This window comes from Carcharodon carcharias, chromosome 3 (genome assembly GCF_017639515.1).
Source record: "Carcharodon carcharias isolate sCarCar2 chromosome 3, sCarCar2.pri, whole genome shotgun sequence".
Lineage (NCBI taxonomy): Eukaryota > Metazoa > Chordata > Chondrichthyes > Lamniformes > Lamnidae > Carcharodon > Carcharodon carcharias.
The window spans coordinates 53959397-54103575 of record NC_054469.1 but is presented as its reverse complement, the minus strand read 5'-3'; the positions used below and the strand labels follow the sequence as shown (position 1 = coordinate 54103575).

The window sequence follows — 144179 nt, the reverse complement described above, 5'->3', positions numbered from 1 at the left end:
CAACACCATACCCTTCAACTGCCTTCCCCCTCCAATGAGCCCCCACCTATCATGGCTCAAATGCCCAGCCTTGTCCTACTCACCCCTAGGATACTCGTACACCTCTGTCTCCCCTCCATTCACTGAAACTGGCACTTTACCCGCCACAGATGGACACTCACCCTCTCACCTTATTGCATCCCACAGCCCCCTCCAACAGTTACTGTGCCCTCCCACCACCTGTACCCTCAGTTTGCCCCCCAAGATTCCTCCATCAACACCACAGACCCCTCCCTCTGAACCCTACTCCCTTACTGTACCCTGCTTTCTCCACCTCACTGTCCCCATTTCCCCCTCATCACTGTCCCCCTGCTTTCCCATGGCCCCTGTACCACTCCGGTCCCTTCCCCCCACACCTGCAAGACTCCATGATTCCATCCACTCCTCCTAACCTCCCCCCCCCCCACCTCCAGCCTTCCCACCCCACCACCCATCTTCTCTTCCCTCCCTGACCCTGTGTTCCAGCACACACCAGCCCCACCCCCCCTCCCCCACAGAATGGGCCAGACTGCGCCTTACCGGTAAGTCCTCAACACGGCGTTGTGATGGTGATCCGGTCTGAAATCCGCTGGCAGGCTGGATGATCTGCTGGGTGGTGGGAGAGAATTCCAGTTGGGTGCCCATTCAAGTTCCATTAATCATATGCTAAGCAGGTTCCCGACAGCCTTCAGAGGGAATAGCGAACCTCCATTATCCTGCCATGATGGGACCACAAGTTTCTGCAGTTATTTCCTGCCATCAGGAACCCTTTTTTTTCCTTTCATCCTTTCATATTCTCCACCCCTGCCCACCATGAACCTCACCACTGGCAGGGGCAGAAAATCCCGGCCATAGAGCACAAAAGCGAAGAAGTTATGATCAATATCTATAAAGCACCCGTTTGGCCTCAATGGGAAGATTCTACCTAAAACTGGGTGCTACACTTTAGGAAGGATGTGAAGGCTTTTGCGAAGGTGCAAAAAAGGTCGCTCCAAAGATGACAGACTTCATTTATGAGGATAGATCGGGGACGCTTGGGTTGTTCCCCTTGGAGAAGAGACGATTGAAAAATATTTGATAGTGGTGTTCAAAATCATCAGAGATCTAGACAGAGTAGATAGAGAGAAGCTGTTCCCTTTGTTGGAGGGGTTGGGAACCAAAGGGCATCCATTTAAAGCGATTGGCAAAAACATCAGAAGTGTCAGGAAAAGATTTTTTTTTTACACAAGTGGTTAGGATCTGGAATGTATGTCCGGAGAGGGAAGTGGAGGTAGGTTCAATTGTGGCTTTTGAAAGAGAATTGGATAAGCACCTGTGGATAGAAATCTTGCAGATTTACAGGGAAAGAGTGAGGGAGTGGGACTAGCTGAATTGCTCTTGCAGAGAGCTGGCACAAACTGAATTGGCTGAATGGCCTCCTTCTGTGGTGTATCCATTCCATGGCCCTATAATTCTAAGTCCTTCTTACATTGTTCTTATATTCTTGCATTCTTAATGAAGGCATGAAAGTCAAGAGTGCTCTCTGCAAACTGATAATAACCAAGTATTATTTGAAATAGTAATAATTTTGCTGTATTCTCCTTTTTTCCCAATAGACGCAAACAATAAAAAAATGGAAAATAAAGGTGAAGAAATAGCAATTGTTGGAATAGGATGCAATTTTCCTGGAGGTAGGTAAATGAGGATTGGAAATATAAATGGTTGTTAACATTGTTATACATTGCAGATAAATTAGGGTAGACTTTCCTCTTCTGCTTGAGCATAAAGGACTGCTTACACTTAGCAATCTGAAGAAATTACGGGACCAATTAATTTTCTGTCCATTTAATTTAAATAGCATGCACTTCCCCTGACCTGTCACTATCTATGTGTGACCTCCTTTATGCCCATGTCATAGAATCATAGAGATCTACAGCACAGAAAAAGGCCCTTCAGCCCATCGAGTCTTGCTTGTCAAAGATGTACCTAACTATTCTAATCCCATTTTCCAGCACTGGGTCCGTAGCCTTATTTGCCATGGCATCGTAAGTGCTCATTCATATACTTCTTAAATGTTATGAGGGTATCTGCCTCTACCACCCTTTCAGGCAGTGAGTTCCGGATTCCCACCACCCTCTGGGTGAAAAAATTCTTCCTCATATCCCCTCTAAACCTCCTTCCCATTACCTTAAACCTATGCCCCCTGGTTATTGATCCCTTCACCAAGGGGAAAAGTTCCTTCCCATCTACTCTATCTAACCTCCTCATAATTTTGTACACCTCAATCATATCCCCCTCAATTTCCTCTGCTCCAGGGAAAATAATCCCAGTCTATCCAATCTCCCCTCAAAATTAAAACTCTCCAGCCCAGGCAACATCCTGGTAAATCTCCTCTGCACTCTCGCTAGTGCAATCACATCTTTCCAATAATGCGGATTCTAGAACTGCACGCAATACTCTAGCTGTGGCCTAACCAGGGTTTATACAATTCCAGCATAACCTCCCTGCTCTTATTTTCTATGCCTCGGCTAACAAAGGCAAGCATCCCATATGCCTTCTTAACCACCTTAACTACCTGTCCCGCTACCTTAAGGGACTGGTGGACATGTACACCAAGGTCCTTTTGATCCTTGGTACTTCCCAGGATCCTGTATTCATCATGTATTCCAGTGCCTTGTTTGTCCTGCCCAAGTGCATCACCTCACACTTATCCCGATTAAATTCCATTTGCCACTTATCAGCCCATCTGACCAGCCCATCTATATCCTCCTGTAATCTAAGGCTATCCTCCTCACTATTTACTACCCCACCAATTTTCACATTATCCGTGAACTTACTGATCAACCCTCCTAAATTCAAGTCTAAATTGTTTATATATACCACAAACAACAAGGGACCCAACACCGATCCCTGTGGAAACCCATTGGACATAGGCATCCAGTCACAAAAATACCCCTTGACCATCACCCTCTGCTTCCTGCCACTCAGCCAATTCTGGATCCAATTTGCCAAATTGCCTTGGATCCCATGGGCTCTTACCTTCATTATCAGTCTCCCATGCAGGACCTTATCAAAAGCCTTGCTGAAGTCCAAGTAGACTACGTCAAATGCATTGCCCTCATCTACAAACCTGGTCACGTCTTCAAAAAATTTAATCAAATTGGTCAGACATGACCTCCCCTTAACAAAACCACACTGACTGTCCTTGATTAATCCCTGCCTCTCCAAGTGTAGATTAATTCTGTCCCTCAGAATTGCTTCCAATAGTTTCCCCACCCATGTATAATACAAATGAGAGAAATATACAGAAGTTTTCCATTCATACACAATTTGTATATTCAACATTCACTTTCAACTGGGGAGAATAGTGAACATGCTAGAGCAGGGCACAGTTAGGTATGTTTCAGTGAATCAAATGACCTAGGATCAATTTGTGCCTCCTTACTGCTCTGGTGACAGCAAAGGGAAGAATAGTACATCTCACACTGATTTTCAGACACTGGTGACTGTGATGCAGGCTGTTGTTTCTCAGCTATCAGGATCTGACAGCTGCCATTAGACCAGCCAATCCACTGATAGTTGGGGAGATTCAAGACTCAGTACAATGGCAAAAGCCATTGACCTTCCTGAAACTGTCATCTCTCAGAGCAGTGATAGATGTTAATCCTTAGCCTATCCCCTTTAAAGAATCATGAATTAGAGGAGACAGCATCAAAGTGCCAACGCATGTGCTCCAGAGGTACATTCAGCAATGTCTTTCTCCTAGGAACCTGTGGCATGAAAAGAGAATCATCTCAGTCCCATGACCCTTATATAGGGCAACAGCAGTCTCTTGTGATCATTGTCCTCTGCATATTGGGCAAGTGCCAGAATATCAAAAAGAAAGGCACCATAGGAAAGAGTAGGTTGGCTTGTGTTCACTTTGCAGTTGTTTTTCATTCAGTTTAGAAGGTTTGCAGAAATTTGGTGCTGACTTATTGAATCAAGTGATGGTGACATGGTCATATGTGATGACATCCGTCCGTCTTGGGAAATGATGGACTGTGCCCAGAGCAATGTAATTTCTGTATTGAACATTGCTTGTTGTAGCTGTAAAGGCTAATTTGCGAGTGGGAGTGTCTTCCACAGCTGGCACAGATGAATAGTGTTGGCCCGAGGTTTTTTCTTCAAGCGGGCCTTCTTTTCTGCTTTCTGGGCATTTCTTTGATTTTCTGCTTTTCCACACCCTTCCCAAATGCTCATCTCTAAAATCTAAAGAGGAAAACACAAAACAATAGAAAATCCACTGTGCAAGCAAACAGCGTCTGATGTCCCAAGCAGACACCAGTGGCTGCTACTCCTCGGATAAGAGAGAGCAAGAAAGTCACCACCAAAAGAAAAAGTGACAAAGTACTAAGGTGGCAAAATAGTCAAAGGGCTGCCAGCTGAGAAACACTGGAGGTGGCAAAGGGCCCAGGGACACCTGCTGTGGGTCAGCAGGAGCAGTAATTTTACCAATGCTCCCTAGCTTCAGGAAACTAGGAGCAGCAACGTAACCAGTACATCCGAGCTCCAGGAAACTGGGAGCAGCAATACCCTTGACAAGGAACAGAGTGGAACAACAGTAGCACCTGAGAATAATCCAGACCTCCATGGGTGCATGTCTTCCCCAATGTCATCCAGTCAAAATAACACCTCCATGCCAAAGCAGGAGTGGTATCACAGCACTGTGAGTGTGCAACAGTTTGCAAACACCATGGGTATGCAGAAGAATATCCAGGAACTTGAACGTGAATAGATTTTTGGATTGGTAACCTAAAATCTTTAAATGGGTTTTTGAATTGCCTCTATCAATGTGCGGAGCATTAAAGCCACTTCATGAAGTGTTTTCATCTTAAGTTACCTGGCCAACATCAAAGCTGACCTGCTGTTCCTGCAGGACCAAGGGACACTGTACCTCAGCAGCTACAGACATGGTCGAGTGGATGGTCCCGTGGGCCATTGATTTGGTCAGGAGGAAATGATTGCCGTTCCTCCAGCCTGGGTACCCTGCTGTGGGGAGGCAACTTCACCTTCACTGAAACTAAGGAGCTGGTAGGTGGTCACCTCGTACCAGATGCAATGTACAAAAATGCTCCCCTAAGATTAATTAATGTGTATGCTGCGGCTCTAAAGAGCAAGTGGCTGGCCATCCTTCAGCAGCTCCCAATGCTGCTGGCAACATCCAGGCTGGTTGTTCTGGGCAGTGACTTCAAAAGCATCAATGCAGCCTGATGATCCAGCAGGGCTGACGCCTCACCCAGACTCCTGATGGAAATGGTAAAAGATGCCAAGCTGCACAACATCTTCAGTAACCCTACGGTTAGAGCGCAGTGTAGATACTTCTGGTCGCAGCCAGATGGGTCTGTCCATTTCAGGGTAGACTTCCTGCTGTGTCCTGAGCATTCACAGTCAGATCTACTGACGTCAAGCCAATATTCTTCCCTGACCACTGCCTCCTATTGGCCAAATGCCATTTAAAGAAAAACCAGAGGGTCAGCAGGGGGACATGGAAGCTGAATGTGAAACTGAAAATATTGAGGAACTCAAAAGGAATTTCAAAAGTTGAGAACCGCAAAACTCCTCTTTGAGTCCCCAACACGCTTGTGGGAAGTGATCAGCGTGAACATCAAGAGTTTTTTCATCCTCAAAAGTGTTCAGAAGACAAGAGAGAGGTGGGATGGGGGATGGGGGGGAATGTGGCCCTGTGGGAAAAGGAATGGTGGATCCAGAAGGATGCTTCCCAGAGCAGACTGTCAAAGTCATTTGGCAAAATGCCTCATTGCCACAACTTTCAAACAAGGACCAAGATGTAGCTTGGCTGATGGTGAGAAGTGCACTCCCATCAGATCCTACATGAATGCCTGACGTCTCTGGGCCATGGCATTGCTGTTCTTGAAGCAGCTGCAATGGGCAGTAGTCCGTCACACATCTCCTTCTTGAATGTGCCTTTGCAAGAAAGGTCAGGAAAGAGTTTTTGATGAGGTTCATCCCAAGCAGCGCCATAACACAGGACTCGTCTGCTCCACAGACTGTTCCCAGGGACACACACCAAGACACTGCTACTGGAGGATCATCAACTCAGTGAAAGACGCTTTTTGGCCTGCCTGAAACTTGTTGGTCTTCCAGTACAAAGATCTGTCCATGACTGAGTTTAGTAGACTGGCACATTCCAAGGTCCAGGACTACGTGCTGAGAGACTCACTAAAACTTAGGGCAGCCACCGCAAAGGCGCAATGGGGAAAGGTCACCATCTAAGGCCTTTCAGCCATAGAGCATTGAGGGGCTGAAACTGTAGAACCCCTTGGGCTGTCCACCAGACATTGAATGTACATAGTAAATATCATGTGTATTGCAATTGCATTGAGGTACCTAAGGGTGCAACATGCTCTATGGAGAAAAGTTGAATATTGTTGCACTTTCCGTAAAGACCACTTTGAAATATTTTGGAATGTCCTTTTAGATCTTTTATGAATAAAGTATATTTTTGGAAAATAAAATATGAGCATTGGCCATATGGGCAAGTTACAGGGCAGCCATCATAACATACGAACAAGGAGCAGGAGTAGGCCATTCACCCCCTTGAGCCTGCTCTGCCATTTAATAAGATCATGGCTGATCTGTTGGTAACCTCAAATCTGCATCCCCCCTACCCCCGATAACCTATCACCCCCTTGTTTACCAAGAATCTATCCACCTCTGCCTTAAAAATATTCAGACTCTGATTCTACCACCTTTTCAGGAAGACAGTTCCAAAGACTCTCAACCCTGTGGGAGAAGAAGTTTTGCCTCATCTCTGTTTTAAATGGGCGACCCCTTATTTTTAAACAGTGACCCAATAATGATGCAGTAACCAATGATGCTGTTTTTCTTCAGACAATTTTACTAATGTATTCAGAATGAATTTTAATACAGGTGATTCCTGTCTTGTGTTTTATTTATCAGGAGAAGGCATTGACAACTTCTGGAAAGTTCTTCTTGAGGGTAGAAACTGTGTAGTAGATATTCCACCAGATCGATTCGATACTAAATTCTGGCATGACACAGATGACAACATAGCTGGAAAAATGATCACGAAGCGCGCATGTTTTATCGAAGGGTAATGTATCAAATATTTTACAATAATAAATTCAATGATCAGAGTATTAATGATTGTAAATCAATAAAGAATAATCAGCCAATTGAAATCCATCTTGAGATCCATTTGAACTCAAGAGGTAAATGTGGCAAAAAATTTTGACATAATTAAGAGGTCAAAGAATCTAACCATAAATGATAATTAACTCAAACCTCTCTGTTCCTACGTCTCTTTAAAATTGCGCCATTTTATTTTTACTGTTTCTCCTTGTTCTTCCTTTCAAAATACATCACTTCACATTTCTCTCACATTTCTAATTAGTCTGCACAGGAGCGGTTTTCTGGGCAATTCATTTAACTTCAGCAGTAGAGCCACAGAAGCTCTGGAAAAACAATAAGCAGCATTACTGCCCTTTTCCCGAGTTTGCACAACTCTTCAGCCGAAGTTATAGCCAGTGAGCAGGAGAACACTCTACCCATTGTAAGTTCAACTGCATGTAGTTAACATAAATTTTTCATTTTTTTAAACTTACCAGGTTTAATGAATTTGACCACAAGTTATTTAGCATTAACCAAACAGAAGCCAACAGTATGGATCCACAGCACAAACTTCTGTTAGAGTGCACATACAAAGCATTTGAAAATGCAGGGATGCCTATGGAAGACATCAGCGGCAGTCGGACAGGAGTTTTCATTGGTGAGTTATATCTGTCACATGGGGTAGAAAAACACTCTGCCCCTCAAACTTGTCAACCAGATCATAGATAATTTGTACCTCAAATGCATTTGCCCTTTTGAAACCCTTACCAAACAAAAATCTGTCTTGAAAATTTCAGTTCACTCAGTGTACACAGCCTTTTGGGGGAGGGAATTTCCACTACTATTTGGATGCCCATGTACAGATTTCACTTCATGCTAGTCCATAAGTAGAAAAGAAATCAAAATGATTTATTGTGAGCGCAAAGATATTCCTCATCAAAACTCCTAATCAATGTATGACACTTTATTCTTCACTTTTTTTCCAGGACTCATGAATCGTGACTATGAAGGGATTCTAAATAGTGTTGCCAACAAAATCACCCATTACAATGGGACAGGGACATCAATGAGTATAGCTGCAAATAGGATTTCTTTCACTTTCAACCTTACAGGACCATCATTGGCTATCGACACAGCATGCTCTTCATCCCTTGTTGCTCTACATTATGCTTCTCAGGCCATCAAGCAAGGTATGGGAAATTATTTCACTTTCTAAATAAATATATAAGAACAAAAGAAATAGGAGCTTGAATAGGTTAAAATGTCTGCTCTCATGCTTACAGTTTAATTTCTTTTCTCAGTACAACCACACCCAGGCTTAACTAATTAACTAATGTAGTGCTGAGAAGAGTCAACAGATACACATAATCAAACACTAAACAACTGAAAACTACAGATGCAGTTGTCCTGATGTGTGTATGTGTATGGGGTAAGGGCATATGCGTGCACATGTGTGGACTATAAGATTATTTTTGCTGGTTCATTCTACTGTTTCAGTGAAGTGGCCCAGTGCATTAGATACAGCAAATATCCTAGATGCAGGCAGTCAGGGTTGTCTGCTCCCCAGCTCAGATTGCTCCAGTGCAGTCATGACAGTGTCATGTTAATGTGGACGGTCACCTTTTTGTTTTCCCTTAAAACATCATACTGTGCTTTGAAATGTGATCAGTTAGATTAAGAAATACATGAATTGCCTGATATATGTTAGCTCTTCACATCACAGAAGAAAGTAAAAATGCTAAACAGTGCCCTGGAGTACCACAGATACTGTTGTTAGCTCCACATATGTCGCTTTGTCAATATTTGCACAATGAACCAACTACTCTTATCAAGTTTGCATGGAACTAAAATCACAAGGGACAGAAAACATTGGGAGTTGTTTATAGGCCACCAAACAGCAGTGATAAGTAAATCACAGTATACATCAGAAAATTAGACATGTAACAAGAGTAATAAGTAATCATGGAGGTTTTCAAATCTGCATAGATTGGGTAAACATTAGTACTAATGTTGTGGAAGACGAATTCTTGGAATGTATGCAAAATGGTTTTTTGACGTAGTATGTTGAGGAACCAGCTAGGGAACAGGCTATTTTAGATCTAGCATTGTGCAATGAAAAAGAGCTAATTTAATCTCATTGTAAAAGAGCCTTTAGGAAAGTGACCATAATATGATGAATTTTACATTAAGTTTGAAGGTGGTGCAGTTTAATCAGAAACTAGGGTCTTAAATCTAAAAAAGAAAAATGAAAGGATGAGTGGCAAATTGGCTGCAGTAGATTGGGAATTTGTTAAAAGGTATGATGATAGATAGGCAATGGCTAACAGTTAAAGAATTAATAGACAGTTTACAACAAATACATTCCTCAATGCTGAAAAATCCATCAAGGAAAGCATTCCAACTGTGGCTACTGAAAGAAATGAGTAAGAAAGGGAAAGCGCAGTGTAAGTAAAGTAGTGAGAAACCTAAAAACAGACTGTAAAAACTTCTGCAGAAAAAGGAAAAGATCAGCAAAACAAATGTGGGTCCATTACAAGCAAGAGTCGGGAGAATTTATAGAGGAATATGGAAATGGCAAAGAAACTAAACAATACATATCCACAAACATTCACTCCCTCCACCACCAGCACGGAGTAGCAGCAGTGTGTATCATCTACAAGATGCACTGCAGGAATTCACCAAGGTTCCTTGGACAGCATCTTCCAAACCCACGACCACTACCATCCAGAAGGACAAGGGCAGCAGATAGATGGGAAAACCACCACCTAGAAGTTTCTGTTCAAGTCACTCACCATCCTGACTTGGAAATATATCGCCATTCCTTCACTGTCACTGGGTCAAAATCCTGAAACTCCCTTTCTAACAGCACGGTGGGTGTACCTACACCATGTGGACTGCAGCAGTTCAAGGTGGCAGCTCACCACTACTTTCTTAAGGGCAACTAGGGATAGGCAATAAATATTGGCCCAGCCAGCGAAACCCACATCCTGTGAACGAATTTTTAAAAAAAGCTCAATTTTGTCCACAAAAAATTTGTTCAAACTCTCATTTTTATGTTTCAGGTGATTGCGAGATGGCTGTTTGTGGGGGAGTGAGTTGTATCATTGAACCAAGAGTCAATGTAGCACTTAGCAAAGCAAAAATGATATCACCCGATGGAATGAGCAAGCCATTTTCCAGCAATGCTAATGGGTATGGAAGAGGAGAAGGTTGTGGAATTCTTCTGTTGAAGAAGCTTACAAAGGTAATGCATAATTATCACACATTTTACTCTACGTTATTATCCAGAATAGTCACTTAAATATTGATATTTGTTCTTATATCTGTAATTAAATTGCCCTATCCATTAATCCTGTTAACAGGCACAGAAAGACCATGATCATATTTGGGGAGTAATAGTCCGTAGTGCAGTCAATCAGGATGGTAGGACAGTCACACCCATCACCAGACCCTCGAAAATGCAGCAAGAAGAGCTATTGAGAAGAATTTACCCCAGAAATGTTGACCCATCACAGATTCAGTACATGGAAGCTCATGGAACCGGAACACCAGCTGGTGATCCTACAGAAGCCGCTAGCATATCAAATATTCTTGGGAAATCCAGGCAATCAAACTTACCTCCACTTATCATGGGTTCTGTCAAAGGAAACATTGGTCATACAGAGTCAGCTGCAGGAGCAGCAGGTTTAATTAAAGTGCTTCTCATGATGTATCATGGAAAAATCGTGCCGTCACTCCACTACTCTGAGGAGAATTCAAGCATCAATGCAAAAGCATTGAATCTGCACATTCCTACTAGTGTGAAAAAATGGGAAGAAGGTTTGATGAAAGAGAAGATGGCAGGGGTCAACTCATTTGGATTTGGGGGAACAAATGCTCATGTAGTAGTGAGGCAGTACAGGCAAGATTCTGTTCATAACTGTGTACAAAAACCTTTAGAAATATTTGTGCTTTCTGCTGCCTCCCAGAATTCAGTTAAAATGATGATAAAAGATACAAGTCACCAAATAAGCGAAAGTGATGACATTGTGCTCCAGAACCTGGCATATACATCTGCTTGCAGAAGAAGTCACAAAAATAACAGATACAGAAAAGCATTTGTGGCATCTTCCATCAGTCATCTACAGCAGCAGCTTAAATCAGCCACAAATACTGAAGTAGCTCAGATAAAGACAGGGGTGAAGCTAATATTTGTATTTTGTGGCAATGGTGTTTTATACCGAGGTATGTGCAAACAACTTCTACAAACAGAAGCAGAGTTCCGAACACAAATTGAAAAGATAGAACAAACACTCAAGCCATACACAGACATCAAATTACTAGATTTAATTCAAGATGACTATGCTGACTTCACAAAACCAGACATAGCACAGCCAGTGCTATTTGCTATTCAGATGGCAATTGTATCTCTTTTGAAGTTTTGGGGAGTGCAGCCCGATGTTACCATTGGCCATTCAGTTGGGGAAGTTGCTGCAGTATATTGTGCTGGAATACTTTCATTACAAGATGCTGTAAAGGTGCTTTACCACCGAAGTGTATTACAGTCAACAGTAACAGGGGGGAGAATGTTAGTGGTTAGCAATTTACCCCTGTCAACAGTGTCAGACAAGCTTGATTCATATTCAGGGAGCCTGTGCATTGCTGCGTTTAATAGTCCCTCATCATGTACAGTGTCAGGTGACTCCAAAGCAATAGACAAACTATACACAGAATTATCCAGTTCATTTGGTGACAAAAATGTATTCCTTCATATTTTAGATGTCTCAGCAGCATATCACAGTCACTTAATGGAACCAATTTTAAAGCAGGTGGAAGAGAACATAGGCAACTTAGAAAAACATGAAACAGAGACAAAAGTAATTTCCACTGTTACTGGACAATTAGTTTCAAGGGATGACTGTGTTACGGGCGAATATTGGGCCAGAAATATTCGCGACCCTGTTGCTTTTGAACAAGCCATAAGAGCTGCAGTTGCAGACGTGAAAAGCGCTGTGTTTGTAGAAATAGGTCCAAGAAGGACCTTACAAAGGTACATCAAAGAAATTGTAGGGAATGAGGCTCTGGTTTTCCCTGCAGTACAGCCAGATAGAGATTATGAAACACTGCTTTCGGTTTTATCGAAACTCTTTGAACTAGGGTACAATCCTAACTGGCAAAATATGTATGTAGAACGTGAGACTGCTCCAACATTGTACCCTTTCTATAAGTTTGATCGTGCTAAGCTTCAGGTCAATTTTGAAGACTTTAGGCAAAGTAATGAAAATGCAACATCTATCACTCATCCCCTTCTCCGCAATTCAAACAGAGATGGCAAAGAATACAACTACAACCTAACACCAGCAACAATGCCATATATATTGGAGCACAAAAACAACAATATACCTATATTACCTGGTTCCATTCATGTGGAACTTGGCTTAGCATCTGCCCTGGCAAGTTTTAAGCCAAAGATACCGCTCGCTTTGTGCCAAATCAGTATTACGTTTTTGAATCCCTGTATTGTCCAATCAAACTTAACTGAGCTCAAGGTACAACTTAACAAGGAAGATAAAGTGACCAAGTTTATTGTTTTTGCATCTACTGCCACTTATGCTAAGGGAGAGGTTCATCAAGTAACGGAATGCATTGTTGAAGAAAATATTATCGCTCTCCAACATATTTTGCAAAGAGCTAAAGAAAAGATAAAGGCAGAAGACATCTATGATAAGCTCTCTTCTTTAGGTTTCCAATACGGTTCAGTTTTTAGACACCTTGGGGATGTGTTTTGTGGGGATGAGTTAAAGGAAGCTATAGCATGTATTAAGGTACCTGACGAGATTGTGCTGCAGATGCATGATTACCACATTCATCCAGTCATTTTAGATTATTATTTGCAAATGACAGCTGTTGTAGCAATGAAAATGTCAAATTCTAGAGCAGGATTCCCGACATTCATAGGGAGTTTGACAGTATGCCGACCAATGCAAAAGGAAATGATGATGTATCTGAGGACATGTAAAAATACTGCAGAGTTTTTCGAGGTCTCTGGGGGGTTTACGGATCCAAAGGGAGCCCTCATTGCAGAACTAAAAAATGTCAGAATTACATTTCTTAACCAACAAAATTCCACAGAATTCAATAACCTTTTTTACCAGAATACTTGGGAGGAAATTGTTCACCTTCCCATACCTTCCAAAGGTATGGGTCATGCTTCTGCCCCCAAATCATTGGTCTTTGCAGATAACTGTGGAATTGCCAACAGCCTACAAAGGTACTTGCACAGTCAGTCCTCATATATTCCTTACCGGGAACCTAGGACATTGATGCACACAGAAATTACCCAGGTTCTAAGACAGCACAATATAAATGATTTGAGCAGCTTTGATGAAGTGTTATTCTTGTGGGGAATGCAAAACTTAACTGACCAGAACAGCAAAACAGTGGTGGAGCATATTAGCAGCTGCTGTGAGATTTACCGTCAAATCCTTCAACTAGTTGGAGGGAAAAAATCCAAAAAGTCTATCAGAACAATCACGTTCAGGACATCAGAAAAAACAGTGGATCAAATCACTCCAGGCTTTGCCTTATGGGGTATGACCAGATCATGTGCCGCAGAACTTCAGGAGGTTACCTTTCACCTGATTGACGTCAGCTCTGCCCATGATGCAGACATTACAGCATTAGCAAATGCAATTACCTTGCCTCATAATTACCCTGAAGTAATGATTAGGCTAGGAAAGATGTATACATCCCACATCACACGAATGCCCAGTAAAATTTCTGACAACATTCACAGCATGGTTCCTTACTCTGCTTTTGAAAATGTTAGTTTCCAAACAATGGATCCCTACAAAGTTGTAAATTTCCATGCAAAGCCACAACAAGACAAAATGAATGAGCCAACAGAACAAACTGTGCACATTAAAATTGATAAAATTTGCATCCATTCGTCAGATTACTTTCCAATCAGTGTATCAGATATGAACTTTGGACGGACAATGTACTGGGACAAAACTATGAAAGATGGGCACAAACTACTTGCTCTAGACTTCAGTGGTACAGTAACAGCAGTCAGCAGTGATGTAAAGACCTGTAAAATAGGAGATCACATTGTTGCGTGTTACCCAGTTGCTGCATTTTCAACTGTCACCCTTTCTGCATCCGTTTGTTACAAAAGCAGTAAAATTCCAATGCTGAAGCAGACACCATGCGTTTCATATTTTTTACTTGCATGGGAAATACTAAATAACATTTTGCCTAGAGCTAAAAGTTACAAAAGCTTGGCAATTGTTTCCATTGCACCAGAATCATGTTTGAGTCAAGTGCTGTCCCTGGCAGCCAAAAGGTTGGGCTGGAGAGTTCAAATTGAACATAATGACTTTTCACCTGCTTGTATTCATTCTGATGCATTGCTTTTCCTGCCTCCTTTTAAGACACCCTTAGTTGCAAAGTATGTCAACAGCTCTTTTGCTAAACATGTTGTTGTTCTCTTTGACAACAACCAGGTGCTTGACGCTTCTCAAAACATTCCTGGTTGTGAAAAGGACAGTATTTATGTTCACGTTTTGCAGGTAGCTAACATATTTCAGAAGGGCTATCTTAGGAAATCTGCACATGATGTTTACAAGTGGATGAAATCAATGCATTTAAAAAGGAAGCAGCTTGATTTACCAAAAATTAACTTTCAGCAAATGATCTCTGATGTGGATGAAGGCAGGGCCGAGTCATACTTTACCTGCAAAGCTGTTTCAATTGTAGATCTGAATAGCACATGTGCACCAAATAGTGGTATGTCAGAGATACAAGTGTATCACAACCAAAAGCAACTTTTTAAAAGTGATGCTGCATATATAGTGACAGGGGGACTTACAGGGCTTGGCTTTCAGACGGTAAATTTCATTGCCTCACATGGTGGTGGATATGTCATTATTCTGTCAAGAAGCACCCCATCTAATGAGAAGCAGGGAGAATTGAGAAATCTCTGGAACTTGTTTGGGACTATTGTAACTAGCATAGCCTGTGACATTTCAGTGCTGTCAGATGTTGAGAAAGCAATCAATGCCTTTTATCACTTCTTTCCGAAGATTACAATTAAAGGAGTTTTTCACAGTGCTGTTGTATTACATGATGGCTTTCTTCAATCTCTAAACAAATCATTGTTTGAAAAAGTTCTGAATCCCAAAATTGCAGGAGTTCTGAATCTTCACTGTACAACGCAATCCCTCCAGCTGGACTACTTTGTATGTTACTCATCGATTGCATCATTTAGTGGAAATTCAGCCCAATCAAACTATTCTGCAGCAAACTCGTTTCTTGACTTCTTTATCCACTATAGGCGAAACCAAGGGCTTGTAGGGCAATCTTTAAACTGGGGTGCATTAAACCTTGGTCTGTTACTCAATAAGGATAACACCCAAAGATTTCTGGAATCAAAAGGGATAATGGTTATGGAAGCTTCAGAAATTTCTGAATGCCTTGAACACTGCTTGGTACTAAACAATCCGCAACAAGCTGTATGTAAATTTAATTTCTTGAATTTATATAAGAATGTTGTCTCTCAAAATCTATTCCTCAAAGCACGATTCCTTTCACTTGTACAGGAGGAGATCAGTAAAACACAGCTCAATCAAGAGCAAGTTTTATCTAGTAATTCAACAATGACACCTGAGCAGTATGTCATTGCATTGTTGTCTGAAGTCAGCAATGCTGACCCTGCAGAGTTTACGAAAGAGTCATATCTTTCCAGCTTTGGCCTTGATTCCATGCTAAGCATGACAATACAGAATCGTATTTATCAGGAGAAAAACATCAACTTGCCACTGGTAACATTTCTTGATCCAAAGACAACAGTACGTACTGTGGTGTCACTGCTTGAAGAGAAAACTGCTATCCAACCACACTCTGGAAAAACAACTCTGCCACTGAATAAATCTTTGAGTGATACACTTGAGTACAGCCAGTTGTAAAATAATTACTGTTGGTTGCACAGATGAAGGAGAAAGCACCTTTTCCATTTATGGAAAATAGAAATACTTTTCCAGCAATTCCACTCCAGCTGGAATTGTTACCCCATGGTTCCTCAAACAGTTAGACAGTTGCACAGCTTATAGATTGTAAATGCTACATCACTCAAGCAATAATTTCGACTTTACTTCATAGTGAAATATGATTATTTTACCACAGACATTTGCCAAAGTCTGCCATGGTGACTAATTCACACAAACCTCATATTCTAAAAGTCAGTAAGGACTTACTGGCTTATTGCTCAATAGGAGATGATTAATTTGTGTTCAGCTGTATTATTTCTCTTAATAAGCTTGCTTCTTTTATTTTTATCTTTCTGCATCAGAGGAATTTTAAAAGAATGTAACAACACTTGGAATTCTGTATAGAATTTTTGTATATTTATGTTGCAAAGGAATGTTTACAACTAATGAGGTCTGTACTGTAAATAATTCACCAACAGTATCTGTGAATAAGTATGATTACATGGAATGATAGTTTGTTTCAATCATTTAAGCATATTTTCACTAAATGTCAAGACCTATTCTGAACATTGCTCTGGAATTCTAGCTGAATATCTTGTAAAAGTGATAATATTCTTAATTAAAGGGCTAAGTTAAACCGTTTCAATATTATGATGCACAAGAATATAATTGTGAATGTTCTTACCAAACTGCAATGCATTAAAACATTTGACTGTTGGAAATACAACTAAATTCTATTAAGTTCTTATGATTGTTAACTTAAAGCCGGAAATGGTGGTTTAGATCCTGGTTTGGGTTGGGAAACAGATTTCTCACACTTAAAACCCCCATCCAACCCAAACACACTTGTTTTCTCAGTTAAAATTCAGTTCTGGGTCTCTGTGCAACAACGCAAAACATGCACTTCCATCAAGGCTGGTGGAAGAAACTTCCAGTCAAAGCAGGCAGCTGATTAATTTGAAATATGTTAGTAACGTAGAAGTGCAATTTTGACTTCTTCCACATCTCCCAAGATCAATACCATGGGAATGACAACCTAAAGCAATCTCCAGCACCCAAGAATCTAAGGCATTTAACAGCACAGATAAGTAAGCTTGATGCACTAAGATACTTCTCCAGAAGTGCCTAAATAACAGAATGCTTTACTTAATGCATGAAAGAATGCATGTGAGGATGATATCAGGTAGAAACGTGGAATGACACACTTGGCAAAAATTCATCAAGACACCAGAATTCTTCATTGGGATGGAAAGTGACGTAGTCTGATCTGAAACTGAGGTCCTAAATCTTAGCAGGGGAAACTACAAAGGTATGAAGCATGAGTTGGCTAAGATCGATTGGGGAACTTCATTAAAAGACAGATAGACAATGGCTAATATTTAAGGAACAAATGCACGCATTGCAACAGTTATACATTCCTTTCTGACATAAAACACAACAGGAAAAGCAGCCCAACCATGGCTAACAAAAGAAATTAAGGGTAGTATTAGGTCTAAAGAGGAGTCATATAAAGTTGCTAGAAAAAGTAGCAAGCCTGAGGATTGGGAACAGTTTAAATTTCAACAAAGGAGGACCAAGAGATTGATTAAGAAGGGAAAAATAGAGTAAACTTGCAAGGAACATAAAAGCAGACCGTGAAAGCTTCTATAACTATGTGAAAAGAAAAAGATTAGTGAAGACAAATGTAGGTCCCTTACAGTCTGAAAGGGGAGAATTTATAATAGAAAACAAGGAAATGGCAGAGCAATTAAACAACTACTTTAGTTCCGTCTTCACGGAGGAAGACACAAATAACTTCCCAGAAATGCTATGGAATTAAAAGTCTAGTGAGAAGGAGGAATTGAAGGAAATTAGTATTACTAAAACAATAGTGCTGGAAACATTAATGAGACTGAAAGCCAATAAATCCCCAGGGCCTGATATTCTACATCTCAGGGTGTTAAAGGAGGTAGCCATGGAAATAGTGGATGCGTTAGCTGTCATCTTCCAAAATTCTGTAGGCTCTGGAACAGTCCCAGCAGATTGGAAGGTGGCAAATGTAACCCCACTATTTAAAAAAGGAGGGATGGAGAAAACAGTGAATTACAGACCAGCTAGCCTAACATCAATAGTAGGGAAAATGCTAGACTCTATTATAACAGATGTGATAACAGGGCACGTAGAAAATATCAATGGGATAAGACAAAGTCAGCATGGATTTATGAAAGGGAAATCATGTTTGACAAACTTACTGCAGTTCTTTGAGGACGTAACTAGCAGAATAGATAAGGGAGCACCAGTGGATGTGGTGTGTTTGGATTTTCAGAAAGCTATAGATAAAGTCCCACATAAGAGGTTAGTCTGTAAAATTAAAGCACATGGAATTGGGGGTAATATATTGGCATGGATTGAGACTTGCTTAGCAGGCAGGAAATAGAATATAGGAACAAATACTTCTTTTTTGGAGTTGCAGGTGGTGACTGGTGGGGTACCGCAGGGATCGGTGCTTGGGCCCCACCTATTCACAATATATATCAATGATTTGGATGAGGGAATCAAATGTAATATTTCCAAGTTTGCTAATGACATGAAACCTGGCGGGAATGTGCGCAATGAGGAGGATGTTAAGGGGCTTCATGGCGATTTAGACAAGTTGAGTGAGTGGGCAAATACATGGCAGGGGCAGTGTAAGGTGGATAAGTGTGAAGTCATCCACTTTGGTAGGAAAAACAGAATGGGTGACTATCATTTCAATGGTGATAGGTTGGGAGATGTTGATGTATAAAGGGACCTGGGTGTCCTTGTATACCAATCACTGAAAGCAAGCATGCAGGTGCAGCAAGCAGTTAAGAAAGCAAATGGTATGTTGGCCTTCAGTATGAGAGGACTTGAGTGCAAGAGCTGTACAGGGCCTTGCTGAGACCAAATCTGGAATATTGTGTGCAGTTTTGGTCTTCTTACTTAAGAGGGCATATACTTGCCATACAGGTAGTGCAGTGAAGGTTCACCAGACTGATTCCTGGGATGGCGGGATTGTTGTATGAGGAGGGATTGGGCTGACTTGGCCTGTATTCACTGGAGTTTCGAAGAATGAGAGGAGATCTCATTGAAACATAAAATTCTGACAGGGATGGACAGACTGGATCTGGGGGCGATGTATTCTCTGGCTGGAGTGTCTAGAACAAGGGGTCACAGTCTCAGGATACCAGGTAGACCATTTAGGACAGAGATGAGGAAAAACTTCTTCACTCAGAGAGTGGTGAACCCAAAGAATTCTCTATCACAGAAGGCCATGGATGCCAAGTCACTGAACATATTTAAGAAGGAAATAGATGGATTTCTCGATTGTAAAGGCATATGGGGAGAGTGCAGGAGTACAGCATTGATATAAATGATCAGTCATGATCATATTGAATGGCAGAGCAGGCTCGAAGGGCTGAATGACCTACCCCTGCCCCTATTTTTGATGCTTCTATGTTTCTAGAATATCTGAGTCAAGGAGATTGGGAGCCTGGGAAGAAGATTGGAGGCCCAGTGATGGGGGAAGGGTGGTCAGGGGCCTAAGAGTTGAATCAAAGGCCTCAGTGGGTGGAGTGGGGGTGGGATCCTGAGGCCTTGCAGTTGACAGTGAGGTTGAGGTTCTTTGAAGGGGTCAGATGCCAGGCGGTGGTGTGGGGGGAAAGAGTTCAGATTAGATTGGAGGCCTTGGCGTCAAGGGATGGGTGGGATAAAGGCCTCTTGGGAAAGGTGGAGGTAGGTTGCCTGATTCCAGAAGTTGCTCTGGCAGGCACTCTGGATCCAGGAAGCAGATGTAAAGACAAACCTCCTTGATCTACCAAGCTCTTGGACATAGCTGCTGGGTTTCCTGAAGTTCGGAAAACCTGGCTGACCACTGGTGAAGTTAAAAAGCTGAATCACAATGAGGTTTCCAACTTCATTATGATATTTAAAGTGCCAAACCCACCTCCTCAGAATGGGTTGGTTTGCAACTCATTGCTGCTCCTCACTTATGGCGGGATGTGGGTGGATTAGAGGTGGGTTTGGGTCAGGAATATGATTTTTAAGGGTTTAACCTCACTGCACCCCACGTGCACCCATTTATTTAGGTTAAATCTGCCACTATAGTGTCAGTAAAAGTGACCATAAAACGCTGCATTACTGTTTAAAGTAAAATAGTTCACTAATGTCCTTTAGGGAAGGAAACCTGCTCTCCTTGATAGTCTGGCAAATATGTTACTCTAGTACCACCAAAATGGTTGACTTGCTGTCTGAAATGGCCAAGCAAGTCAATCAGTTGAATCAAATGGCTACAAAGTGATTAAAAAATAGGCTGAATAATATGATGGGAAATGGGATTGTTCCATGCCTAGGGTGATGTAATGTCCAGCTTGATAATGTCAGGTCACGTTCCTGATGTCATCATGATGGTAAGCATGGCAGGTCCTCGAAATTAAGATCCCTCCCACCATTTTCAAATTGTCACTTAATGGATGGTTGAACTCATTAGCAGTCCAATCGACTGCAATAATACATTCTGCATGCAATAATACACTCTCAGCACAGGAAAACCTTGTCCCTTTTTCACGGTTGTTTGTCAGGGTAGGTTTAAAGACTGCAGATGGGCCAGTGTGTGCCTTCAGCAGTAGAACCTGCTATGAGGTTTGTGAGTAGTTCTTCTGGGAAGGTGAGGATTCGCTGGCATCTATAAAGGGTTTTCATCCTGAAACTTGCCTGCAGACTTGTGTACTTTGTGCTTAATCTGCACTGCAACCTTTGTGCTTTGAGCAACATGGGGATTGTGGTCTCCGTGGGAGACACATTTTCCAGTGAGGAGGAGAAGGAGGAAGAGGAGATTGTGTAGGAGAGGGAGAAGGCCAGATGTTCAGGGGTAGGATGCACAGGAAGTGCATGAGGATGCCCAACCTACACAGGAACAAGGGGCTTCTGAGGGCAGAATGCTGCAGCCACAGAGGTATGGGAGGAGGAATTATTCACCCAATTGTGCATACAGGGTATGAATGACATACCTGCAAATGACTGCAAAACAGTGCTAGAGGAGACACGGCAGACCTTCCCATCCTTGTTGGTGTTGGGTGTCATGGTCAGCATGAGCAGGCAATATGGCAGGAAGGCCAAAAATCGGTTTCATGACATCATGAAACCAGTTTGCGATCGTCCTCTCCACCCATCAATGGTGGGCCGCATTTCCCACCACCTGGCATCGGGAACAACATTTTAATACATCTGCATATCATTATCAGCCCTGCTCACTGGAATCATCCTCCCATGCTGGGCACATCGGTGGGATTGCACACTGTGTTTCACAACAACATTTTAAAGACATGCACCAGGCGAGCTGAACTTGGAAAGGAACTCAGAGGTGAGTGCATATTAATGTTGCACAGCACTCGCGAGGGCCACCTGTTTGACTTCAAGACTGAGGCACTACACATACAGGCAAAGGCACAGGAGAGTCGCTTTTTCCCAGCTGGCTGACAGGACAGTGCTGAGGCAGGGGCTGCATTGCAGCTGGGTGACTTTGTGGGGGAAAAGGCTGCACTGGGTCTGAGGCAAGTTGGTGGGGGCAAAGGCTACACTGCAGTTGGGGCCAGTTGTTTGTGGGGGGTGGGGGCAAAGTTGCACTGCACCTGAGATGGGGTGGGGGACAAGGCAGCACAGTCTGATGGTAAGGCACAAGCACATGTGATGGCAGGGGGAGGGAAGAGATCACGCTTTACGGAAGCCTTGTATAATGGGACCATTCCTCCGCAGCTGATACAGTTCAGTTGCAGCCGCATTGACATGATTCGAATTGGCTTCTAGTTTATCTACCCACTCAAGCAAGGCAGAGGCATGAAAGTGCCACCAAGTGCTCTAGAGCTTAACTCTCGGGCAAAGGCTGAAAACTAATGAGCATTTTAGTGGACTGCTGAACAATCAGATGACTGGCCATGTTGTACAATCTCCTTGCTAAAGCTAGCCATGGAGCAGTCAGTGGTGGAGGTGCTCACAGCCCCTTGCAATTTCAGCATCTCGGTTTGGACCAGTCTCCCCATGGTTCAAGCTAATGGTGCAGCCCTGTACAGTGCAGCCAGCACTGTGTTAAGGAGCCTTCAGACTTAACCAAGCTAGGTTCTTCATACACCCATGCTAACCCATGGGTCTCTCTCTTTCATCCTGCAGGAGGAGTACATCAGGAGCATGGAGCCTGGTGACCTGGCTGTATGCCTCATGGCTTACAGGGAGGAAGGACAAAGGAGGAAAGAGCAACAGAGGCACCTGGCAGTACAGAGGGAGGAGCAGCACCCTCAAGAAGAAGGGATGGCTAGGGCTCCTGTGTATGCCGCTGAAGAGTCACAGTGAGCCGTTGCTGGTGGGCACCTAGCTAGACCCAGGGCCTATAGACTCGCCTTTCATTCTTGCAGATGACTGAGAACCAGTGTTGCTCATGTCCAGGGAAGTGGTTGGTCACATCTGCCAGCGGCTGCAGTATTTGGCACCATGGGACATGGAGGTCATCCACTGCCAAAGGCCATGAAAGTGACTGCAGCACTCAACTTAAATGCCAGTGACTCCTTTCAGGGCTCTACAGGTGATCTCTATGGGATATTGCAAGCTTTCACACACAACTGCATCCGGGAGGTCATGGGCACCATATTCATGAAGGCACACAACTTTGTGCATTTCACCCAGGATCAGGAAAGTCAGAATGCAAGGGTGTTCAGATTTGCCTAGATTTCAGGTTTCCCACAGGTGCAGGGTGCCATGAACTGCACTCATGTGGCGCTCAACTCTCCATGGTAACAAGCAGTCAACTATGTCAACCACAATGGCTTCCGCCATGTTGATATGCAACCACCACAAACGCATCCTACAGACCTGTGCACAGTTCCCAGGGAGTGTCCATGACTCCTACGTTCTCAGTGGGTCTCAGATCCCTGATGTCTTCCAGTGTCAACAGAGGGTGCAGTGTTGGCTCCTCGGGAAGAAGGGCTGCTCGAAGAGAATGTGCCTGATGACATCCGTGCTGTGTCCTCAGAGTGCAGTGGAGAGAAGTTACAATGAGGCTCATTCTGCAACTTGCACCTTTGTGGAACAAACCATCGGAATGCTGAAAATGAGGCTCCAGTGCTTGGGCCAGTCTGGTGGAGCAAGACAATACAGTCCACAGAGGGACTCACCTGCTGGGCCCTTCAGAACCTGGTGCTGCAACAGGGAGAGGAGTAAATGGAGGAGCTGCATGTCTCCTCTGATGGGGATGAGGGTGAGGAGGTCCTCAGAGGCGAGGATGCTGGTGATGAGGCCATCGCATTGCAGAAAATGCTGGTGCACTCAGGAGTCCTCCATAGCTGCTAGATTGCCCCTACATTCCAGGAGGATGATGATGACAGGCAGTGGGGACAACCCATAGGTCCTCACATAGCTTATGTGAAAGTCTGACTCCTTTCATGACTCACTGAGGATAATGTGCTGTAATATCAAGCCCTACTGTTCCCAAGTCATGACAAGTGTGAAAAGTTTGACCAAACCACAATATTGCCCCATTTCTACCTAACTGTTCAATTTAGGTTAACAGAATACGAGCTCAAGGTTTGTAAACTTAATAAGTAAATAACTGTTTATTGAGCAAATTGTCTTTAACTAGAGGCAAAAGAAAGAAATATGAACTGCTAACTTCTAACTCCATAACTACCCCTTCTTAAACCCCTATACACACAAACCAACAAACATACACACATAAGACAAACAAAACATGGATTGTAAGATAAAACAGCTCAATAACACCAATCCAGAGAACAGGATTAGATGGGTTAATTTTGATTGATTTCTTCTAAATTCCTTGCAGTTTGTTGTTGATGATGCAAGGTGATCTCCCAGCACTTTCAGTCTGTGGTTCACTGGTTGAAAAACTTACTTATCAATGTCTCTACTGGTGACTTTTCCTTTTTTCCTCTTGATAGGGGTTTTCGGAGAAAGCAGGTTATAGAGATGTGAAGAATAGCCAGCTAGCTACTATGGCAGAATTACTGGAATTTTACAAATACAGGAGAGAGAGGCTTTAGGTCTTCCCTCTTTGCAGTCTAGGAGCGGTACTGCCTGCACTGTTACCACACAAAACCCTGGTCACCTGGTCAGGAGCTAATTAAAATGCTGTCATCTGGCAGTTCACCTTAATCCAGGATTTCTTTCTGGCACCACCCTGCTCCTCCATGGCACACCCTGTCCCAGAATAGCAACATTGTAGATATACCTCATCCTGTTTTAGTGAATTTGTCTTTCAACTGCAGCCAAGGTAGTTTCCAAAGCCACCGTCCAATTTCTAAAGTCTCAGTCCAAGAAAAACTAAAATAGGCTCCTCACCTTCATGTCTAGCTGATGGCACCGCGCTTGTGTTCTGTGAACAGCGTCATATCATGAAGATGCAGTGGGGAAACTTTAACTTCTTCTCATCCTATGGCATTCTTTGTGAGCTGAACCCTTCAGGACCAGACTGCCACCGTACACAGATGTTGAGGAGATGGGGGGCCAGCCACACCGCAAAGGTGCTGAGAGCACACAGAGAGAATCAGGGAACTCTGTGCCACTGGCCCAGGACATTCTGGCAGCAATGATTAGACAAATCCAGGTGCAGGCATGACTGATGTGTACAGTGACTGTGAAAACTGCACTGAGAAGGTTGCAAAAAGCAGAGGGAAGTGGCCTGGACTGAGACAACTGCCTTTATCTCGTGCAGGGACCAAGGTTTCACATCTGAGTGACATCAACACTGTTCATCAGAACAAGGAGCCATAGGTAAGGAGACATGGTTGTGAACTTATTTACAATAATGAACATTGTGTACAAGTGCATAAATACAGATGGAGACAGTGTAAACAGGGCGCCAGCCAGGCCAGATAACAAGGACGCCTGGCACGTATGTGGGTGGTGAGTGGTGCCATGGACAGGATGAGGACACAATCCACAGTGCAAATGAAGGTACGTGTGAGAGAGTGTATGTTGATGCCCCTTGAACTGGCAGTGAGTGAGATCCCTGTGGATGTGTGATGGGTTTGTGACTATGTGAGTTGTCAGTGATGAGAAGAGTGACTTACCCTGGTGGAACGGAAGAGATCATTCATCCTCTTTCGGCACTGGGTGGCTGTCCTCTTTTGCAGGGCGTTGGCGCTGACCACTGCTGCCACCGCCTCCCATGCTGGATTGATGACTTTGCTTGCTGTCCTTCACCCAGAGCAGGGGTAGAGGACATTGCAAAAGGCCTCCACTGCGTCCTGTAGGCGCTCGAGGGAGGCATCGCTAAATCTGGGGGCAGCGTGTTTCCTCCCTTTGGCAGCCATCAGTTCGCAGTAGATTCCTATCCCTTGAAGAGTGTTGGCTCTGTTCTGGGGCAGCCTTTAAATATGGCACCCGGTTTACAGAAGGCTTGAGGTGACAGCAGGGTGGGCGAATCAGAGGACACCCTGCCAGCACCAGATGTGTTTTCTGGGAATGCATAAGTCATGAAGCGGGAATGAGATTATACGGTGTGAAAACCTGCCATTGTGGCCGGCAGGAAAAACGTCCTTTGTCCTGCCCCCCTCTCCACTGCCACCTGAAACGTTAACTGTGCTTCTCTCTACTGCTGCCTGACCTGCATTTCCAGTTTTATTTGTTTTTATTTCGGATTTCTAGCACCTGAGTATTTTGCCTTTGTACAAATATTTGCTCTTCTCCTTCTGTGCTAATAAATCAAAATGCCTCAGTAAATGGCTGCTGCCCCATTGCCATTTTTAAATGCTGTCAAGTAACCCTGTGCAAGCCTCTTAAAATTCTCAGGGACTGGTAAAGTTTCTGTCACTTGACTGCTTGAGTATTTTAATTGGCCTTTATTTGCTCATTTGTAGATGGTGAGTGGAGTCCCCACTCAGCTCAACATTAGCCTTTGGTAAAATTGTTTTCTGGTGTCATAATGTCATCTCGCTCTATTTTACAGGCCTCCACCTCAATCGCTGCCCATTTTGAGCAGGTATAATTCCAGTCATATTGTGCCTTGGCTACTAGAGCAGGTCAGAGGCTTGATATTCTGTGGCTAGTGGTTTATTGCCTGACTCCTCAGAGCCTTTCTATATGTCAGTGGTGTGGTGGACAGGATTTCTTTAAACTTTTTATTTTATCATACAATTCCAAAATTGTGCAGCACATCAAATCACTGTTATTTTAAATCTTATTTTCAGTTTCAACTAAAGTTTACTACCCTTTGTGAGGCAGAATTCATCGCCCCTTTTATGTAAAAACATTTTAAATTACATTAGATTAAATGACAGAGCCAAACCAATTTGAGAACTTTGGAGTGATTTCTCTGATGAAGTTCCACTGAAGTCAATTCAGAAAAGGAAGTAAATAGTATTAGACAATTATCACCAGGGAATTCCTGAGCATTCAGGTTGTTAATTCATTTAGTTTAATGATTAAGGTTTAATATCTTTCCAATTAAAATGTCTTAAAATATCCATCAATTACTTACATGCTGTCAAGCAGCAAAATACAATAAACTGCTGTCGGTCCAAAGTTACAACAGCCACTTGTAAAATTCCGTGGAACAATATTTATACCCCTAGGTTGAGTGAGTGGTGCAATACTTTGAGAAATGGATGCTTTGAACTGTTATTGTTCTATCAATATTAAATCATAATGATTTAATTCCGAGCCACAGAAATGAAATGTTTTTTCACTGCGCATTTACCAGAAGGAAGCTGTCAAATATAGTTTAGTAGGTAAACAAAAGCAAAAATACCTGGAAAAACTCAGTAGGTCTGTTGAAGGGTCATTCGGACTCGAAACGTTAACTGTGCTCCTCTCGGTGGATGCTGCCAGACCTGCTGAGTTTTTCCAGGTATTTTTGTTTTTGTTTTGGATTTCCAGCATCTGCAGTTTTTTTGCTTTTATCATAGTTTAGTAGGTGTCTCAGTAAGCTCTACTTTTACTTTGAGGGGAGACAGACCTGCTACCCTTTGTTTCAGCTGAAGGTTCTGTTTTGAGTTGAAAGTCATGCAATTCTGAGTTTTAAAATTACTACCTATCATTGCAGTTAAGTTGCCAGCTCAATGCTTAGAGGATGAAACTGATGGCTGAATTTACTTACAAATAGAATAATACATTGGCTAGAATTCTATGTTCCCCCTTCAGCGGGTTTGTAGGTAGCTGGGGATGATTGTAGAATTTTTCAGATGGCCTTCCCACCAGGGAGCTCCCCCCCCCACCCCAAACTCTCTGAAATTTTACACTTGGACAGGCGAGGTCTAGGCCTGCCCTTTCCTTGGGCAGGAAGTGCGGGTTGAGGGGAAGGCCTTCCATCAGCAGCCCCCTTTTAACATTGGGCACCCCCTCAAAAGGTCTGATGCCTGTGAGGGCACCCTCCTCCCACCCTGCCTCTCTACTAACACCCCACCCTCCTCTGCCCGCTCCCCTCCTCGGCCTTAGTCCCCTACACTTACCTGGTTCTGGACTTCCAGCATTCAGGATCTGGGGACCAGCTGCATGCAGTCCCAGTCCTGTCCATTGAAGCTTCTGGTGTGACAGGTCTCTGAGGAGGGTCTTCCTCCTGACTGAGAGGAAGAAGTCTTGTCTCCAGCCAATTAACATATGTTGGAGTGTGAAATCACTGCGGGGCAGGCAGTATCGGCAGGGGTGTGTTCTCTGCCAACTTTTCAAAGGGTGGGAAGGGAATCCCTGCCATCCTAAATATCCTGACCATAAAAGGAAAAATATAGGGCGGTATTGTCCCAGATTTGCACTACTTGTGGCAGCACGTGGGGTAAAGGACATTTTACCTGCAGGCTGCAATGGAGGCTTTTTGCACCTTAATCATCACATCCTCATCTCATTAATTATGCAGCCACAGGAAACACACAGTCTCGCTGGTGGATGGCCCTGATTTGTCCACCATGCCATTACCCTGCCGCTTCCTCAAGCAGGGTACCACATTTAAACTGCAGCTGTGCACACACTTCTCAGTGCTTGCAGCCCAGGAGCGTACCAGTGAAGACATGGCCTCAAAAGCCCAGAAGCATGAAGCCCCCTGAGTCAGTGATGCCTCGGTGGGATGCCTTCTGGACACCATGGAGGCCCATCGCAATGTCCTCTACCCTGCTCTGGCTGGAGGAGACCTATCAGGCTCACCACTCCAGCTTGGGAGGCAGTGGCAGTGGTGATCAGTGCCAACGCTGCACAGAAGAAGTTGGCCATCCAGTGCAGAAAGAGGATGAATGACCTCATCTGTGCCAACAGGGTAAGGCAACTGTCTCATCACTGTTTTAGGAATGTTGACTTAAATAAAGGGGAGAGTGAGAATAAAGCATAGGCACAAATGTGCCAAGTAATTTCAGCGGCCATGCTACAGACCCTTAAACCAGTCAATGAGAATTGGTATTATTGTATACCATTATTATAAATCTCGATGGCCTCCTTCATGTCGTAAAATTCTATTGAGATATGAAAGCAATATTATCAGAGGTAAGTTAAGAAATGTCTAAGTTCTCAAGTTAACAACTGGAATTGATGAAAGAATGCTGGAGAGGCCAATTTTAACTGAAATGGGCCGTAGTAGATTTGTCACCTGTGACACACCTAGAAAATTTTAGAAAGGAAAATTGGGTGGCTTGTAAAACAGGTCGCCACTGAGTCACCACTACTATTTAAACAAAGAGATTAAACAAAGGACAATGGTGATACAATAATGGGAGCTGGCTGTAAGGTACTTTTCAAGACAGCAGCTTGGAACAAGTGGAACAAGTAGTGAATAACAACTGACCAAATTCCTACCCTCCAATAATTCCAAGCTAAGCACAAAGATTAGATTATCATTCTCATGTGTGATATATTAGTGATTGAGGTAGTAATCTCACTGTTATTTCTGGGACGCTCCTGATAAGTCATGTTTTTTTCCTGCCTATCGGCAGTTATTGCACTCCATAAAGAAATAAATTGTTTGCATCAATTTCCAATACCACTGAATTGATTTAGCAAATATATCTGAAGAAAGTTGTATCCAATGTTCCACACTTTAGAACCCAAAGAAATTAAGGGTAAAATTTTTAGCTCAGTGGGTGGGCATGCACCTGACCAAGTGTAAACTGATACGCAATGATGTCGGGCATGCCTATTAAGGCCAGCAAAAAGTTAATTAAAAGAAATTTTTCGCTGCCTGTCCAAGGCTAAGCAGCCTTTGCATTTTTTTGGAAACATCATCCACCGGCCGGGTGAGGTTTCCAAAAGCAAATAAAAACTTTATTTTTTCTTCAATATCATGTCTCTGCTCATGCGACAGAGTCACATGAGGGGACATGTTTCATAACATTTATAAAACCTTTAATTTTTTAAAAATCAGTTCTTCTACCTGAGGCAGCTCTGTGTTCCTGGGAGATTATGAAGTGCACATTCGCATGCATGTTTCACGCTGGGCGGGGCTTAATTGGCCCGCCAATCTGAAATTGCCTTCCGGGTCCAATCACGGATGTCGGTCAGCTTCCCAAAAGCCCCTGCCTGCCCTCACCAAGCCAGCACGTCAAGTGCAAGATTCTGCCCTATATATGAGTCTCTATTCTTTGCATATAGACCTAGGGTTTCCACAGTTTTCTTTACAAGGAACAGGCTTTGCATTCCCATGTAGATAAAACAGGTGGATATGTTTCTCATTATCCTGTGGTTTCACCGGTGAGATGTCCATCAAAGTTTTCTCTAGAATAAACAGCCCTTAAGGCCTTATCCCCAATCCCACATGGACCGGAGATTCAGATAGAGACAGACAGTTAACCTATGGTAAACTACACCATTAAAAGAGCTAAGTCATTCAAACCCTCATGCAGATGGTGGAGGAATCCTTGCACATTATGACTGAAGGAAAGTCACAGACCCTGAGTTAAGCCTGGAGGCAGTAATCAGCTGGGTGTTTAACATTCTTATTATATTCCTTTCACTGGCTATCTTACACGCAGGTGGTGTGGCAACATACTGCCTGTCAGTTAACTACTGCTAAATAAATAGCCATACTAACCTGTGTCCCTTTTCAGACAAAAACAGCTACAACTTGTGTTTATATTGCTGAAAAGAGAGATGTGTTGCCAAAGCTTTTTGTCTTGCACTCATCAGGACAAATGCAATAATTTCAAACGATTTCAACAATTGATACTACAGGAGAAAAAGGTGCTGATTAATTGGCAAGTTGACTCTGATTGGTTAGGGCATTGCCATTGGGAAAGCAACAGGGAACTACAACCTTGCTCCTTTTTTGGGTTACCCGGGAGTCTGGGAGCCTATAGTTCCCTGTTGCAACACATTAGCCAATCAGACTTGGCTTGCAAACCAATCAGCACCTTCTTTTCCTGAAGTATTAATTGCTGTGATCTTTTGAAATTTGGCATTCTTGCATTTGTCCTGATGAGTACAAAATGAAAAGCTTTGGTAGCATGTCTCTCTTTTCAGCTATATTCAAGTTCTGTACCATCAAGTGTCTATTTACTTCATAATGTGTCTTGGGATATGTTACTGCATTCAAGGCACTTTACAGGTGTAATACCAAACAAGATTCGAGACTTCCCGTATCTCTCATAAACATCTGCACAATTAGAACCCACTTGAGTAGGCGGGCAGGCAAAAAGGCCAACCGGCCTTTGCACTTCTTTGGAAACATCATCCACAGGCGGGATGAGGTTTCCAAAAGCAAATAAAAATCAAATAAAAACTTTATTTTTTCTTTAGTAACATGTCCCTGCTCATGTGACAGAGTCACATGTTTCATAACATTTATAAAACCATTAATTTTTATTTGAAATCAGTTCATCTACGTGAGGCAGTATGTTTCCCCTCAGTGGCACTGCACAAAACACAAAAAAACCATCATAAAAGTCAAGCCAGAGAAGGTTGTGATTATAACAGGTGACTTCAGGAGTTGCTGAACAATAAATTGATTAAAAAGAAAAGATGCCATTACTCCGCGGTGCGCTCCTGCCACACTCACCTTCATGGGCGGAGCTTTGGGAAAGTGTGCAAAAGTGGCTGCAGCGCCACTCATCCCAGGTACTATAGGAGAAGGAAAATCAAAGGGATATTATCAGAATGTCCATAAAATTCCCTAGTTTGAATTGGGATGCCGCTGACCTGCTATCTAAACTCAAAATGTCTAAACAGCCTACAGAGCGATGGTTTGTTGATTCAGGGATGCCTGAACAGTCAAGCAAGCCCTAAAAATTCACCAAGCAATTGGGAATGAAGATCTACACAGGCTAAACATGTCAGGATTAACAGAAGCAGAGTTAACAGATCCCCAAAAGATATCGGCTGCAATTGAAGGCTAGTTCAGGATCAGGTTAAATTTTTGTATTCATCAATTAGATTTTATGTCATTTTGACAACACCCTACAGAATCTATAGACCACTTCGTCAGCAGATGCAGAGAAAAGTGTACATACTGTGATTTTTCAAAAGCAGAGCTAGCAAACAAAAGTTTTGCGTTGGAATTGCATCCATTCCCCTGGAACCACTCTAGAAAGATCTGCTAGACAAACCCAAAATGTGTACTCTTACCCATTCTATTCTCTCAGAAACTAAAGAGCAACTTTTGAAACTTCATGCAGATTTGCCAAGTTTACAGTTGAGACAATACATTTGCATTCAGGATCCCACATAAGGTACACGGCAACCAGCTGAGGTGACAAGGAACCAATGTCTCATGAGGTCATTACACACAAAGTTGCAATGGTGAGGTGTAACAGAGGACAAATCAGATCCATTCTAGCTCCTCAGCTGCCACACATATTGCATCTAGGACAAGATCCTAAATACAACCATGACAGTCCCATGGATCATTGTGAGTAATTAAAGAAACCTCTGGACAAGGTTGCTGTCACAAGATTTGGCCATACCAGCAGATTACCTTTAAGCTTTAGAGGCTCATACATTCATCAGTTCTATGCACTTATGTAATGGTAACTAAATATGAACATGGATTAAAAATAGTTATAACTCTTTGGAAGGGGAAAGTACTATTAACAAGAAAGGGGGATGTTTTAATATGCCTGTAAGGGATATCAGCATGACATCACTAGAAGGGAAACATATTGTGATCCAGTCTTAGTTTCACTTTTGCTTTGAGCAGAGCACATGCACTTAGCTCTGATGCCTTTAAACTTTATATCTATATTAGCTTTCTCATGTGCCTAGTCTTAATAAATGAACCCCCAATGTGTCTACGCAATCCCTTATGAGTGATTGGAGCCTTGTTTCTTATATAGTAAATAATCCCAAGGTATTATATAATTATAGTAAGATGACAGTAAGTAGCAATTTCTTCAAGGGATGTACCTTGTCCCCTAGGATCCAGGGGAGTGAGAGGAATGCAGACCTGTGGCATCTTGGACTGCCAGAGTATGAAGGAGTCATGGCAGTTGCCAGGAAAGCAAGCACACGCATGCAGGAAAGACGTGTTGTGGTCACAGACCAGCTGAACACTGAGGTATTGAAACCCTTCCTGTTGTTGCGTGATCAGTCCATGTCCAAATGCAGCAAGATCTGGACAATATCCAGGCTTGGGCTGACAAGTAGCATGTAGCAATCACGCAACACAAGTGTCAGGCAATGATCATCTCCATCAAGAGAGAATCCAACCATCGTACCTACACCACATGGACTGCAGTGGTTCAAAAACCCAGCTCACTAGCACATTCTCAAGGCCAACTAGAGATGGGAAATAAATGCTGGCTGAGCCAGCGAAGCCCATATCGGGTGAATGAATTTTTAAAAATGCCCAATCTGTGCCTGTGAGGCTGTCTCCTGCAGCACTCGTTCTTGGTCATATCCAGGTAGCTCTGCATTTAGCAGTAGACTCTATGCTGAGGGTATGCCCTCCATGTTTTTCATGCCCCTTGTCCCTTTCCTCTGTCCTCCTCATGCCTAGGGTGCTGCCCTCCTGTGGCCAATGTTTCTCCTCATCAGCACGGCACCCAAACCCTGAGAGCCATGCTCTCTTGCCAGCTGCTGTCTTTGTTTTGCTCAGGTGCACCCCCCCCCCCACCCCCGATTGTGTCTGGCATTCTTGCCCCCGCAATGCCAGGAGGGTGACAATCCCCTGCACTGCGCAAGAACTGACTGCCAACTTTCCCCACTACCTGCGATGAGCACAATGGGACCTGTCTATATTTAGCTGGTTTTCCCCAGACAGCAAATGCAGACCTTGCACTCAGGGAAATCACAAGATGCCCCTTAAGAGCACTCAATGAACTCTTCAGCTTTCTTAATTGGCCTTTGTAATTAGTTGGGCAGGATCTCTTAGTGACCCATCCTAGTGAAACTGGCTGGCACAGGGAATGATATTTTTTACCCCAACATTGGCAGGATCTGAAAATTTAGCCTAATTTTCACAAACCCTGCTGCCTTAGCCGAGCACAGTGCATTTCCTTAATTCTTGATTCCCCTGCTGGGAATTCCTAATTGTCCTAAAAGCTCAAATCACTCAAAAAGAAAAGGTCAAAAAACATTGCGGGTTCATACATTAATTCCAGGCACATGTGAACATTTATACATGGACAGAAACCTTGAAAACACCAGCGCAGAGATGGCTATGTGTGTGTTCTGCTGAAAACAAAAGTGCAACTCAAACTGGATTGCATGACTCATTTCCTTTTAGTGATGTAATGCTGCATCCCTTAAAGGCATATTAGAACATCCACCTTTCTTTTTAAAGGAATAACAAGTTTGGGAAGATGTGGTCAATCAAAGAATAGAAACAAGGCGATAGAGAAAAGTATCAATATGGGAAATGATAAACAGATCTTGACAGGAAGGGAGAGAGGGCATAAATCTAAGATACATCAGAAGGTAGGTTAGAGGTTGCAAAAATAATAAAAGGACAAAACTAAAGGCTTTGTATCTCAATGCATGCAGCATTCAAAGCAAAACAAATGAATTGAGAGAGGAAATAGAAATAAATAGGCACGATCTGATAGCCATTAAAGAGATGTGGCTGCAAGATGACATAGATTGGGACTTGAATATTAAAGGTTAGATGACATTTAGGAAGGACAAGGAGCTAGGAAATGGAGAGGTGGTTCTATTAATTAAGGATGGCATTAACACAATAGAGAGGAATGACCTAAGTTCAGGAAGCCAGGATGTAGAAATAGCTTGGATGGAGATGAGAAATGATAAAAGCAAGAAGTCACGAGTGGGAGTGGTGTACAGCCCTCCTAACAGTAACCACATGATAGGGCAGAGAATAAAGGAATAAATAACGGGAGCTTGTCAGAAAGGTACAGTGATAATCATGGGGGATTTTGATCTACATATAGACTGGAGAATTCAGATGGACAAATGTAGCCTGGATGAGGAGCTCAAAGAATATTTTAGGAGTAGTTTCTCAGGACAATACGTTCTGGGGCCAACCAGAGAGCAGGTTATATTAGACCTGGTGTTGTGCAATGAGACAGGGCTAATTAATGATCTCACAGTGAAGGCACCCCTAGGTAGCAGGATCATAATACTTTACATTCAATTTGAGGGAGGGAAGACCAGGTCCAAGACTAGTCTTTTAACTTATATAAGGGCAATTATGAGGGCATGAAAGCAGACCTAGTTAAAATGAACTGTCAAATTAGGATAAGGGTCAATAGAGATGCAGTGGCAAGCATTTCAGGGAATATTTCAGAATACAGAATAAATACATTCCAAGGAGAAAGAGAAGTTCCAAAGGACATACCCACCACCTGTGGTTAACTAAAAATTTAAAGATAGAAGCAAACTTAAAGGAACAGCATATCATTGCACAAGGATGGCTGGCAGTTCAGAAGGTCGGATAGATTATAAAGAACAGCAACAATTACTTGAAAAATTAGTAAGGAGGGATAAATTGGAATATGAGAGAAAGCTAGCTAGAAGTATAAAAACAGATATTAAGAGTTTCTATAGATATTTTAAAAAGGAAAAAGTTAACAAAATGAGCATTGGTCCTATGGAGAGTGAATCTGGGGAATTAATAATGGAAAATAAAGAGATGACAGATGAACTGAACAGGTATTTTGCATCAGTCTTCACTATAGAAGACACAAGTAACATCATGGAAATAGCTGTAAATCAGGAAATGGAAGGAGGGAACTCAGGAAAATTATAGTCACCAGGGAATTCAATGGTGCTGAGAAAATTGTTGGAGCTGCAGGCTGATAAGTCCTCGGGTCCCGATGGACTTCATTCTAGGGTCTTAAAAGAAGTGACTAATGAGATAGTTGATGCATTGGTTTTAATTTTCCAAATTCCCTAGAAACAGGAAAGGTTCCATTGGTTTGGAAAATAGCAAATATAAGTTCTTTATTCAGAAAGGGGGGGAGACAGAAAGCAGGAAACTACAGGCCTGTTAGCTTAACATCTGTCATAGGGAAAACATTACAGGTAAAATGGATGAGTTAAGGGTGAGGATTGATACGTGGTTTTGTGATATAGTAGCCATCACTGAGACGTAGTTGATTGAGGAACAGGATAGGCAATTCAACATTCCAGGACATAGAATTTTCAGGAGACACAGGGGAGCGGATATAAGAGGAGGAGGCATTGTATTATTAGTTAAGGAGTCAGTTACTGCAGTAAGGAGAGATGATATCTTGGAGGGGGCATCAAATGAAGCTTTGTGGGTGGAGCTTAGGAATAAAAAAGGAGCAGGCACATTGTTAGGTGTTTATTCTAGACCCCCAGATAGTCAGCGGGAAATTGAGGAGCAAATATGTGCACAATTTGCGGAAGTGTGTAAAAACAATAATAGGGTAATTATTCACCAATATTCGGTGATTTCGACTTTCACAACATTAATTGGGATAGACATAGTGTTAAGGGCTTGGATGGAGTCGATTTCTTGGAATGTGTACAGGAGAACTTTTTAGGTCAATATGTAGAAGGCCCAACAAGGGACGGTGCAGTGCTGGACCCAATTCTGGGGAATGAAGCTGGACAGGTGGCTGAGGTGGTGGTGGAGGAGCATTTTTGTGATAGCGACCACAACATGGCACAATTTAAGCTTATAAAGGACAAAGAAGTAGACAAGTTGCAAAAAAATGTTTTGGATTGGGGGAGAGCAGTTTGTAGTAAAATAAGACTGGATCTGGCCAAGGTAGACTGGGAACAGCTATTTGTGGGGAAATCGACAGAGGAGCTGTTGGGGGGGTGGGGGGGGAGTTCAAAAAGGAAATCGGGAGGGTACAGGCTCAACATGTCCCCTCTAGGGTGATAGGAAGGAATACAAAGCCCAGAGAACGACAGATGACCAGAGATATTCAGGATATGATGAGAAGGAAAAGACTTTTAGCAGGTACAAGGGGATCAAATCAGCAGAGGCATTGGTGGAGTACTGAAAGTGCAGGGTGGGGCTTAAGAAAACAATTAGGAGAGCAAAGAGGGGATATGACAAAACTCTGGCTGGTAAAAGTAGGGAAAATCCCAAGATATTCTATAAGTATATCAATGGGAAGAGGATAACCAGGGAAAGAGGAGGGCCCATAAGGGACCAAGGGGGCAATCTATGGGTGGAACCAGAGGACAACGCTAGAGTGCTGAACGAATACTTCACATCTGTCTTCACCCAAGAGAATGAGGATGAAGGTATGGAACTCAGGGAGAGAGACTGCGAGGTTCTTGAGCAAATTGATATAGGGAGTGACAAGGTATTGGAGATGTTGGCAGGCTTAAAAGTGGACAAATCTCCAGGTCCGGATGATTTGTGTCCCAGACTGCTGAGGGAGGCAAGGGAGGAGATTGCAGGGGCTCTGACCTAAAATTTTAATTCCTCTCTGGCCATGGGGGAGGTGCCAGCAGACTAGAGAACAGCTAAAGTGGTTCCACAATTTAAGATGGGTTGTAGAGATAAGCAAGGGAACTACAGGCCAGTGAGTCTCATGTCAGTGGTAGGGAAACTATTGGAGAAAATTCTGAAGCAGAGTATCTATCTCCACTTAGAGAGGCAAGGTTTGATCAGGGATAGTCAGCATGGCTTTGTCAGAGGGAGGTCATGACTAGAAAATTAGATTGAATTTTTTGAGGAGGTGACCAGGTGTGTAGATGAGGGTAGTGCAGTTGATGTAGTTTATATGGATTTCAGCAAAGCCTTTGACAAGGTACCACATGGAAGGCTTATAAAGATGGCAAATGCACATGGGATGCAGGGTAATTTGATAAGGTGGATTCAAAATTGGCTTAGTTGTAGGAGGCAGAGGGTGATGACAGGAGGATGCTTTAGTGACTGGAAGCCAGTGTCCAGTGGCATACCACAGGGATCTGTGCTCAGTCCCCTATTATTGGTCATTTATATAAACGACATGGATGACTATGTGGGGTGCAGGATTAGTAACTTTGTGGATGATGCAAAGATTGGCTGGGTGGTTAACAGTGAGGTTGAGTGTCTTGGACTACAGGAAGATATAGACGGGATGGTCAAATGGGCAGATAAGTGGCAGATGGAATTTAACCCTGAAAAGTGTGAGGTGATACGCTTGGGAAGGAGTAATTTGACAAGGAAGTATTCAATGAACAGCATAACACTAGGAAGCTCTGAGGAACAAAGGGACCTTGGCGTGTGTGTCCATAGATCTCTGAAGGCAGAGGGGCATTAGTGGGATGGTGAAAAAGGCATATGGGACACTTGCCTTTATCAGTCAAGGCATAGATTACAAAAGTAGGGAGATCATGTTGGAGTTGTATAGAACATTGGTGAGACTACAGCAGGAGTACTGTGTGCAGTTCTGGTCGCCACATTATAGGAAGGATGTGATTGCACTGCAGGGGGTGCAGAGGAGATTCACCAGGATGTTGCCTGGGATGAAACATTTAAGTTATGAAGAGAGGTTGGATAGACTTGGGTTGTTTTCATTGGAGCAGAGCAGACTGAGGGGCGACCTGATTGAGGTGTACAAGATTATGGGGGGCAGGGACAGGGTGGATAGGGAGCAGCTGTTCCCCTTAGTTAAAGGGGCAGTCACAAGGGGACATAAGTTCAAGGTGAGGGGCAGGAGGTTTAGGGGGGATGTGAGGAAAAACCTGGATGAGCACTTGGCATGTCACAACATTCAAGCCTATGGGCCAAGTGCTGGTAAATGGGATTAGATAGGTAGGTCAGGTGTTTCTCACATGTCACTGCAGACCCGATGGGCTGAAGGGCCTCTTCTGTAATGTGTGATTCTGTGATTATTAAAGATATTATGTCAGGGCACTCAGAAAAAGTCAAGGAAATGAAGCAGAATCAATATGGTTTCATGAAAAGGAAATCATGTTTAACCAATTTATTGGAGTTCTTTAAAGAAGTATCATGTGCTGTAGATAAAGGGAAACTGGTGGATGCACTGCACTTAGATTTCTAAAAGGCATTTGATAAATTGTCACAACAAAGGTTATTGTGGAAATTAAATGTTCACGATTTAGGAGGTATCATATTAGCATGGAAAGAAGATTGACTAGGAACAGAGAGCAGGCATAAGTGGACCATTTTCTGGTTGGCAAGAGGTAATGAGTAGTGTGACACAGGGAACAGTGCTGGAGCCTCAAGCGGTTACAATTTATGTAAATGACTTGGATGAAGGGACCAAAGGTATGGTTGCTAAATTTGCTGATGTCACATAGATGGGAAGGTAAGGTTTGAAAAGGACATAAAGAGGCTACAAATGGATATAGATAGGTTAAATGAGGGAGCAAAGACCTGGCAAATGGAGTATTGTGTGGGAAAATGTGAAATTGTCCATTTTGGGAGGAGGAATTAAAAAGAAGCATATTATTTAGATAGTGAGCGATTGCAGAGCTCTGAGATTCAGAGGGATCTGGGTGTCCTAGCCCATAAATTGTAGAAACCTAGAATGCAGGTACAGCATGTAATTAGGAAAGCTAATAGAATGTTATCATTTATTGTGAGGGGAATTGAATACAAAAGTAGGGAGGTTATGCATCAATTGTACAGGACATTAGTGAGACCACATCTGGAGTATTGTGTACAGTATTAGTCTCCTTATTTAAGGAAAGATGTAAATGCATTAGACGCAATTCAGCGAATGTTTACTAGACTAATACCAGGAATGGGCAGGTCGTCTCATGAGGGAAGGTTGGTCAATCAAGAGGCAACTTGATTGAAACATATAAGTTCTGGAGGGGTTTTAACAGGGTGGATGTGGAGAGGATGTTTCCTCTTGTGAGAGAATCTAGAACTAAGGGTCACTGTTTAAAAATAAGGGATCGCTCGTTTAAGACAGAGATGAGGAGAAATCTTTTCTCTCAGAGGTTGTTGAGTCTTTGGAACTCTCTTCCTCAGAGAAGGCGATGGAAGCAGAGGTATTTTTGAATACCTCTGATTATTTTTTTGAATATTTTTAAGGCAGAGGTAGATGGGTTCTTGACAAGCAAGCAGGTGAAAGATTATCGGGAGTAAGCAGGGATGTGGAGTTGAAGTTACAATCAGACCAGCCATTATCTTATTGAATGGCGGAGCAGGCTCTCGAGGTCAAGTGGCCTATTCCTGCTCCTCATTTATATATTTATATGTTCATATGTTTCTGTCCCCAATGCAATAGGACTGCATGGTGGTTGAACAGCTGGAATGGATCTCATTTGTCCTTAGTAATGCCTCACCGTTGTGCCTTTGTCTGTAATGTCTTCACAAGGCCTTGGTTCCAAACAAATCCTTGTCACCTCATATAGTTGCCATCTACCTTCTATGGGATCCTGGATATGAACTTGTTCTTCCAGCTCTAAACTTGGTAATTCTGTACCTGCATTTTTATTGGTCATCTTCTCTAGTTCTCTAGTTTCTGAGTGAGTAGAATGGTTGAGAGTAGGTAAATTTGTATCACCTGGTCTGCCTACCATGAGCTCTGCCAATGGTGGATTAGTTGCACATAAAGGTGTCACTCTCAGATGTAACATTGCAAGGTATAGATGTTGCTTGGTCTGTCTACATTTGAGAATGAAGGATTTCACTATGCGAATCAATCATTCAGCTAGACCGTTAGAAATAGGGTAATGAGGAGAAGAAGCAATGTGATTGATCTTCCACTTCTCACACATATCCTGAAATGGCTTACCAATAAATTGCAGACCATTATCTGTAATGATCTCTCAAGGCACATCAAATAAACTGAGGTCGAATGCAATTTTGGATGAAGGATGGGTAGGAACTTTATGTGGAATCAATGGTCCTTTGTGCTGACTTGGCATATGCGCTTGACATGTCCCACACTTGACGACAACTTGAATGTCATTTTTCATATCCGGCTAATAGACTGCCTCTCTTGTGAGTCTCCTCATCCTTCCAATCTATGTCCCTGTCTGAGTGATGAAGTTTTTGAAAAATATCAGGTTACAAACACTTCAGTATGATGGCCTGCCTGCCTTTAAAAATGGCTCCCCGGGAGATGCCTAGCTCATCCCAATAAGTCTAAGACATGCTGGATTTAATCTGGCCTTCCTTCAATAATGGTTTTCCACAGTTTTAGAAGTGTGGGGGAATCTTTCACCATTTCAACTGTTAGATATTCCTTTCTGGTGCTAAAATACAACAGGAAAAGTGGCTCAACCATGGCTAACAAAATAAATTAAGGGTAGTATTAGATCCAAAGGCAAGCCATATAAAGTTGCTAGAAAAAGTAGCAAGCCTGAGGATTGGGAGGACTTTAGAATTTAGCAAAGGAGGACCAAGACAAAAAGCAGAAACAGAAATACCTGGAAAAACTCAGCAGGTCTGGCAGCATCAGCGGAGGAGAGCACTGTTGACATTTTGAGTTCTGTTGAAGGGTCATGAGGACTTGAGACATCAACTATGCTCTCCTCCGCCGATGCTGCCAGACCTGCTGAGTTTTTCCAGGTATTTCTGTTTCTGTTTTTGTTTTGGATTTCCAGCATCAGCAGTTTTTTGCTTTTATAAGGAGGACGAAGAGATTGATTAAGAGGGGAAAAACAGAGTCTGAGAGTAAACTTGCAAGGAACATAAAAGGGTACTGTAAAAGCTTCTATAAGTGTGTAAGAAGAAAAAGATTGGTGAAGGCAAATCTAGGTCCCTTACAGTCCGAAACGGGAGAATTTATAATTGAAAACAAGGAAATAGCACATTAAACAACTACTTTAGTTCTGTCTTCACAAGGGATGACTCAAATAACTTCCCAGAAATACTAGGGAATCCAGGGTCTAGTAAGAAGAAGGAATTGAAGGAAATTAGTATTACTTCAAAAACAGCACTGGAAAAATTAATGGGACTGAAAGCCAATAAGTCCCCAGGGCCTGATAGTCTACATCTCAGGATGCTAAAGAAGGTGGCCATGGAAATATTGGTTGTGTCAGTTGTCATTTTCCAAAATTCTGAGGCTTCCAGAACAGACCCGACAGATTGGAATGTTGCAAATGTAACCCCGCTGTTTAAAAAAGGAGGGAGGGGAAAAAAAAGGAATTACAGACCAGTTAGCCTAACAGTAATAGTGGGGAAAGTGCAAGAGTCTATTATGAAGGATGTGATAACAGAACACTTAGAAAATATCAACAGGATTAGACAAAGTCAACATGGATTTATGAAAGGGAAATCATGTTTGACAAACCTACTGGAGTTTTTTGAGGATGCAACTAGAAGAATAGATAAGGGACAGCCAGTAGATGTGATATATTGGGATTTTCAGAAAGCTATTGAAAAAGTCCCACATAAGAGTGTGTAAAATTAAAGCACATCGGTTTGTGGGTAATGTATTGGCATATATTGAGAATTGGTTAGCAGACAGAAAACAGAGATTTGGAATAAATGGGTCTTCTACGGAATGGCAGGTGGTGACTATTGGGGTGGCGCAGAGATCAGTGCTTGGGCCCCAGCTATTCACATTATATATCAGTGATTTGGATGTGGGAACCAAATGTCATATTTCCAATTCTGCTGATGACACAAACTAGTTGGGAATATGGGTGGTGCGGAGGCTTCAAGATGATATAGGTAAGTTTAGTGGGAGGGCAAATACATAGCAGATGCAGTATAATGTGAATAAGTGTGAAGTTATCCACTTCAATAGGAAAAACAGAATGGCAGAGTATTATTTAAATGGTCTTAGATTGGGAAATGTTGATGTACAAAGAAACTGAGTGCCCTCGTACACAAATCATTGAAAACAAGCATGCAAATGCAGCAAGCGGTTAAGAAGGCAAATGGTCTGTTGGCCTTCATTGCAAGAGGACTTGAGTACAGGAGCAAGGATATCTTACTGCAGCTGTACAGAGCCTTGGTGAGACCACATTGTGTGCCGCTTTGATCTCTTTACCTAAGAAAGGATATACTTGCCAGAGAGGGAGTGCAGCAAATGTTACCAGACTGAATCCTGGGATGGCAGGATTGTCATATGAGGAGAGATTGGGCCGACTAGGCCTATATTCACTGGAGTTTAGAAGGATGAGAGGGGATCTCATTTAAATGTATAAAATTCTGGCAAAGCTAGACAGGCTGGATGCTGAGATGATGTTTCCTTTGGCTGAGGGATCTAGAACAAGAGGTCACAGTCCTGAATATCCTGCCCCATATCCTGAGATTGAAATGAGGAGAAACTCCTTCACTCAGAGGGTGGCAAATCTTTGGAACTCTTTACCAAAAAGGGCTGTGGACCCAAGCCACTGAATATATTTATGAAGGAAATAGCTTTCTAAACTCCAAATGCATCAAGGGGTATGGGGAGAGAATGGAGGTACGGCGTTGAGATAGATGATCAGCCATGATTACATTGAATGACAGAGCAGTCTCAAAGGGCCGAATGACCTACAGCTGCTTCTATTTTCTATGTTTCTATGTTTCTTCTTGTAGCTGCTGGCATTTGCATTGCTCAAAATATACTAGATCAATTTGGAGAACACCTTCAGGATCGATGTCAATGAAATCAACTTGCACATCCAAGGCTACATCTTTGTCTGGAGGAACAGCACCTCATCTTCCAACTAGGCACTTTACAGCCTTCCGGACTGAATATTGAGTTCAACAATTTTAAATCATGAAGACTCTCCTCCATCCCTACCCCCTTTCCCCCTCCTTTTTGTTTTTTCCAATAATTTATATAGATTTTTCTTTTCCCACCTACTTCCATTATTTTGTGTATTTCCATCCATCATTTTATCCCTACCTTTTAGCCTATTTCAATCCCTTCCCCCCACCCCACCCCCACTAGGGCTATCTGTACCTTGCTCGTCCTGCTTTCTACCATTAATTATCACATTCCTTTAGATAATATCACCACCTTCAACACCTCTTTGTCCTTTTGTCTGTGACATCTTTTGGTTATCTCCACCTATCACTGGCCCTCTATCCAGCTCTTCCTGTCGCACCCCCCACTCCCACCCCACCCCCACCCCCCCCCCACCCCCACCCCCACCACCACCACCCCTTAAACCAGCTTATATTTCACCTCTCTTCTATTTTTACTTAGTTCTGTTGAAGGGTCATTCGGACTCGAAACTTTAACTGTGCTTCTCTCCGTGGATGCTGCCAGACCTGCTGAGTTTTTCCAGGTATTTTTGTTTCTGTTTTGGATTTCCAGCATCCGCAGTTTTTTGCTTTTAGCTAACATCTTTGTTTTCACTGGGTTAGACAATCTGCTCAGTGTATCTGACGTGACCATCAAGTTAGCTGCCTTGTATCTAATCTCACAGTCATAACCTTGCATCTTTCTCAAGAGACGTTGCAATCTTGACATTGCACTGGTCAATGGTTTTCACCAAGTCATCTCCAGTGGCTTGTGGTCGGTCTCTATCACAAGTCTTTTGCCAAATAGAAGGTATGAAAACACATGATTCCAAACACTAAAGCTAATGTTTCCCATTCAATGTTGTAGCAGTTGAATTGTGTTAAATACCGAGATTTTGAAGCAAATGCAATCAGTATGCCTTTTTGTAGAATGCATGCTCCCATGCATGAGGGAGGCATGTATCTCCAGGATAACTGTCTCCCTAGGATCATAAAATTGCAATGTTGATGCTTCTGATGTTGATTGTCTCAGTGCTTCGAACAGATATTGGTGGTCTTCATGCCACAGGAAAATCACATCTTTTCTCAACAATTCCCTTAGCGATGAAAGTCTTTGGGCAAAATTGGAAATGTATGGAGGGCAAGAAATTCAAGAGACCTAGACAGTTTCCAAGGTCATCCTTATCTTGAGGACTTGGCATGTTCTTAATATCCTCTCTTTTACTTGCATCAGGGCACAAGCCGATACTGGAATAAACAGAACCAAAGAAATTGACCTGCTGCACAATGATGGCACATTTCAGATTGTTGGGCATCAATCCTTCATTACATGCCCTTTGCATCAATAAGTGCAGGTTATCGTCATGTTCTTACTTTGTTCTGCCTACAACGGATATGTCATCTCCATACAGATGTATCCTGGAACAGTGCATGTAAGGCGGTTCATGCAAGCTTGAAATAGATCCTTCCTCAGAGATGGCCTGAAAGCTAGTTCTTGAAAAAAGGATTGCCCAAACTATGAAATGTCGTAAGCTCTTAGGGCTTCTTCATGAGGCTTACGGATCAGTACCCCATTGGCATTAAGCTTCGAGAATAATTTTACACCTACAACTCTTAGATTTAAGTTTCTAATGTCGGTATTTTGTAAGGACAATGTATCAAAGTTGCATTTAAATGTCATGGGTTGAGGCATACTCTCAATCGTTTGTCCTTCTTTATGACACATGTAGTTGAGCTGCACTAGCCTATGCCTTTTCTACTCTTCTAATGATTCTGTCTTTCAGTTTTTCTTGTGAGTGAGTGCTGCACATATCTGTTGGATCAATGGATGCACTTGGTTTCTCCTGAAAGCATAATGCTGCAGCTCCCTTGAAATTGCCAATTTTGTCGAAACATTCTGGATATTTCAATATTAGGTCATGAACTTTTGGTGAAAGGAGTAGTTTCTGAGATTGATCTGACTTTTAAAGTCTGAGTAATTCCATGGATTGTTACCAGTGAGAGGTCGTGGTATGCTTGTAGACCTGTGTTTGCCAGCCCTTTAGTCTCCATGATGTAGAGCACCTCAGGAGGGTTGATTGCACTTGCACTCCAGGACAATGGATCCAGTGCATGGAATTAGTGAACCTTTGTAAATTGAAAGTTTAACAGCAGTAGGAAGATAAGAATATTGGAGCAGGAGTAGATCATTCAGCCTGTCGAGCCTGCTCTGCCATTCAATACAATCATTGCTGATCATCCACTTCAATGCTTTTTTCCCACACTATCCCTTTTATGCCATTGGTATTTAGAAATCTGTCAATCTCTGCTTTAAACATACTCAATAACTGAGCTCCCACAGCCCTCCGGGGCTAGAGAATTTCAAAGATTCACAACCCTCTGGGTAAAAACATTCTCCTCATCTCGGTCCTAAGTGGCTTCCCTCTTATTTTGAAATTGTGTCCCCTGGCTCTAGACTCCCCAGCCAGGGGAAACATCTTGCCTGCATCTACCCTGTCTATCCCTTTAAGTATTTTGTAGATTTCAATGAGATCACTTCTCATTCTTCAAAACTTTAATCTTCCCCAATCTTTCTTCATAGGACAGTCCTGCCATCCCAGGAACAAGTCTGGTGAATCTTTGCTGCAATTCCTCCATGGCAATAATATCCTTCCTAAGGTAAGGGGACCAATACTGCACACAGTCCTCCTGGTGCGGCCTAACCAAAGTTCTATACAATTGAAGCAAGACTTTGCTCTCCTGTAGTCAGTAGTCTTTGCCATGGCCCTCCATGTCTGTGTATACATGTCTTTTAGAATTCAGAGGGGCAATAGGTTGGCACTTGCTCCTGTGCCTATCTTGGCCAATTATGAGTAGTTATTAAGGGCAGAATTTTCCATGCCCATTCGCTTTGGGCGTGTTTAGTGGTGTGAGCGGATGTTATGGTGAGAAGACCAAAAATAGGTTCCACGGTGGCATGAAACCAATTTGCAATCGTCCACTCAACGTTTCCCGCCATCGGATGTTGGGAACCTCATTATAATGCATCTGCATATTATTATTAGGCCAGCCCTCTGGAATCATCCCTCCCTCCACTGGATCACCCAACCATATTGGCAGAAAAACATGCCAGCATATACCACAACAGCATATATAAGGCGTGCAATTAGCAGGCTGCACTATGAGGAGAACTCAGAGGTGAGCGCACAGTTACGTTGCAGAGCACTCACAAAGGTTGCCTGTTGGACTTCAATGTTGAAGTGCATTGTGGGGTTGGGGGACAAGGACTGCCCTGCAGTTAACGCAAGTTGGGGTGGGGAGAAGGGCTGCAGTGTTGTTTGAAGGTAGTGCACAAGCACGGGCAGGGTGGGGAGGGGATGGAAACGGCCACGCATTAGGGAAACCTTGTATAAGGTGACCACTCCTCCACACCTGAGATAGTTCAGGTGCAGTCACATTGACATGCATGGAGTCGGGTCTCTAGCTTATTAGCCTACTCAAGCAATGCAGAGGCACAGACTGCAAACTAATGAGCATTTTAGTGGACTGCAGAGCATTTGGACAGCTGGGCATGTTGTACAATCTCCTTACTAAAGCAGGCGATAGAGCAATCATTGGTGGAGGCACTCACAGCCCTTTGTAATATCATCATCCTGGTTTAGACCAGTCTCCCCCATGGTTCAAGGTAACAGTTTAGCCTTGCAGCATGGGTTAGGAGAATGCCTCCACCTGAGCTGAGAACACAGCATGCAGTCCAGTGGACAAAGCTGTTGCCCATTTGTCAGGTGGAGTAGTGTGGACGAAGATGGGGTTTTGGACAGTCATGCATTGCACTGATCTCTGGCCATCCAAGTGATGGCCAGCAATCTGCGGGATGCATTAATGGGCCTACAGACTGAACCAAATGAGGTTCTTAGAACACTCAAGCCAATCCATGCATCTCTACCTTTCATCCTGCAGAAGAGGTACATCAGGAGCATGGAGCCTGGTGAATTAGCTGTATGCCTTGTGGTGTGCAGAGAATGAAGACAACAGAGAAGAGAGCGACTGAGGTGCCTGGCTGCGCAGGGGGAGGAGCAACACCCTCTGGAAGAAGGGGCGGCTGGATCTCCTGCACACGGCGTCGAAAAGTCACAGCAAGCTGTCACTGTTCGGCGCCTGGCTGGGTCTCAGATCTATAGATTCTGCCTTTCGTTCCTGCAGATGAATGAGAACCAGTGTCGACAAAGACTGTGCATGTCTAGGGAACTGGTTGGTCACATCTGCCACCTGCTGAGGAATTTGGTGCATCGGAGACGTGGAGGGCATCCACTGCCATTGACCATCAAAGTGACCGCGGTGATCAATTTTTAAGTCAGTGGCTTCTTTCAGGGCTCCATAGGAGACCTCTGTGGGATATCACAAGCCTCCACCCACAGATGCCTCCGTGAGGTCATCTTCGCAAGGGCACACAGCTTTCTGCATTTTGCCGAAAATCAGGAGAACCAGGATGAAAGAACAATTGGGTTTGCCCTGATCTCAGGTTTCCCACAGGTGCAGGGTGCCATCGACTGCAAACACGTAGCACTCAGATTTCTGTCACAGCAAGCAGTCAACTATGTCAACTGCAAGGGCTTCCACTCGCTGAATATGTAGCTGGTGTGCAACCACCACAAACGCATCCTGCAGGTCTATGCACGGTTTCCAGGGAGACTCCAAGACTCCTACATTCTCAGTCGGTCACAGATCCCTGACATTTTCCAGGGTCCACAGAGGCTGCAGGGATGGCTCCTCGGGAACAAGGGCTACCCGCAGAAGATGTGGCTGATGACACCCATGTGGCAGCCTCAGGCTGCAGCAGAGCGACGGTATAATAAGACTAATGCTGCAACTCGCAACTTGGTGGAACAGACCATCGGGATGCTGATAATGGGGTTCCAGAATCAGGACCGGTCTGGTGGAGCCCTGCAATATAGTCCACAGAGGGTGTCAGGTATCATCGTCGCCTGCTGCGCCCTTTACAACCTGGCACTGCAATGTGGAGAGGAGCTGGCTAAGGACATGGAGGACCTGGAGGTATCCTCTGAGGAGGACGTCGATGGGAAGGAGGATGAGGATGTCCTTGAAGGCAACAATGATGGCGATGAGGCCTTCGGACTGGCCAGATGAGGCAGCTACACTCGGGAGGCCATCATAGCTGCTAGATTTGTGGAGGATGATGATGACATGCAGTGAGGAGAACACCATAGATCTTCACATTGAATTTATGAATGTTTGACTCCAGTCTAGCTTAAGGCAGCGCACATACCTTCTGTGATAATGCTCCTGTCATGCAGATGCAGCGTTTGCCTTGTAAGTGGCATGAATCTCAGAGGATGATGACAATGTGCAGTGAGGACATTCCATAGATCTTCACATAGCCTCTGTGAATGTCTTGACTCCTGTCTTTCCAAGGGCAGCTCGCTTACGCTCTGTGATCAGGGTCATTTTGTAGAGACACAGCCATGAAACTTTAAAAGCATTTGATTCTTTGTCAGCCTTCAGCATCTGATCCCTTCAGGAGCACAGTTTCAGTGGTCACAGATATTGGTGAGTTGGGGGCCAGCCCCACCTTTAAGATGTTGAGAGCACACAGGGAGAATGACAGAACTCTGTGACACCTGCCCATAACATTCTGGCAGCAATGACAAGCACCATCGAGGTACAGGCATCATAGAGTGTGAGGCCAGACAATCACTTTGGTCTGAAGGCTGCACAAAGCACGAGGAAGAGGCTCTAGAATGAGGCAACTGCCTTTACCTTGTGTAGAAAATTTCACATCTGAGTGACACGAATATTGCTCATCAGAACAAGGAGCCCTAGACTGGGAGACATTTTTGGGAGTTTATTGACAATAGCGAGCATTAACAGCCCTGCCCAGACTGTGCTTCCTGATTGGTCTCAGCTGCAGCTCGTGACTGCCTGAGCTGTGTGCTGTTGTCATGGTTGTGCTTAGTGCTGGCTGTGGCTGTTCCTGCTGCTGTTTTCCTGTGGCTGTTCCTGCTGCTATTTTCCTGTGGCTGTTCCTGCTGCTGTGGGATTTCCTATAGCTGTTCCTGCTGCTGATTTCCTGTGGCTGTTCCTGCTGCTGATTTCCTGTGGCTGTTCCTGCTGCTGTTTTCCTGTGGCTGTTCCTGCTGCTGTTTTCCTGTGGCTGTTCCTGCTGCTATTTTCCTGTGGCTGTTCCTGCTGCTGTGGGATTTCCTATAGCTGTTTCTGCTGCTGTTTTCCTGTGGCTGTTGCTGCTGCTGTTTTCCTGTGGCTGTTCCTGCTGCTGTTTTCCTGTGGCTGTTCCTGCTGCTGTTTTCCTGTGGCTGTTCCTGCTGCTATTTTCCTGTGGCAGTTCCTGCTGCTGTGGGATTTCCTGTGGCTGTTTCTGCTGCTGTTTTCCTGTGGCTGTTCCTGCTGCTGTTTTCCTGTGGCTGTTCCTGCTGCTGTTTTCCTGTGGCTGTTCCTGCTGCTGATTTCCTGTGGTTGTTCCTGCTGCTGTTTTCCTGTGGCTGTTCCTGCTGCTGTTTCCCTGTGGCTGTTCCTGCTGCTGTTTTCCTGTGGCTGTTCCTGCTGCTGTATTCCCGTGGCTGTTCCTGCTGCTGCTGTTTTCCTGTGGCTGTTCCTGCTGCTGTTTTCCTGTGGCTGTTCCTGCTGCTGTTTTCCTGTGGCTGTTCCTGCTGCTGTTTTCCTGTGGCTGTTCCTGCTGCTATTTCCCTGTGGCTGTTCCTGCTGCTGTTTTCCTGTGGCTGTTCCTGCTGCTGTTTTCCTGTGGCTGTTCCTGCTGCTGTTTTCCTGTGGCTGTTCCTGCTGCTGTTTTCCTGTGGCTGTTCCTGCTGCTGTTTCCCTGTGGCTGTTCCTGCTGCTGTTTTCCTGTGGCTGTTCCTGCTGCTGTTTTCCTGTGGCTGTTCCTGCTGCTGTTTTCCTGTGGCTGTTCCTGCTGCTGTTTTCCTGTGGCTGTTCCTGCTGCTGTTTCCCTGTGGCTGTTCCTGCTGCTGTTTTCCTGTGGCTGTTCCTGCTGCTGTTTTCCTGTGGCTGTTCCTGCTGCTGTTTTCCTGTGGCTGTTCCTGCTGCTGTTTTCCTGTGGCTGTTCCTGCTGCTGCAAGATTTCCTGTGGCTGTTTCTGCTGCTGCTGAATTTCTTGTAGCTGTTCCTGCTGCTGTTCTTGCTAGGGCCTGGAGCCTGCAAGGCTTGAGGCCGGAAGAATTGGAGGAGAGAGAGAGGCAGGAGGTGCTGCAAGATAAGGAGGCCGGGAGGCAAGGGCATTTTTTTCAGTACATCTGCGGTGGGCGCCTGGACGTTTCTTTGGTGGGTGCTGTGAAGACTGGGTTGCTTTGTAGGGGGAGGAAGAAGATTGCTGAAGGGACTCGGGGAGAAGAGGTGCGTGCGTATGTCCATTTAAGATCTTCCACCACCACCGTCCCCCCTTCTAACCCCGCCCGTGTCCGAGTCCAGGTAGCAGGTACCGCCTAGTGAACAGGGACAGACCTGACTTCCATGTGCCAGGCAGTACCAGCTAGCCGGCAAAGACATCGCCCTACCCTTACTGGAAGAACAGCTAGGCCCCCACCAGTCTGCCCCACTCCACCCAGTGACACCCATCCACTCTGCACCCATTACCGTTTCCCCTTCTGTGCCTCGCTATCCTTTTTCCCTCTCTCTCTCTTCCCCTTCCATCTTTATACACTGTCAGGAGGGAGAGGGTAATCCTTCTTTGCCCCCTCTTCCCCCTTTGCTAGCTCCGACAGAGATCAGGGTGGGTGTGGCTCAGTCCCCTACGGCTGCAGCAGGGTCACAGGTGGCCGGGCCCTCCAGGGCAGCTGTGGAGGCAGTGGGACCCATCAAGAATATCAATGCGGGAGTGACTGCTTCTGTGGCCTCCACTGCTCCTGCAGCCCTGACACGGTTCTGCCTCCTGACCAGGGCCATGGGGGTAAAGAGCTACCTCCACTCTGAGATGACAGTAGAAACACACGTGAAGGCTTTGGCTGAGGTTGTCGGCCCCTCGGCCATTGTTGCAGCCTCATGCATGTACGGGAAGGTGGTGTTCTTCCTGTGGTCTGAGCAGGCGGTGCACTTGGCCCTGGCCAAGGGGCTCACCATGGGCGGTTGATACTCTTGAGGCCACCGTGGAGAGGCTGGTCTTATCCATCATCCCACCCTTCGTTCCCGGTAAGCTCCTCCTCCCCCACCTTCACCAACTGCGGGAGGTCAGGTCCGGGATTGTGCGGATCTCGCTCGGCCTCAGGGAGTCCAGTCTCCGTCACGTGTACTCCTTCCAGCACCAGGTCTTTGTTCACTTGGCCCGGGAGGAGTGCACCGAGGGGCGGTTTGATGTCACCATTTGAGGGGGCTGCCTACAGCATCTTCATGACGTGCGATGCCATGCTTGCAAGGAGGTGGGCATGTCTGAACAAACTGCCCCGCCTACAAGGCCGCCAATGTCACTCAGGCAGCCACAGCTAGCACCACCGCTCCTCCCCCGCCACCAGTCCATCTTCCTCCCCGCATGGGGAGGTGCCCCAAGCAGTCACCACCATCTCAGCTGCCGGTGAGGCAGAGGGAGAGACCCTGCGCTGCAAAAGGCGCAACGGAAGACCCGTCACGTGGAGGTGGCCTCCCAAACTCCTCAAACCCACTCTGATATCCAAACCCCTGAAGACACCGGCTCGGGGTCGTGAACACGCGAGCTCCTGGGCCCGTGTGTGCCTCAGCACCGTGTGCTGGCCCCCGTGTCATCCCCGCGCAGGTTCCCGGGTCCGGCGGTGGTGGAGTGAGTGACCCCAAGCTGTGGTCCTATTAAAGAGGGTGGACCTGCACAAACCCCAGAGGATGGAGCATCCAGAGGGGCTGGACGAGATGGCAGGGGCCTCACAGATGAAAATCTCCCCAGTCCCCATCCTGCCCTGGAAGAGGTGCCACCCCTTGGAGTAGGAGGACCTCGTGACTTATGAGGTCGGATGTCTCCCCTCCCCCAGTGAAAAGGTGGTGGTGTCTCCACCCCTTAAGTTCTCACTCTGACCTCTGTGGGGAGCCCAAAACCCTGACCCCTTGCTGCAGTCCTCTGAGGAGGGCCCTTCGGGGATTGGTGAGGGTATCGCGCTTGCAGTGGTGCCTCGCCCTGACCCGCCTTATACCTCCAAGGTGCCAGCTGGCCCACCAGGGGACTGCAGCAGCCTGTTCGTGGCCCCAACAACTGGGTCATTGGGTGGCGGTGGTGAGGAGACCTTCCTGCTCCCCCACAACCTTCAGCGCCGGGCGCCTCCGTTCTAGGTCCGGAGCCTTTTCTGGGCTCGCTGAGTGACCCGGTGCCTGGGGGGGAGTGAACTCTGAGCCGCCACCGTCCTTTGGCCCCCATCCCCAAGAGGAGACCAGAAGAGACCCATCTTCCCTTGATCCTGGGGGTGGGTGGGATTGAGGTGAAGGTGGAGCCAACTGGCAGATCTGAACAAGCCCCCGTACTCTGCACGGGGGAGGGGTTTGGAAGCTGGAGGCAACAACCTGGAGGAGGACAGGGTTTCGATGGTGAGTACCGGAGACGACTTAGAGTTGTTATCAGGTGAGCTGGTGGATCCCCTGGTGACCCGAATGATTCTCCCTTCATCCCTTTACCTTGCATTCTGGCCCACCCACAAAGCCCTCAAGGTCCCTGGGCTGGACCAGAACACTAAAAGGAGTGTCCACACGTTTCTCGCTGGGCTCCTGAAGGAGAGGAAGGATTAAAATAGTCCTCTCCTCCTTACACTTTGCGTTAGGTGATAGTAGCACATGCTTCTGACAATGAAGACTACCATAGCCAGCCCCAACATCAACGGCAGCAGGGACGCACAATGCAGTTTCCAGAGCTTCTTGGTCCTCAGGAATGGGACGTATGCGGTGTGCTTCCTGCAGGAAACCCATACCTTTCTACGTGGCTCCTGGAGTGGCATGAGTCACCTAGCCTCCAATTCTGGCAGGGTGGCTATATTGTTGCTGCACCTTACTGTGTGCCTAGGGGGTGCGGCGCTTCACTTTGTGAATGTGTATGCTCCCCTGGGCGCACAGCAGCAAGCAAGCTTCTTTGAGGAAGTGTCCACTCATCTTGGCTCCATTGACACTGGCGAGTTCATCCTCATCAGGGGGGATTTCAACTGTACCCTCGGGGCCAGGGGCCATCACAGTGCCCAGCGCCGCTTGCTAGGTGTGGGTAAGTTGCGGGACCTGGTCGGGTCCTTCGACTTGGTGGACGTCCATCCTGACTCCAGCGTTTTCGTTTTCATGTCACCTGAAGTCGGAGCGTCCAGATTCGACCACTATTACTATTCGAAGGCATTCACGTCCTGCATTCCATAGGCTGCTGTGCAGCAGGTGACATGCGCGGACCACCGTCTGGTGTGGGTGGAGCTCATTCCGTTCTGCGCTCGTACGGGGTCTGTGTACTGGCACTTTAACAACCTGCTGCTGGAGGACAAGCAGCTCCTGGACTCTTTCCGTCATTTCTGGGCCGGCTGGGGAAGGAAGTGGAGAGGCTCCCCCCTGCCTTGAGGCTATTGTGGGACGTGGACAAGGCTCATGTCTGTGTCTTCTGTCAGGAGTATGTGAGGCGGTTGATAAGGAGGCGGAAATCCAGGGTCGAGGAGTTGAAGAAGGAGGTGCTTGACCTGGAGGCATGTCCCCGTCAGCCCGACGCGGACCCAGCCCTGTGGATAGCGTAAGAAGAGAAGAAGGTTCCAACTGGTCCTGGACAGCATCCACTGGACTAGTCTGCTGCGTGCCTTCCTGTCTCTTGACCAGAAGAGGGTGTTTGACAGGGTGGATCACGAATATTTATTCAGGATCTTGAGAGCATTTGGGTTCGGGACGCATTTTGTCGCCCGGATCCGACTTCTGTACACTGCTGCAGAGTGTCTAGTTAAGGGTAACGGGTCCCTGACGGTGCCCCTTTGCTTTGGGAGAGAGGTGCATCAGTGCTGCCCCCTGTCTGGCCAATTGTATTCTATCTGCGTGGAGCCGTTCCTGCGCCTCTTGTGGAGGAGGTTGTCGGGATTGGTTCTGCGCGGCCTGGGCATCGGGGTGGTCCTCTCGGCTTACACCGATGATGTGCTCATGTTCACCAACCCGGCTGACCTGCAGAGAATGCACGAGTGCCAGGAAGTCTACTCTGCCGCATCCTCTGCCAGGGTCAACTGGGGCAAGTGTTCTGGACTCCTGGTCGGTCAGTGGCAGATGGATCCCCTACCCTAGGAGTTCAGGTCTTTCACTTGGAGCAGGACTAGCCTCCCCTACGTGGGGGTCCGCCTCTGCCCTGCTGAGGAATCCTGACCGGCGAACTGGTAGGGGATGGAGTCCAAAGTCACCACTCAACTGCGGTGCTGGACAGGACTGCTCCGAGTGCTGTCTTACCACGGTCGAGTTCTGGTCATAAACCAGCTGATTGCTGCCATGTTGTCATTTTCACCCTGTCCCTGGATTTTGTCACAACAATCCAGAGGATGCTCGTCGACTTCCTCTGGGACAAAAGATTGCACTGGGTCACTGCTGAGGTTCTAAATCTCCTGCTTAGGGAGGAGGGTCAAGCACTGATGTGCCCATGCACCCAGGTGGCAACCTTCCACCTTCAGGCTCTGCAGCAATACCTTTATGTTGAGCCCCCTTTGAGTTGATGTGCTCTGGCGACATATTTCTTCAGCCAGATTCACGGTCTGAATTATGATGTGCAGCCCCTGTTTGCAGACTGGAGAGGCCTTCGTAGTTCCTTGCAGGCATTGCCTGTCTTTTACCTGGACCTGATCAAAGTCTGGAACATGGTCGCCTCGCGACGCAGCTCTCTGTCGTCAGGAGTAGCGGCTATCGTCAGTGAGCCACTGCTCAGGAATCTGGCCCTCCTCCCTTTTCAGTGGCTGGCGACGAGGAGAGCTGTGGCAGCAGGGGTGACCAGAATTGATGACATGAAGGGTGGCGGAGGAGAGGGCTGGAGGCCACCACAGGAGTTGACACATCACACGTCCGTAGACGTCAAGCTCATGGCCAATGCCATCCAAAACCTTAGGACAGTCATGTTCGGCCGCGACATCATACTGGGACTCAAGATGGCACAGGTGCGTGGTGGTCTTCCGTCCAAGCATACCCCTATTTAGACAGAATTCCACATTTTCCCCTAGCCCCGAACCCTTCCTCGGAGGCTCGTATCCCGCAACCTGAGTCGCCTCACAGAAATGCCCTCCGTGTCCTTTAGAACAGCGCGGGGGTGTTTCCTGAATGGGCTGCTGCTGCACACCGCTCAGGTCCTTGCCCTCGCCTGCCACCTGGACATGCCCTGGCATGCATTGTTGCTGTCTGGTGATGGAGGCCCCCAGTGGGGGGCTGTCCACGGAGGTGTCCTCCCACTTGCCACTGGGGATCTGAGGTGGAGGGTGTTGCATGCAGCAATCCCATACAATGCAAGATACCTGTGTCTCTTGCGGCCTTGTGGAGTCCGTGGACCATGTTTATATAGGGTGTTGTAAGCTGTGCTCCCTTTTCAGTTATTTAAAAAATCTTTTACTGTTGTTTTGTTTGCACTTCAGTCCCACGCTCCTGGTCTATGGGCACCTGGTGCGGAGGGGGGCCAGGAGGGGTGAGGACATCCTCGTAAACCTGCTCCTGGGCCTGGCCAAGTTGGCCATTTACAGGTCCAGGCAGAAGTTGATCGAAGGGGTCATCTAACCCGACTGTCTGCCCCTCTTCTGCAGCTATGTTCGCAGCCGGGTGTCCCTGGAGAGGGAACACATGGTGTCTGCTAGCACTGTCGAGGCCTTCCATGCTCAGTGGCACCACGGGGACTGGGGTATTTTACTGACCCTGTTACTCACACTTTTGGTTTAATGTTTGCGTTTCCTTTAAATTTTGTCTTTGTTTTTGCAGTTTCCCTTTAAGGGGCTGCATTTTACTTTGTCCGTAATTTTGTTCATTTAGTTTACTTGGTTGACTCAAGAGAGTTACACCTTCTTAACTTAGTTTATTTGTTTTGACTTGAAAAGAGTTACATCTTCTTAGTCTTCCTAACCCTGCTGCTATATTTTGGTGCTGCCCGGGCACCCACAGCGGGGTGGAGGCTGCTTGCTGACTTTTACTGTGATGACGTTAGCGGGTGTTCTCTGGAGGGCCAAGACGTGGAGGGCTCCGGCCTACTTTCGGGGTCCTGCTGTGTGGCAGTGGCACCCTCCTCGGCTTGTGGAGCTGGAGCTTCTAAGGTCACAGGAAGAGAGGATTCAGATGGACGGACTCTCCCAGAGTCACCTAGATGGATGGCCCCAGGGGGTACACCTGCTGATCCTCCTCCCTATGGGTGCCCAAGGGCCCCTGGCTGTCTCCTTGAAGAGAAAGGGTAGCTGGAGTGAGATCAGGTTGCCCTGCACCTCTATTGCGTACATACTATTGGAGGCCAACAATGGCATCAGTGATGGAGTTGAGCCCGTGCAGCAGTGCAAGAACGACATCTGGACCAAGGTGTCCATGGTGGCTGCTATCATGTCAGTGTTGACCTTGATGCATTGGCATGCCGGCGCTATCACCTCAGCCTGGTGGACTCCTCCATTGTGCCTTGCAATCTGAGGAATGCAGTGGACATCCCTTCCTGATGTTCCCAAGATTGCTCCAGCCACTGACACATGACCAAGTGCAGAGGCTCATCATCTGACTCAGACTCAGCAGATTCCTGGCCTCCTGCAGTCCTCCGAGCGCCCGGGACCTGGGAAGTCCCTGCGCTGCCTGCTGTGGATCAGACAGTGCGATGTGCTCACCAGATTGTAACCCTGAAGTTACTCTAGAACTAGGCCCCATCGAGGTGTGTGCCTCTGCACTGGTGGATGGTGTGAGTGAGCGCTGTGATGGGTCTTCATTGAGGATGTCATCAGATTCTTCTCCCAAGGTATCTTCGGGGATTGATGGCAGGATGAGGGTCGTGGACTCCTTCACCTGATGGGCTGATGTGCCTGCAAAAGCAAGGGAAGATAATTATTACATGGCAGTGGCCTGTGAAAGAGGACACATCATTCACAGCATTGTTGTCTGATGGATGTTGCACTGTTGGATCCTCACTTGGTTGAGCACTGCCAATCTCAGCATCAGCACAGGAATGGTCCAGATCCTCACCAGCCAGCTGGATGGCTATGTTTTCAAAGTCCATGAGAACCTTGATTTCCAACATTCCTCCACCAGTCAGCTTGTCCTGCATGAATAGACGTGGGGAGAGAGTGTAAGCAGGACGCCGGTCAGGCCAGATGATAAGTATGCCTGGCCTGTGTGGGTGGTGAGTTGTCCCATGGATGGGATGAGGACCATGATGGTGAGTGTGAGAGAGTGAATGGTGATGTCCCTTGAACTGGCAATGAATGAGGGTGTTGTGGATATGTGAGGGTTTGTGAATGTGTGAGTTGAGAGTGATGAGAAGAGTGACTTATCCTGGTGGAATGGAGGAGAACATTCATCCTCTTTCAGCACTGGGTGGCTGCCCGTTTTTAAAGGGATTTGGCACTGACCATTACTGCCACTGCCTCCCAAGCCTGATTCGTCACACTGCTGCCTAATCTGAAGCCAGAGTGGGGTTAGAGGACATTGCAGCGGGCCTCCACAGTGTCCAAAAGAAGTTCCAGGGACATGTCACTAAACCTGGGCAAGAAAGGCTTCTTACCTTTCATGGGCATCTTTCCTGCGGTAATCCTGGGTTGGAAGCACTGAGATGTGGTGTGCGCATGGCTGCACTTTAGATATGGTGCCCGGCATGATGAAGTGGTGAGGTGATGACATGGCAGTGGAATGAGAGCCTGCTCACCATGGAAACAGCGTGTTTGGTGGGAATGTGTAGCTAATGCGGTGGGTTTGGGGGCGATACGGTGTGAAAAGCCACAAGGGTGGCCGACGAGTAAAACATCATTTTGCCTGCCCACTACCACACGTAGTGCAAATCTGGGACGATTCTGCCCCAACCCTCTTAAGGAAGATAATTTTAATGTTGGCAAAAGCTTTGGAAGCTGTGACAGCATCTATGTTTTCCACGGGATTGACGGTGTGAACCATGTGTTCACTGCTCTTTGACTCATTGTGCACATCATCATCATGTTTTGGTCTGTCAGTCACCTTATGTATATGTTTCTGATGGGATACTGGATGGTCATTCTTACTGCTTACGGGTACATGTTGTGTATGTTCTGTTTGGATCAGTGTACGGCTCTTTGTAGCTCCATCAGCCTTTGCTGTAGTGCACTGCCGCTGCCAATGACCTTTTCTGCCACATGCCCTGCAGAATTGATGGAAAGCTGGGCGGTTCCTTGGTGCATGCAGTTGGCTGGACCTTCCACACACCTTTTATGTTTATGTGTACTAGTGAGTGCGTCAAGAATTGGGGTTTTACTTAGGACCTGTAAGCTTCATTGTCTTGAGAGGATAACTTTGTATTAATGTCCATCCTTGAGTAGCTTTTCGATGCTGTACATTTTGCATTTTTCTAGCAGATCTTTCTGAATGTTTCCATGGGAGTGGATGTGATCAACAACTCACCAATTCTGTGTACTAGTCCTGCGTTTGAAAAATCACATTACGTACCTTTCCCTCTGCATCGACTGACAAATTGGCCTATGGATTCTTTTGGCTGTTGCCAAAATGAAATGAACTCTAGTCAATGAATATGGAAGTTTAACCTGATTTTGAACTGGTCTTCCAATTTAGTCCTTAGCTTTTGGGGATCCTTTAGCTCTTCTTCTGTTAATCCTGACATGTTCAGTCTGTGTAGACCTTCATTCCCAATTCCTAGCCTTACTTTTATGCCTCGCTCGTCTGATCAGATATCCCTCAAACAAGAAACCATGGCTTTGTATACTGTTTAAACATGTTGAATCTGAAGGTAGGTCAGCTGCATCCCAATTTAAACTGGGGAATTTTGTGAACATTCTGACAATATTCTTTTGACCCTCCTTCTCCTATAGTACCCATGATGTGTCGCTGTAGCCACTTTTGTGTGCCTTTCTGAAGCTCTGCCTGTTATAATCACAAACTCTTCTGGCCTGATTTTTATAAGTGTTTAAATTATTTTTGTTTGTCTGACTCTCCTTCACTCACTCACTCTCGATCTGGCCCACACCCTGGTCACTCGCCTTTCCCAACTAAGCTAACCCGATGCTGGCCCTGTCAATGTGCTGTCCAACTCACTGAAGTGACAGGCTATACATTGCAATCTCACCACGAGGCATCCGTCTACTTACCAGCTCATTGTATGAGCCCTGTGTCTCGAAAGTTTTAATGCACAGTAAACATGCTGCGGTTTCAACATGCTTCGTTACGACCTGACCAAAATATCGAGGGTCATCTCATGCCATGTAGCATGATCTAAAACTTCTCAGCATGACATCAACTGAATCTTGCTGGCAAGCTGAGCAGTATGTTGTTTACAAGGAGCTACTGTTGCACAACATGTCATGTTTGTAATAATGATATAAAAGTACCAATCACTCATAAGCAATTGGGTAAACACATTGTGGGTTCATTTATTAATTCTAGGCACATGTGAACATATATACATGTTGAAATCTTGAAGACACCACCAGCATAACTGTCTGTGTGCGCACTCTGCTCTTCCTTCTAGTGATGTCATGCAACCCCTTAAAGACATATTGCAACGTTAATCATCTCCTGATATCTCTTGCATTAATACTCATTTGTATAGAATGGTTTACTTATCAAACAAAATTGCTGAACTTTGCCTCCAAAGCAACAGACGGATGGCAGTTTCTTTTTGGTTGTTGTACAGTAAATGTAAACAGAAGCAGCCACTGGCAGTTATTATTGGGTGATTTCATTTCAGCAGCTCAATGAAGCAGAAAACATTCACACTGATGTCCAGAATGTCTCTTCTTCCAGCTTTTAAACACTGAACTCCGCAGACGTGAAGATTACAGAACCGGATTTTGTTTTACCAGTCTGTCCCCCAGCATGACTCAGTGCCAGACTAATTGCATTGAGAAACATCTCTGCAGTGCTTTTCGTAAACTTGGATATTTCGTGAGTAAAAATGCCTGGTGGTTCTTCACAATTCCTCTGATCCTTTCAGCAGGTCTGGGTTCAGGTTTTTATTTTTTATCCAAAAATGAAGCCAATGACATCGAAGAGCAATTTACACCCATTAATGGACCAGCAAAATCTGAGAGAGAGTTTATTAAAAAACATTTTCCAACCAATGAACTTAAATTCTCGGGACAGAGGCTTTACACAGAGGGGTCATATGCTTCTTTGATTGCTGTTTCGAAAGATGACAACATCCTTACAAATATTGCCTTTCAAGAGATTGTATCACTCGATGAAAAAGTTAAGCAGTTTAGCCTCGCTTATACCCGGGATGTCACTGTCAACTATTCTTCTCTTTGCGTACGGACAGCAGGCTCTTGCTTTTCAAATGGAATTTTAAATTTTATATATCACAGTTTGGTAACCAGAACTAAAATTAAATATCCTATAATGAACGAAACTTTTATTGGTTTAGCTGTCGGAGGTGTAAAACTAAATCAAAGTTACATTACAAAAGCAAAGGCGATTAGACTTGATTATTATTTACAAGAAGGTAATGATGAAATAAAAAAGCGCAGCTTGCTGTGGCTCAAGAAATTCCTTCAAATTTTTCCAAATGAATCGAAGAATCAGGAGAGCATTACGGTGAGTTTTTAATATGTGCCTGTATTTCTGAAAGTCTATTCCTTGAATTGAAATTAATCAGTTGTTCTCGGTAAATATAATGGAAGATTTTTGCCTTCTATCCCGGACTGTCACAATGAGCTAGGACTCTTTTGATCAGTTTTCTTTCATGCCAAATACTGCGTTAAATACAACAAAAGCAATTTATATTTGTTTCGCCTTTAATGTAATCACCTGTCCCAGGGGGCTTCACAGGAGCGTTATCAAACAAAGCGCGACACTGAGAAACACGAGGAGAAATTAGAGCAGATGATCAGAAACTCAGATTTTGAGGAGCGTGTTGAAGGGTGAAGTATAGAGATTCAGGGAGGGAATTTCAGAGGTTTGAGCCTAGACAGCTGAAGGCGCAGCCAGCAGTGGTGGAACAATTGAAATCATGTTAGGAGAGAAACCTGAATTAGCGGAGTACAGATATTGAAGTGGGTTGGGGGCTAAAGGAGATTATAGAGAGAGACAGAAGCGAGAGACAGTGGTGAGATTTCAAAACCAGGATGAGAATTTTAAAATGGAGGGAGTTTTCAGGTATATGCTCCATTCATAGATAGGAGGCCGGAGGCAGCCTAATCGGCAGTTCTTAAGAGGATCGCTGAAGACACATCTATAAACACCCCAGGTAACTTTTTAGAATGATTGTTGTGGAGTTAGGAGGAGCATTAATGTTTATCAGTGTGGGTCCTTTCGTTCCTTCCCCAGGTTGCATCCCCAGCTTTAATTCTTGACTTCAGATTCAGCTCCTGGATTTCCCAGCCCTGCAAACCTGATTGGTCAACTGCCTGTGAATATTGGTTCATCTTCATTTCTTGTCCCCACCAAAACCACTACTCTATCTCACCTTGTACAGTGCTCTCCACTCCCTTCACTTCAAGAGATGCAGGTGAACATTTATAGTGGACAAAACCAAAAAACTGTTGAAGAGTCATACAGACTCGAAACATTAACTGTGTTCCTCTCTGCAGATGCTGCCAGACCTGCTGAGTTTTTCCAGGTATTTTTATTTTTATTTTTATTTATGGTGGACAACTGGCTGAGCTATTTATCGTCATATCTGTCTGGACCACATAATCCATTATTGGGTTCTTTCCTGTGTCAAAATTGTTCATTAATCTAGAATCATCCTGGAATGCAAAGTTAACCCCCCACTTCATTTTTCAACTACTGACCATCTTCATAAACCATTTTCCCATGCCTCCTCCGCCCTGAAAGAAGCTCATTGACTACTTAATCACTAAACTAGGAACATCTATTCAGCTGTCTCTGTCACTTCCCACCTTCCCCTAGCCCACCCATTCTGACATTGTCACTGAACTTGCAACTCTAGTTTCTCTCCTAACACATGCCCTCTTTGAGGTAACTTCTCCATGAGACCCACCTCCTGATGTCTCATCTGTACTCCTATCAAACTGTTAACCAACTTCTCTTTCTCATCCCATTGAGCATTAATATTGTTACATTAACAATTCCCTCTTTCAAGTACTGTCCCCCTCCCATTCAACACTGCCATCATCATCCCCTTCCTCAAAAACTCACTGCTCGCCCACACTGTCCTTGCAAGCGACCCCCTCATCTTCAACATCCCTTTTCTCTCCAAAGTCTGCCCCTACCATATCATTAAAATGGTGCAAATTGCATCCTATGTCATTGTGACCATGGTAAATTATCCCTCCTCATCCTTTTTAGGCCTATCTCCAATCTTTCACAGAGTTGACCACACCAACATCTCCTCTGTCATCCAGTTTAGCTAGCCAGAGAATCACCTGCTATACTTTGCTTTCAGCTTCCACACCCTGTGAAGGGGCCATTAAATTCCACCCTACATACCTTTAGTCCCCTCATTTTCTCATCAACAAGCTGTTTGTTGGTAGCACCATTCAAAAGCACAACAACAGCCCCTCAAAGACCATGACAGTCCCCAGATCTACCTCACACCACCTCTCTAAATCCCTCCACCAAGTTTGAGTTGCCGCACTGCTTGTCTGTCCCTGCCACAAATTCCATTCCCTGCACCCCTACTCCATCCCTCTCCCCAGCAATTATATGAGGCTAGAACACAACCTTGTGGTTAAATTTGACCAACATTGGCTCTTGGTTCAGCAATGCCTGACCCTTAATATTCCCATCCTTGTTTTCAAATCTTTCCATGGTCTTCCCCTCTCTATGGCTATAACCTTCTCTAGCCCTAAAATCACCAGGACATTAAAAAAGATGTTCTTTTTATTTTTTTTGAACTTTTCTCATTATCAGATATAAAAATATTGAAATTGGGACAAAGGGCTGTTTGGCTGACAGTCAACCATCATCCAAGAGCACTGTTAATAATACTTTCCAGCACTTTGTGATGGTCAAAAGTAGACTGATGGGGCGGAAATTGGCCTGGTGGGATTTTTCCTACTTCTTGGCATAGGACAAACCTGGACAATTATCTACAATGTTGGGTAGATGTCAGTGTAGTAACGGTGCTGGAACAGCTTTGCTAGGGGTGCAGCTAGTTCTGCAGGAAAATGTGTGATATTTTCAGTACTTATTGCTGTAATGTTGCCAGGGCTCATAGGCTTTGCAGGATCCAGTGCCTTCACCTTTTTCTTGATATTGCGCATTTACCTGGGTTGGATCTGTTCTCAACTGTTCTCCAAAGTTGGTCCTCCCCAATTAATTAATTTTATTCTGGATTGCTCCTTGTCCTTTTCCATAGCCAATCTAAAGCTTATGGCACTATAAACACTGACTCCTAAATGTTCCCCTGACACTCGATCCACTTGACCAACTGAATTCCCCAGAACTAGAGCCAGCTTTGCCTCCTTCCTGTTGAAGGGTCATGAGGACTCGAAACGTCAACTCTTTTCTTCTCCGCCGATGCTGCCAGACCTGCTGAGTTTTTCCAGGTAATTCTGTTTTTGTTTTGGATTTCCAACATCCACAGTTTTTTTGTTTTTGCCTCCTTCCTATTCACCAACCTAAACATTCACTCCTTCACACCAATGCACAGTTGCAGCAGATTGTAGCACCTACAAGATACATTCTGGCAACTCATCAAGGCTGCTTCAACAGCACCTTGCAAACCCATGACCTCTACCATCTGACAAGGGCAGCAGATGCATGGGAACAACATGACCTGCAAATTCCCCTTCAAGTCACAAGCCATCCTGACTTGGAACCCATTCACTGTTCCTTCACTGTCACTGGATCAAAATCCTGGAACTCCCTTTCTAACAACACTGTAGGTGTACCTGCATCACAAGGACTGCAGCGGTTCATGAAGACATCTCACCATTATCTTCTCAAGGGCAATTATTGATGGACAACAAATGTTAACCTAGCCAGAGACATGTGCATCCTATAAAAGAATGTTAAAAATCTCCAAGTTTTCTGCACTTCTAGCAGGTGCAATATGCTCTAAATTTAGGTGGCATTATATCAAATTCCCCTTAGTCATTGCTAAATTATGGCTTCTACGATTGGGCTACACATCTCAGTTGTGTTACTGTTCTGAGCACTTTGAAAGGACAGTGCTGTCTTCTAGCATTCATTTGATGTAAATAAAGACTGAAGAATGTGAGGGCATCAAAGAAATTATTTTAAGTGTGGCAAACCATATTGGTCATGTTCCTGTTTGTAATTATAAATTAAGGGATCACAGTATTGTTCTGAAATAATGGGTAACCAGTGTGGACAATGATCTTTTCACTGTCTTTTCATGTACATAAGTTGATAAAAACTTTAAAATAAATTTCCATCAATGTTGCAACATGCAGGAATACGCAACTAATATTTATGATGAATGAATGTAATTTTATTAAGAAAAGTAAAAGAAAACAATGTTTCAGGAAATGTCAGTCAGTTATTGTTCATACTGAAAAAAATTGTTCTTAAATAAGAATTAAACTTTGCCTTCATTGCAGATTATGTCATAACCTATAGATTTAATACATAACTCATACATTTAATATGTATGAGTAAAAAGGTGGGAAATCTCCTATACAAGATGTAGTTGGCTGAAAAGAACATTATACTGCCTTTGATAATTAACCTTTGTTCCTGAATTACAGGTCTCTTATTTCACATCACTATCAAGGCAAGAAGAATTTGAAGAAAATTCTAAAAGAATTATTCCTTTGTTCTCTATTACATATTTTCTTTCAATATCCTTCTCCATCACGTCTTGAGGTACAACTATATTTCCACATTTATTTGTAACACACTTTCATGGAACATATCATGTTGTGTCATAGAAGGTTTTGCAATTTATTTTCAGGTTTGACTGTGTGAGAAACAAGGTCTGGGTTGCTGCTCTGGGAGTTATATCAGCTGGATTAGCTGTGCTGTCAGGATTCGGGCTGCTGTTGTTCTGTGGGATGAAATTTGCCATCAATTCTGCTAATGCACCTTTTCTGATTCTAGGTCAGTAATATTTATTTAACCAATAAAAAATATTGTCAAACTTCAATGGATTGTACTCCCGAATTTGCCTGTTTGGAATGCACAATGGCCTGACCCCTACCTGTCATCCGAAGAACCGGTGCAGACATGGCAGGCTGAATCACGACCTCCTGTGCTATAACAGTTCTCTGATTCTGATTCTTTTTCACATGTTCTCCTTTGTACATCTTGGTCAGGATTCTACGGCTCCTTCCACCCAGTGGGATATTACGGTCCCGCTAAACTAAATGAAAATTAAAACGGCTTGCCGCATCTGCTGAGGGAGACACGCCACGGCGGGTCTGTAAAATCCTGACCCTTACCTTATTCCATCTCTCTCACTTCTCCTTTAAAATCTCTTTCTCTACTGCCAAAACCCAAATTTCTCACTGAAATATCTTCACCCCTTTCCTCCCTGCATTGAGCAACTGCTTATTCTTGATGATTTCCACCACCATCCTAAATCACCTTGCCCTCCTGTCAGCCCTCAACCTCTCCCTCCACAAAAACTACTACTCATAGTCGTGACCAACTTTGCCATCTCACATGACCTCTCTATTCCGATCATCTCAGTATTAAATAAAGCCACCTTTAATCATTTCCTTGTTTCCTTCACCCTTATATCCCCACTTTCTTCTTCGTCTCTACCTATGAAAACTCTCCTGAGTCACCTATGATAACACATTTCCTGACCTGGATTGGCTCTCGTTCTCCAAAGCATTGATTGAAAAATTTTCAATCTCATGTTCATATCCTTCCATGGCTTTGACCCTCCCTATTTCTTTCACTTTCTCCAGACCTACAACCCTTCAAAAACTCTGTGTTCCTCCAATTAAGGCTTCTTGTGCATCTCCTATATCATTCACTCCACCATTGGTGCTGTACTTTACTCACCTAGATTCTAGGATTTGGAATTCCACATCACAAGAACACAGGAATCAGTAGCAGGCTTAGGTCATTCGGTAAGATCATGGCTGATCTGATTGCAACCTCACCTCCATTTTCCTGTCTGCCCTCCATAACCGTTGACGGTCTTGTTGATCAAAAACCTATCTAACTCAGCCTTGATTTTTTCTATTGATATTTGTGAAGTTCTCTCAGGATCTTACATCTTTCGGTAAGATCACCCCTCATTATTCTTCTCATTCCCTTCCCAAACCTCTCTACATCTCTTCTTCTTAAAACCTACCTCTTTGATAAGCTTTTGGTTATCCATGGTAATATCCTTCATGACTCAGTGTCAAAAAAATGATTATTGATTATGCTCCTTGAGGCACATTCAAATATTTTCCAACCGTAAAGTAACTGTATAACTGGAAGCTGTTGTTGCATGAAACGGTAAATGGCTCTGTGTTGATTATTCAAAGGTATAGTGACTGTTTCTAAATTCAATAGTGAATGTTCATTCAAACGAAAAATAACTTACAACTGTTGACTAATTTTGGGATTTTCTGAATAACCCTAATGAAACATGTTCTTACAGTGCAATATGTAAGACAAGTTTCTTAGTATCACAATTTTATTTTGCTGGCACTAACACAATCAGCTACTCAGTACACTATACTTCTCGATCTTCTACTCAAGAAACTGTAAAGCATATTCATTTCCTGTGGATTTTCAGGTTATCTGAGTGTGTCAGATATGTATACAATGCCTGCCAATCTGCCAGACACACTGGACTAGGCTACTTCTCTTTGTAGGGCTTTAATAAATCAAACTACTTATATGGAAGCTGCAGATTTAATCACAACCACATTGACAGTGGGGAAGGCAGTGAAGGTTAGGTGAAAGAAAACTCTGAATCATTCCTGGACTAATGCCAAAATCCCCTTAGTGCTTAGCTCAGGAATAGGCAAATGCCTGAGAGCGGGTCTGCCGCTAAGAGGCTTCTTTAAGGATATATTCGAAGAGGCCGTCCTAAGATACCTGAATACAGATCAAACAGCCAGACCTTGCCTGGGATAATGAGTTTGTTTGATAGCTGTGTCTGAGAACTTTGAGAAGATGAGACAGTCATTGATCACTGTAGTCATTTTTAATAGACTGCTTGATGACCTCCCAAAGAGAGGATTACATTGGGGTTTTTATATTTAATTTACGATTATGGTGACCAGGAAAGAAGCTAGACCAGATGAGATGCTGTTACCTGCTTCACAGCACAAGAAGTAAACTTCTAGGCCCAATCTTTCTTCGTGCAAGGGCTGGGTTGGGCAGCAGACTGGCGGATCTCTGCAGCATGAGGCACAGTATATTTTCGCTCCCAGGCCTCATTTAAACAAAACAACTTGCTACCTACCTGACCCGTGGGAATCACCGCCTGGCTGGTGGATGAGAGTGGGAGTTTGAATGGTAAAAGGCTGCTGCAGGAGGACTGAGGGAATTTTCCTTTGACATGAACTAAGATTTTATGTTTATGTAAGGCAAACTCCAAAGGAAGGAGAAATAAATTGACCACAGTAAACTGGATTAAACTTTTAATAGGTAAACCTACAGACAAGAGCAAGAATTATTTAAAGAAATATTTGGCACAATACAATACCAGTACATACCCCAAAAAGATGAAATCTCTACTTGTGCATTTCAACATAGTCAACAAACAACGTAAGAGACAGTATTAAGCTAAAAGGAAAGGCTGGCAAAAAGTGGAAACCTAGCATGCTGGAGTTCACTTCCCCAGAAAACTAAGGATGTTGGATCAATTGAAATTTTTAACATTGAGATTGACAGATTGCTAATAGAGGGAGTCTCGAGGGATAGCTGAGATGGGGCCTTTTTTTTTATTCATTCATGGAATATGGGCTTCACTAGCTGGGCCAGCATTTATTGCCCATGCCTAATTGCCCTTGAGAAGGTGCTTGTGAGCTGCCTTCTTGAACTGCTGCAGTCCATGTGGTGTAGGTACACCCACAGTGCAGTTAAGGAGGGAGCTCCAGGATTTGCCCAGCAACAGTGAAGGAACGGTGATATATTTCCAAGTCAGGATGGTGAGTGAGTTGGAGGGGAACTTCTAGGTGGTGGTGTTCCCATCTATTTGTTGCCCTTGTCCTTCTAGATGGTAGTGGTCATGGGTTTGGAAAGTGCTGTCTAAGGAACTTTGGTGAATTCATGCAGTGCATCTTGTAGATGGTACACGCTGCTACTACTGTGAGTCGGTGGTAGAGGGAATGAATGTTTGTGGATATGATGCCAATCAATTGAGCTGCTTTGTCCTGGACGGTGTCAAGTTTCTAGAGCGTTGTGGAAGCTGCACTCATCCAGACAAGTGGGGAGTATTCCATCACACTCCAGACTTGTGCCTTGTAGATGGTGGACAGGCTTTGGGGAGCCAGGAGGTGGGTTACTCATTGCACAATTCCTAGCCCCAGACCTGCTCTTGTAGCCAGAGTATTTATATGGCTAGTGCAGTTCAGTTCCTGGGTGACCACCAGGATGTTGATAGTGGAGGATTCAGTGATGGTAATGCCATTAAAAATCAAGAGGCAGTGATTGGATTCTGTGATTGTGGCAACATGAGGTAAGCTTTTTGGTACACAGCGAGTGGTTAGCGTCTTGAACGCTAAGTGAAGGTAGATTCAAGCATGGCTTTCAAAAGACAATTGTATCATTATCTGAAAAGGAAACATTTTCAGGGCAGTGGGGAAAAGACGGGGAAGTGGGACTATGTGAGATCAACTTGCAGAGAGCCAGCACGGACATGATGGGCCGAATGGTTTTCTTCTGTGCTGCTTTGGGCTGAATGAGAGTGCTTCAGTTGGAGTTTGGTGAGAGGGGGAGTTTTAAGGGTTAATTTCTATCTAAAGTCTAATCTTTTTTTAATTTAGCAACTAACTAAAAGTTGCTCTTTGGGTTGGGAGAAGGTGACTTTTAGTCCAGCTTTAAAAGGGGTTATGCAGGCTCTGCTTGCAGCTACAGATAGTAAATTAGTTAACTGGCTTAAACCAGCTTTTAGAAGCTAGATTCAGGCTGCAAGCCATCTGCAGTGCTACTTTTGACTGCACTGGAGTGCTGATTTGGGCTGCATTAGAGTGCTTCAGTTGGAGTTTGGTGAGAGAGAGAGTTCGCTGAACAGGGAAGGAGGTGACCATTTCATTTTCTGCATTTCCTCAGTAAGAAGAACTGTGGCCATGGTAAGTAGGACCTGGTGAGTATTTCTTCTGTCCTTAGTATTCTCTAAACCAGAGGAAGTAAAAGTAAATGGAGTAATTTAAAGGTAAGTCATGGCAGGGCAGCTTGGCCAAGTGGAATGCTCCTCCTATGCTATGTCCAGGGCAGCCATGTTTGCAGGAAGTGCCTTCAGCTGCAGCTACTCAAAATCAGTGTTTCAGAGCTGGAGCTGCAGCTGGAGTCACTGTTGGGGCATCTGCAAGCATGAGATCTTCGTGGATTGCACGCACAGTGAGGTGATCACACTGCAAGTAAAGGTGCACAGGCAGAAAGGGAATGGTGACAGCCAGACAGAGTAAAAGGATTAGGCAGGTAGTACAGGAGCCCCCTGGGTCCACCTTCCTCTCTATTAGATTTTCAGTTTTGGATACTGCTGGGGGAGATAGTTTCTCAAGGGAATGCAGCAAGAGCCATGTCCGTGGCTCAGCGTCTCAGAGGGGGGAAGAAAAGAGTGGGAGAGCAATAGTGACATAGGATTCTAGTGTAAGGGGAACAGATAAATGTTTCTGCAGCCGCAGACGTGATATCAGGATGGTATGTTGTCTCCCTGGTGCCAGGGTTAAGGATGTCACTGAGCGACTGCAGGACATTCTGAAGGGGGAGGTTGAACTGCCAGAGGTCGTGGTCCACTTTGATACCAACAACATAGGTAAAGAGAGGGATGAGTTCCTGAAAGCTGAATGTAGAGTGCTGGGAAATAAATTAAAAAGCAGGACCTAAAAGATAGTAATCTCAGGATTACTCCCAGTGCCACATGCTAGTGAGATCAGGAATAGGAGAATAGACCAGATGAATGCATAGCTGGAGAGATGGTGTAGGAGGGAGGGATTTAGATTCCTGAAGCATTGGGACCAATTCTGGGGAAGATGGGACCTGTACAAGCTGGATGGGGAGCATCCCAGCAAGACCAGGACCAATATCTTCGCAGGGGTATTCGCTAGTACTGTGGGGGAGGGTTTAAACTAGATTAGCGGGGGATGGGAAACTGAGCAGGGAGATATAAGAGAGGGAAACGAAGATAGGAATGAAAGGCAGAAAAGTAGAAAGCAAAAGTGGAAGGCAGAGGAAACAAGGGCTAGCAGCATAGGGCCATAGTACAAAAGGATGTATGAAAATGTTCAAAAGATGAGTCTAGAGGCACTGTATCTGAATGCACGGAGCATTCGTAATAAGGTAGATGAATTAACAGCGCAAAAGATGTAAATCGGTACGATATGATTGCGATTACAGAGACATGGCTGCAGGATGATGAAGACTGGGAACTGAATATCCAAGGGTACTCGATATTTAGGAAGGAAAGCAAAAGTAAAAGGAGGTGGTGTGATATTGTTAGGCAAGGATGAAATCAGTGCTATAGTGAGAAAGGATATTGGCTCAGAAGATCCAAATGTAGAGTCAGTCTGGATGGAGCTAAGAAGCAACAAGGGATGGCAAATGTTAGTGGGAGTTGTCTATAGGCCTCCAAACAGTGGTGGTAAGGTAGGGGGTGGCATTAAACCAGAAATTAGAGATGCATGTAACAAGTGTGCTACAGTGACCTGGGTGACTTTAATTTACATATAGACTGGGCAAATCATATTGGCAATAATACTGTGGTGTATGAATTCCTGGAGTGTGTGCAAGATGGTTTTTTTAGACCAGTATGTCAAGCAACCGATAAGGGAACAGGGCTATCCTGGATTTGGCATTATGCAATGAGAAGAGTTTAATTAATGGTCTTGTTGTGTGGGGTCCTTTAGGGAACAGTGACCATAACTCGATGGAATTCATCTTTAGGATGGAAAGTGAAATAGTCCAATCTGAAACTAGGGTGTCAAATCTTAATCAAGGAAACTACGAAGGTATGAGGCATGAATTGGCTAAGATAGATTGGGGAACTTCATTAAAAGGTGGACAGACAATGGCTAATATTTAAGGAACGAATGCATGCATTCCTTTCTGATGCAAAAACACAACAGGAAAAGCGGCCCAACCATGGCTAACAAAAGAAATTAAGGATAGCATTAAACCCAAAGCGGAGTCATATAAAATGCTGTAAAAAGTAGCAAGCCTGAGTGTTAGGAGCTGTTTAGGATTCAGCAAAGGAGGACCAAGAGATTGATTAAGAGGGGAAAACAGAGTATGAGAATAAACTTGCAAGGAATATAAAAGCGGAATGTAAAAGCTTCTATAAGTATGTAAAAAGACGAAGATTAGTGAAGACAAATGTAGGTCACTTACAGTGCGAAATGAGAGAATTTATAATAGATAACAAGGAAATGGCAGAGGAATTAAACAACTACTTTGGTTCTGCCTTCATGGAGAAAGATACAAATAAACTTCCCAGAAATACTATGGAATCAAGGGTCTAGTGAGAAGGAGGAGTTGAAGGAATTTAGTATTTCTAAAACAATAATGCTGGATTAATTAATGGAATTTAAAGCTGATAAATCCCCAGGGTTTGATAATCTTAATCCCATGGAGGTGGCCATGGAAATAGTGGAGGTGTTCGTTGTCATCTTACAAAGCTCTGCAGACTCTGGAACAGACCCAACAGATTGGAGGGTGGTAAATGTAACACCACTATTTTAAAAAGGAGGGAGAGAGAAAACAGGGAATTACAGACTGGTATCAGTAGTAGGGAAAATGCTAGAGCCTATTTAAAAGGATGTCATAACAGGACACTTAGAAAATATTATCAGGATTAGACAAATTCAACATGAATTGATGAAAAGGAAATCATGTTTGACAAGCCTACTGGATTTTTTTGAGGACATAAGTAGCAGAATAGATAAAGGAGAACTAGTGGATGTGGCGTATTGGGATTTTCAGAAAACTTTTGATAAAGTCCCACATAAGAGGTTAGTGTATAAAATTAAAGCACATGGGATTGGGGGTAATATATTGGCATGGATTGAGAATTGGTTAGCAGACAGGAAACAGAGAGTAGGAACAAATGGATCTTTTTCAGAGTGGCAGGCGGTGACTAGTGGAATGCCGTAGGGATCAGTGCAACTGTTCACAATATATATCAATGATTTGGATGAGGGAACCAAATATATTTCCAAGTTTGCCGATGACATGAAACTTGGTGGGAATGTGGGCAATGAGGAAGATGTTAAAAGGCCTCAAGGTGATTTAGACAGGTTAAGTGAGTGTCAAATACATGGCAGATGCAGTATAACATGAATAAGTGTGAGGTTATCCACTTCCATAGGAAAAACAGAATGGTAGAGTATTATCTAAATGGTGATAGATTAGGAAATGTTGATGTACAAAAGACCCTGGATGTCCTCGTACACCAATCACTGAAAGCAAGCATGCCGGTGCAGCAAGCAGTTAGGAAGGCAAATGGCATGTTGGCCTTCATTGCGAAAGGGTTTGAATACAGTAGCAAGGATGTCTTACTGCAGCTGTACAGGGCCTTGGTGAGACCACACTTGGAGTATTGTGTGTAGTTTTGATCTCCTTCCCTAGGAAAGGATATACTTGCCATAGAGGGAGTGCAGCGAAGATTCACAAAACTGATTCCTGGGATGACAGGATTGTCTATGAGGACAGATTGGGCCGACTAGGCCTGTATTCACTGGAGTTTAAAGAATGAGAGGAGACCTCATTGAAACATATAAAATTCTGACAGGGTTGAAGAGACTGGATGCAGGGATGATATTTCCTCTGGCTGGGGGATCTAGAACAAGAAGTCACCATCTCAGGATATGGGGTAGACCATTTAGGACTGAGATAAGGAGAAACTTGTTCACTCAGAGGGTGGTGATCCTGTGGAATTCTCTACCACAGAAGGCTGTGGAGGCCAAGTCACTGAATATATTTAAGAAGGAAATAGATAGACATCTGGACTCTAAAGGCTTCGAGAGATACGGGGAAAATGTGGGAGTATGACATTGAGATAGAGGATCGGCCATGATCATACTGAATGGCGAAGAGGCTTGAAGGGCCGAACGACCTACTGCTGCTTCTATTTTCTAGGTTTCGATGTAACTATTCTATGATTCTAAGCTGCATTTCCTGGTATAACCAAGCAGGTCTATCATGATGTTTTAGAGGATTGAAAGTCTAGCTATTGATCACGGATATTTTTGAAGCTCAAGTTTAGAATGCAGTGCATAGGACCTATGGCTGTACCGCATGCACTTGATTTAACATGCAGGCTGCAGACAATCATAGAAGTTGAGCAAATGCTTATTTAGATCAAACTGTTCCCAATTTCTGTATTGTGCAGCCTATAATTATAATGCTGCACTATGTCTGTATATGAGTAGCAATGTAGCAGGTAGAAAATGTAAGAACAGTACAGACAATGGCATAGTGTCATAGTGTCTGCATCTAACGGCAATATTTTGGTTTCTAATTTCATCTAAATCTTTGAAATTTAATTTAAATATTGAAATATGATGTTTAGCAACAAGCATTGACTTCATATAATGCATCATTCAGACGAGAATGTTAACTTCATTCCATTCCATTTGTGGTCATTAATTGATAATAACAGGTGCACTAATTCATCATATCTCGTATTTCTAGGTATTGGTGTAGATGATATGTTCATTATGCTCGCCAGCTGGCAAAAGACAAATGTTAAAGGTGAAGTTGAAGATCGCCTGGCAGAGACTTACGCTGAAGCAGCTGTTTCCATTACAATCACCACTGTGACTGACGTTTTAGCTTTTTATATTGGCATTTGGACACCTTTTCGATCTGTGCAGTCATTTTGTGTTTACACAGGTACAACTGTTCTGTTCTGCTTCATTTACAACATTACATTTTTTGGAGCTGTTCTCGCACTGAACGGGAAGAGAGAAGCCAGTAACAGACATTGGCTGACGTTCAGAAAGGTTAAAAGTGATCATGAGCCAGGAGAATCTAAATGCTATACAATGTGTTGTGTAGGTGGGGCTTACGATGAAGGAACAGGTGCAGAATCAGAACATCCAGTTTGCCTCTTCTTTAAGAAATATTATGGTCCATTCCTTACAAACCGGTGGACGAAGGCAATTGTGGTTCTTCTGTATGTTGGATATTTGACTGGCAGTATTTATGGCTGTTTAAACATCGAAGAAGGAATCGATCTCAGAAATCTGGCATTTGATGATTCATATGTCATTAAATTCTATGATGATCAAAGTGATTTTTTCTCCAAGTATGGACCACGAATCATGGTTTCTGTCACTGAATCTGTGGAATATTGGAATTCCACCATTCAGGATGAAATTGAAATCTGTCTGGATAGATTAGAAAGCAATTCATATGTAGATCGTAATCTGTCGGAATCCTGGCTTCGAGCGTATGTTGATATTTCTAAACGTAAGCAGATAGATATAAAGGAGAAAAATACATTCTTAGAAAACTTATCTAAATTCTTGCAATCTGTTCCTTTATTTAAACAAGACATTGAATGTTCAGAAAGTAACCAAACGATTATAGCCTCACGTTTTTTCATTCAGACCATTAATGTCAATAATTCAGTTGCTGAGAAAAACTTGCTGATTGAATTAAGAAAGCTGGCACGGGAATGTAAAATCCCTTTGCTAGTGTATCATCCTGCATTCATCTATTTTGATCAATATCTTGTTATTGTATCCAACACAATACAGAATGTAGCTGTGGCTGCTGGTGCAATGCTATTTGTTTCCTTATTATTAATACCTAATCCAATCTGCTCTCTGTGGGTAACATTTGCTACTGCATCAGTTTTAGTGGGTGTGGCTGGTTTCATGACTTTTTGGAATGTCAATTTAGATTCTATATCTATGATTAATCTGGTTGTTTGTATTGGTTTCTCTGTGGACTTTTCGGCTCATATTTCATACGCATTTGTTTCAAGTACCAAAGAAAGTGCCAATGAACGAAGCATTGATGCATTGTACACTCTCGGGTATCCTATCATCCAGGGGGCTGTTTCAACTATACTGGGTGTGGTTGTGTTGGCCGCTGCTGAAAGCTACATATTCAGGACATTTTTTAAAATCATGTTTCTTGTCATAACTTTTGGGGCAGCTCATGGTCTCATATTTCTGCCTTTGTTTCTGACATTTTGTGCAAAGTGCAGAAAGTCAAGCAGTGTAAAATCAGGCATGGCAACAAAATTACCAGAAAAGAATAACTATGTCAATGGACCATCCAACGAAAATTTTAAAAGCAACCCAAATGCAATTAGAGGAAGGTTAGATGAGCAAGATCTTGATTGTCCTCCATTCATGTTTTCTGCACCTCAAACACCTCGTCCCCTTCCCAAGGCAGCTTCTCATGCAATTTCAGGAGGTGTAACACTGGGCATTTTACCTCCTCACTCCCCATGGTCCAAGACCCCAAACATTCCTTCCAGGTGAAGCAATGCTTTACTTGTACTTTCAATTTAGTTTACCGCACTCACTGCTCACAATGCAGTTTCCTCTATATTGAGGTCCAACAGAGCCTGGGTGCCTACTTTGCGGAACACATCTATTTAATCCTCAAGCCCAACTCTAACGTTCCAGTCGCTTGTCACTTTAATTCACCACCTTGCTCTCATGCTCACATTTCTATCTTTGACTTGGAAACTATAACAATGAAGCATATAGTGGAAATGTGACATAGGGCCCATATGATGATGGAGGAATGTCAGATGAGCAAGACTCTGATTGCCCTAATTTCATGCCCTAATTTCATGTTCCCTTCCCATGGAACCTTCTCATGTAATTCCAGGAGGTGTAACACCTGTCTTTTTATCTCCTTTCTCCTCAATGTCCAAGGCCCCAAATATCCCTTGCAGGTGAAGCTGTGACTTACTTGTACTCCTATTTATTTAGTGTACTGCATTTGCTGCTCACAATGTGGTTTCCACTACATTTGGAAACCCAAACACAGACTGGGTAACTGTATTGCAGAACACCTTCACTTAGTCCTCAAGACTGCATCCAACCTTCTGGTTGCTTGTAATTTTAACTCACCACCTTGCTGTCATGTTCACATTTCTGCCCTTGATTTGCTGCCATGTTCAAATGAAGACCAATGCAGGTTTGAGTAACAGCACCTCATCTCAGAAAGGCACTTTACAGCCTTCTGGACTCAACATTGATTGAATAATTTCAGGAATGAACTCTGTCCTCCATGTTAATTTTTCTTTTGGCAAATAGAAGCCTGTATCATGTTTTCATGTTCATGCTCCCAGACAGAGCTGTCCATTATTCTGCCATTAACAATTACTCTGGACCAATGCTTTCTTTCTTATTGTAACCATTACCACTACTTTTGCCTCTTGTTCCATAACATTTTTGTTATTTAATCTCTCCCTCCCTGTAATCTATCTTTGACTGTCACTTTTCTCCCCTTTTCCCTTGAAAGCCTCGGGAGTTCATCTCTTTGTCCATGTTTGAACCTAGGCTGTAATGAGTTAGGAGCAGAGTGGCCCTGGTGGAACCCAAACTGGGCATCAGTGAGCAGGTTATTGCTTAGCAAGTGCCATTTCATAGCACTGTTGATGACCCTTTCCTTAACTGATGATGGAGAATAGACTGATGGGGCGGTAATTGGCCAGGTTGGATTTGTCCTGCTTTTTGTGTACAGGACATACCTGGGCAATTTTCCACATAGCTAGGTAAATGCCAGTGTTGGAGCTGTACTGCAATAGCTTGGCTAGGGGCGCGGTAAGTTCTGGAGCACAAGTCTTCAGTACTGTTGCTGGAATATTGTCAGGGCCCACAGCCTTTGCAGTACCCAGTGCCTTTAGCTGTTTCTTGATATTACGTGGAGAATTGGCTGAAGACTGACATCTGTGATGCTGGAGACCTATCCGGAGGAGGCCGAGATGGATCATCCACTCGGCACGTCTGGCTGAAGATTGTTGCGATGTGCTGGACTCCTCCATCATTGAGGATGGGGATATTTGTGAAGCCTCTTCCTCCAGTGAGCTGTTTGATTGTCACCACCATTCACAACTGGATGTGGCAGGACTGCAGAGCTTAGATCTGATCCATTGGTTGTGGGATCGCTTAGCTCTGTCTACCACTTGCCGCTTATGCTGTTTGGCATGCAAGTCATCCTGTGTTATAGCTTCACCAGGTATATTTTACATTTTTAGGTATGCCTTGTGCTGCTCCTGGCTTGTCCTCCTGCACTCTTCATTGATTCAGGGTTGATCCCCTAGCTTGATGGTAATGGTAGAGTGGGGGATATGCTAAGCCATGAGGTTACAGATTGTGTTCAAGTACAATTCTGCTGCTGCTGATGGCCCACAGTGCCTCATAGATGCCCTATCTTGAGTTGCTAGATCTGTTTAAAATCTAACCCGTTTAGCATGGTGGTAGTGCCACACAACACGATGGAGGGTATCCTCAATGTGAAGCCGAGACTTCACCTCCACAATGACTGTGTGGTGGTCACTCCTACCGACACTGTCATGGACAGATGCATCTGCCAGTAAGCATCTGTAGGTTGGCAAGGATGAGGTCAAGTATGTTTTTCCCTCTTGGTTCCCTCACCACCTGGCGCAGACTCAGTCTAGCAGTTATGTGTTATAGAACTCGGCCCGTAGTGGTGTTACTGAGCCACTCGCCACTGGACATTGAAGTTCCCCCACCCAGAATATATTCTGCACCTTTGCCACTCTCAATACTTCCTCCAACTGATTCATCAGCTGAGGGAGTGTGGTACGTAGTAATCAGCATGAGGCTTTCTTGCCCATGTTTGAGCTGATGCCATGAGACTTCATGGGGTCCAGAGTCAATGTTGAGGCAACTCCCGACTGTATACCGCTGTGCCGCCACCTCTGGACAGTGGTGGTGGTGGTGTCGGGGACATTATCTGTAAGGTATGATTCCGTGAGGATGACCATGTCAGGCTGTTGCTTGACTAGCCTGTGAGACAGCTCTCCTAATTTTGGCACTAACCCCCAGATGTTAGTAAGGAGGACTTTGCAGGGTTGACAGGGCTGATTGCCATTGTTGTTTCTGGTGCTTAGGTTTCATTCCTTTTTTGTTACGTTGTAGCAGTTTGTTACAACTGAGCTAGGCCATTTCAGAGGGCATTTTAAAATTCAACCACATTGCTGTGGGCCTAGAGTCATGTGTAGGCCAGACCAGGTAAGGACAACAGATTTCCTTCCTTACAGGCTATCAGAGAACCTGATGGTTTCATAGTCATCATCATTAGGCTTTTAATTCCATATTTTTGTTTATATTGAATGTGGTGGGATTCAAACCCCGGTCTCCACAGCATTACCCCGGGTCTCTGCATTACTAGTCCAGTGACAATACCACTAAGCCATCTGAGTTAACTCAAAATGTTTATTCTGTTTCTCTCTCCAGGGATGCTGCCAGACCTGCTGAGTTTTTCCAGCACTCTGTTTTTATTCCAGATTATTCCAGATGGTCCATAGCTGTCTGGGTGATAAATACAAATTTTTTTTGTTTTCTCTTCTAGAATGAAGTAAAACAGATTGGAGTGCTGTATACCAATTCTCCCAACTGTGGTAACATATGGGGAAGAATTTCCCCGTTGGCGAGTGTGGTCGGGGCCCGCTTGCCGATGCGTAAGATGACGCACAGTGATGTCAGGTGAACGTTCCAACGTCACCGTGAGCCATTTAGATTGTCAGTTCGGCTGGCACGCAGACAACGTGGCTGCGCGCCCGCCAAACAATCAAAAGCTGATTAAGGCCATTAACAAAGTAACTAAGGTTGTTAAGAATGCTGCCCGTCCAACCTTAAGGTTGGCGGGCAGGTGAAGAGCCCAAGCAGCCTTCGCATTTTTCATGAAACCTTATCCATGCGCGGGATGAGGTTTCCTGAATGGTTTATTAATTTCATAATAATTTTTGAAAAAATAAATGGACCTGTCCCAGCTCTTGTGACAGATTCACATGTCCTTAAATTTTTTTTTCAACTTTATTACATTTGCCTCGGAGATTTCTGTGCTTTTTTGTGCGCATGCACAAGTCAGGGAATCCCCCTCCCCGCCTGCACAGGGAGCGCACAGCACGGGTGTGCATCACGCTGGGTGGGCCTTAATTGGCCCGACCACGTAAAATGGCGGCACACACCCGATTGGGGACGCCGATCGGGTTCCTGCCCATCCCCGCACAACCCCCCCAATAGAGGGAAAATTCAGCCATGATATTTTATAATACATTTCAATTGAAATAGCTTGTCATTATAAATAAATGAATTAAAACCCAAATGGGGAAAAGTTTAACAATTAACAGCTATACCTTTATAATGAAATTTTAAACAGAAATTCTATACAATGGGTTATTTTAAGATAGCATTTAAAGAAAGATTCATTGATAACATAGGTGCACATATTTACACAGAAGTTTTATGCATTTCTGGGGTAATATGGTCACTAGGGAGTAGGGAGGGAGATAGCCAGACTCAGCTGGACAGGGCCACCCCACTTTTTGCTGCGGATGTTGCTGCATTCAATTTGGATTTTAGGGGATACCATTTTACCTGCACCCTTACTAAAAAGTCATTCAGGAGCCCCTCCACGAAAAAGCCAACCACCATACTGCCATTTTACACTCTGGGAGCATTAATCGGCTCAGGGTGAGATTTCTGCCCCCATTTGGGGACAAAGACCTGACTTGGAGAGCTGCCAACCAATCTAATTGTCTGGCTGTTCTGTAGTCCCATTAGCACCAGGTTTGAGTGGTGGTCACTATTGGGATTACAGCCAGAACCTGAAAAGTGGTTATGGCAGTCAGATTAAGGTAAGCCCGGTAATGGAGGGCAGGCCCAGCAAAGTGGGTAGGGAGGTGGGCAGTTGGCTTTGCAAGGCCCGAGGCATATGACCTTGTGGGGGTGCCTCCAATGTGATTGTAGACCCCCAAAGGTAGGTCTCCTAGCCCCCTGCTGTCCGACATCAGCTTGCCAGTAAAAGCTGCCAGCTTTGGCCTGGCTCTCCCCATGCTGCAGGTAAAACACCGACAGGGGCATGAGTACCATGACCTCTGCCCTCTATTTTGATTTCTTTTTTTTGCCAAGCTCCAGTCTTTATCTTGTTTTCATGTTTTTGTTTTCAGACAGAGCTGTCCATTATTCTGCCATTAAATGTATTATAAAATATCATGGCTGCCATTAGGGCAGAATATTACACTTGACGTGTGGGCATGCCCCTGACATGCCCGAGTGTAAAATGATGCATGATGACATCGGGTGTACCTCCTGACGTCACTACACATTTGCGCAATATTTTGTTTGGCGGGCGCGCACTGGAGTCGGCTGTGTACCCACCAGTAATTAAAAGGCCAATTAAGGCCATTAACAAGCTAATTAAATTCAAATCTATGCTGCTCGTCCAACCTTACAGTTGGTGGGGAGGCGAAAAGGCCAAGCTGCCTTTACATTTTTTAGGAAACCTCATCCTAAACATTAAATAAAAACTATTTTGGAATTAAAAATATGTTGTGAGCCACATGAGAGGACATGTTGTATTAAATTTTTACTTTATTAATTATTAATTTTTATTAATCTTTTAAAGAAGCGATTCAATCTCCCTGAGGCAGCTCTTTCTCATGCATGTGCGAACTGCGCACAAGGCCCGGCTCTCCCTCCTACCCCCGCCCGCTCAGTGCTGACACTTGCGATCCATGCAGGGCGGGCCTTAATTGGCCCACCGGTGTGAAATCGTGGTGCGGAGCCGAACGCGGGTGGCAGTTGGCTGCCCCACTGCCCCAACTGAGCACCCCTGCCAAGGGCAAAATCCTGCCCCTACTCTGGACCAATGCTTTGTTTCTTCAATGCAACCATTACCACTCCCTTTGCCCTACTGTTGCATAATGTTTTTGTTATTTAATCTTTCCCGCCCTCTAACCTATTTGTGACCAGCCCTTAATAGGCCAAAGGGCATGCAGGCCAGCCAACGCATCAACGTGAGAGGCAAGGCAGTTTGGGGTGGGCAGGAAGGCAACAGGCACTTAAATGTTGCACATACATCCCTTGCCTTCAAACACACTAGTGGGGTGTGTAAAATTCAGTGCAGTCTCTGGCAACTGGTATGTTGTATGGTCAAAATTGATTTAATCATAAAACAATTGTCCTGAAATTACAGCTTGGAATTCTAGTGTTCATATAAAGTTTCTGTCTATGATTTTAGCAGATATGTTAACATAATTAGCCTGCATTTTTTTATTGATGGTCCTTTGGATTGTCCCAAGAAATATATTCATCTTGCCCTTTTTCTGTTAATCTCTATTCTTCACTGACATTCTTTCATTCTTTGTCCCTTCTTTACATCTTTTCCTTTCTTTTTTTTTCCTTCTTGATCAGGTGAATTTGGTAGCGAAGTAAGAACATTAAAAAAATCCAGAGGGAGGAAAGGTAATTTGGGACATCAAATTACCTCTGTTTATCCACACATGATTATTTGCCTACAAAACAATAACAGCAGTTCAAAAGTTTTTCAATGGCTGTGTTGAGGATCTGGTGTGGCACTATATAAATGAAAATGTTTTTTTCCCTATAGTCATATCTGACACACAACAGTGGATCCCTTATAGAGTAATAATGTAATGATGCTGCTAAAATAACAGAGAATGAAATTTCAGGTGAAACATTAACGTTCACCTGTCAGCATCTTAAGGCATATGATGATGCTATTGGTTAACAAATTAAATCAAAAAGTGTTGAGCTTGGAGACAATTATTTCTTCTGTTTTAGGATGTCAACACAAAACATATATATATAAATCTTGTGCTACGAGTTTAAGAATTTCAAAAGCTACCTGTAGTAACAAGGGGTAATTTTCCTATATTATGCTTTGAACAGAGCCTCGCCTGCCAATATTGCAGATCAGACATTTGGCCAGGATCTGCGTGCCTCTCAGCATGTGAGAGTTCTTGCTGGGGGAATGAAATTGGAAAATTACTCGTTATATACACATCTTTTAATGTTTTGCCACAATGAAACAGTTTCAGAAAACCAGTGTTTGTTGAGTATTTCAGACTGTTTACTTAATCTTAATTGAAGAAGACATTTCACTTCTTCATAACTTCCACCAGATCATTTGTTCATTGTAATTTGTTAATAATTATTGGCTTTAAAACTCAGTCAGAATAATGTTGATTGGAGCTTTTATTATCACTAATGTGTGAAATTAGTATTTTAATAATCATAGAATGCACAGAATCATTTTATAGAAATGATTGAAAAAGTTGTACACCTCATTGAATATTTGTTATGAGTATTACAGTTTTATGATGTTATGGTTCTTTTTAATGGCATTTCTGCATAAATTAAAACACATTACACGCAACAATGCTGTACAATGCATTATTTTGCCATCCAAATATAATTCAATGGGCTTCAATGTAATACTTTACAATTATATCACTTGATAATCTAATTCCAATTCAGCAGTAGTCCAAGGAGCATTCTAGGGAATCTACACTGCACTCCATCTAATGCTAATATAGCCTTCCTAAAGTGTGATGCCCAGAAGCGCTCACATTCTCCAGGCTTTGGACACGTTGGGAAAAATATTTCGGAAGGTGAGGTTTTCCTGCCCCATCACCAGAAATGTCAGCCAGGCATGTACCCCTGCTCCTAACAGCTGCCTTGCAGCCATTTAACGTTTGCGTACATGAATCACAAAAAAAGAGCAAGCAGGCACAGCAAGTAATTAGGTAGGCAAATGGAATGTTGGCCTTTATTGCAAGGGGGATGGAGTCTTCTTGCAACTGGATGGGGCATTGCTGAGACCACAGCTGGAGTATTGTGCATAGTTTCGGTCTCTTTACTTAAGGAAGGACATATTGCTTTGTAAACAGTTCAGAGAAGGTTCACTAGGCTGATTCCTGGGAAGAAGGGGTTGCCTTTTTGTATGATGATGAAAGGTTGAGCACTTTTGGTGTACACTCATCAGAGTTTCGAAGAATAAAAGGTGACGTTATTGAAACATAAGATTCTGAGGATGCTTGACAGGGTAGATGCTGAAAGATTGTTTCCTATCATGGGGTGAGTGTAAATGAAGGGACACAGTTTAATAATAAGCGGCCTCCAATTTAAGACAGAGATGAGGAGGAATTTCTTTTTCCAGAGAGTCATTCGTCTTTAGGATTCTCAACCACAGAGAACAGTGGAAGCTTGGTCATTGAATATATTCATGGCTGAGTTGGACAGATTTTTGACCAACAAGGGAGCTATGGGTTATGGCGTACAGGAAGGGTAGTTCCTGGCACTTAGCTATAATTGAGTTAAGTGCCAGGAGGCCAGAATGCAGGTAAATATGGGCATCTGTCAGCAGGGTCAGGAGAGGAGGCTTGAGAGAGTTGAGGGAGGGGATGGGTAGCGAGGGGTCATAGGGGCTAGATTTCAAAGGCTTGTGGCATGGGATATTTGAGGGGCAGGGGACAGACCTTGGGAGGGAAGCCTGATTAGGAAAAGGTCCCATGAAAGAAGCGCCACACCAGCCCTATTCCTGGATGTGCAGGTCACCCTATGTCTTGCTCATCACTCATAAAATCTCTTCCAATTTTGGGTCAGGCAAGTAGGTGGCGGGAAGGACACCCACAGGTTCCTGCCACCATCCTGCCAGAGGGGAACCATAAAATTCTGCCCTTTTACTGTAAGAGTGAAAGTCTGCATAAAATTACCCATACAACTCAGGAATGTAGAAACTTGAGCTCTAGGTCTCTTCTGAATTGTTGGATTTACCAAAACTCAGTTGGTTATAGACAGCTGTCTATTTAGTCTTAGTGTTCAATATTGTCTTGTACAGTAAATAAGCTCAAGGTATTATATCATTATAATAACACAATATGGTGATGAGTGGTGGTAAGACAGGTGAACAGCCTTAGATTGTGCACCATGGTATGAAAGAACCCTCGTTGTTTTGCTTGGACTGCAATGAAATCACAGCATTGGAGAGTGTTGAAAATGCAGCGTGGTGACTGGTGACACAGTGCCAAGCTAGTGCTCATGTAAAGAGCTGGTATGCAGATGGCTCCCTCGAGGTGAGATTGCAGCGCATAGCCTGTTCGTTCCATGAATGGGACAGTGGGTCGAGCAGACCAGCAGTGGGTTAGCTCAGTCGGGTAAGGGAAGTGACCAGGGTGTGCGCTCGATCGATAGTGATGGAGCGAGAATAATAAAAAACCATCTTAAAAATCAAGCCAGAGAAAGTTGCGATTATAACAGGTGACTTCAGGAGTTGCTGAACAACAAATTGATTAAAAAGAAAAGATGCCATTACTCTGTGGTGCGCTCCTGCCACACTCATTTTTGTGGGCAGAACTTTGAGAAGTGTGTGAAATTGGCTACAACGACACTCAGGATGAGTGTATTGTACCTAGGATAGGTACTATAGGAGAAGGAAAGTCAAAGGGATATTATCAGAATGTCCATAAAAATCCCCAGTTTGAATTGGGATGCCGCTGACCTACTATCTAAATTCAAAATGTTTAAACAGCCTACAGAGCAATGGTTTGTTTATTCAGGGGTGCCTGAACAGGCAAGCAAGCCATAAAAATTCACTGACCAATTGGGAATGAAAGGTTATACCTGCTAAACATAGCAGGATTAACAGAAGCAGAGTTAAAGGATTCCCAAAAGATATTGACCACAATTGAAGATCTGTTCAGAATTACGTTAAATTTTTGTATTGAACTAGAGTTCATTAATTTTGACAACACCCTACAGAATCTATAGACCACTTCATCAGCAGCTGCGGAGAAAAGTGTACATACTGTGATTTTTCAAACGCAGAGCTAGCAGACAGAATTGTTGTGTTGGAGATTGCATCCATTCCCATGGCAGCACTCCAGAAAGATCTGCTAGACAAACCCAAAATGTATAGCATCGAACAGCTATTCAAAGATGGACTATGTACAAAATGATCGTCCCAGGTTAACAAAGCTCACAGGCCTTAAGAGCAACCCCAATTGTTGATGCATTCTCTAGAACCCCTAAACCTGGCAAGATGTGTGGAAAGTGGACTTCTGCAGGTACCAAGGAAATGCCAAGATTTTCATCAATTCTGCAAGGCATGTGGCAGGAAGGGTCATTGGCGGCAGCAGTGCATGAGAGCAAAGACTGATGCAGCTACAAAGAGCCATGCACTAATCTAAACAGACCATACATAGTAGGTATCTTCAAGTAATAAGAATGCCCATCCGGTATCCCGTCATAAACATATGACAAACCAGAAAATGACGATGATGTGCATGATGAGATGAAGAGCGATGAACATGTTTCACACCGTCAATCTCATGGGAAACAAGAAACCGTCTGTGTCCGAAATGTTTGCCAAGATTCAAATTATCTGCCACAAGAAAGTTGGTAACTATTCATTATTGATCAAGATTGACATAGGAGCAAGAGCTACCTCCATAATAAACTACCTATCTGTATCTGCAAATGTGGAAGATCAAGGCAAAAATTATTACTGCGAAACTTCCAGTGTACAACGGTTCACTAATTCCATGTGCAGGGTCCATATACCCTTGGAGTGCAAGTACAATTTATCTGCCTGAGTGTCACAGATGTTCTACATCATGGAAACTAAAGGTCCAGCAATTGCAGGTCAACTGGCATGTCATGACATCACACTAATAACAATCCATGGAATCAGTCAGAGAATACAAGGCAGATCAACTTCAGAAACTACTCCTATCACCTCAGTTCATGACCTAACATCAAAATATCCAGAATGTTTCAGCTAAATTGGCAATTTCAAGAGATCCACATCATTACAGTTGCAAGAGAATGTAAGTCCGCCAATTGATCCACTGCTTAATGCAGCATCTGAGTACAAAACAAACTGAAGGTTGAACTAGACAAAATAGAGAAAGACAGCATCATTAGAAGGGTACAAGAGCACACAGATTGGCGCAGCTCAATCACATATATCATAAAGATTATTGAGAGATGCTTCAATCCACAATGTTTAAGCGCAGCTTTGAAACATTTGTCCACACGAAATAATCACATTAAGAGAATTAATTCTGAGATTTGCAGGTGCAAAATTCTTCTTGAAGCTTAATGTCAAGCACAGTTACTGGTCAGTACCTCTCGAGGAGAAATCCCAAGAGCTTACTACATTTCGTATCCCATTTGGATGATACAGTTTTCAATGTCTCCCTGTTGGGCTATCTGTTTCCCAGGATCTCTTTCAAGCCCACATGGACAGCATTACATGCACTGTGCCAGGATGCAAATGCATCATAGATGATATATCCATTGTGGGAAGAACAGAGCAAGAACATGACAATGATCTTTACTTATGATGCAAGTGAATCATAGGGCAGAATTTTGACCTCGGTGGGAGCGGTCGGGAAGCTGGTAGGCAAATTACGGCCCGCCCAGCGTGAAATGCAAGTGGCAGTGCTCAGTGCTGCCTTGAGGAGGGGATGGGAGGATGGCGAGTGGGGTGAGCAATGACTTAGCGGATGCGCGTATGTGAACACTTGAGAACCTCCCTGAGGCACAGAGCTGCCTCAGGGAGATTAAGAGTTTTCAACAAAAAAAAATCTGAAAAATGTTATAAAACATGTCCCCTCATGTCACATGAGTATGACTCTGTCACATGAGTATGGACACTTTATAAGTGAAATTTGAAAAATTTTAGTTTATTTTTATTTGACGTTGGAAATCTCATCCTGCCCGTGGATGAGGTTTCCAAAAAAATGCAAAGGCCACTTGGCCTTTTCGCCTGCCCATCAACCAATTCCCACATGCACCTGCCGACCGCATTGGATCGCTCGCCCGAAGTCAAAGCACATCATTTCACACTCGAGCAGGTCGGGCGCCGTCCACCCACCAAGGTGAAAATTGTGCCCATATGAAGGATCAATGTTCAATAGTCTTAACGTCAATGTGCAGCAGGTCATTTTCTTTAGATATAATTATTCCAGTGCTGCTCTATGTCCTAATCCAAGTAAAATAGAGGATATTAAGGCCATGCCAGGTCCTCAAGATAAGGTTCAATATACATAACGACCCAACCTCTAAAGCCCTCTGCGGTAAAGAATTTCACAGATTCACTATCCTTTGAGAGAAGAAATTCCTCCTCATTTCTGATTATGCCTTATGGCCCTAGACTCTCCCACAAAGTGAAGTAACCTCTCAGCATCTACCCCGTTAAGTGCCCCAAGAATCTTATATATTTCAATAAGGTCGCCTCTCATTCTTCTAAACTCCAATGAGTACAGGCCCAACCTACTCAACTTCTCCTTATAAGAAAATCCCTCCATACCTGGGATCAACCTAATGAATCTTCTCTGGACTGCCGCAGATGCCAGTATATCTTTCCTTAGATAAGGGGAGTAAAACTGTTCACAGCATTCTAGGTGTGGCCTAACTAGGACCTTGTATAATTTTAGCAAGACTTCCCTATTTTTATATTCCATTCCCTTTGAAGTAAAGGCCAACATTCCATTTGCCTTCCCTATTAACTGCTGAACTTGTATGTTAGTTTTTTGTGATTCATGCACGAAGACCCCCAAATCCCTCTGTGCTGCAGCTTTCTGCAGTCTTTCTCCATTGAAATAATATTCAGCTCTTCTATTCTTCCTGGCAAAGTGCATCACTTCACATTTTCCAACATTATATTCCATCTGCCACATTTTTGCTCACTCACTTAACCTGTCTATATCCCTCTGTAGACTCTTTGTGTCATCCTCACCGATTTTGCCTACCCACGTATTTTTGTGTCATCTACAAATTTGGTGATAGTACAATCATTTCCCTCATCCAAATCATTAATATATATTGTAAATAATTATGGCCCCAGCACTGATCCCTGTGACACTCCACTAGTTACTTGTTGCCATCCTGAAAATGTCCCAATTATCCCAACTCCTTGTCTTCTATTAGTAAGCCAATCCTCTATCCATGCTAATATACAACCCCCAACATCATGGGCACTTACCTTAATAAGTAGTCTTATGTGCGGTTCCTTATCAAATGCCTTTTGGAAATCCAAATATATTACATCTACCGGTTCCCCTTTCTTTATCCTGCTTGTTACCTCCTCAAAGAATTCTAATACATTTGTTTGGCATGATTTTCCCTTCATGAAGACATGCTGACTCTGTTTGATTATATTATTCATTTCTAAATGCTCTGCTATTGCATCCTTCATAATAGACTCTAACCTTTTCCCAATGACAGATGTTAAGCTAACTGGCCTGTAGTTACCTGTTTTTTGTCTCCCTCCCTTCTTGAGTAAGGGTGTTACATTGGCAGTTTTCCAATCTTCTGGGACTTTTCCAGAATCTAAGGATTCTTGGAAGACTACTACCAGTGCAATAACTATATGTGTAGCTTATTCCTTTAATATCCTAGGATGCAACCCATCAGGTCCAGGGGACTTATCGACCTTTAGCTCCATTAGTTTCCATAGTACTATTTCTCTAGTGATAATTATTGTATTTATTTCCTCCCGGCCTTTTGCCCCTTGATTATTTAGTATTTTTGGAATGCTATTAGTGTTTTTCCCGTGCAGACTGATGCAAAGTATTTATTCAACTCCTCTGCCATTTCCTGGTTCCCCATTATTATTTCCCCAGCCTCATTCTCTCAGGGGTTTATGTTCACTTTGGCCTCTCTCTTCCTTTTTATATATTTAAAGAAGTTCTTACTGTCTGTTTTTATATTACTTTCTTGTTTACCCTTAGTTTATTTTTAAATTTATTTTCTCTCTCTATTACTATTTTGGTCATCTTTTGTTGGTTTTTAAAACTTTCGCAATCCTCTGGTTTGCCACTAATCTTTGCCATGTTGTATGCTTTTTCTTTCAATTTGATACTTTCCTTAACCTCATTGGTTAACCATGATTGGTTTATCCCCTTCCTAGCATCCTTCTTCCTCACTGGGATGTATCTTTTTTGGTGAGTCATGAACTATTTTCTTGAATGTCTACCATTGTTCATCAACCTTCCTTTCTGCTAAACTCCTTTCCCAGTCCACACTAGCCAGCTCTGTCCTCATTCCTTTGTAATCACCCTAACTTAAGTTAAGCACAGTTGTTTCTGACCCAGGTTTCTCACTTTCAAACTGAATGCTAAACCCTACCATGCTATGGTCACTGTTTCCTTGGGGATCTTTTACTCTGAGATCATTTATTAAACCTGCATCATTACACATTACCAGATCCAAAATAGCCTGATTTCTGGTTGGATCCACAACATATTGTTCTAGGAAACTGTTCCAAATACATTATCAATTCTTATTCGTGGCTACCTCTGCCAATTTGATTTTCCCAGTCTACATGATTAATGTACTGCCTTCTTTGCATGCCCTCATTATGTCCTGATTTCTTCCCTGTCCTACAGTATAGCTACTGTTAGGGGCCTATGCACAACTCCTACCAGTGTCTTCTTCCCTTTTTTATTTCTTACCTCCACCCATATAGATTCTACATCTTCTGACTCAAGATTCTTTCTTGCTGTTGTACTTATTCCATCTCGTACTAACAAAGCTACCTCACCACCCTTTCCTTCCTGCCTGTCCTTTCGAAAAGTCACATACCCCTGAATATTTAGTTACCAGCTTTGATCTCCTTGTAACCACAACACTGTAATTGCTATAAGATCATACTCTTTAACCTCCATTTGTACTGTTAATTCATTTATTTTGTTCTGAATACTATGTGCATTTAAGTAAAGAGCCATTAATTTTGCCTCTGAACCATTTTCCCCCTCTTATCTATTTGCTGCTTTTTTTTTATGTTTGTACACTCTGTCCCTTCCTGTCATGCTCTTGGTGCCAATATTTGCAATGCTGCCATATCCTTCTGCTTTGTAAGCCTACATATCCCCTCTCCAGGACCCTCCCCTCCTCTATTTAGTTTAAAACCCTCTCTACAGCCCTAGTTATTCAATTCGCCAGGACACTGGCTCCAACAAGGTTCAAGTGAAGCCCGTCCCATTGGAACAGCTCCCTTGTATTCCAATACTGGTGCAAGTGCCCCATGACACGAACCCATTCCTCCCACAGCAATCTCTGAGCCACAATTTTAACTCCTTGACTTTACTTACCTTATGCTAGTTTGCCCGGCTGAGGTAATAATCCCAAGGTTGGAAGTTCTGCTTTTTAATTTAGCTCCTAACTGTTCAAATTCTTTCAGCCGGACCTCCTTTCTAGTCCTATCAATGTAATTGGTACCAACATGGAAGATGACAACCCCAATCCTCCCTTCCCAATCCAAGTTCCTGTCCAGCCCTGAGGAGATGCCCTTAACCCTGGCACCAGGCAGGCAACACAGCCTTCGGGACTCACGCTCACAGCTGCAGAGAACAGTATCCATCCCCCAAATTATACTGTCCCCTACCACTACTACATTTCTATTTCCTCTTCCTAATTGAATGACTCCCTGTATCACGGTGCCATGGTCAGTTTGCTGATCCTCCCTGCAGTCACCGCTCTTGTCCACACAGCTTCCAATAACCTTGTAACTGTTAGACTGTTGCAGGGGCCGAACTGTACCCCCTGGTCCCCAAACCTGCTTCACCTGTAGTCACAACCTCCTGTCCCTGATCACACACCAAATTTGAATGACCTAATCTGAGGGGTATGACTGCCTCCTGGAGCATAGTGTCCAGGTAGCTTTCCCTTCCCTAATGTGGCGCAATTTCTGCAGCTTGGACTCCAGCTCCTTAACTCGGGTCCAAAGTTCCTCAAACTGCAAAAACTTACTACAGATGTGTTTGCTCTGGATCACTTTGGTGTCCAACAGACCCCACGTGCAGCAGCAGCAGCACATCACCCATCCTACCATCACTATTGTATTTTATTTAATTAGTTAATTACTCCAGTATCCCTGCTCTTTACACTTGAAGAATCCCCTGCTCTTTACACTTTGTTGCAATTATATCTTTTTACCAACCAGTATCGATCTTATACCTAACAAGCTATTTTTGAGAAAAAGAGAACAAAGAAAAAAAGACCAGTGACCTAAACACAAACTAATGACCTTACTTTTACTTTAAAGACTAGAAATACTCACCAATCCTACTCACCAATCAGCTGTTCTCTGCGTGCCTTTCCCTCTCGCACTCTTTAATGGTCTCTTGCCTCTCTCCGCACTCTCTAATGGTCTCTTTCCTCTCTCTCCGTGCTCTTTAATGGTCCATCGCCTCTCTCTCTGCACTCTTCAATGATCTCTCATTCTTCTCCGTGATCTTTAATGGTCTATGGCCTCTCTCTCTCCACACTCTCTAATGGTTTCTTGCCTCTCTCTCTGCACTCTTTAATGGTCTCTCGCCTCTCTCCGTGCCCTTTAATGGTCTATCGCCTCTCTGTCTGCACTCTTTAATGGTCTCTCATTCTTCTCCGTGATCTTTAATAGTCTATTGCCTCTCTCTCTGCACTCTCTAATGGTTTCTTGCCTCTCTCTCTGCACTCTTTAATGGTCTCTCGCCTCTCTCCGTGCTCTTTAATGGTCTATCGCCTCTCTGTCTGCACTCTTTAATGGTCTCTCGTCTCTGCCCACACTCTTTATTGGTCTCTCGCTTCTGTCCGCACTCTTTAATGGTCTATTGCCTCTCTTTCCACATTCTTTAATGGTCTCTCGTCTCTGCTCGCACTCTCTAATGGTCTCTCGCCTCTCTCTCCACACTCGTTAATGGTCTCTTGCCTCTCTCTGTGCTCTTTAATGGTCTCTCGCCTCTCTCCGCACGCTTTAATGGTCTCTTGCCTCTCTCTGTGCTCTTTAATGGTCTTCTGTCTCTCTCTGTGCTCTTTAATGGTCTCTCGCCTCTCTCTGTGCTCTTTAATGGTCTATTGCCTCTCTCTCCACAGTCTCTAATGGTCTCTCACCTCTCTCTGTGCTCTTTAATGGTCTTCCATCTCTCTCTCCACACTCTCTAATGGTCTCTTTCCTCTCTCTGTGCTCCTTAATGGTCTCTCACCTCTGTCCACACTCTTTAGTGGTCTCTCGCCTCTCTCCGCACTCTTTAATGGTCTATCGCCTCTCTCTCCGCACTTTCTAATGGTCTCTTGCCTCTCTCTGTGCTCTTTAATGATCTATCACCTCTCCGCACTCTCTAATGGTCTCTCGCCTCTCTCTCCACACTCTTTAATGGTCTCTCACTCTACTCTCACTGTTAATGGCCCTGCTGCTTTGCTCACTCTCTCGCTGTTAATGGCCCCACTGCTCCTCTCGCTCTCTCTTGCTGTTAATGCCCCGGCTGTTTCTCACACTCCTATAGACTTTAGGCTTGAATGTAGGAGGGTTGATCAGTAAGTTCGCGGATGACAAAAAAATTGGTGGGGTGGTAAATAGTGAGGAGGATAGCCTTAGATTATAGGAGGATTTAGACGGGCTGGTCAGGTGGGCTGATCAGTGGTAAATGGAATTTAATCCGGCTAACTGTGAGGTGATGCACTTGGGCAAGACAAGCAAGACACGGGAATACACGATGAATGGTAGGACCCTGGGAAGTACTGAGGGACCTTGGTGTGCATGTCCACTGGCCCCTTAATGTAGTGGGACAGGTAGATAAGGTTAAGAAGGCATATGGATTACTTGCCTCTAATAGCCCAGGCATAGAATATAAGAGCAGGGAGGTTATGCTGGAACTGTATAAAACGCAGGTTAGGCCACAGCTAGAGTATTACGTGCAGTTCTGAAATCCGCATTATAGGAAGGATGTGATGGCATTAGAGAGAGAGTGCAGAGGAGGTTTACCAGGATGTTGTCTGGGCTGGAGAGCTCTGGTTATGAGGAGAGATTGGATAGACTGGGGTTATTTTTCCTGGTGCAGAGGAGATTGAGGGGGGACATTATTGAGGTGTATATAATTATGAGGGGCATGAAAAGAGTAGGCAGGAAGGAACTTTTCCCCTTGGTGGAGGGATCAATAACCAGGGGGCACAGATTTAAGGTAATGGGAAGGAGGTTTAGAGGGGATTTGAGGAAGAATTTTTTCACCCAGAGGGTGGTGGGAATCTGGAACTCACTGCCTGAAAGGGTGGTAGAGGCAGAAACCCTCATAACATTTAAGAAGTATTTGGATGTGTACTTGCAATGCCATGGCATACAAGGCTATGGGCCTAGTGCTGGAAAATGGGATTAGAATAGTTAGGCACTTGTTTGACCGGCGCAGACTTGATGGGTCAAAGGGCCTTTTTCTGTGCTGTAGACTTCTATGACTCTAAGCTCTATGACTCCCTCACTGTTAATGGCCTGTTGCTCCTCTCGCATTCTCTCACTGTTAATGGCCCTGTTGCTCTCACACTCCCTCACTGTTAATGGCCCCACTGCTCTCGCACTCCCTCACTGTTAATGGCCCCACTGCTCTCGCACTCCCTCACTGTTAATGGCCCTGCTGCTCTCGCACTCTCTCACTGTTAATGGCCCCACTGCTCTCGCACTCCCTCACTGTTAATGGCCATAGTTGCTGTAGAGACAATGCAGCGAAGGTTCACCAGGCTGATTCCAGGGATGGCAGGATTGTCATATGAGGAGAGATTAGGCCAACTAAGCCTGTATTAACTGTATTAACAGGAGGCTGTGGAGGCCAAGTCACTGAATATATTTAAGAAGGAAATAGATAATTTCTAAAGGCATCAAGGGGTATGGGAAGAATGCAGGAGCATGGTGTTGACATAGAGGATCGGCAATGATCATATTGAAGGACAGAGCAGTCTCGAAGGGCCGAATGACCAACTTCTGCTCCTATTTTCTGTGCTTCTATGTAAATGTTTGCTGATCGAGGAGCTTTGGCTCAGAGTCAATGAGCTGGAGGCTAAGCTGCAGACACTGTGACGCATCAGGGAGGGGGAAAGTTTATCTCATAGGAACATAGAAGCATGAGCAGGCCATTCAGCCCATCAAGCTTGCTCTATTATTCAAACAGATCATGTTTCTGTGTCCGAGCGTGTGTGTGAGAGTGTGCTTGAGAGTGTGAGGTGATTTTGTAAAGAGTGTGCAAGAGACTGTGTGAGAGTGTGTGTGTGAGAGTGTGAGACAGTGTGCAAGAGAACATACAAGAGACTGTGCAAGAGTGTGTGAGAGAGATTGCATGAGAAAGTGAGTGAGTGTGTGCGTGTGAATGAGTGTGTGTGAGCATGAGAGGGAGTGCATGAGAGAGACTGCATGAGAGTGGTACCTGTGCATGCGAGAGTATGTGCATGTGAGTATGAGAGCGTTTGATGTGTTTCTGTGTGAGTATGATTGTGTGTGTGGGTGTTTCAGTGTGTGTAAGAGAGAAGTTTGTGTGCATGCAAGAGTGTGAGAAAGAGAGAGAGTATGTGTCAGAGCATGTGTGTGTTAGTGCATGATTGCATGAGAGAATGTGTGTGAGAGAGTGTAGTATGAGCGTGTGCATGAGTGAGAATGTATGTGTGAGACGGTGAGGGAGTGTGAGACAGTGAGAGAATGTGAGTGTGAAAGAGCATGAGAGTGGTGTGTGTGTTGAGTGTTTGAATGTGTTTCTGTGTGTGTGTGTGTGTGTGTGTGTGTTTCAGTATGTGTGAGAGAGAAATGTGTGCGCATGCGAGAGTTTGAGGGATCGTGTGTGAGTGCGTGTGGGAGAGCGCCAGTGTGTTTGTATGTGAGAGAGTCCATGTGTGAAAAAGTGTGTGCATGTGAGTGTGCGTGTGAATGGTGTGAGCGCATGAGAGTAGCGTGTGTTCATGTGTGTGTGTGTTTGAAAGTGTTTGAGTGTGCTTCTGTGTCAGTATGATTGTGTGTGTGTGTGTGTGTGTGTGTGTGTGTCTGTGTGTCTGTGTGTTTTAGTGTGTGTGAGAGAGAAGTATGTGTGCATGCAAAAGTGCAAGCAAGTGTGACAGTTTTTTAAATTCATTTTATGGGATGTGGGCTTCACTGTCTAGACCAGCATTTATTGCCCATCCCTAGTTGCCCTTGAGAAGGTGATGGTGAGCAGTCCATGTGGTGCAGGTATACCCACAGTGTTATTAGAGAAGGAGTTCCAGGATTTTTACCCAGCAACTCTTGACTTGTGCCCCACAGATGATAGACAGGCTTAGGGGAGTCAGGAGGCGAGTTACCCGTCACAGGATTTCTAGCCTCTGACCTGCTCTTGTAGCCACAGTTTTTATATGGCGGGTCCAGTTCAGTTTCTGGTCAAGGGTAACACCCAGGATGTTGATAGTGGGGGATTCAGTGATGGTAATGCCATTGGACATCAAGGGGCGATGGTTGGATTCTCTCTTGTTGGAGATGGTCATTGCCTGACATTTGTGCAGTGTGAATACTACTTGCCACTTGTCAGCCCAAGCCTGGATATTGTCCAGGTCTTGCTGCATTTGGACATGGACTGCTTCAGTACCTGAGGAGTCGCAAATGATGCTGAATATTGTGCAATCATTAGCGAACATCCCCACTTCTGACCTTCTGATGGAAGGAAAGTCATTGATGAAGCAGCTGAAGATGTTTGGGCCGAGGACACTACCCTGAGGGATTCCTGCAGTGATGTCCTGGGACTGAGATGACTGACCGCCAGCAACGACAGCCATCTTCCATTGTGCTGGGTATGACTCCAAACAGCAGATAGTTTTCCCCCGATTGCCATTGATTCCAGTTTTTCTAGGGCTCCTTGGTGCCACACTCGGTCAAATGCTGCCTTGATGTCAAGGGCAGTGACTCTCATCCTGGCCCTGGAGTCAGCCCTTTTGTCCATTTTGGAAACAAAGGTAGAATTTTTAGCTCGGCGGGCAGGGGTGATCGCCATCCTGGGAACAGCTGGGGAAAGTGCTGCTGCCTGCGATCGGCCCCCGACTGCAATTTCGCGCTGGCAGGCCAATTAAAGCCCGCTGGGCATGAACAGCAGCTCTGCAATGGTTGGGAAGGGGTGGGCGGGGGCCTATCAGCCACCAGCTCCAATGGTGAACTGGCGGTCAGTTTAAAAATGGCTCAGTCAGCCCTGGAAGGCTGCCAGCGACGAAGACAACTTCTGTGTTGTCAACAGGAAATTATTACTTCAAGTGCGGCTGCAGACTCCAGGCAGGAGGGCAGGTCGGGTGGGCACTAGGCCCCTCCTGGTTTTCTGACAACTGCTTCATGGTCCTCCTGAAGGAGGTGGCAGCCAGAAGGGACACCCTCGTCTTCAGGGGTGGAAGGAGGAGGCCATCACAACGTAGAAAAAGAGCTTCGGAGGAGGTGGCAGCGCTGGTTAGCAGCTGTTTTGATGATGCGCCTGGGAAAAGTGAGAACAATTTTGGCAGGGATCAGTGTGGTGAAGTGTTAAGGTGTGGCTAGCCCCCAGTGGAGCTCAGGGGTGTTAGAGTCTGAGTGCCAACTGTCAATGGCGCCAGTGCTGGCCAAGGGGGTGAGACCTGGCTGCTTGAACTGAGTGCCTTGGGGCTTGAGGACCACGACTCGGATGTGGCCTGCAAGGTGTTTCCCAGGTGGGTTTTTTTTTGATTCATTCATGGGATGTGGGCTTCACTAGCTGGGCCAGCATTTATTGCCCATCCCTAGTTGCCCTTGAGAAGGTGGTGGTGAACCGCTGCAGTCTATATGGTGTAGGTACACCCACAGTGCTTTTAGGGAGGGAGTTCCAGAATTTTGACCCGGTGACAGTGAAGGAACGGCAATATGTTTCCAAGTCAGGATGGTGAGTGACTTGGAGGGGAACTTCTAGGTGGTGGTGTTCCCACCTATCTGCCCTTGAACTTCTAGCTGGTAGTGGCCATGGGTTTGGAGGGTGTTGTCTAAGGAGCCTTGGTGTGTTTCTGCAGTACGTCTTATAGATGGTACACACATGGCTGCGTCGGTGGTGGGGGATTAAATGATTGTGGATGTAATGACAATCAAGTGGGCTGCTTTGTCCTGGATAGTGCCAAGCTTCTTGAGTGTTGTGGGAGCTGCACTCATTCAGGCAAAAGGGGAGTATTCCATCACATTCCTGACTTGTTCCTTGTAGATAGTGGATAGGCTTTGGGAAGTCTGGAGGTGAATTACTGGTCGCACCATTCCTAACCTCTGACCTGCTCTTGTAGTCACAGTATTTATATGGCTAGTCCAGTTCAGTTTTTGGCCAATGGTAACCACCAGGATTTTGACAGTGGGGGATTCAGTGATGGTAATGTCATTGAACATCAAGGGGTGATGGTTGGATTCTCTCTTGTTGGAGATGGTCATTGCCTGACACTTATGTGGTGTGAATGTTATTTGCCACTTGTCTACCCAAGTCTGCATAAGGTCCAGGTCTTGCTGCATTTGGACATGGGCTGCTTCAGTATCTGAGGAATCTCAAATGATACTGAACATTGTGCAATCATCAGCGAACATCCCCACTTCTGACCTTCTGACGGAAGGAAGGTCATTGATGAAATAGCTGAAGATGTTTGGGCCGAGGACACTACCCTGAGGGACTCCTGCAGTGATGTCCTGGGACTGAGATGATTGACCTCCAACAACCACAACCATCTTCCTTTGTGCTAGGTATGACTCCAACCAGCGGAGAGTTTTGCCCCTGATTCCCATTGATTCCAGTTTTGCTAGGGCTCCTTGATGCCACACTCAGTCAAATGCTGCCTTGATGTCAAGGGCAGTCGCTCTCACCTCAACCTGGGAGTTCAGCTCTTTTGTCCATGTTTGAACCAAGGCTGTAATATGGTCAAGAGCTGAGTGGCCCTAGCAGAACCTAAGCTGGGCATCAGCGAGCAGGTTACTGCGAAGCAAGTGTCGCTTGATAGCACTGTTGAAGACCCCTTCCATTACTTTACTGATGATCGAGAGTAGACTGATGGGGCAATAATTGTCCAGGTTGGATTTGTTCTGCTTTTTGTGTACAGGACATACCTGGGCAATTTTCCACATAGCCGGGTAGATGCCAGTGTTGTAGCTGTACTGGAACAGCTTAGCTAGGGGTGCGACAAGTTCTGGAGTGCAAGTCTTCAGTACTATTGCCGGAATATTATCAGGTCCCATAGCCTTTGCACTATGCAGTGCCTTCAGCTGTTTCTTGATGTCACATGGAGTGAATTGAATTGGTTAAAGGCTGGCATCTGTGATGTTGGGGTCCTCTGGAGGAGGCTGAGATGGATCATCCACTCGGCATTTCTGGCTGAAGATTGTTGTAAATGCTTCAGCCTTAATTTTTGCACTGATGTGCTGGCCCCCGCACCCCCCCCCCCCTCCCATCACTGAGGATGGGGTATTTGTGGAGCATCCTCTTCCAGTGAGTTGTTTAATTGTCCACCACCATTCACAACTGGATGTGGCAGGACTGCAGAGCTTAGATCTGATCTGTTGGTTGTGGGATCGCTTAGTCCTGTCTATCACTTGCTGCTTATGCTGTTTGGAATTCAAGCAGTCCTGTGTTATAGCTTCACCAGGGTGACACCTCATTTTGCCTGGTGCTGTTCCTGGCATTCTCTCCTGCACTCTTCAAGCTGCCTTCAGACATCAGGTTAGCCAGACTGCAATGGTGCTGCAGGTAGAGAATGGACTTATCCATGCTCCTCTATCCTTTCAGGAGAAGACGACACATAACAACATTGAAAGGCCACGGACAGGTGGAGGCCCCCAAACCTCCTAATCCTAACCAGATACGAGCAGGATGCCTTGGAGCTGGAAAGGCATCACGCATCTTGGTCAACCGGCCGCAGAGAAGCTGGGTGTCAGACGAAGGTAAGACTGCAGTGCACAGAGGTGAGAGTTTCGGATGGCGCAAACATTCTTGTGTAGTCTCTTATTTGATGGGAGCCTCAAAACTGGATTACCCATGGAACATTGAAAGATGATGGCACCATGATGTAGATCTCCATGGTCTTACCGGGGTGCCTGGCATACACAGTGACAGTGTGATGACTTAAACTAATGGCATGTCATTGTTCTCCCTTAGGTTTGCCACCAAGCACCCAGTCACAAGACCCCAAAGAGTCACCCCTGATGCCAGAGGACTGCCAGGCTCCACATGCACCTTAGTCACACCCACTCTCTGAACCAGGCACCAGCACAGATACCATCACATTGGTGGGCGTTAGATTGGTGGCTAGAAGGCCGGTGCACAGCAGTGAGGACACATCACACTTGCTTGAGGGGCAGGCAGAGGCAGAGAGTGCCCAGGGTGCCCAGCAGTCAGGGGGCTGCTGGAGACCAGGACGATGCTGAGTCGAAGGCAGATATGAGACTCTGGAGTTGTCCATTAGGCGGCAGATGCTGGATGCGTTGCAGGATCTGGTGGAGATCCATGAGGGTCTGCATGCCATGGTCTTTGTTATGGAGGAACCCATGTGGAGCATCAGCACCACGTTGATCCTCATGGCCAAGCGCACTACCTCCTCCATTGAGAGAGTGGCGACACTCATGGAGAGGCAGTTCCAGGAACAGAAACAGGGGTTCCTGGGGTTGTGCTTGGACCTGCAAGCCCTCACACAGGCACTGATTTCAGGTGGTCAGCGCCAATGTGGGAGATGGATGGGGCATCCAGTATCCTAGCTTGGTGCCCATCCATCAATGGCGAGCAAGGGGGTCCAGAACGACCTCATGACGACGCACAAGCTGCTTGTCATCTCTGCGGGCTCCTCTCAGGGTGCTCTGGATGATGGCAGCAGCTCCTCCGCCCCTCTGCCAGTGACCATTGCATCTGATGAGGCTGTGGCAACTGGGGAGATGCCAGCCGTGGCACTGGCCGCTCCCTCCCAGGTGGGACCAGCACAGGCTCCACTGGCCAGAGGACGACCACCGAGGTCGTCAAGGCCAACAGGACAGAAGCGTCAGCAGGCTGCCTCCAGTGCCGGTGTCAGCGAGGGGGGAGCATCAAGATATAGCACTCGCAAACTAATTTTAAGGCACCATGAGCACAAGAGGGACTGGTCACAGCTGATTTTATTTTGTGCAATATTTTGTTTATATGTACTAGTCTGGGGTTGAAGATCAGAGAAGGTTCTATTAATTTGTTTGGACTGTCAAAATGAAAATTTTTTTTTGTCATAATGGCCTGAATATGTTTTACCTTTTTTATTTAATGTGGAGCAGGATACACCAATACGTAATGCTGGACGTGGTGGCTCCAAACTTTATTGCACAGACACTGAGTGGACTTTGGGGTCAAAGGAAAGGGTCATTTCAAACATTCAGGATGGAGGGGGAATCCCTGGCATGAGGTGCTGGCGCTTATTTAGCAGCCTAGCTGAAGGAGCATTGGATCAAGGCATCCTTGGTATCCCTGCCTCCCTGGAGGATACAGAGGTCTGGCTCCATGCCCTCAGCGTTCTCCTCACCATGCCCCTTTTCTGACTCACTTTTGGATTCATCATCTGTGGCCTGTGGAGCTGAGTCAAGGCTCTCTTCCTCCAGTGCGTCCCCCCTTCCCAGTGCCAGATTGTGGAGAGTGCAGGATGCGACCATGATCAGTGACATCCACTCTGGGAGATATTGTAATTGGCCCCATGAATGGTCCAGTCATCAGGAGCAGATCTTCAGTAGACCAATGGTTCTCTCTATCACCACCTTTGTGGAGGTATGACTCCTACTATGACGTTGCTCTGCTTCTGCCTCATGCAGAAATGTGTCATAAGCCACCTTTTCAAGGGGTAGCCCTTGACATCCAGCAGTCATCCATCCAGTCGGGCTGGAGCACTGAAGAGCCTTGGCACCTGGGAGTGTCTCAGGATGTATACGTCACGGGAGCTGCCTGGGTACCTTGCACAGACTTACAGAATCTGCATTCTGTGGTCGCACACCATCTGCACGTTCATGCAGTGGAAGCCCTTCCTGTTGACGAAGGCACCAGGCTCAACCACTGGCGTCTTGATGGCCACATGTATGCAGTTGATTGCACCCTGGATGCAGGGGAACTCAGCAATCGCTGCAAAGCCTTTGGCTCGCTCAACCTGGCTGGCCTCGTCTGTATGGAAATGAAGGAAAGTCAATACCCACCTGAACAGAGCTTCTGTCACCAGCTTGACAAAACTATGGACAGTTAATTGGGGCACACTACACAGATCCCCCACTGACCCCTGGAAAGAGCCCGAGGCATAGAAGTTGAGGACCACTGTGACCTTCAGAGCTACTGGCATGAAGTGACCACCCACACAGTCGGAGCTCTTCTCAGGCCCAATCATCTGACAAATGGAGCACACAGTCTCCCTTGAGGTGAGAGGCGGAGCCTCCTTCGGCATTGCACCTCAGACATATTGAGGCAGCTGCATTGTTGCCTGTAAACCCTGGCAGCAGGCTAGTGGCGTCTTCTGTGGCCGCTTCAGCCTTGGCCTTCCTGTGCCTGCACCTCTTCTCCCACAGGTCGGTCCCCTGGAAGCTGCATAGGGGCATCTGACCTCCTCTCCCTTCTGCCCCTCTCTTCCTCCTCAGAGGAGGTGCTTCCAGCGGAGACCACAATCCCCATTACCAGGGTGACAGGGACTTTCTTATTCCTGGAAGGATCCACACGGTCTGAATCCTGCGGGGGCCTTGCAGATATCAAGGAGTTCTGAAATGAAGCCTGGAAATGCATAGAATGAATCCCTGGACAGAGATGAAGCTGCCATATACCAATAAGTCACTAGCAGCAAACTATCTACCAAGCTCCTCGCTACTCACACTGGCAATTCTGCTGACTGTTTTTATCCCGCCTGTCGATGGGGTTTTTTCAAATTGTCGGCTGGCTGCCTGCCCATTTTGCCTGTGCAATGAGCGCGAGGGCAACATAAAATCGGCATCAATTGCCTTTTTAATGACCTTACCTGGCCTTTTAATTAATGGCGGGTGTGGCTCTGGAATCAGCACGCGCCCGCTGACTGAAATATTGCGCGAGCGCGGGATGACTTTGGGCTGCTCACCCGACGTCATCTCATGCGATTTCGTGGCCGATCTGGTCGAGCGCGCGCCTGGCCAATCAGCTTAATATTCTGCCCCGAGGTTGTAATGGGTCAGGAGCTGAGTGGCCTTGACGGACCCCAAACTGAGCGTCAGTGAGCAGGTTATTGCTAAACAAGTGCCACTTGATAGCACTGTTAATGACCCCTTCCATCACTTTACTGGGGCGGTAATTGGCCGGGTTGGATTTATCCTGCTTTTTGTGTACGGGACATACCCGGGTAATTGTCAGCTTTGCCATGTAGATGCCAGTGTTGTAGCTGTACTAGAACAGCTTGGCTATGGGTGCGGCAAATTCTGGAGCACAAGTCTTCAGTACTATTATCGGTATATTATCTGAATATTGTCAGAATGTTGTCAGGGCCCATAGCCTTTGCAGCATTCAGTGCCTTCCTTTCCTGATATCATGTGGGGTGAATCGAATTGGCTGAAGATTGGCATCTGTGATGCTGGGGAGCTCCGGAAGAAACAGAGAGGCTGAAAATTGTTGCAAAGACTTCAAACTTATCTTTTGCGCTGATGTGCTGGGCTCCTCCATCGTTGAGGATGGGGATATTTGTGGAGCCCACTCCTCCAGTGAGTTGTTTAATTGTCCACCACATTCACGACTGGATGTGTCAAGACTGCAGAGCTTAGATCTGATCCGCTGGTTGCGGGATCGCTCAGCCCTGTCTATCACTAGCTGCTTATGCTGTTTGGTACTCAAGTAGTCCTGTGTTATAGCATCACCAGGTTGACACCTCATTTTTAGATACACCTGGTGCTTCTCCTGGAATGCCCTCCTAAACCATGGGTTGATCCCCTGGCTTGATAGTAATGGTAGAGTCGGGGATATGCCAGTCCATGAGGTTACAAATTATGTTCGAGTACAGTTCTGCTGTTGCTAATGGCCCACAGCACCTCATGGATGCCCAGTCTCAAGTTGCTAGATCTGTTCAAAATTTATCCCACTTAGCACGGTGGTAGTGCCACACAACACAATGGAGTGTATCCTCATTGTGGAGACAGGACTTTGTCTCCACAAGGACTGTGTGATGGTCACTCCTACCGATACTGTCATGGACAGAAGCATCTGTGGCAGGCAGGTTGGTGAGGATGAGGTTCAAATATGTTTTTCTCTCTTGTTGGTTCCCTTACCACCTGTCATGTGTGTGAGAGTGTTTGCGAGATTGAGAGTGTGTGTGAGAGGATGTGTGTGGGAAGGTGTGTGTGAGAGGGTGTGTGTGAGAGGGTATGTGTGGGAGGTGGTATAACCCCAACTGATGTTACCACTGGACAAGCCAAATCCCAGGGTTGGACCTGGCTTGATAGATCCTAACTTTTATTCTTTTGTTCAGAAAAGTGGAGAGTGGCTACTGAACAGAGTCACAGGAGTCAACTGATGAACTTTTAACAAAAGAATAAAACATTAATTAAACAAGAAAAGATGAACTATATTACAACACTCCTTCACCCACAACTATACTTTTACAGATATATACACAGATTTATAAGGAAAACACAAGTTACATTTGCTATCTTATACTCTAATGTTCACAATAAGTACACAGTCCACGTAAACCAATAGGCTTCCTGTGGTCAGACACATCACACTCTGAAACCAAGTGACAGATACCACTCCAAGCAGATGCTATGGATCCCTCATCACCGCCCCCCACCCTCGCCTGGATGCCTGTAACATCATTAGCCAACCAGTTTCACTGAATTCCATCTTTCACACGAGGGCTCCCACCCTCCACTCTTAAACTGCTCGTTCTGGAATCTACTCCCAAACCGATGCTTTCTCTCAGGCACCTTCCGCAAGGATCCACCTCCAGGGTTTTGAACTCTCCTTCTGATGTTCCTCTCCCCTGAGCCACCACATACATTCATGCCTTCTTCCACTCACTCTCTCTCGCACCGACTCAGCCGTCAACATCATTGCTTCACATGCCCATAGTAAAGAGTTACAGACCTTCAGCTGTCTCTTTGGACCTTCTGACTTCTCACTATATCACTTTGAATCTTCTTCCCACAGCTTTCATCTCTTTCAGCTCTTCACTCTTCACTTAACAGGACCTTTCCCAGGATCCTGTCCCACCTTTGACTCAAAGACCTTGAGACTTTCTCTTGTTTCACTCCCCTGGATTTGGGGACTTTCTTCTTTAGCTGGGAACTTGCTACCTGTCCTTTTTCATGTCCTGCCTGTGCTGGCATTTACTTCTAATAGAGCTCAAACTGCTTTTTCTTCTTGTTTTTTCTGTGTGTCTGTGCATTTGTATGTGTGTGCATGTGTTTGTGTGTGCGTGTTTGTCCCTCTCTGGACCCCTGTTGCTAGGCAACAGCACAGTTTTTTTCTACTCTTCTGTTTTCTTTAACTTCTCTTTCACAGTCATAAAACTCATTTGAAATGTTGGTCTGTAAACAGAGCTTTAGGCCTGCTGCCTCCATCCAAAATGAAACTAGATCCCAGGTTTCACCTTTTAACCCACAAATAGAAAAAATATAGATTAGAGATACACCATATTCTTAACACATCCAAATGCACTTATAGCTGACTTAAACTATCTCATTTCCTAACAGAGTGTTTGAGGGAGCTACTGTGTGAGAGTGTAGAAAGTGTGTGCATTTCCAGGAAACACATCGTTTCGATGGCAGGCGGCCTCCGTTTTGCCCACCACGCCATCACCTCGCTGCTTCCTCACACCGGGTGCCAGATTTAAAGTGTAGCCAATCACATGCCTCTTGGTGCTTCCAGCCCATGATTGCTGCACAGAAGGCATGGCCCCAAAAGGCAAGAATACTGCAGCCTTCCCAATTCAGTGAGGCATCCCTGGAACGCCTTCTGGACACCATTGGAGCCCACTGCAATGTCCCCACCCCTACTCTGGCCACTGAAGGCCCATCAGTGTCACCACCCTGGCTTGGGAGGCTGTGGGAGTGGTGGTCAGTGCCAATGATGCACAGAAGAGGTTTGCCATCTAGTGCAGAAAGAGGATGAATGATCTTATTCATGCTGCCAGCGTAAGGCAATCATCTCATCACTCTAAACTCACACACTCACAAGGCCATCATATATTCACTGGCATCTCACTCACTACCAGCTCAAGGGACATTACCAGTCCCTGTTTCACACATAACCACACATCTCCATCTGGCCTCATCTCCTCTGGTGACCGCCTTCTCAGCCCTCACCATCTTGAGGCCACTTGCACAGATCAACTTGTGCCCCCGCACACACCCTGGGATATCCCCCTTCCCCAGTGCACCCCTTGCCCTGCAGCCTCTTCCCTTGCCTGAGGCCACTTATCCATCCTCCCAAAGCAAGCCATAGTCCTGCAGCCATTGGAAAGCCAACCCCGCCTTAAGGCTGGTCTTGTAAATAGACCTGCCTGTAAGCCCCCTAAAATTGATATGGTGCTGCCTGTGAATGCTGGCGCTGATGGCCACAAGTGCTGCCCAAAGCAATGTAGGCAAACAAACCTCATAGTCCCAAGTGAAGTGCAGCTTGCCAGGTGCACGCTGCTTATGTACAGCTGTGAAACATGTCGGCGTGTTTTCCTGCTGACTTGCTCAGATGATCCAGCGTGGGGGAGTTGATTTCAGCAAACTTGGCTTATAATGATCTGCAGATGTGTTACAATGAACTTCCCAATGTCCGAAGGCAGGAAACGCAGCCCACAATTGATGGGCAGAGCGAACAATTGTAAACTGGTTTCACGGCGTCATGAAACCGACTTTTGGCCTTCTTGCCATAGTGTCGACTGATGCTGCCAAACATGGCCACTGCCAGTGTGCACAGAAAATTCCGCCCAGAGTGAGACACAGTGTGAGAGAGTGAGTGAATAGGTGAAGAGTGTGTTAGAGTGTGAGAGATGGTGTGGGAGTCTGAAGGGGAGCCTGAGGGAGGATGTATCTGTGCATGTGAGAGTGCTCGTGAGCATGCGATTGAGTGTTTGTGCATGAGATTGTGGGTGTGCAAGAGTGTGTGTGCATGAGCGTGTGTGTGAGTGCATGCGAATAGTGCAAGTGCTTGTGTGTGTGTGCGTGCAAGCATGTGCGAGTATGTGTGTGTGTGTTTGTAAGTGCAAGTGTGAGAGTATACGAGTGTGTTTGTGTGAGTATGATAGTTAGTGTGGGTGTTTCAGTGTGTGTTAGACAGATGAGCGTGTGCAGGCAAGAGAGAATGTATGTGTTACTTTGTAACAGGAGGCAGTCACACCTCTTAGGACGGGGTCTTCTGATTTGGTCAGTGGTCAGGGATAGGAGAGCGATTGTGAGTAAGACGGGTAAGGGGACCCAGAGGGCAGGAGTGCAGCAGCCTCAATCTTTGCATTTTCCAACAAGTTTGAGGTTCTTTCAGCTTGTTTGGTTGAGAGTGGAGGCTGCAGGGTGAATATGCTGACCGACCATGGCACTGTAGTGCAGGAAGCCATTCAAGTGGGGGGCAGCAAAAAGGAATTTTTAAAAGATTCATTCGCGGGATGTGGGCTTCGCTGGCTGGGTCAGCATTTATTGCCCATCCTAGTTGCCCTTGAGAAGGTAGTGTTGAACCACTGCAATCCATGTGGCCTAGGTACACCCACAGTGCTATCAGGAAGGGAGTTCCAGGATTTTGACCCAGTAACAGTGAAGGAACGGCGATATATTTCCAAGTCAGGATGGTGAGTGACTTGGAGGGGAACTTCCAGGTGGTGGTAATCCTATGTATCTGCTGCCCTTGTCCTTCTAGATGGCAGTGGTCATGGGTTTGGAAGGTGCTAAGGAGCCTTGGTGAATTCCTGCAGTGCATCTTGTAGATGATACACACTGTTGCTACAGTGTGTTGGTGGTAGAAGAAGTGAATGTTTGTGGATGTGATGCCAATCAATCAGACTGCTTTGTCCTGGATGGTGTCAAGCTTCTTGAGTGTTGCGGAAGCTGCACTCATCCGGGCAAGTAGGGAGTGTTCCATCACACTCCTGACTTGTGCCTTGTAGATGGTGAACAGGCTTTTGGGAGTCAGGAGGTGGGTTATTCGTCGCAGAATTCCTAGCCTCTGACCTGCTCTTGTAGCCACAGTATTTATATGGCTGGTCCAGTTCAGTTTCTGGTCAATGGTAGCTCCCAGGTTGTTGGTGGTGGGAGATTCAGTGATGGTAATGCCATTGAACATCAAAGGGCAATGGTTGCATTCTTTCTTGTCGGAAATGGTCATTGTCTGACATTTGTGTGTCGCAAATATTACTTGCCACTTGTCAGCGCAAGCTTGGGTATTGTCCAGGTTTTGCAGCATTTGGACATGGACTGCTTCAGTATCTGAGGAATCGCAATTGGAGCTGAACATTGTGCAATCATCAGCGCACATCCCCCACCTCCGACCTTATGATGAAGCAGCTGAAGATGGTTGGGCTGAGGACACTACCCTGAGGAACTCCTGCAGTGATTTCCTGGAACTGAGATGACTGACCTCCAACAACCTCAGCCATCTTCGTTTGTGCTAGGTATGACTCCAACCAGCAGAGAGTTTTGCCCCGATTCCCATTGATTCCAGTTTTGCTTGGGCTCCTTGATGTCACACTCAGTCAAATGCTGCCTCACCTCACCTCACCTCTGGAGTTCAGGTGTTTTGTCCATGTTTGAACCAAGTCTGCAATGAGGTCAGAAGCTGAGTGACCCCGGTGAAACCCCCTCAACCTGAGCGAGTGTGAACAGATTATTGCTAAGCAAGTGCTGCTTGATAGCACTGTTGATGACACCTTCAATCGCTTTACTGATAATGGAGATTAGACTGATGGGGCGGTTATTGGATAGGTTGGATTGGTCCTGCATTTTGTGACATACCTGGGCAATTTTCCACATAGTCGGGTAGATGCCAGTGTTGTAGCTGTACTGGAACAGCTTGGCTAGGAGTGTCACAGGATCTGGAGCACAAATTTTCAGTACTATTACCGGAATGTTGTCAGGGCCCATAGCCTTTGCAGTATCCAATGCCTTCAGCCGTTTCTTGATATATCACGTGGAGTGAATCTAATTGGCTGAAGACTGGCATCTGTGATGTTGGAAGGCCCAGATGGATCATCAGCTTGGCACTTCTGGCTGAAGTTTGTTGCATGTGCTTCAGCTTTATCTTTTACACTGCTGTGCTGGGCTCCTCCATCATTGAGGTTGGGGATATTTGTGGAGCCTTCTCCTCCAGTGAGTTGCTTAATTGTCCACCATCATTCACAACTGGATGTAGCAGGACTGCAGAGCTTCGATCTGAGCTGTTGAGTGTGGAATCATTTAGCTGGGTCTATCACTTTCTGCTTATGCTGTTTGGCACACAGTAGTCCTGTGTTGTAGTTTCAGCAGGTTGACACCTTATTTTCAGGTATGCCTGGTTCTGCTCCTGGCATACCCTCCTGCACTCTTCATTGTTGTAGGGATGACCTCCTGGCTTGGTGGCAATGATAGAGTGAGAGATATACCAGGCCATGAGGTTTACAGATTGTGGCTGAGCATAATTCTGCTGCTGCTGATGGCCCACAGCGCCTCAAGGACCTCAAGGTGGGTTGTTTTATGAGGAAAGGTTGGACATGCTAGGCTTGTATCCACTGGAACTTAGAAGAGCAAGAGGTGACTTTATTGAAACATATGAGAACCCGAGGGGCCTTAACAAGGTGGATGTGGAGAGGATGTGAAAAAATCTAGAACTAGGGGTTGCTTTTATAAATAAGGGTCACCCATTTAAAACAAAGATGAGCCAAATTTTTTTCACTCAGAAGGCTGTGAGTCTTTGGAACTGTCTTCTTGAAAAGGTGGTGGAAGGTCTTTGAATATTTTTAAGGCAGAAGCCAATAGATTCTTGGTAAGCAAGTGGGTGATAGGTTATTGGGGGTAGGTGGGATGCAGATTTGAAGTTACTATCAGATCAGCCATGATCTTAATGAATGGTGGAGTGGGCTTGAGGGCCCGAATGGCCTACTCCTGCTCATTGTTCGTATGTTCGTATGGATGCCAGTCTTGAGTTGCGAAATCTACTCATTTACCACACTGATGTGCCACACAACACGATGGAGGGTATACTCAATGTGAAGAGACAGGACTTCATCTCCACAAGGACTGTGCAGTGGTCACTGCTACCGATACTGTCATGGACAAATGGATCTATGTCAGGCAGATTAGTGGGGATGAGGCCAGGTATGTTTTTCCCTCTTGTTGGTTCCCTCACCACCTGCTGCTGACCAAGTCTGGCAGGTATGTCCTTTAGGGCTCGACCAGCTCGGTCAGTACTGGTGCTACTGAGACACCCTTGGTGATGGACATTGAAGTCCCCTACCCAGAGTACATTCTGAGCCCTTGCCACCCTCAGTGCTTCCTCCAAATGATGCTCAACATGGAGGAGCATTGATTCATCAGCTGAGGGAGGGTGGTACATGGTAATCAGCAGGAGGTTTCCTTGCCATGTTTTACCTGGTGCTATGAGACTTCATGGGGTCCAGAGTCGATGTTGAGGACTCCCAGCGCAACTCCCTCCTGACTGTATACCTCTGCTGGGCCTGCTCCTGCCAGTGGGACAGGACATACCCAGGGATGGTGATGGTGGTGTCTGGGAGTTTATCTGTAAGGTACAACTCCATGAGTATGGCTATATCAGGCTGTTACTTGACTAGTCTGTGAGACAGCTCTCCCAATTTTGGCACCAGTCCCCAGATGCTAGTGAGGAGGACCTTGCAGGGTCGACAGGGCTGAGATTGCCGTTGTCGTTGCCTTGGTCAATGCCAGGTGGTCCGTCCGGTTTCACTCCTTGTGGATGTTATCATGGTTTGATATAACTGAGTGGCTTATTTGGCTATTTCAGAGGGCATTTAAGAGTCAGACACATTGCCGTGGGTCTGGAGTCACATGTAGGCCAGACTGGGTAAGGACGGAAGATTTCCCTCCATAAAGGACATTAATGAGCCAATTAAGTTTTTATGACAATCAGCAGTGATTTCATGGTCATCATTAGACTTTTAATTCCAGATTTTTGTAAAATTCAAATTACACCACGGTACGGTGCTCATCCCCATTCCCTTCACTTCAAGGGATGCAGATGAACATTAATGGCGGACCATTGGCTTAGCCATTCATCATGGCATCTGTCTGGACCACATAATCCATTATTGGGTTCTTTCCTCTGTTAAAACTGTTCATTATTCTAGAATCAAAGTTAACCCCCAGCTTCACTTTTCAACCATTGACCATCTTCATAAACCATTTTTCCATGCCTCCTCCATCCTGAAATAAGCTCATTAACTACTTAATCACTAAAGTAGAAACATCTATTCAGCTGTACCTGTCACTTCCCACCCTCCCCTAGCCCAACCAATCCAACATTGCCCCTGCCATTATCTCTAAATTTGCAACTCTAGTTTCTCTGCTATCTCATGCCCTCTCTGAGCTTAACTTCTCCATGAGACCCACCTCCTGCTGTCTCATCCGTACTCCTAACAAACTTAACTAACTTCTCTTTCTCGTCCCATTGAGAATTAATATTGTTACCTTAACAATTCCCTCTTTCAAGTACTGTCCTTGTCCCATTCAACATTGCCATCATCAGCCCCCTCCTCAAAGACCCACCACTTGCCTACTCTGTCCTTGCAAACAACCCCCTCATCTTCAACATCCCTTTTCTCTCCAAATTCTGCCCTGACCATAACATTAAAATCATCCTTATTAAAGGCACAAAGTGCATCCTATATTTCTGTGACCATGGTGAATTATCCCTTGTCATCCTTCTTAGCCTATCTCCAGTCTTTCACAGAGTTGACCACACCAGCATCTCCTCTGTCATCCAACTTGGGGTACTGCCCTCACCTGATTCCATTCTTAGCTATCCAGTCATAGACAATGAATCACCTGCAATACTTTGTTTCCTGCATCCACACAATATATCTTTGGTCATTTACATCACTCTACATGCTGTTTCTCGGTAGCATCATTTAAAAACACAACGGTAGTCCCAGATCGACCATGACAGTCGCTAGCTCAACTTCACTCCACTTCTCTAAACCCCTCCACTGTCTCTGATGCCATGCTGCTTGTCTGACTGTCTTTGGTCCCTGCCCCAAGTTCCCCAGGGCCTCAAATCCATCCCTCTCCCTGGCAATTGTCTGAAGCAAGAGCACAATCTTGGGGTTATATCCAACCTACATTGACTCTTAATATTCCCATCCTTGTTTTCAAATCTCTCCATGTCCTTCCTCTCTCTATCCCTGTAAACTTCTTTAGCCCTAAAATCATCAAGACAATAAAAAAGATTGATTTTTTTGTTATTTTCTTTGAACTTATCTCTTTAACAGATATAACAATATCGACACAGGGTTGGGGGGGAAGATGCAGTTTTGATGGTAGTCGAGCATCAGCCATTTGGTTAATGAGTCTTTTTGCTTTCCTATTGGTGTAGGAAGGCGGTGCATCACCAGGATGGATGTGTTGCCAACTGATGGCCGGAGTGAGGTTGCAAATCATGTGATAAAACCTCCAGGAATATATTTAACCACAGTTGGCAGCCCTAGCTTGGTGTCAAGTTTTGATTGATAAAACTCCTGTGAAGACTACCTTAAAGTTGCCAAATAAATAGATGTTATTATTTAATTGTTTCATCTAACTAATCTAGCTGAATATTATGATGAGGTGTTCTCCAGGGATCTGTATTGGGGCTGCATGTTGGTGGTGAGCTAACATTGAATAGAACTGAATAGCTTGCTAGACCATTTCAGAGGGCAGTTATGAGTCAACGTGTAGGGCAGACCAGGTAAGGACAACAGATTTCCTTACCTGAAGGACAGTAGTGAACTAGATGCGTTTTTATGACAATTAGTGATAGTTTCATGGTCACCTGTGTCCTCAGAGCGTTAACCTCGGCCTCTGGATTACTAGCCCAGTGACACTACCACTACACCATCAGTATTTCCAGAACATCCTTTTTCTCCATGATTCAGCAGCATCTCCTTCCTTGGTAAAGACAGATGCAAAGTATTAATACATGATCCCTGCCTCCATGCATAGATCCCTTTTTTGGTCCCTAATCCTCCCACAAAATCACAGAATCACAGGATTGTTACACTGCAGAAGGAGGCCATGCAGCCCATCGTGTCTGTACCAGCTTTCCGAATGAACTATTCACTTATTGCCATTTTCCTGCCCATTCCCCATAACCCTGTACATTGCTCCATTTCAAATAACAGTCTAATTCCTTTTGAACCTGTCTCCACCACATTCCCAGGCAGTGTATGCCAGACCTTAAGCACTAGCTGCGTGAAAACGTTTTCTCATATCGCTTTTACTTCTTTTACAAATTACTTTAACTCTGTGCCCTCTCATTTTTCATGAGTGGGAATAGTATCTCCCTATCCCAACCTCCTTCTTGCTACCATTTCATTATTTATATGTCTTTTCGATTCCCATTTATGCTAACTGCAGTCTCTTCTCGTGCTCTATCTCTTTGCCTCTCTTATTTCCTTTATCATCTGAACTTCCCATAATTAGCCTGGTCCTGAATTGTATTATGAATCTGACATCTGTCATGGGCACCTATTTTCTGTTTCCTCTTACAGTTGATCTGTTTCATCATTCAGCGGGCTATGTCTTTGCGGGCTCTACTTTTCCTCCTCAGCATCTTCCAAATCTGTGGCTTCTACCACCTAGAAGGAGACACATGGGAACATCACCACCTGCATGTTCCCTTTCAAGCCACATATCATCCTGACTTGGAGCTCTATCGCTGTTCCAACGCTGGGTCAAAATCCTGGAATGCCTTGACAGCACTGACCTACAGCACATGGACTGCAGTGGTTCAAGTGATGGTTCACCACCACTTTCTCAGGGGCAATTAAGGATGGGTAATGAAATGTTGGCTTTGCTAGTGATGTTCATATCCTATGAAAGACGACAAATAAAATGGGAATGTACCTCCACTGTACCCAAACCATCTCACTTTAAAGGCAGACCATTGTTCTGTTACAGATTTGTCCGGCAATTTTTGATTCCCATTTACCTGGGTCAGATTTGTTCTCACCATACTGAAATTGGCCCGCTTCCAATTGAGTATTTTTACTCTAGATTGCTCCTCGTCCCTTTCTATAGCTAACATAAACTTTATGATACCATGGTCACAGTTCCCTAAATGCTCCTTGATGCCACACTTGGTCAAAAGCTGCCTTGATGTCAAGGGCTGTCATTCTCACCTCACCCCTTGAGTTATGCTCTTTTATCCATGTTTGGACCAAGGCTGTAAAGAGGTCAGGAGCTGAGTCTCCCCTGGCAGAACCTAAAGTGAGCAGCGGTAAACAGGTTATTGCTGTGGAAGTGCTGCTTGATAGCACTGTCAAAAACACCTTCCATCGCTTTGCTGATGGTCGAGAGCAGACTGATGGGGCGGTAATTGGCCAGGTTGGATTTGTTCTGCTTTTTGTGGACAGGACGTACCTGGGTGATTTTCCACATTGTTGGGTAGATGCCAGTGTTGTAGTTGTATTGGAACAGCTTGGCTAGGGGTGCAGCTTGTACTGGGGCCAAAATCTTCAGTACTATTGCCATAATGTTTCCATGGCTCATAGCCTTTGCGGGATCCAGTGCCTTCAGCTGTTTCTTGATATCCCGTATTTACCTGGGCTGGGTCTGTTCTCACCCATTCTTTAAAGGTGGTCTTCCCCTATTAATTAATTTTACTCTGGATTGCTCCTTGTCCTTTTTCCATAATCTAAAGCTTATGATACTATGATTACCGCTCCTAAATGTTCACCCGACACTTGATCCACTTGATATTTTTCATTCTTTCACATGACATCGCTGGCTAGGCCAGCATTTTTTTTGGCCATCCCTAATTGCCCTTGAGAAGGTGGAGGTGAGCCACCTTCTTGAGCCCCTGCAGTCCCTATGGTGCAGGTACAATCACAGTGCTGTTAGGGAGGGAGTTCCAGGATTTTGATCCAGCAACAGTGAAGGAACGGCGATACATTTCCAAGTCAGGATAATGTATGGTTTGGAGGGGAACTTCCAGATGGTAGTGTTCCTATGCACTTCTTAAGTGTTGTGGGAACTGCATTCATCCAGGCAAGTGGAGAGTATTCCATCACACTCCTGACTTGTACCTTGTTGATGGTGGACAGGCTTTGGGGGGTCAGAAGGTGAGTTAGTCCCCGCACAATTCCCAACTTTTGACCTGCTCTTGTAGCCACAACTGGCTGGCCCAGTTCAGTTTCTGGGCAATGGTAACTCCCAGGAAGTTGATAATGGGGGATACGGCAATGGTAATGTCATTGAATGTCAAGGGGAGATGGTTGGATTCTCACTTGTTGGAGATGCTTATTGCCTGGTACTTGTGTGGCACGAATGTTACTTGCCATTTGTCAGCCCAAACCTGAATATTGTCCAGGTCTTGCTGCATATTGGCACGGACTGCTTCCTTAGGTGGGAAAAATGCCCTCACTGTCGCTGTGTCAAAATCCCGGAACTTCCTCCCGAATAGTATGGTGGGTGTACCTACACCTCAAGGACTGCAGCGGTTCATGAAGGCAGCTTAATATCACCTTCTCAAGGCCAATTATTGATGGGCAACAAATGTTGGCCTAGCTAGTGACACCCACATCCTATGAAAGAATAATAAAAAAACTCCACCATCTTTTCTGCACTCCTACCAAGTGCAATAGACTCTAAATTTAGGAAGCATGATATCAAATTCCCTTTAGTCATTGCTGAAGTATGACTTCCACGATTGGGCTTGACATCTCAGTTGTGTTACTGTCCTAAGCACTTTGAAAGGACAGTGCTGTCTTCTAGCATTCATTTTATATAAATAAAGACTGAAGAATGTGAGGGCATTAAAGAGGGATTCAATTATTTTAAGTGTGGCAAACTATATTGATCATGTTCCTGTTTGTAATTGTAAATGATTTTTTTACTGTCTTTTCATGTGCATATGTTGATAAAAACTTTAAAATAAATTTCCATCAATGCTGCAGAACGCAGGAATGCACAACATTTATGGATGCAGAATGAATGTAATTTTATTAAGCAAAGTAAAAGAAAGCATTGTTTGAGGAAATGTCAATCAGTTATTGCTGTGCTCAAAAAATTGTTCTTAAATAAGAGTTAAACGTTGTTTTCATTGCAGATGATGTTATAACCGAGAACAGAATTTTATGCCCCCTGGACAGTCGCGTGCCTGACCCGATTGGGTGTAAAATAGCACGTGATGACATCGGGCAAACCTGCGTGAGAGTCGGCAGCATGCCCGCCGCCGATTAAGAGCCGTATTAAGGCCATTAAGGTATTAATTAAGAGAGACTTTTCGCTGCCCGTCCAACCTTACGGTTGATGGGTGGGTGAATTGTCCTGGTGGTCTTTACATTTTTGAGGAAACTTTTACATTTTTGAGGTTTCCGACATTAATTTTAAAAAAATGTTTTGACGTAACTTTTGTTATGTATATGTTCATGTGAGTGAGTCCTATGTGGGGACATTTTTTTCAGAATTTCCAAATCTTTATTTTTGATTTTAAAGTTCTTCAGCTCTCTGAGGCAGCTCTCTGCCTTCAGGGAGCTTTCATTTTGTGCTCCCCACGTCTGTGCTGACTTCAGCGTTCGCCCTCCACCTGCACCCACCCCGGCAGTGCTGAGCCTTTCAGCGTGAAATCATGGTCAGGGGCCAATTGCAGGCAATGGACCGTTTCCCGGCTGCTCCTGGGACCACCCGCCCTGCCCGATGACCCAAAAATCCTCCCTAGTGATTTAATAAATAACTGAATGGGTATGAATAATTAGTTGGAGGATCTTTCTGTACAGGATGTGGTTGACTGAAAATAACATTTTTCTGCCTTTGATAATTAATTAACCTTTGTTCCTGAACCACAGGTCTCTTATTTCACATCACTATCAAGACAAGAAGAATTTAGGGGATATTCTAAAATAATTATTCCTTTGTTCTCTATCACATTTTTTTCCCAATATTCTTCTCCATTGTGTGTTGTATGAGGTAAAAACTATATTTCCACATTTATTTTTAACACAATTTCATGGAATACATCATACAAAAATGCCTGTTGTGTTATTGAAGGTTATCAAAGTTATTTCAGGTTTGACTGTGTGAGAAATAAGGCCTGGGTTGCTGCTCTGGGAGTTATATCAACTGGATTAGCCGTACTGTCAGGATTTGGGCTGCTGTTGTTCTGTGGGATGAAATTTACCATCAATACTGTTAATGCACTTTTTCTGATTCTAGTTCAATAGTATTTACTTTACCAAGAAAAATATGCTCAAACGTCAAACGATTGTCCACCTGAATTTGTCTGTTTGGAATGCAAAGTGGTGTGACCCCTACCTATCATTTGGTGAGCTGGTGCAGACATGCTGGGCCAAATGGCCTCCTGTAAAATTCTCTGATTCTGATTCTCTCTGGTATGTTCTCCTTTGTAAACTTTACCTTATTCCATCTCCCTCACTTCTCCTTTAAAATCTATTTTTCTATTGCCCAATCCAAAATTTCTCACTGTAATATCTTCACCCCTCTCCTCCTTGCACTGAGCAACTACTCATTCTTGGTGATTTCTACTACCATCCTAAATCACCTTGCACTCCTGTCCTCCCTCAACCTCTCCCTCCACAAAAACTGCTACTCATATACATGGCCAGCTTTGCCATCTCACATGACCTCTCTATTCCCATCATCTCAATCATAAATAAAGCCATTTCTCATCACTTCCTTGTAACCTTCACTCTCACATCCCCACTTTCTTCTGTGCCTGCACCTGGAAAAACTCTCCCCTGAGTCACCTACGATGACACATGTTCTGACTTAGATTGACTCCCCTGTCCAATGCATTGATTGAAAATTTTTCAGTTTCATGTTCATATCCTTCCATGTTTTTGACCCTCACTATTTCTTTCACATTCTCCAGACCTACAACCCTCCAGACCTACAACCCTCCAAAATCTCTGTGTTCCTCCAACCCTGGTCTCTTGTGCATCTCCCATATCATTCACCCCATCATTGTTGCTGTGCTTTACCCATCTAGATCCTAGGATTTGGAATTCCACATCATAGGAACACAAGAATCAATGGCAGGCTTAGGTCATTCAATCAGATCAGGGCTGATCTGATTGCAGCCTCAACTCCATTTTCCTGTCTGCCCACCATAACCATTGACTCTCTTGTTGATCAAACATCTATCAAACGTAGCCTTGAATATATCATTGACACAGCCTCCATTGTTCTCTGGGAAAGAGAATGAGAGAAAAAGGTTCCTCATCCCAGTCTTAAAAAGGAAACTTCTAATTTTTAAACTGTGTCTCCAGTTCTGGACGCCCCACAAGGGAAAACACCCTCAGTGCATCCATCCTACCATGTATCCTCAAGATCTGACATCTTTCAATAAAACCACCTCTCATTCTTCTCATTTCTTTCCCAAGCCTCTATACCTCTCTTCTCTTTGAAACCTACCTCTTTGATTAAGCTCTTAGTTAACCATGCTAATAAGCTTCACAGCTTAGTGTCAAAAGAATTGTATCTGATTACGTTCCTTATAGCACCTTCAGATGTTTTCCTACTGTAAATTCACTCTGCAAATGGAAGCTATTGTTGCATGAAAATGTATAACAACTGTTTCTTAATGAAATAATGAATGTTTATACCTATGAAAAATAATATCTGTCATTGGGAAAATGTTAGAGTCTATTATAAAGAATGTAATAGCAGAGCATTTAGAAATACATAACATAATCAAGCAGAGTCAACATGGCTCCATGAAGGGGACATCATTCCTAAAATATTTATTAGAATTCTTTGAGGAGATAACAAGCAAGATAGATAAAGAGGGAACTGGTAGATGTAATATATGTGGATTTCCAAAAGGCGTTTGCACATAAGCCTACTTAATAAGATAAGTGCCTTTGGTGTTGAGGGTGGTATATTAGCATGGATAGAGGATTGGCTAATGAATAGAAAACAGAGAGTTGGGATGAGGGGGGCTTTTTCAGGATGGCAGCCTGTAACTAGTGGAGTGCCACAGGGATCAGTGCTGGGTCTCAATTATTTGCAATATATATTAATGAATTGGATGAGAGAAGTGAATGTACTATCACCAAGTTTGCAGATGACACAAAAATAGGTGGGAAGGCAAGTGGTGAGTATGACACAATGGGTCTACAGAGGGATATAGACAGATTAAGTAGACAAAAGCTTGGCAGATGGAAAATAATATGGGAAAATGTGAGGTTATGCACTTTGGCAGGAAGAATAGAGAGCTGAATATTATTTAAATGGAGAAAGACTGCAGAAAGCTGTAGCACAAAGGGATTTGAGGGTCCTTTATTTCAAAGGGAATGGAGTATAAAAATATGGAAGTCTTGCTAAAACTATACAAGGCACTAGTTTGACCACATCTAGAATGCTGTGAACAGTTTCTCTCAGGAAAGATATACTGGCATTGGAGGCAGCCCAGAGAAGGTTCGCAAGGTATGGAGGGATTTTCTTATGAGGAGAGGTTGAGTAGGTTGGGTCTGTGCTATTGGGCTTTAGAAGAATGAGAGGTGACTTTAATGAAACATATAAGATTCTTAGGGGGCTTAACAGGGTAGATCCTGAGAAGTTGTTTCTCCTTGTGGGAGGGTCTAGGACCAGAGGGCATAATCTCAGAGTAAGTGGTCACCCATTTAAGACAGAGATGAGGAGGAATTTCTTCTCTCAGAGGATAGTGAATCTGTGGAATTCTTTACCACAGAGGGCTGTGGTCATTAAGGATGTTCAAGGTTGAGATAGAGAGATTTTTGATCATTAAGGGAATCAAGGGTTATGGGAAAAGGCAGGAAAGTAGAGTTGAGGATTATCAGATCAGCTATGATCTCATTGAATGGTGGAGCAGACTCAATGGGCTGATTGGCCTACTTATGCTCCAATGTCTTATGGTCTTATAAGATGATATGTGACAAATAAGAAATAAAGCACGTATATTTTTTGCACTGCTTTTTTAAATTCTTTCACCTGATGCGGCCGTTGATGGCTAGACCAGCATATTTTTTTGCCCATCCCTAATTTCCCTTGAGAATGTGGTGGTGAGCTGCCTTCTTGAACCATTGCAGCCCATGGATTGTGGCTACATCCATAGTGCTGTTAGAAAGGGAGCCCTTGTGATTTTCATCCTGTGACAGTGAAGGAACGGCAATATAGTTCCAAGTCAGGATAGTGTGTGGCTTGGCGGGGAACTTGCAGGTGGTGGTGTTCCTATATGTCCTCTGCCCTTGTCCTTCTGGGTGGTAGAAGTTGTGGGTTTGGAAAGTGCTATCAAAAGAACTTGGTGAATTATTGCAGTACATCTTGTAGATGATACATACTACTTCCACTGTGCATTGGTGGTGGAGGGAATGAATGTTGAAGATGATGAATGGGTGCCAATCAAGCGGGCTGCTTTGTCCTGGATGGTGTCAAGCTTCTTGAGTGTTGTTGGAGCTGCATTCATCCAGGCAAGTGGAGAGTATTCCATCATTCTGCTGACTTGTGCCTTGTAGATGGTGGACAGGCTTTGGGGAATCAGGAGGTAAGTTTCTCTCTGCAGAATTCCCAGCCTCTGGCCTGCTCTTGTGTGTCTTCCTGTGATTCTGCTGATACTCCAGAGAATGTTAAGTCTGGGTTGGCATAGAGAGAGAATGTGCTGTTGAAGATAGTGAAACTGCCCTTCCCCCTTGACCCTTGGACTTCTGCTGCCCAGAAATCTGCCTATTCTCAGGGGCTGGGGACTATTCCCTTTCATTGTTGTCAGCTTGGACTGTGCAATAGGCATGAGCACCACATCCTCCCAACAATTGCCCTTGTCACAAGAAGACTTTATGGTTGGAAATGTCTTATCATTTAAAACTCAACTCATTTAAAAGTTGTCTGGAAAGGGACCCCAACTGCTGTAACCTGCAGGGCTACGGACCAAATGCTGGAAAGTGCGGCTAGGCTGGGTTGTTTGTTTCTCGGCCAACTCAGACACAATGGGCCAAGTGGCCTCCTTCTGTGCTGCAAACTTTCTATGGTTTTAGATTCTATTGAAAGATAAATTGCTTGGTGAGATGACGTGAGGAGAATTGCAAGAAGGGGATGTTAACAGTGCAATGGTGAGAGAATAAGATAATAAGAAGTTTCTTAAGGTCACCCAAAGGGGAAAGGCAGCTTAATGTTTCAGGCGGAGATCCGCAGAGTCTCATGAGTGACAAATGCTTCCAATTGTACAACCCCTTTAGTGTGGAGAGACATCCTTCTCAGTTGTGTGTTGAGAAGTGACTTTTAAGCCAAGGAAGGAGGAACAAGAGAGTGTAGCCATAAAAAGGGATTCTGCACTTGAAAGTGTCAGCCTGAGCCCTCTCTTTGACTATTCTTGCAGATCTGCCAGCATTGGACCATGACTTTCTGCCTTTATCTTAATCAGCACTGTGTCCTCCATCTTTAATGCTCCTCTGCAAGGTGCTGCTGCTGCCAACTTTCCATTCTTCTGCCAACTTTCCATTCTTCTGCCACGGGCACTCAGAGTCATCTTGCAGCCTTTCATGCGATGGATGCCGTTTGCCTCTGCCCGATGTCGCTGAACACTCCCAGCACTGACATCGCATCCTCACGCATGACGTGTTGCTGATGGTGTGTCAATTCTGACCGTCCCCATCAGAGATCACACTCTTCCTCTGGAGTGAGCTGCTAATGAACTCAGCAAGGGCCTTAAGTGGCCTATTTAATATGTTGGGAAAATTTGTTCTTTTGAAGTGTTTTTCTACGTCCTTCTTGAAAATTAATATTGAATCTGCCTCTAGATCATAACAACTTGCAGGTTAACTTGCTGAGTTAAAAAATATTCTCTTCATTTCCCCTTTGGCTCTTTTTCAATCTGAAGACAGAGTAATATATTTGCCAACTATTTATGTGGTTATTTACTGTACTTTTTGAGTACAGTAACTAGGCTGTGTACCATAAATTATTAACTTAGGCAAATCATGTTCTCATAAGGAAATTGATAAACATATTCTGACCAATTGCATTGTTAAAAACAAGGAAGTTAGAAGATGGATAGAGGAAGGGATTTCCAGATCTGATATTTCCAACACAATTCTTAGTCATTGTCATAACAAAGTTTAGAGTGAAGGTCACAAGGAGGCAGAAATAATCAATGTTTCACTCAGAGAAACTAATAGTTCACATAGACATAGAAATATATATGAACCAATTTTAACCCATCAAAACCAATGTTAGGGGAATGGTAACAATATCAAAATAGGGTTGGTGGACACACTGCCCTGTGAAGGCTAATGCTCCAGCAGCTGTTCTGTTTACTGGGGCCTAGAGTTGGGCAGGTAAAGGGCTGGTCTGGTTACTACCTAACATTTCCATATGCAAGCTGATGACGCCCAGCTCTACCTCACAACCACTCCTCCATTGTGTCTGAATTACCAGGCTGCTTGTCTGATGTGTCTACTGGGTGAGCTGAAATTTTCTTCACTTAAATATTAGGATGACTGAAGTCATTGTCTTTGACCCCCACCACAATCACCACTCACTAAACCCTGACTCCATCCATCTCCGTGGCTGATGCCTGAGGCTGAAACAGACTGTTCACAACCTTAATGTCATACTTGACCCTGACATGAGCTGCTGATCATGCATCTGCACCATCACGGTGACCGCCTATTTCCACCTCCATAACATTGCCTGACCCTGTCCTGGCTCAGCTCATCTGCTGCTAAAATCCTTATCCGTTTCTTGTCTGAGGTTAACTATTCCAATGCACTCCTGGCCAGCCTCCCACATTCTACTCATTGTAAACTTGAGGTCATCCAAACCTCTGTGCCCATGTCCTAACTCTCATCACTCTGTTCACCAATCAGAATGACGGAATTCTCTCCATAAACCTCTCTTTCTCTCTAACTCACTTTCCTACTTAAGTCACCCCTGAAAACCTTTGGTCATCTTCCAAACATCTCCTTATGTGGCTCAGTGTCATAGTCTGTTTTAAGATGCTCCTACAAACCACCTTGGGATGTTTTAATACGCTAAGGGCATCTATACAAATACAAGTTGTTCTCGTAGTCTACTCTTACTCCTAGTTACTATTTCATTATTAATATACACTAGAACTTTGGAATGTTCTAAGGTTGTGAAAGGCGCAATGTGAATACATGTCTTATTTGTTTTACGGTTATAACTTTTAGCTTGTCCCAAGCTGCAAGGAGATGTGGCCTGTGTTACCAGTTCATGCTGGGGGAGGGGGTGGGATGTTGTCGGAGCTGCAGCCAGCAACATTGAAGACCAGCCCCAGCATCTTTGTATGTGGGTTAAATTAAACACAACAGAAAAATTATCTTACTAATCCTGTGGTCATCTAGACACAAGGTGACATAGACTGCAATCCTGTGGCCATCTAGACACAAGGTGACATAGACTGCAATCCTGTGGTCATCTAGACACAAGGTGTCATAGGCTGCAATCCTGTGGCCCTCTAGGCTCCGTGACTTTCATCAACTGGAAGGAATTCCATTCCATCAATGTTCATCTCATCTGTGACCATTGCCAACGGATTCTGCAGCTGTGTGTACTGGACCCTGGAAGCAGCCACAAGACTTACTTACTCAGGCACTCCCTGGTGCCCAAGCTTTTCACTCTCGCACCTCCCGCACACCTTCAAGGTTGGATTTAGTTGGCAACAAGGATTCTCATTAAAGAGATGGCTACTAATTGCAGTGAAGAACCCAAGGATAGAAGCAGAGGAGAAATACAGTACCTGCCTCACAGCAACCTGAGCCAGTATCATACAGACCATTGGTCTCCTGAAGAGGAGATTCCGGAGTTTGTATTGACCCAGTGGTGCCTTCAGCATGCCCCAGGTAGGATCTTCCAAGTAGTGGTGTCTACTCTGCTTTGTAAAACTTGTTGCTGAAGAGAGGGAAGCCCTGGAATGGATAGTGGATCATGAGGCATCCTCAGATGAGGAGGATACTGAAGATGCTGATGATGAGCAATTGCAACCTGAACAATATGGACTACATGGAGGATGCAATGACATAGGCACTAGGGAGGCTCAAGAGGAACTTCAGTTACATGGATGAATTGGAGAAGCTGGGGCTGTTCTCTTTAGAGAAGCCAAGGTTGAGAGGAGATTTGATTGAGGTGTTTCAAATCATGAGGGGTAGGGACAGGGTAGATAGGGAGAAATTATCCCTTTTGGCTGAAGGATTAAGACCCAGAGGACACCAATTTAAGGTGTTTAGCAGAAGAAACAAAAGCAACACGAGAAAAAATAATTTTATGCAGCGAATAGTTAAGTTCTGGAACGTCCTGCCTGAATGTGTGATAGAGACAGGTTCAGTCAGGGCTTTCAAAAGAGAATTGGATAATTATCTGAAGGGAAATATTTGCAGGGCTATAGGGAAATGCAAGGGAATGAGATTTGGTGAGTTGCCCTTGCAGAGATCACAGTCACAATAGTCTGAATGGCCTCCTTTTGTGCTGTAATCATTCAATGGGCAGGATTTTTCACTTTATATGTTAGCTGCCAGTCTCTTTTCATTCTCTCTTTGCCTCTGTTATTTGTTTTTACACTTCTCTCTGAGCTTTATAAACTTAGATTGGTTCTCAACTGTATTATCCACCTGACATTTGTCATATGGATCATTTTTCTGCCTCCTCTTTCTGGCCGTCTCTTTCATCATCTAGGGAGCTTTGAATTTGTTATTCCTACTTTCCCCTCCTATGAATGTACTTTGACTGTACTTGAGTCATCTTCTCTTTAAAGCCAGCCCATTGTTCTGTTACAGCTTTGCCTGCCAATCTTTGATTCCAATTTACCTGGGCTGGATCTGTTCTCATTGCACTAAAGTTGGTTCTGCCCAAGTAATTATTTTTACTCTGGATTGCTCCTTGTCCTCTTCCACAGCCAACCCAAACTTTATGATACTATTATCACTATTCACCAAATGTTCCCGCACTGATGCTCAATCCACTTGACCCACCTCATTCCCCAGACCAGATGCAGCAATGCCTCCTTCCTTGTTGGACTGGAACAAATACTGATGTCGAAAATTTGACTGAACACACTTGAGAAACTCTTGCCTATCTTTGCCCTTTATACTATTACTATCCAAGTCTACGTTAGGATAATGAAAGTCCTCCATTATAACGTCTCTATTGTTCTTACACCTCTCTGTAATTACCTGGCAAATGTGTTCCTCTATTTCATTCCCACTATTTGACTGCCTATAGAAAACACCCAACAATCTAAAGGTATGGATATTTCTTTGCTCTAACCAAATAGATTCTGTTCTTGACCCCACTAGGACATCCTGTCTCTCCAGCGCTGTAATGTTCTCTTCAATCAATGCTGCTAACCCTCCTCCTTTCTTCCTCTCCATGTCTTCCCTTAACGCTTTATGTCCAGGAATATTTAGCATCCAGTCCTGCTCTTTTTTCAAGCTAGATCTCCACTGTCACCATGGGGCTATCTGCGCCTGAAGCTCACCAACCTTATTTATCACACTCCAGCATTCGCATGCAAGCACAGTAAACCTAATTTATAACATTACTGCTTAATCTGACCCCTTATAATATCTGAAAATTTCCTACACTAGTGCTATTTTCTCAATTTGCTGTGCACCTTGGTTTTCCTCTCTAATATTACCTTCCCACATTACTGTTAAGCACACCCGATAGCACTTGCAAATTGCCCCACAGGGACATTGGGCTCAGAAACCTGTACAGGTTCACCTACCCCAAAGTGTCCCAGGAATCTAAATCCCTCCCTCTTGCACCATTTTTCCAGGCATGCGTTCATCTATTCTCTCCTAATTTTATACACATTTGTGTGCGGTACTAGGTGTGATCCAGAGGTCACCTTTGATTTTCTGCTTGCTATTTTCTTTTCTAGCTCTCTAAACTCTGCCTGAGATATCATATCCCTCTCTTTACCTAAGTTGTTGGTACTGATATGGATGATGATCACTGGCTGTTCATGCTCCTCCACCCGCTTAGAATCCCTAAATATACCATCAGGGAGGTATCATACCGTCCAGGATTCACATCTGCATTTGCAGGAAAACCTATCTGTCCCTTAGTTATCGAAGCCTCTATTACTTTCCCATTTCTAATCTTTCTCCTGCTCCCATCTACCACAACATCCCCCACACCCCAGCCCCTCCCCCCTACCCCACCTCCATAGAGCAAAGCCAGCCATGGTGCTGTGAACTAGGTTTTGGTGGTATCCTGGAGAGGAATTCAGAACTAACTTCCAACCCTCTCTCTGGACAGATTCCTGGGGCTTGAATCAGACTGTTTGCAATCTTGGTGTCATTTTTGAACCCAAGATGATCTTTTGATCATATATCAGACTGACTATTTCCATCTCTGCAGCATCACCCAACTCTGTCCCTACCTCAGCTCCATATGCTGCTGAAACCCTATCACCATGCCTTTGTTATTTGCTTGCACTTAGCTATTCCAATGCACACCTGACCAGCCAGTCTGTAAATCTGAGGTCATCTAAAACTATGCTTCCTTCGTCCTGAGACACATCAAGTGCCATTTACCCATCACCCCAATGCTCAGTGATCTACACTGGCTCCCAGGTTTAAGCAGAGGCCTTGATTTTAAAATTCCAGCCTTGTTTCCAAATTCCACCATGACCTAGCCTCTGCCTTGCCCAGTAATCTCCTTCAGCCCCACAACCCTCTAAAATATCCACACGCCTCCAATTCTGGCCTTTTGAACAAACCTGACTTTTACCACTCAACCACTGGTGGCCATACTTTCTGCCGCCTGAACCCTAAATTCTCCCTAAATCCCTGTGCCTCTCTACTTCACTTTCCTACAATAAGCTTCCCCTGAAAATCTACCCATGGCCTACCTTTTGGCCATCTGTCCTAATATCTCCTTATGCGGTTCAGTGTCATATGCTGTTCTACAATGCTCCTGTGAAACACTTTGGGAAGTTTTAGTATCTTAAAGGTATCTATATAAGTACCAGTTGTTGTTGTAGTATCCTTTCACTCCTACTTATTATTTATTTATTTATATGTACTGGAAGTTTGGAATGGTTTAAGGTTGTGAAGGCATTATGTAAATCCATGTCATATTTAGTTAACGGTTCTAATTTTTAGGAGATCTGGCCTATGTTACCAGTTCATTGGCGTTGTGATCCAGTCATCAACACTGAAGACCAGCTCCAGACTTTCTGTATAGTGGTCCAATTAAACACCAAAGTAAAATTAATTTCCCAAAGGTTTGGGGAGGATTGGGCTCAAACCCCTGTGGTGATCTCTTTTGTGCTATTAAAAAGGCTGTGGACTGTTTCCTACTTGACGTACAAGTCTCCAAAGTTGTGCGGGTTTCCTAATTGGTTGGGAATATTGTCATTCCCAGTTTAGGGAGTCCTTGCTCCAGTAATGCAGATCCCTATGTGAGGAGCGAACCTTGGTTCCACTCTGTGAAATGCCAGTTGAACCCTGTGCAACACTGGTTGTGATTTGGCATATTTGAGTCCGGTCTATTTTCTATCAGTATTACTAGAATTTCACTTGGTGTCTGTGAGATGAACCATAGAATTTCAAACTCCAGCTCTTTAATTTTACTTTTAACTTAAGAAAATCTATCTAGGGATTAAGTGAGAGTGAAGGTGAAAGACCAGAGCACCATAAAAGTGGTGTCCACAAGGTGTACAAATAATAACTCATCATCACATATCTTAATTTATTTTAAATCCTTAACTGTTTCCATGGGTTTTGCAATGTTAAAGATAAAAAACTGGCTTGAACTGACTTAATACAAATTTTCCTAAATTTGTTTTGAATCAGTTTTTCCCACTAATTTTCTCCCATGTTTTACACTAAACATATAGCAATGCGTTTTGAAATATTATAAAATATTTATCTTTAAAGATACTTAATCATTGTGCTGCTGCTCTTCTGCCTCCTGGTGGATTCTATATACAGGTTTGTTTCGAATTCATTGGGCAGAATCGTCCCAGATTTGCACAAAGTGTGGTAGCGGGTGGGAAAAAGGATGTTTTATCCGCTAGCCACAATGGCAGCTTTTCACCTTTTCATGCCAATCCTGCCTCATTAAATCACACATTCCCAGGAAACACATCCTCTCATTCGCTCACCCCGCCATCAACTCAGGCCTCCAGGTAACCGGGCGCCATATTTAAAGAGCTTCAAGGGATAGGAAGCTGCTGCGAACTGATGGCTACCGAGTGGAGGAAACATGCTGCCCCAGATTTAACCTCCACCGAGCACCAACTGGAATTCAGTGGAGGCCTGCCTTGATATCTTCTATACCCACTTCGGGCAGAGGCCTGCAAGCAAGGTCACCAATCCTGCATGGGAGTTGGTGGCTGTGGTGGTCATTGCCACCACTGTACAAAATAAGGCAGCCACCCAGTGTCGAAAGAGGATGAATGGCCTCATCTGTTCTGCCACTCTTCTCATCACTCTCAACTCACACACTCACAAACCCATCATACATCCACAGGGATCTCACACCTCACGAGGCACCACCACTGTCTCTCACACGCACCTTCACATCTCAGTCACATCTTCTCAAGCTCATGTCCTCATCCTATCCACGGCTCTGCTCGCCACACAAACATTCCATACAGTGCCATGTGTCCTGCTCCAACTCTCTCCATCTGTTTTCATGCAGAAGAAACTGGCTCACAGCAGCAGGGAGAGGTCCCAGATCAGGGGTGGGTGGCCCACAGTAGACCTCTCAGTCACTTTGAGGAGTGCGTCATCGCGCTGACTGGTGAGGGCATGGACCATGCCTGCGGTGACAGTGAGGTCAGTGGCAAGTACCCACCTGAAGATCCTGCACTACATCACCCATCTCTCAATGCAAATGTGAGTGCTCTTTCTCCTGCTTTTGACTCTGCTGCCATGCATTAATTATCTCTACTTTATTTCACAGGGAGCTCTGCTAAGGGACTGAGACCGTCAGCCAGCCAGTCCCTCAGCTCCATCCAGGTCCTCACCTGCAGCCAAGAGGACTCCTCCTCCTTTGAAGAGGTGGAAATAAGCAGCCTGGAAGACCCATCACATCGCTTAACCACACCTTCCATCATCACAGAAACACACACCTCAGTGGGGCCTAGATCTACAGCAGGCTCAGCTTCACAATCTGGTAGTCACATCAAGATGAGGCAGGTTCAGCTGATCTCCCCGACATTCGAGGACTGCTGGGGAAGAGGCATCTGTGAGGTCCGTGTCAGATGACGAGACTCTGGATTCTGCCTTCCAATTCATCGTAGAGTGTCATCAGAAGGTGGAGAACATCACATAGAGCTATTGGAAGCCCCCAACAGAGTAACATGAGAGTCAGAGGGGTGCAACAACCTGCTCAATGATGAAGTGGTGCCCACATATGCATGCATGGAGGTCTCCATGGGGAGGATGGCAGACACCATGGAGACCATGGTCCAGCAGAACGCAGAGGTGCACACAAACCTGTACTCCGCCACGGGAGCCATGGGTGAGTTCCTGCAGTGGCAATGTGAGAGGGCTGTGGGGCACCTTGACATCCCTCCAGGTGCACCTTCCCCTCAAGGAGCCTGACCGGGGCCCTCAGGCAGCCAAAAGGAGAAAGAGCAGCAACTGGACATGGCTTATTCTGAGTCTCATTTGCCCGTGACCCCCTCAACCTAGTCCTCTGTCACTACAGAGGGAGCAGATGGCCCACAGGAGGACAGCGAAAGAAAGCCAGGGCCCTTAAGGCCTCAGATCTCTAGCAGACCAAACCTGAAGTCAAGCTCAGGCGCAGATAGCCCTATTTGTATGGGGGCCAAATTCAAAACACCCAAAAACTTAACTTTCTGTAAACATTTTGGGATCTGGTCGTGAACTTCTATGGTGACATTGACTTAGGTTCCAACCCTTAAACTGTCTGATGGAGCACCTGAGTCTCTGTCTGTTTTCCACAGTCTTTCTCCCACTGTGCTATTAAAGTTACACTGAGAGTCTATCAGATGGGCTGTGGAATTTCAAACGCAGTTCTTCAATTTTACTTTAATTTAAGTAAAGCAATCTAGAGATAAAGTGAGTGACGGTGAGGCCCATAAAAGTTCTGTCCATGAGATATTTAAATAATTATGCATCTGATCTTTACCACTGTGTGAAGTACAGGATCCTCTTGTATCAATGTATATGTGAGAATATGAAGAGAAGGTAAATTATCTTAATTTTACACCTGTGAATCTTGACAAGTATAATGCACCTTGATTTGAACCCCTAACTTGTTTCCTTCAGTTCTGCAATATTAATGATAAAAAATGACTTTAACTAACTTCATCCACATTTATTGGAGTTGTTTTGACTCAATCTTTCCCACTGATTTTCTCGCACATTTTATACTAAACATAAAGCAAAGAAATTCATGCGTTTTCGGAATGATGTTAAATATTATCTTTAAAGATCCTTAAATAATCTGCTGATGCACTTCTGCCCCCTAGTGGATCTTATATACATCTTTGTTTGAACTTTAGTGTGGAAAATAATTTAATCTGCCATAGCAGTGGAGTGGGCATAAATATTATACTTGTCAAGATTCACAGATGTAAAATTAAGATAATTTACCTTCTCTTCATATTCTCACATATACATTGATACAAGAGGATCCTGTACTTCACACAGTGGTAAAGATCAGTTTATCTGTTGGTTTTCATTCAAGCTTTGAGGATGTTACAGGTGATGACAGATAATCAGAGAAAAAGGAGTTTTTCAGATAGACCCCTGAAGGTGATACCTATGTGGCAGTTTGGGGGGGGGGGGGGGGGGGGGGGGGGGGTGGGGGGGTGGGGGGTGCGGATTGCAATCTTTGGGTTGGATAGGTACCTGGGAAGGGAATTGTAGGAAAACAGGTGCTATAGCAGATCAAGCATAATGCCCATGGGCAGAGAATTGTTGCTGTGGACACTCCTTGGAGAACTGTCTGACAACATAGCTCTTTCTAGTGTTATAGTACGTTATGGTCATTACTGCATACTTCCATCTTTACCAGTTATATCCTCATATAGGCCAACTCATCATGAAGGAAGTTTTTGTCATATCTTACACTATAATAACCCAACCTATAGCTTCTAATCAATGATGGACACAGCCATAAAAGTATTCACCAATATCCAATGGTATGATGTTTGTATAATATGACAATTTAGGAACACAGAGATACAGGTATGATATTATCTTTATAGATCCTTAATTACTGTGCTGTAGCACTTCTGCCCTCTGGTGGATTCTATGTACATGTTTTTTGGACCTCATTGCAAGAAAAATTCAGTCTGTCATAGCAGTGGCCATTACAGCAGCCACGTCTCACACATTAGATGTGAAATTTATATAATTTTACTTGCTGTGCAGAATCTCACATATACATTTCTTAATGAGGCCTTTTTATTTCTGACCTTGATTCAAAGTTTGTGAATTTCTCTTACTATTGCATACCTTACTTACATGTAATCTTTAGTTCAGTGGTTATACTCTCTCCCTGAGCCTGAAGGTTGTTAGTTCAATTCGCACTGCAAGGACTTGTGCACAAAATTTAGATGGACACTCCAGTGCAGCACTGATGCAGTACTGCACTGTTGGAGGTTCTGCCTTTTGGATGTTATGTTAAGTCGTGGAAGTATCCTATTGCAGTATTTCGACGAGGAGTAGGGGTGTTTTCCAGACCACTCTGGACATTTACTCTCAACCAGCATGATTGAAACTGATGATCTGATCAGTATCACATTCCCATTTGTGGGATCTTATTGTACACAAATTGGTTGCTGAGTTTCCTGCAAAACTACAAAGACCATGGCCGGAATTTTCCGCCCCGTTGGCGTTGGGTGTCATGGTGGGTGGAGTTGGTGGAGCAACATGGTGAGAAGGCCAAAAAATTGGTTTCACGCCAGTGAAACGGGATCATCCGATGGTGTCCGCCATGAGGAAACGTCAGTCCTGCTGGAGGCCGGCGTGAACCCACTTTGTGTCCCACAAATGGATGCAAAGTAAGTCCCAACCAGAATCGTCTCCCCACCCCAGATTTACTGTTGTGTTGGCCATAAACACAAGTGTTCTGCACAAGTTTGATGTGCAGAAGTCGGGACTTACCGTTAGGGCCTTGATTAGATCACGGAAGGTGGGAGGTCTCCGCTGATGTCTTCAGAACATCATGGCCTTGATCATAGGCTGCTATGGGTGATCAGTGAGGCAGGGGGTGGGGGGGGGAAGGTGTATTGTTGGGGGTGGGAGAGGAAGGTGTATTGTTGGGGGTGGGAGAGGAAGGTGTATCCGTGGGGGTGAGGTTGCGAGGGTGGGAATGAAGGTGTCGGGGGCACTAAAGTGTTGGAGGGTTGAGGTTGGGGGGGGAACAGGGAGTACGGGAGGAGGAGGGTGTAAAGGGGAGAATGCAGCAAGTGAGGATGTAGATGTAAGGGGAGAGGAAAGTGTAAGGGAAGGAGTTGGAGGGGGATGATGTCTGGCGGAGAGGAAGGTGTCCGTGGGGGGGATGGAAGGTCTCCAGGTGGAGGAGGGAGTAAAGGGGGCATGTCCAGTTGAGCGTGCAAGGGAGGGGCCTGTGGAATCAATGACCACCGCCTGGGGAGCGAACTGAGGGTAGGCATAGTAGGAGGGAACGGTGAGTATGAGAGGGGGCAGAGTGAGTCAGAAGGGTTGGAGAGTGATGGTGCGATGGTATCGGTACAAGGGACAGTGAGGGTGGCTGATGGGGACTCGGAAGCAGACACTGGCCCTGGGGGGTGCGAAGGAGGAGGTCGAGGAGGTCAATGTGGATGAAGTGGAATTATCAGGGAGGTAGAGAATGTTTGCGTTCATTTGGACATGCTGGAAAGAAAAGGGTTCTGGCAGGTAAGTGACGGTGGGGAGGTTAAAGTTGATGTCAGGGTGGGGGGGGGTCAACGGTGATGGGGGAAAGGACATGGTTGACTGAGGGAGGGGAAAGGATGGGGGAGCGGATCAGAAATGTAATGACTACCATGACTGTAGAATGAAAGTGAGCGGAGCCTCGTGTTGGCTGGGAACAGGTGCTGCATGGGAGTGTGATCAGTGATGGGCGGAGATGCAGGTTGACTCAGATGGACAACTGAAAGCAAACCCCCAGCAGGCAGCATTGAAAATGCTCAGGTGAGTGTGATGGAGGAAGGATCCACATGCGTTGGAGTCTGCTTGTATGAGGCTCCAAAGGCCCTGCCCCCCATACACACACGCACACACAGACACACACACACACACACACACACACAGACACACACACACACACACACACACACATACACACACACACACACACACACACACACACACACACACACACACACATACACACACACACACACACACACATACACACACACACACACACACACACTTCTGCAGAATCACTCGTGTGCTGGCTGCGTGCAGCTGAACTGCTAGTGAGGGGAGATGCAGAGGGAGTCCTTGCAAAGCCTATAATAAACTGAAAAACAACATTACACATTATTCAGTCAAAGCGAATTTTCAGGTTGTAAATTGACAAAATGTGTTCACATGTGAACCATTTGTGATCAGAATTTCATAACTTTTCTAGGCCTAGGTGCTGCCCTGACATCTGCAGCAGGGGTGGAGACTGCCTGTGTAATGGTTGGCCTTGTTGCCTCTGATGGCTTTGAGGGCACTAGTTTCCTTTGGCTGTGGTCCAGCTGCTTCCAGAGGACGAGGTTGAGGGGGTCAAAGGAAAAGGGGACTCAGAGGTAGAGGACAGCCTCTGAGATTCCTGAATGGATGACCCAGGGGTGTCCAGCAGCCACTTCTCCTCTCTTTGGGTGCAGAGGGCCCCCACCTGACTCCTTGAGGGGAAGGGGTATGTCGAGGTGCCCCATTTCCCTCCTGCATTGCTACTGCAAGAACTCACCCATGGCTACCATGATGAAGTGCAGGTCTGTGCATATTTCCACGTTCTGATGGACGAGGGTCTCCATGGCATCCACCATCCTCCCCATGGAGACCTCCATGCATGCGTATGCGGGCACCACTTCATCAGAGAACAGGCGGCTGCACTCCTCTGACTCGAAAGCAACTCTGTTGAGGGATTCCAACAGCTCTGTGTGGTGTTCCCCGACCTTCTGCTGACTCTCCAGGGTGAGTTGGAAGGCCAAATCGAGAAGCTCGTTATCTGACTCGGGCCGCACAGATGCCTCCTCATAGCAGTCCTCCCAGCGCTGGGGTACTCAGTTAAACCTGCCTCCTCTTGCTGTGGACACATGTCCATGTGGTGACCACCAGGTTGTGAGCCCGAGCCTGCTCTAGATCTAGGTCCCACCAAGATGTGTGCCTCTGCACTGGTCGAGGGTGTGGGTAAGCTCTGTGACAGGTCTTCCAGGCTGCTTATTTCTAGCTCTTCAATGGAGGAAGTGTCCTCTTGGCTGGAGGTGAGGACCTGGATGGAGCTGAAGAACTGGCTGAGCTGAGAGTGTCGGTTGCTTGGCAGAGCTCCCTGTGAACTCTAAAGTAGAGATAATTAGTGCATGTCAGCAGAGTCAAAAGCAGAAGAGAGACCACTCACAGTTATGTTGAGGGAGGGATGATGTGGTGCAGGATCCTCACGTGGGATTTCCCTGCTGACCTCACCATCACCACAATCACGGTCCATGTCCTCACCAGTCAGCATAATGGCACCCTCTTCAAAGTGAGTGAGGGTTCTAATGTGGGCCACTCCACCCCTGATCTGGGACCTCTCCCTAGTGTTGTGAGCCAGCTTCTCTTGCATGGTAACAGATGGAGAGAGTCTGAGCAGGATGAATGGCACTGTGTGGAATGTTTGTGTGGTGAGTGGAGACATGGACAGGATAAGTACGCGAGCTCCAGAGGATGTGTGTGTGTGAGATTTAGTGGTGTTGTTCCTTGAGGTGTGAGATCCATGTGGATGTGTGATGGGCTTGTGCGTGTGTGAGTTGAGAGTGATGAGATGGTTGCTTTACCCTGGCAGAATGGATGTCACCATTCATCCTCTACCTGCATTAGATGGCTGACCTCCTCTGTGCCCCAGTGGCGCTGACCACTGCTGCCAGGCCGGATTGGTGACTGGTGGACCTCCTGCGGCCACAGTGGGGACAGAGGACATCGCAGCCATCTTCCACTGCATCCAGCAGGTGCCCTAAAGAGGTGCCACTAAATTTGGGGGCTGCCATCTTCTCTGCTTTCAGGGCTGTCTGTCGCCAGGAGCAGTCCTGGTCTGAATACATGAAGTTGGCATGTACTCTGGTGCGCTTTAAATATAGTGCCCAGAGTGAGGAAGTGCAGGTGTCATTGTGTGATGGACAAATCCGAGTCCACCCACCAGCGATCCAGCATTTTTCCTGTGAATGCATTATTAATGAGGACGCACCAGGAATGGCATGATATGTCACAAAAAGCTGCCATTGCAGCCAGCAGATAAAACGTGCATTTCCTACCGGCTACCACACTTTGTGCAAATCTGGAATAAGGAATAATATAGAAATGTAGGAACAAGAATAACCATTCAACCCTTCAAGCCTGTTCGCTATTCGACTAAATCATGGCTGATCTCTGTCTTAACTCCATCTATCCTTTATTCACTTATGCAACAAAAAAACCTATTAACCTCAGGTTGGAATTTCCAAATAACTCTCCTTAAAAGCTTTTTGGGGGTGAGAGTTCAGGACTTCAATTACCCTTTGAGTCAGCAACCCCTACTGCTCATCTTTTTCGGGGGTAATTAATCTTGCCAACCTCCTCGCTGTCTAACTCACCTCTCTCTTAATGCTGAGCCTGTGCACTTTCCCAGGGGATAAGCCATCACCATCCCCATCTGCCTCTGTCTCCACAATGTCTGTTCAATTGTGAACAAAGCTCTTGCCAACCATCTTGTGGATGATTGCATTGAGGTCACAATCTGGATGGAAACCCCCTTGTTGAGAGTTAACGACACTTTCCCCCAGTGAAGACCTTCCACTAGCTATTCACCCTGCCCAGACTGTGGCAGTTACAGTGTGACTCTTATCACCAATAACACCTTGTTCTGTGTTCTTACTCCTTTGACGATTTCTCCTCTTTTGAAGATCTCACCTTGTTCACTCACTTTCTTGCTCATTTAAAATCCTTCCGCCCACCGAAGTACCACAAAATTTTCTCACTGAGGTATCTTCACTATTTTCCCTCCCAAGTCTCTGCAATGAGTGGCTTCTCATCTTTGATGATGTCAAAGCCCATCTCAATCTTGCTCTCTCTCCAGTGATTTCACTTCTCTCCTAAACTTCCTTAATTTCACCCTTCAAGTAAACTTCCTAACAATATTCATGGCCATCCCCTTGACCTTTCCATCTCAGATGGTTTTGCTACTCCCATTGCATTAATTGCCAACTTCAGGGCCTCAATTGGCAGCAGGGCAAGAAGACCCCCACAGGCCTTCCTGCCCAGATTTAATCAGGGAGGAGGCAGGAGGGTGGTGGTGTCCCCATCCTCTACCCTCCTGCCCAATTAAATGTCAACCCACCCCCCCTCCTTCACCAAATTCGCCACAGGAGAGGGCACTAGGTTCCACCCAAAGTCCCCCAGTATCTCTCCCTCTCCCTGATGCCCCAAATGTCTGCAACTCAGACTCCAGCTCAGAAACTCTGAGCCAAATTTGCGCAAGCTACAAACACATACAGCAGATATGATTGTCCAGGGGTGTCAGGCAATCCATAGATTCCCACATGCTGCAGTCACGGCACACACCACCATCCCTCCCATGTCTATCTAAGCTTATTTATTTTATAATTTAGTTAGCTAGAGTCATAGTAGGCTACAGCCTCCTAGCTTGCAGACAAAAGAAGATCACCCGCCAACTACTGGAGTTTGACAAATGGTAGAAAAAAAAGTACCTCCTCCCACTCTGATCTAAATTCTCAAATTAGCACTCTGTCCTCCGATCATTCTGTGCTTCCTCACGCTGTACAGAGCACAATTTTAAAATTTATGGACTAGATAAAACGTGGAATTATTATGAACTGCGAAGAGACTAGTGAGAAATTTTGAGAGGGCATAGATAGGCTGGTGGAATATGTGGACAAGTGACAGGTGAAATTTAATGTAGAGAAGTATGAAGTGATTCATTTTGGTAGAAAGAATGAGGAGAGGCAATACAAAATAAAGGGTACAATTCTAAAGAAGGTGCAGAATTATAGGGACCTGGGAGTACCTGTGCATGTGGCTGGCAGGTAGCGAAAGCAGTTAATAAAGTATGTGGGATATAGAGTTTTATAAATTGGGGCATAGAGAACAAAAACATGGATGTTATGATAAACCTACATAAAACATTGATTCGGCCTCAATTGGCGTATTGTTTCAAAGTCTGGGCACCGCATTTTAGGAAGTATGTTACAGTATTAAAGATGATGTGGAAAAGATTCCTGAGAATGTTTCGGTATGAAGAACTTCAGTTGTGTGGATAGAATTGAGAAGCTGGGGCTGTTCTCCTTGGTGAAGGGAAAATTAAGACAAGATTTGATAGAGTTGATCAAAATTATGACAGGTTAGGACTGGGTCAATAGGGAGAAACTGTTCCCATTGGTGGAAGGATCAAAAACCAGAGGACACAGTTTTAACATAATTGGCAAAAGAAGCAATGGTGACATGAGGAAAAAGTGTTTTATGCCGTGAGTTGTTAGGATCTGGAAAGGACTGCCTAAGAGTTTAGTGGTGGCAGATTCAGTCATGGTATTCAAAAGAGAATGAGACAATTATCAGGGCTATGGGGAAAAGTTGGAAAAATAGTGGAACCAGGTGTGTTGCTCTTCATACAGCTGGCACAAACAAGACGAAATGGCTTCCTTCTGTCACCATTCTATGATTCTAGGATTTTGATACTGCAGTCAAAAGAAAGAGACAGGCAATTCAGTCAATCACTGAAGACTATAAACAATGCTGAACTGACCATTCCCAGATGATTTGTAGGTATAAAATACTTGTAATTCCATATTTCTGTAGGTTCTATTGCTTGATAAACAATGTATTGAATGTATTGTGAAAAGTATAATAAATATTTTTAGTGGCTGACTGAAGCTTTTTAGTGTGACCTCAGTATTTCTGTAATTCCCAGGTAAGAACTCTAAAGACTGTTAGCACTCAGAAAAATCCTACAGACTCCAGCCCCAGCTAATGGCAGGGTACTGTTTAGCTACCTGGAGGTGGCCTCCTCATGGCAGACCATGGGACAAGCATTCCAGACAGGCTCAGTGGCCCTCCCATAACTGCCTGTACTCAGCTGCAGCTCCAGGCTGCCCTTTGGAGAAGTTTCCCCTTACAATGGTTACCAGGGTGCTGAATCTATTTTTAACTTTAACTTGGAAAAAGGAAGAGAGAGAGAGAGAGAGAGAGAGTGCCTCCATTGTAGGAAGTCATCTCCCTCATTTACCTGCATGCCATCCTGCTGCTGCTGCTGCTTTCAAGCTGTAGGGCTTGTTATGACATGGTAGGTGATGTGTGCCAGGTGGACCAAATCCACAAGGAAAACTTAGCCACGCTATCACAATAGTTTTGCATTTTGTATTTATTATGAGAAGATTGGTGCACTGAATTCAGAAGTAATGAGTCCACTAACACCTTTAGAAATTTTAAAAAACTAAATTAAAATATTTATTGACAAAAGAAAAGATTTCAAGCACACACATAAGATTACAGTTACTTAATACTATAACAAATCCCAAAGCTCCTAATTAACCTGACTCCCAATGACACACCCCCTTTAAGGTAACAGTCCAAAATAGATTTTAAATTTAAATACCAAGCCAGCAAGTTTACTACACTCTCCACTTGACAGTAGAATTCCAAAGGCTTTTCTCCAACTTTATTTACCGGACATAGCAGACTTTTGTAAAAATGGCTGGAAGCTTCCCCAAGCCTGTTTTACACGCTCCTCTCAGATCTTACCTACCCCCCCAACATAGCCTTTCATTCCTTTTTATATATGTTTCTCTTCCTTTAATCTGTAACTTCCATTGTTCAATATGTATTTCGAACTTTAATTTAAAAATATTTCATGTTGCCAGTATGGTCAGTACATTTTGGGAAAAATAAACATAATAACTTTGCCCTATTTATCTTGTTAGTTGTAAACATCCTACCATGCCATTGAAACCCAAACTCCTTCACTTATTTAAAAATGTGAATTTCCTTCACACCCTACATGCTAAGGCCTCATGCATGTTTACTCATTAACATTCCAAATGCCTTTTACCCCTAATTCCTTTTGATAATTTCAAGCTTACAGCCTATCTGACTCTAACTGATTAAATCATATAGACAGAACCATCTACACTCACATCCATAAACCTACTTTACAATAAACAGGATGTGGGCTAGTCTGATGTGACTCTGCCTCCTTGGACACCTGTTCGTCATCTTGATGGCCAAGCGATGATGGCCTGGGGTTGTGTGGGAGCAGAGCTGAGACCTGTGTGAGGCACAGGTGTGAAACATGCTCTGATGCACTCTATTGCCTTGACCACGCTCACACTGCCTGTATGACATAATCCCAAATTTGCATTCCCGTTCATGTCAACGTCCCACTGTGAGAAATCAGCACAATTACCACCATATGCCAAGGTGATTTCAACACCGCCTAAGTGAATGGCAATCCACTATCACCAATAAACAGCTCTTTAGGCACCCCCGCAATCTCCATGATCATTTGTTCAATGGAACATATGTGTCTCAGGAAGACTGATCTACCTCCAGCCTGAGCCATTTCTGTCGCACTCTTTGGCCTTTTGGTCTGCAATGGACAACAAGAATTGATGTTAGCCTGATTATATAGCGCAAGGAGGAATATTGCTCTTCACTATGTCTGTGCATCACAGTGCTCATTCGCACGTGTTCTGTTTACACCTACATGAGCTGTGTACACATGCAAACCTCAATATTTAGACAGAGTTATGTGCTATGTCTCGCACCTTAGCTGCAGCATGCAGTTATGTATGACCCTTCTCTTGGACCACTGTGAGGGTGGGGCAGGCTACTCACCTTGCTGGAATGCAGCAAGTCATTGAACTTTTTCTGGCACTGAAGCCAGTAACGCTGGTGGTCTCCTCACCACATCCGCAATTTGTACCCAGGCCTCCTTGGCTGTGGCAGGTGGGTTGTGATGGCCAGCAGGGTAAAGAACTGATCTCCGCCTCTCCACCTCTTCACTAACACCTGAAGCTCCTGATCAGAAAAGTGTGAGACAGCTGGACCCATCCTTTCAACCACATCTACTCTATGTGACATTCAATGAATAAAAATCTAAAACAAAAAGGATTGTGAGAAATTCATAATACAATGCTCTCATTCTCTTTTGTGTGCTTACATGCACTAACCATTTTCATCATATCATAATTGGATACTGTTGTGTGCCAGAGAGAATGGCTCTGCAAAAATGCTTAGCGCCATGTATGTTGTGGCTGACGCTCCAAGGTAGCACATTGTACTCAGTGACGACTGACAGCCCTGCTGGCTTACTCCCTCTTAGTCAAGGGCCAACAGTGTGGGCGTACCCTGATGGACGGGTGGCAAGATTGCTGTGTTCCTCATTCATTCACCCACTGAGCCTTGGCAGCTAACTACATGCCTGCATAATATCCGTACCAGTGATGTCAAGCTGATGCTATCTCCATGGCTGTGACTTGAGAATCCACTCTGTGCCTTCAGTGGTTCAATGGAGTACACTTTGGACAGGTAGCAACAATGACAATTCTACCATAGAGAAAGCCCATGATTGGCCATCCATTCCAGGTCAGCTAACAGTTGGACAACATTTACAACTTTGACACCAACCTGACAAGGTAATGAAGTGCGAGTGGGCAGCTTTGCTGGCAGAGTAAACACATGATCAGCCTTAGTGCCAGATGGTAATTGAGGCACAGAGTCTGGAAGTTTGCCTTTTGTGTGTGCTTGGATGCAACGTTTGAATGACGGAACCATATGTATGATGGAGATGCATGCAGGCAAGGAGTTTAGGTGTCACTTGACAAGTCACTAACTCTACACTTCATCGTGCAGGACAAGCAGACCCACAATGTCAGGAAGAAGAAATGCACAAGAGAAAGAATGTCCCACCTGAAGCTCCTTGCAGCCACTGAGGAGGAGGTGATGGAACTTGTTGGCAAGGACAAAGCATGATCGGTGGCAGACAGTAAGGCTGGACCAGCCAGGAGTAAGGAGGATGAGGCAACTTTCCTGCTGGTGACAAATGAGCACACAGAATGGATGTGATGAAATGTGAAGCACTCAAACTGTGATGATTCTTGATGTGATTCTTTTTGTTCTGCATTGCAGGTCATCAACATCCAAGGGCCAGGTTGCAGCCAAGAAGGAGCCCAAAAACTTCATCTCTGGGGACGAAGCAGCCAGTGTCACAGAGGATGCATCATCATCTGCCTCGTCATCCACCCCCACCATCACAATTACACCCACATGCTCCATGTAGGGCTTGCTTGTAGGTTAGGGAGCACAACCTGGTGAGCATACCACAGACACGTCCCAGCAGCTGAGGGAGGATGTAACAGCCAGGTCCTCAGATGATCAGAGGACTGTTGGGGACCAGGCCTCCTGAGCCCCAGGTGGATGATGGGCCACAAGAAGCCTGCTGAACATGCTAGGAGAAAATATGATAGAGTTGCCAGGGATTATGTGCAGATTTGCGAGGGGCATGGAGGAGTCCTTCATGGGATGTGGGCTTCGCTGGCTGGGCCAGCATTTATTGCCCATCCCTGTTCTGCCATATCCCAGGCATTTGAGCGCATGGCTTCATCCATGGAGAGGATGGTGACTGCCATGGAGGACCAGATCGTGCATTCAATCCATTTGTGCACTGACCTGCATTCCATCGCTCCAGCCATGGGCTCAGTGCAGCAGTGGCTAAGCAAGGTGGGGACAATGAAACCCCTTTCATTGTACCAATTTTATTAGTAATATAAACAAATTGCTTGGTAGCTGTTAGATAGGCATCAGTTTTCACCCTACTTATTGAATGCTTTAATCAAAAAATGCAAATGCACACTATCTCTGTTACATATAAAAACTAGTACACATCAAAGCACCCAGACTAGTTGGCTTTTATCCAATTAAGACACACCCACAGACTAAACCTCTATTTTAAAAGATAAATATTTTCCAATAATATTATATACATTAATAGCTTCATGAAAACAGTGAACTATTTAATCTCGAAAGACTCCAATCAGAAGCCAAGACCACCCCAATCTCAATCATTGAGTGCCAATACACTGATGATGCTACAGTAAGTAATAGATCCCCAGAAAATTATCGATGTGTTTACTGAGGCATACGAGAAAATGGGATTTACACTCAACATTCAGCAGACCAAAGTCTTCCATTAGCAAGCTCCAAATGCACATGCCCCAGGCCCATTGATTAAGATTCATGATGAGTGCCTGGAAAATGTGGAACACTTCCAGTATGTTGGAAGTTATTGACAAAGAAATCCAGCAACACCTGAAATCTGCTGGTGCAGCCTTTGGCCACCTGAGGAAGCAAGAGTTTGAAAATCACAACTACAAAACTGAAATCAAGCTCATGGTCTATAATGTGGTTGTGATCCCTTCCTTACTGAAACTTGGACAACATAGAGGAGGCACCTCAAAGCACTGGATTCATAGCATTAATGCTGCTTGCGGAAGATCTTGCATATTAAATGAGAGGACAGATGCACCAGCAACAGTGTCCTCTCGCAAGTAAGCACCACAAGCATCGAAGCTATGATTAACTGCCATCAGCTTCATTGGGTTGATCATATAGTTTGGATGTCAGATACCTGGCTCCCAAAGGAGGTCATCTTCTCCCAGTTCAGTCAAGAGAAATACACCAAAGCAGGACAGAAGGAGCACTTCAAGGATATGGTGAAAGCCAACATGAAGAAATGTAACCAGACAGCCTGCTTCTACCTCCTTCCCAAAATCCACAAACAGGACTGTCCCAGTAGACCAATTGTGTCAGCCTGTTCCTGTCCTAAGGAACTCATTTCTTCCTATCTTGACTCTGTTCTTTCTCCCCTTGTCCAGTCTCTTCCCACCTACATCCGCGATTCCTCTGATGCCCTATGCCATATCAACAATTCCCAGTTCCCTGGCCCTAACCGCCTCCTCTTCACCACGGATGTCCAATTGCTCTACACCTCCATCCCCCATAAGGATGGTCTTAAGGCTCTCCGCTTCTTCTTTTTCTTCCTTGAACAGAGGCCCGAACAATCACCATCCACCGCCATTCTCCTCCACCTGGCTGAACTTGTTCTCTCCATGAACAATTTCTCCCTAAACTGTCTCACTCCCTCCAAATAAAAGGTGTGGCTGTGGTTACCTGCATGGGCCCCAGTTATGCCTTTCTCTTTATGGGGTATGTGGAACATTCCTTGTACCAGTCCTACTCATGCCCCTTCCCAATCTCTTTTTTCAGTACTTCGATGGCTGTTTTGGTGCCGTTTCATGCTGTTGTCTGGACCTGGAAAAATTTATCAATTTTGTTTCCAATTTCCACCTCTCTATCACCTTCACGTGGTCCATCTCCGACACTTCCCTTCCCTTCCTTGTCCTCACTGTCTCCATTTCTGGTGATGGACTGTCCACCAATATTCATTACAAGCCCACCAACTCCTACAGCTACCTCAACTAAGCTCCTCAGACCCTGCTTCCTGTAAGGACTCCATTCCATTCTCTCAGTTCTTTCACCTCCGTCGCTCCTGTTCCAAAAATGCCACTTTCCAAAACTGTGCTTCTGGCATGTCTTCCTTCTTTCTTAACCGAGGCTTCTCCCCCACTGTGGTTGACAGGGCCCTCAGCCATGTCCGACCCATCTCCCACACCTCTGCCCTCATACCTTCCCCTCCCCCACAGAACCATGATAGAGTCCCCCTTGTCCTCACTTTTCACCCCACCATCCTCCGCATTCAAAAGATCATCCTCTGCCATTTCCGTCAACTCCAGCATGATGTCACCACCAAACACATCTTTTCCTCACCAACCTGTCAGCATTCCATCAGGGTCCTCTGGGACCCTCAGGTCCACTCCTCCATCTCCCCCAACACCTCAACCCCTTCCCAAGCACCTTCCCATGCAATCTCAGAAGGTGCAACACCTGACCCTTGACCTCTTCCCTCCTCACTGTCCAAGGGCCCAAACACTCCTTTCAGGTGAAGCAGCGCTTCCCTTGTACCTCCTTCAATTTGGTCTACTGCATCCGCTGCTCCCAATGTGGTCTCCTCTGTATCGGGGAGACCAAACACAGGCTGGGTGACCACTTTGCAGAACACCTCCGGTCTGTCTGCAAGCATGAATCAGACCTTCTGGTTGCTTGCCATTTCAACACACCATCCTGCTCTCACGCCCACATGTCCACACTTGGCCTGCTGTAATGTTCCAGTGAAGCCCAACGCAAACTGGAAGAACAACACCTCATCTTCCAATTAGGCACCTTACAGCCTGCCGGACTTAACATTACGTTCAACAACTTCAGATTATGAACTCTCTCCTCCGTCCCCACCCCCTTTCTGATACCCCTTTTTCCATTTACTTATAATTTTTAAAATATATTTTTCTTTTCCCACCTATTTCCTTTATTTTTAAATGTATTTCCATCCATTGTTTTATCTCCACCTTTTAGCCTATTTCGATCCCTTCCCTCCACCCCACTCCCACTAAGGCTATCTGTCACTTGCTCGTCCTGCTTTCTATCCTTAATGTCACCATTAGCACATTCCTTAGCTAATATCACCACTGTCAACACCCCTTTGTCCTTTTGTCTATGACATCTTTGGCAATCTCATCTTTGCCTCCAGCGATCACTGACCCTCTATCCAGCTAGACCTGTCCCACCGCCACCCCCCCTCCCCCCCCCCCCCAACCAGCTTATCTTTCACTTCATTTCTATATTTCCTCAGTTCTGATGAAGAGTCATGCGGACTCGAAATGTTAACTGTATTTCTCTCCACAGATGCTGTCAGACCTGCTGAGTTTTTCCAATTATTTTTATTTTTGTTTCACATTTCCACTTCTCTTCAGCTCTGAAGGGTCATACCGAGTCGAAACTTTAACTTTGTTTTTCTCTCTCCACAGTTGCTTTATTTTATTCAAATACAGATATGAGAACTGTTTACTATCTAACGTACAAAATATGTCTGGTCTTTTTTAGGCAAAAATATCCTTTTATTGAGTGACC

At 44.7% G+C, this 144179-nt stretch overlaps 2 protein-coding genes across 2 annotated transcripts; both read left to right on the top strand.

Moving 5' to 3' along the window:
- The first annotated feature begins 1630 nt into the window (after positions 1-1630).
- LOC121275994 (highly reducing polyketide synthase cm3B-like) lies at positions 1631-16076 on the top strand. The gene is made up of 6 exons (XM_041183938.1): positions 1631-1688; positions 6961-7114; positions 7629-7789; positions 8118-8321; positions 10194-10375; positions 10494-16076. The coding sequence occupies exons 1-6, from the start codon at positions 1631-1633 to the stop codon at positions 16074-16076; spliced, it is 6342 nt and encodes a 2113-aa protein (XP_041039872.1).
- A 43891-nt stretch (positions 16077-59967) lies between these two features.
- Positions 59968-140436, top strand: LOC121275993 (patched domain-containing protein 3-like). The gene is made up of 5 exons (XM_041183937.1): positions 59968-60684; positions 64767-64882; positions 64967-65118; positions 73822-75460; positions 140286-140436. Exons 1-5 carry the CDS (start codon positions 59968-59970, stop codon positions 140434-140436), a joined length of 2775 nt encoding a protein of 924 aa, XP_041039871.1.
- Positions 140437-144179: the final 3743 nt, after the last annotated feature.

Coding starts and splice junctions, on each gene's coding strand:
- LOC121275994 (XM_041183938.1), top strand. CDS start 1,631: ATGGAAAATAAAGGTGAAGAAATAGCAATTGTTGGAATAGGATGCAAT. Junction 7,115..7,628: donor CGCGCATGTTTTATCGAAGG/GTAATGTATCAA, acceptor TAAACTTACCAG/GTTTAATGAATTTGACCACA. Junction 7,790..8,117: donor TCGGACAGGAGTTTTCATTG/GTGAGTTATATC, acceptor CTTTTTTTCCAG/GACTCATGAATCGTGACTAT.
- LOC121275993 (XM_041183937.1), top strand. CDS start 59,968: ATGACTCAGTGCCAGACTAATTGCATTGAGAAACATCTCTGCAGTGCT. Junction 64,883..64,966: donor TCCTTCTCCATCACGTCTTG/AGGTACAACTAT, acceptor TTTGCAATTTAT/TTTCAGGTTTGACTGTGTGA. Junction 65,119..73,821: donor TGCACCTTTTCTGATTCTAG/GTCAGTAATATT, acceptor TCGTATTTCTAG/GTATTGGTGTAGATGATATG.